The 144179-nt window shown below is 39.9% G+C and overlaps 1 protein-coding gene and 1 long non-coding RNA gene across 26 annotated transcripts; both read left to right on the top strand.

The window, feature by feature from the left end:
- The first annotated feature begins 27704 nt into the window (after window positions 1-27704).
- Window positions 27705-45850, top strand: LOC113830794. Its single transcript, XR_004771514.1, has 4 exons — window positions 27705-27777; window positions 40563-41182; window positions 41272-41365; window positions 45748-45850. It is a non-coding gene; the product is annotated as an uncharacterized LOC113830794 (long non-coding RNA).
- Window positions 45851-63773: 17923 nt separating this feature from the next.
- LOC103163754 lies at window positions 63774-128416 on the top strand. 25 transcript variants are annotated; one of them, XR_004771417.1, is made up of 15 exons: window positions 63774-63961; window positions 81068-82007; window positions 95029-95101; window positions 97027-97067; window positions 102446-102482; window positions 107268-107382; window positions 108485-108696; window positions 109844-109906; window positions 115319-115449; window positions 117669-118626; window positions 118878-118986; window positions 119650-119692; window positions 121106-121353; window positions 127215-127278; window positions 127373-128416. XR_004771417.1 is itself a non-coding variant. In XM_035449991.1 (9 exons), the coding sequence occupies exons 4-9, from the start codon at window positions 117695-117697 to the stop codon at window positions 127518-127520; spliced, it is 510 nt and encodes a 169-aa protein (XP_035305882.1). In that variant the 5' UTR covers window positions 111248-113609; window positions 114839-114891; window positions 115319-115449; window positions 117669-117694; the 3' UTR covers window positions 127521-128416. The 25 variants fall into 25 exon arrangements, 1 of the variants encoding a protein (XP_035305882.1); XR_004771424.1 differs by lacking the exon at window positions 121106-121353 and having other exon boundaries at window positions 81068-81405; window positions 81970-82007; window positions 127215-128416; XR_004771425.1 differs by lacking the exon at window positions 121106-121353 and having other exon boundaries at window positions 81068-81421; window positions 81970-82007; window positions 127215-128416.
- The last annotated feature ends 15763 nt before the right edge of the window (window positions 128417-144179 follow it).

The following is a 144179-nucleotide window of genomic DNA, read 5'->3' as shown; positions in this document are numbered from 1 at the left end:
GTAAATAAGAGCATAATTAATTCAGTTCCCAATTATCAGAAGTAACCCAGGGAGAAGCCATTGTCAGAGTTCTAGGAGAAAGTGTCAGTTCGAATCAGATCACCGTTGCCCAAGGCCATGGGAGATAAGGCCAGAGGTGTGTTGATTGAAACATGCTGCCTTGGGATGCTGGAAGTCAGCTGTGTAGAACCAGCTGATGGTAGTCAATGTGCTTGAGCTGAGGATGGAGTCTCATGGGGAAAACGGCTGCAGCTCTGGTGGTTCTGTTGGCAGGAGAGAAAAATTTTGTTAGTGATGCTAGAGCAGAGTAGGCACAGAATCTGTTCCAGGAGAAAATGGAGTGTTTTGTAGTTTTTGCCCCCAAGCTCTATTTATTCTTCTCCCGGGTACACATCTTTTTTTTTTTTTTTTTTTTTTTTTTTTTTTATGTGCACCGGATGGGTACAGTCAAGGAAGGGGCTGGAGAATTTGCTAATGGGTTGGTCAACTTCAGCAATGGTTTGCACATCTGCTCTTTGACAGGAACATTAATTGCATCTGCACTGAAAAGTCTAGCCCAATGACCCAGTTCACCCACCATGGAAACTGGCTGGTATGCCAAGGCAAAAGGCCAGGTGCTGATTCAAAGTGAAAAACACCTCCAATGTCTTACTTGTCAGGATGTCCTCTATGCATCTCTGGGACCAGAGATCTAGGATAGCAAAATGTTAAGAACTCATGCATTTTCCCTGCTCTTGAGACCCAAATTGGCACATGCAGGCAGAAAGACACTATGAACCTTGGTGGGTTAGACAACATGGTTTATAGCTCCTAAGATTGGACCTAGCTGGCTCCATAGCTCTGTGTCCACTCTGCCTTCATGAGCACATGTGGAAAGGACACACATGTTACTACAGTTATTAGAGTCAGACCCTAGGCCCTGGAAGCCCTAAAAAGCTAAGCTTAGGCACACACCATCTGTAGGCCAACTAAACAGATAAATAGTAATTAGAAACAGAGAAATGTGGTTTAGTCAATGGAGAAGAAAAAAAGAGGTTCTGTAACCCTCTAACTCTGCTTTTGAGGTCCTGATATGAGGCTTAGGTCTAAATAGAAGGCAAGGAGGTGTGCATCACCAAGAAGTGGTGTTCAGCGTGTGATCCACCCATTACTACCCATCATTATCTGGGCTCCAGTCTGACCTGCAAGGTGGTCTGACAAGTTGTCAGTACTCTGTGAAACCTCTTCCTAGAAGACAAGTTCTTCCTCTTGCTGGTAGCAGTCTCTGAGTCTTTTCCTTCTTCTGGCATGAGATTTCTGAGGATATTTCAATTTGTTGGAGACCAATGTTTCAATAGTTTGATATCCAAAAAGTTGGACACAGGTATCTCTTCAGAACATCATGGTTTTTTTTTCTTCAGGAAAATATACAGGTGGTGTGAGGTGGAATGCAGCAGGAGAGGAGAATGCCTTAAACCCTAAACACTGGTGTGAAGTTCAGGTTCTTTATCTAAAGAAAGTTTAGGGCACAGTGCCCTCTACCATGGCAAGCCTGCCCAGTTGCTTCTTTACTAGACTGTTGACTCATGGGATTACCAGAAGAACTAAAAACAACAACAAAGAGCTGCACCCCCAGAGACTCTGCTTTAATTGGTCTACCGTTTTATTTGCTTGTTCTGAGAACTTCTCAGGTGATTCCAATCTTCAGCCAAGGCTCACGCCTGAGCTGCATTTTTCTAACGCTATTTTGAAACAGGTTGACAACATGTAGCCTAGACTGACGTCAAACCCGTACCAGTCCTTCTGCCTTAGCTTCTTACATGCTAGGTTTACAGCTGTGTACCACCACATCTGGCTCAGGATTTTAAAAAACAATCTCCTTTTTCCTTCCTCTTTCCTTCCTTTTTTCTTTTTAAATGACTGTGGTTTGTCTGTTCTACTTAAAGTGGGTGGGGGAAAATTGAGGACATTGACTCCAAGTTTGGGAAACAAGCAGGTGAAGATGGGAGAGTCAGGAGTTCAAGGTCAGTTTGGGCTACACGATAGCAAAAAAAAAAAAAAAAAAAAAAAAAAAAGCATTTCTTTTACTTTTTTATTTACTTTTTGTTGGTAGAATCTCTTTCAGCAGGCTGGCCTCTGATTCACTAGGTAGCTGAGGATGGTCCTCCTGCTTTCTGTTCCCAAGTGCTGGGGTTACAGGCAAGCCCCACCATGCCCTGCTGTCTCTTAAGGGCTTACTTTGTTTTCAATTGCCACATAATATTTAGACATATTTCTAGGGTTCGGTGCCATGTTTTAATACATGTGCATAATTATGTAATAACCCAAGGGGGGATATTTAATTTATCCACCACCTAGAGAATTTACCAAATCTTTGTGGTCTATTGCATAGCAAGTTGTTATAGGTGTTCTATATTTCCAAACTTGCATTTGTAACAAGTTCCTAGATGATGCTACTAGTGCCAGAAAAGCAAAGGAAAACAAAATTACTTGGAACATAGTGCAGTAAAAAAGTATTTTACTGTTTGTCTTCCCTTTTGGTGCAGTAATTAGATATTATTAAGTTTTTATTTGAATATAATTAATGATTTTCTCCTTTCCCTTTCCTTCCTCCAACTCCTACCATGTCAACCCCCTTTCTCCCTCTGTATTTGTATCTATATATGAAGAAATATGTAAATAAAACCTACTCGATCTGTTTTGTGCTGTTTGTGTGTATGATTCCAGGGGCTGGCCACTTTGTTCGGGATATCCAGCTAAGGGTCTCATCCCTGAGAAACACTACTGCTCCTGCTCTCAGCATTCCGTAGTTGTCCAGGCATTTTTCTATTGATTATCTGCGATGCACCTGGTGACTTCAGGATAAAGAGGAACTATGCTGTGACTTGGCAGTTTAGCGGCAGAGACCTGAAGATAGGTGCCCTTTGTTTGATTTTGTGAAAATGACCCACCCATGCCCACCCTGTGCCAGTTTTCACTCTGAGATTTTTTTTTTTGGTTTTTCTAGACAGGGTTTCTCTGTGTAGCTTCGGAGCCTATTCTGGCACTCGCTCTGGAGACCAGGCTGGCCTCGAACTCACAGAGATCCGCCTGCCTCTGCCTCCCGAGTGCTGGGTTTAAAGGCATTTGCCACCAATGCCCGGCTTCACTCTGAGATTTGGGGATCAGGAAAGCATTCTACCTATGCTTACAATGGCAAAAGCCAAACAAACTCCAAGTTTAAACTTTCTTCAATTACATCAGAGACCTGACATGACTAATAGAGCATTAAAAGATATTTTCAGGGAGCCCTCACTTAAGAATTTGATAAACTTTTAAAAATAGGTTGCTTTTAAAGTAATTTTTATTGAAGTATCATGTAAGTTGGAGGGTCATAGTTTCCCAGTTCTTTCACTGCTAATTTCTCCAAAATGGCAGCTAACTCTTACAGCAGGAGAAGGAGGGAATATGCAAAGAATCCAGGCCTTCTATGGGTCAGTGTTCTTCAAGCTAGAAATGAGACCTGCTGCATTTGGACTAATGTGGAAGACTCTGAGCAGCTCTGAGGCTAGTTGTGAGTGTCAAAGGGACAGTGGGAAGAAAACCAGTCAACAGTGTCCATGTTAATTGTTCCTAAAGCATCTGTGCCAATGAGATGTTTGAAGTTTTAGGACTGAGCCAGTATTATGGACCATAAAGTATTTTTTAAAAATCTTTGTGTGTGCATGTGTGTGTGTGTGTGTGTGTGTGTGTGCATGCGCACCTATGAGTTCAGGTGTCTGAGGAGACTAGAAGAAGATGTTAGATCCTCTGCAGCTGGAGTTAAAGATTGTGAGGTACCTGATGTAGTGGCTGGGAATCAAATTCAGATCTCTGCAAGAGCAGAAAGAGCTCTTAACTGCTGAGCCATCTCTTTAGCCCTTGGGAAAATGTTATTAATTAAGATTTGCTTTTTATAAAAATGAGAGGCCAACAAGGGTGAGGCTCACTGGAGAGGCGAAGGGCAATTCTCCAGATTCCCTGTTTCTTCTCCATTGTTCCTTAGTCTTTAAGACTCTTAGGACCCCTGACTCTCTGTGGCCCATAGTCACGGGGTAGATACCCAGTCCTTCCTCTCAGAATCTGCTTGAAGAAGTCTTACTTCCAGTGACCCCTTTGCTGCCCCAAATATCCCTAATCAGCCTTTGCCCACATGCTAGATATGGGGGGGAGTGTTGGCACTGAGTTAAGGAATGTTCTCTTTCCTTGGTTGCCAAGATAAAATAAACTTTCTAGAATTTCCAATAGTTTATCAGATGTCTCATATTTCACCAAGTCCATTTTGCTAGTGAATTCTTGGTATTTCAATCATTTGCTTAAAATCATCTCCCCTGTCAAATTAATCTTACCTTTCGGAGAAGCATCAATTTTGCTTTTAATTTCTATCCTTAAATGGAGGTATTAGTTAACTGTTCCTTAGATGGTCTCTAGCTTGGATCCGCTGAAGGAATCTTACAGCTACCATCTCTTCTGTCATGTCCTGTTCTGTTATTGTTATTTTGTGACAGGATTTCATATAGCCCAGTCTAGTCACAAACTTGCTATGTAGCTAAGGATGGAGCTTGAACTTCCTATCATCTGGCTCTCTCCCACAGAGCGCTGAGATTACAGGCCTGCAGTATCACACCAGTTGTTAGGGTATGCTTGGGATCAAACCTAGGACTTCGTGCATGCTTGGCAATCCCTCTGCCGACTGAATTACATTCCCAGCCCTAGTGCTCTTCCAACCCATGAACCCCTGCACACTACAGAGCAAGTCTGGGGCTTTGGGCATACTTGGAAAATACTTTACATTGAGCTCCATCTCAGGCCCCACATCTACAACTCTTAAACTGATTCTGATTCCCAGTTCTATATTCTGCTCTCCACATATATTTTCAAATGTACGGATTCCCACTTAACTCCAAGACTCTCTTGAAAATGGCCAATTTCTCCCCACCACTAATAGAGCAGGCTGAAACTACATGTGCTGTGCTGGCGATGGACTTCAATTTACCTTCTATGTCTACTCTCCTTTAACTCTAGAACTAAGGCTTGGTTGTTACTAAGTTGGTATATGAGACCAGAGCCCATTGAAATAGGTCTGGGGTGAAAAGGACTGGGTTAACTCTCTCATCCCTACACTTTCCTAGTAGCTCTATTACCATTTTGGTTGAAGGAAGTGCCTTTTAGAGAGGAAGTCCTCCCAAGTATTTCTGCTTCTACCAAATCCAAGTGTGACATATGCTTCCTTCCAGCTTGAATATGCACATGGATTTTTTTTAAAAAGTCCCTGAATACCAGCAGAACTACAGACTTCATGTCCTCAGAGAAACATTATATCCCCCACAAAAAGAACTCAAACAGCAGTTGATGAACAATGGAACACCATTGGAAAGAGATTACATTAGTGAAATCCAAAGCCAGGAATCAATGTCTACTTGTTCATCCACTTTAGGATTAGATAGAAAGCTGTTTATCTCTGCTAGTTGCATGGGGCAACATCTTGGCTTTATTTTTGAAACAGATTCTTGGCAAGGATTCACTATTAGGGATACAGGGTCAAAAAAAAAAAGAACACCAGTCCTTAAGAAGTATGCAAGTGTTATGATCCTCAGATCTTTATCTGTCTTAATGTTTTGAAAACTTGCTCCAAAAGAAACCACATGGGCCTGGAGTGGAAGGAGGGAAAAGAGAGGAAGCTGAGCAAACAGTCAGGAAGCTGGGGAAAGACCTGGTCTGTGTTTCTTAGCTAGGGGAATAAAATCAGACAAGAGTTACAAAGTAACAGCAGGTCCAAGTAGAGTTGGGGCAAGCAGACAGACCTTCTTGTTCCTGAGTAAAGGATAATTACATTATAGAAAAGTTTTAAAATGGTGCATACCTGTAATCTCAGCCCTGGGAAGGATACGGATCACCATGAGTTAATGACCAGTCTGGGCTACGTAGTGTGTGCCAGGCCAGCCTAGACAACACAGTGGACATTGTAGACAATAGAATGAGTCTCTCTCTCTCTCTCTCTCTCTCTCTCTCTCTCTCTCTCTCTCTCTCTCTCTCTCTCTCTATCTCTCCTCCTCCTCCTCCTCCTCCTCCCCTCCTCTCCTCCTTCGAACCTTTCTCCTTCCCTCTATCCAAGAAAACAAAACAAAACCACTAACCTACTGACAAATGAGAGTTCATAAAATGCACAAAATTACCATATTCAGATTGAGAGTAGGCAACTGGACTTGGAAGAATGGGGGGAGAAGTGAAGGTCTGCAGTTAGCCTACCTGCTTCCCTGGCTGGAGTGGTGGAGTGGTGGAGTGGTGGAGTGGCATGTTTGTTCTCAGATAGTGGCTGCTGAAGTTGAATGCTGGGATAAAACAACCACTAGTAGGAAGAAGGTTATGAGGGTAAGGTCTGTGTAATTCACTGGAGATAGGGGCAGAAGGGAGTAACCCCAGCAGGTTGTCTGCTGCAGCATTAGGGATGGGACTAGGGCATTGGATTCGGAGGAATGGAGAGGTGAAAATCTGGCAATAGCCTACCTGTTTCATTGGCAGGAGTGCTTGCTTGATTGCTTGTTGCTTGAAGCAAGGTCTAATATATAACCCTCGCTGGCTTTACTCTCCTCATCTTCCTACCTCCAGGTTTGGAGGGTTTGGGATTATGGGTGTGCACTACCACACCGAGCTTCAAAACAATAATTTAGGGAAGGGTGCAAGAATCCACTGCTGCCATAATTAATACACTCCTGTGATAAAACCATTCATTCTTTCATGATGGGGAAGCCTTCACAACCTAATCTCCAACAGGCCTCACCTTTTATGTTGTGATGGTAATTAAATCTCAATGTGAGTTTTGTAGGGAGGGGACATAAAAAGCATTTTCACATTGATTCTGACCAATAGAGGTTTCTGAGTTTTCCTCTACTTGTAGACAAGATAAATCATTCAAGATACCAGGTGTATGATTGTAAGAAGTTACTAGAAATAATAATAAGACCATGTATCTGATCTTCTTGTAACTTGTTCCATTAGCTATTACTCTAATTTCTATAATTGGCCACTAATAATACAGTGCTTTATGGATTACATCATCTCATCTGGCCCAGAGACAGTACTGAAAAAGGGCTACTTTGCTACTTCACCCTTAAGGAAGTTTTCAGATACACTATGTGACCTGCTGGGCACACTGGTGCATACTAATAATCCTAGCACTTGGGGAGTGTAGGCAGGAGGATCAGGAGTGCAGGACCAGGATGGGCTTCATGAGACCATGTCGTAAAAGACAGACAAACAAAACAGAATCCCAGTATTTCCTAACCTTGGCTGCTGCTTCAATGTCAATAGCAATGGGCATCTCTGCTCAGAACATTTCTACACTGATTTCTTCCTTTAGGAGAAAAGACTTGTAATTGAAAGACAGTCTTACCGAAGGAGAAAACGGTAAAATGAATGATGGCATTTGTGATAGCTTTATATATTTCAGTCAATCAGAGAAGCAGCCTAAAGGTCCAATAATAGGAAATAGATGACTGCAGCAGGCAGAAAACTAGCTGCCTAAAGGTATCTCTGACCCAATTCTTGGAAAGGAATGCGACCCAGACCACAGATTTCAACTCAGCAAGACCAAATCACACTTTGAACCTCCAGAATGATTAGATAATTAAATTGTGGTGTTTAAAGCTGCCACCTTTGTGGTGATTTGTTACAGTAGTGATAGAATGCTAACCAAGTAAGTCAAACTGGAGTATTTGAGGCTTTGTCACGTAAAAATGTCAATGGTACCGTGGAGCTTATGTTGTTACATGCATTTATATTTAGAATCTACATTTAAAAAGCAGTAGATATGCAGTGTAGTTACAGGTACATATGTGTACCTAAAATTACATCTGGGAAGCGAATAAACAAAGGAATAGATAAAAACTCCTAGGGGAAAATTCATACAAATATGAACTATGAGTAACGTGGGTGGTGGAGTGATGCAGGTTCATCTTCTTTTTCAATCTGGACCAGTTTCCCAAACATCCTTTAATGAACCTGTATGAGAAACACACCAAAGTTCAGCTTTAGATGGCCCCTTGTAAATGAAAATCCCATCAGGCAGGTTGCAGTGACGCTAAGGGGTGCAAGCGTGATAGAAGAGCAGCATTCCTTCCCACATTTTACAGGTAGCCGGTGGAGAGATGGGTTAGCGGTTAAGCAGTTGGTACTAGCATTCCTGTAGAGGGTGAGACCAGTCTCATCTGAGAAAGGAAGGATTGCCAAGTTCACTGGTGAGAAGGAAGGCTGCAGGCTTGAGAGCTGTGCTGATACTCAGATTTCATGCTGTAGAAAGGAGAGAGGCACAAAGAGGCTGAGCCGGCTTAAACTGGAGGAAGAAAAAGCTGGAGAGAGCACTCAGAGTTGGGAGAAAGTATGCGAAGGGAGTGGCTTAGTCTGTTAAGTGCTTGCGGTGCAAACATCAAGAGTCTGTAAACCCAGCAACCATTTAAGAAACAAAGCTGCAATCTTAGCTGGGGAGGTAGAGACAGGAAGGATTGATCCCTGGAGCTCTCTGACTAGCTCATTTTGTAGAAGGAGTGAGCTTAAGGTTTGATGAGACTATCTCAAACAATGAGGTAGAGAATAATAGAGGAAGATATTCTACATTGACTTTTGTGGTTCACACATGTGTGCACATGCACACCCCCAACACACACACAAATCACACACCCGTACAGTTTTCAAAGAAATTTCATGTGTCAAAGATATGATGGGTCACTGATGATAGGATTCAGGCATTATGCTGGCCTGCCCACTGTCACCTGATAGGAATGCACTCAGGCAGTACCTTGGTCAGCCCAGGGTCCTATGGCTGCTACATCAATCACTACATAGTCTGCATGCAGGTACAAAGAAGTCTTTAAGAGGCAAACTCTGCCCACCTCCCCCCCCCATCTCTCTCTCTCTGACATATCTCTGAGGAGGCAGACAGAACTCTGTCCCTCCTCTTTTCTCTCTTTCTCTCTTCTCCCTTCCTTCCCTTACTTTCTTACCTTCCCTCAATAAACTTTCCACATAAGTTCTGTCTATAGGTCTCTTTCTCACCTGCCATTTGTTCCTGCCATGGGATCTACTGTGGTCCCACCTTTGCGCCGTATTCCTAACACCTGCCACTATGATCTCCCGAAAAATTTTACTCCACCTAAATTGGATTGGATTGCAGGGGGAACTGACAAAGCAGGTGGGAGTTGCATCAAGAGTAAGTCAGAGTTGAATCTTCGCTCGGGTGTGTAACTACAGGGAGACAGCTGAGATCAGAGAGACACAGTTATCAAAGTATGCTCTTAGCATTCCTTCGTGGTGTGACTACAAACAACCTGTATTCAGTGCCTTCAACTTGGTCGAGTACTCCAGGCCCCATTTACCACTTCTCCTTCCTAGGATATTTCCTTGTCCAGTGTATTGCAAGGCTCATTGGAAATCAGCAAACCTTTGGTGAACTAGTTAACTGCTCAGAGCGCATCTCACATGCAAGAATCAAGTCCTAGGTTTCTTTGGGGGTGTGCCAGCTTGCTGCAAAGCGCCAATTAACCCACTCTCTTGAGAATCTGTGCAAGGCCTCTCAGTACTTATGCTTCCCCAGACAAGTAAAAAGCTACCAGTTCTCCAGTGAGACGTGAGCTTGAAGCCCCATACACACACTCATTCAAAGGAGTCAGGGAACTTGGGTTGTTCTTCAAAAGCTCAGAAGATGCTGGGATGTAGTCGTTTTTTATTGGAGTTTGTCTCCCAGAGTACCCTTGAAAGCCAACAAAACTGACTTCTGCCAGGCATTCCAGAAGCATCTCAGAGCTCCTGGCATGTCCATGATTAAAAACAAGGAATGCTCCCTAGAGATCCTCTGGACCCAATGCATTCACTGTTGTCACCTCAGAGCAGTAATACCTTCTCATGGTTTATTCTGTCTTATCATTGGGGCTTAATGCACCCTGGCTCCCTAGGGACTATGTGGTATCCCAGAAAACTAATTTCCTTGGAAGATGGCAAAACTCCTTATCAAAACGGTGGGAAATAGAACTAGATATGTAGCTCAATTGGTAGAGTTCTTGCAGGAAGCCCCAGGTTATAGCCACAGGAACACATAAACCAGAAGTGATGGTGCACTTTGTAATCTTACCATTCAGGAAGTAGAAGCCAAGGGAATCAGACTTACAAGGTCATTATCAGGTGTGTAGTTTGAGGTCTGACTGGGATACAAGAAAGCCTGTCTCAATTGCACCTCCCTGAACAAAAGAGAAAAAGATGAGACAGTTGAGGAAATGGCCCATGATTAAAACACTTGCCATGCAAGCATGGAGACCAGAGTTTGGATCTCCACAACCCAAACCACCTCCACAGCCACAGGTGATCCCCAGAGCAGACTGGCTGAGACTAGCCATATGGGTGGGCTCTGGGCTTAATCGAAGGGCCCTGCCTCAATGACACAAGGTGCACGAGTACTCCTATCATGTTCATGCAAACACATGCACACACATACACAAACACATGTGAAGCCTTAAGTAATTATTCTTTGTCAATAAAAAAATCAATTCTTTACCAATAAAAAAATTGGTAGGCAGATATTGGGGTAAGAACTTGAAAGATCAGAGAAGCAGGGAGCAGCCACCAGTGACTTTCTACTTCTTCCATTCCTTCCTCCAAAAGGGCAGAGACCCTCTCTCAGCCCCGCCTTATGACTTCCTGTCTCCTATCTGTCTACAGTCCTCCAAACCTCTATTGTTAATTTTGGTCAACTAGTGTCTAGCTCTGCCCTCTGACTCCAAGCAAGCTTTATTTGTCAGAACACAATGAAAATATCACATAGTACACATGAGAATGGAAAAGGAAAGGAAAGAGAGGAGGAAAGCAGCAGTGATGCTGTAGACCTGTGAGTTCATGTAGGTGCTTCCCTGTGCCTCCATCGCAGAAAGAGAACAGGCATGTCTGCAGCTTGTCTGATTTTGAGGAGGAAGCTGTAGTTATGGTTTCTATATGCACTGCTAAGTAGTTTTCAAACACTCATACTTAGACCCACAGGAAGGCTTTACCGTCCTCCTGGAGCCTGGCCTGGAGAAGGCTGTGCTATGTCCATGGATCTGAGGCACTGGGGTCCTTGACACGTCTTCGGCGTTCTTGTTAGCAACACATTTTCCCTCAGGACTTCATCCATGCCTCACAGTGTCATAATAGTTTCTTGTGATTTACCCATTCTGGACACATATGAAAATATTCACTCTATATAATGTATGCATAGCTGTATACACTAAGTTATCACAATTTGGTTTATGCCTAGTAGATGAGAATTTCCATTTTGACTTAAGATCATTAAGAACTAAATTCTTTTCACACAGTTCTATAGCTCTTATAATTGGGAGCTTTCAAAAAGACCAGCCTTTGTCTTTCATATTTCAAGCCTTCTTTCTCCTCATGACTCCATGTTGCTAGTACCAGGCATGCTGTCACACATTACCTTTATATAGCCCCTGGACTTGTGTCTTTATATTATGATTCTAGGTAAGGCATCACAGCAGATGGCAGAGGCATTCCTAAAAGTCCTTCCTATATCAGGGTGACGGGCGAAATACAAATGTGAAAGACAATTTTAACAGGGCACTTGGGAGGCAGAAGCAGATGGATCTCTGAGTTTAAAGCCAGCTTGGTGTACACAATGAGTTCCAGAACAGCTAGGGCTACACAGAAAAATCCTATCTAGAAAGAACAAAACAAATCACAACACAAAAGAAGGAAGGAAGGGATAGAGGAAGAAAGGAAGCGAAGAAGGAAGGAAGGAAAATATATCTCATAACACAAACTTTTTACAATTCAATTTTGCCTTAGGTATGTATGTTTTTAAATTCTGTGGATATCCCCAATGTACATGAAAATGAAAAACTATAGTGGAAAGAGGTAAATATCTTATTTAACTGTGCATAACATACTTTTGCAAATTTTACAAAAGTGTGTGAACATATAGACACTTTATCTTGGAAAGAGACCAGGTACTTCAAAGCCCTTATGCTTCATTAGCTGCCTGGGCAACATGGTGAGGGAAAAAATAGGTCTTCATGATGTATTCTAGAACCTCCTCTCTTCTCTATCACTAAATCTACCTAAGTTCTTATGGAAACAAATTGTAAGACAAACGAAGCAGGACTTTTGCTTTTCAGGCTGACAAAAATGCATTCAATCACTTCCATGAATTTAATACTTTCCCAGAGAAATTTAAATGAAATAGCATTATTTATATGTTACCAAAATTATTAAAAATGTTCAAGTTATTATGGAAACAATAAAATGTACAAACAGTAATAAACAACAAAAGCCCAACAAGGCATTGTGTGGCACATGCCTGTAACCCTAACACTCAAGAAGCAGAAGAGGATTGTTGTAAATTCTTGGCCAGCCTGGGCTACATAGAGAGTTCCAGGCCAGACTGGGATACATTTGAAACCCTATCTCAAAAACAACAAAAAGTTGGTTTGCCTAAATAGGCCTTATTTTATTATATCTTATATAATAGTCTTCATCACCTTTAATAGCCTTTCTTTAAAAAGTTTTATCTAGAACAGATTTGTAATTGAACATTGATTCATTAATCATTCCTATTCCTTTCACCAGTGGTCAAAATCATTTTAGTAAAAATTATTGAACCAGAGAGATCTTACACACAGTCACACACACACACACACACACACACACACACACACACACACACACACACACACTGCATTAGGAGTTTGAGAATAGTTTGGGCTACATAATTAAGATGCTATCTCAAAAAATGAAAACAAATCAAAAGACTTTATAGCAAGTCAAAAGACTTTTGGCAAGTATAGCCCAAGACTTGTAAAGGCTCTTTCCATAAATATATAGAGGAAAAATCAATCTACATCCTCTAATATAAGGTACTTATTATTTTATTTATATTTATTGTGTTCCTGTGTGAGTTTGTGTTTACTATATGCACACAGAAGGCATCAGATCCCCTGGAACTAGAGTTACAGAGTTATAGATAGTTGTAAGTAGCCTGATATGGGTACTGGCATTGGTAGATACATTTAAGAAATATAAAGATTCCTTCTATAAATACATAGGGAAAAATAAGTCTACATCCCCTTGGTCTCACACATCCCAAATTAGCTACTCTAATGGTCAGCACAAAGGGCTACGCAATACATGTTTTCTGAATGAAAAGATAATCAGTGGGCATGTCCTTCCTGATGTCGGTAGACACTCTAGACTAGGCTGTTACTGTTGTGGTGTGGCTATTAGCTTCAAGCATGGAGGTGGCTGTAAGTTCTCCTTTCTGTCCACCATCACTGGAACTGAGGTCTTCTGCCCTAACTGTTCTGAAGCTGGTTAGGGGAATGACAGTGATGGCTGTCCTATTTTTAAATCCAGAGGCCTTTCCTCGGATGGAACCATTTCATAGCATAAGCCAGTGGCCATTATTTTCTTCAAGATCTTTCCTTCTGGAGCTTTCAGAACACCAGCTTACAACCATGCTGGGTAGCATTCCATCATGTGTGAGTAAATCCACCCAGAGGACACATAAACTCAAACTGTCAATACAGTGGAAACACATGGTTCTTGATGATTCCTGGGGCAGGACAAATTGAACTTCACTGGCTTCCTCTTGCAGATTAAATTCTTCATTCTCACCTCTACACTCCAATCTCAACTACAACCAGCCTCTAACATACTGGATCCATGTCTGTTTTCTCCAGTATCTCCTCTCTCTGTCTTGGGAAAGGACTTTCATTTTCTTTAGCTTGACCATTACAAGAACTGTCTAAGACTTGCCTCAGTTCCCCAGTCCTTCCTTATTGCCACCTTACTTTCCAACCCACTCTGTGACTCTCTTCCTAAATTCCCATTGGTACCTTCCTACTGCCTTCAATGTGCTGTTCAAAGTCTTCTACCTGGTCTAGCCTTAACCTTCCTCACATGCTGTGGTCCCCAACCCCTGTCACACACACTCTACTAAATGTGACTGAGAGTCCTTGGTATTTCTTGGAATGGTCCCTTCAATCCCCTCAGCTTTCATATAATAACCCCAAAGTGTCCACCTCTCTGCTTTGACTTTCTAAGGTAACTTCCTTTTTTTTTTCTCTTTTCTTTTTAAATGTGTAGCACAGGCTGGCCTCGAACTTGTGGTCTCCTACCTCTGCCTCTTTCAACACATCTTACCTGCATGTGCCATCAAAAGCAACTTCTGTTTTTTCTTCAAGTCACTTATAGACTTTAGTCTATTTGGAAAATGTACACCTGCCTGCCTGAGGCCTCTCCTTACACCTTGTTGTTTAGTGAGCTTCCTGGGTGTTTCCATACACCTTATAATTAACCTTCTGAATTCGCTCCATGCTCTCCTTTTGACTGGGAGGTGTTTGAGAGGAAAACTTTTTCTAGGGAGTTGATTCTACTTTTAGTTCATCAGGAAGCGGTTTCACTGTTTAAATGAACATTTTTAAAATACAATATCTTTTAGTTGATGTTGATTTGAAGCAGAACAGAAAGTGGTTGTATGCATATTTTTGTCTCTTGGTTGTAATTTGGCACCAAGTTCAGTTTCAACATTTCTAATGATGTCACAATATGAAAATCATACTGTCATCTGGTAAGAGGGCAATCAGGGCTAAATCTGGGATGCTTACACAAATGAAACCCTGCCCCATTCTCTTTTTCTCATTTAAAAAAACACTTCTATTGTCATAGGAGAGCTTTGTTCCTACCAGTTTGAAAGGGGAATGATACTTTTTTGAGTGGCTGGTATTAATATAATTCTGGGAAAGAAAATGTGGCCACAAAAAGCACTGGAAATGATCTCACCAACCTGTTATCCATATGACCTGTATTCTGGGCTCTGTTCCAGAAATGGAAAGAAGTTTGCTTTGTTCCAGGCACATTCCCTCAGTAGGGACCCTTTGTCAGCTCTTTCTGCCCATGTCTCTCACAGAGCTTAGCCCCCAGTCACTGTGTGGGTATTACTGTACAGCCAGACTCACCCAGTGGTCACAAGACAGGCTTTGGCTACTCCAATCTCTGGCTGTTGATAAGCGACTAATCCTTTCTGGCTCTCAGTTTTCTTGTTAATGAAAAGTAGACAATAATTTCTAGATGTAGCTAAGCATGGAAGTTTCATTTTCCAGCCAGTGTCTTACATGTACTGTTTCCTCTATGTATTTGAGCCATGTATTACCAATCAGATTGCTAACTGCTTCGAGCACAAGATGTCCCCATGTACAGGGTACTTGCACACACACAACTCTCATTTATAGGTGAGCTTCATCCAAAGACACTGGGTTTTTATCTTCCACCCAGATCACCACCTGTAGCAATCTCTTAGGGCTCTGGCAATAAAGCACCACAAATTGTGTGGCTTAAGAGGAAGGGTAGAATCCTTCTTCCCCAAATACCTTCTAGTGATCATCAGCAAGTCTCAACATACTCTGGTTTGTAGACACACACACACACACACACACACACACACACACACACACACACACACACACACCACCCACCAAATATCTGTCAGTGGATTTGCATGGCATGTACCTCTTCATTTTATTTATTTTCCTTTTGTGTATGAGAGACAGGATCTCCTGTAGCCCACATTGACTTCAAGTACACTATATAACAGAGAACGACTTTGGATCATCCTGCCACCTCCCAAAATCCTATGCCTGCTATGTATTCTTATAAGCACACCATTTATATTAGATTAGGACTCATCCTAATCTCGACTTGGTTATCTCCACCACACTTCTAAATGATTCATGGATATTCATGGATAATAGGGTTAGGATCTTAACCTTCTGAGGTTACCTTTTCAAAGACCACATTCACCCATAACAACCTTGAGTGAAGAACTTTCTATCCCAAACTACTGGGCAGGGTGGATAGAGATGAACTTTGGGGACTACTGAGCTGTGGAGAGCACTCTCATGCAAGATCAGATGCCTGCCTGGAGTGCTGCACATTCAATTACTGATTAATGCAGGGATAAAAGCCTAGGCTACCCAGCCATTCTAGATGTCTCTGAAGGGCATTTCCAACAGCAAAACCCCAAGTGCATTGGGTGGAGTCTATTCCGTGCTTGTGTTACAACTTGACTTCCATTATCTAGTCCATTCTCTATTCCCCAATGTTCACAGTTGCTGTTTTCCGTGAATGGCAGTGAATTAATCTGCCTTAGAGGGTTATTCTTGGAGAGACAATCTATAATAGAGTTCTTACAAGGATGGAGGGTCTTGCTGCAATATTTTTATTTACCACAGTTGCACTTCCAGGGCATGTAGTACTAAGGAATTTCTAATTGGTTACCAGTGTGGGTGCCATTTCTCTGAAGATAACTGAACAGAATTAAGTGTGCAGGTCATTTCCATAGTTGCCTGTAATGTGACTCTCTCTCTCTCTCTCTCTCTCTCTCTCTCTCTCTCTCTCTCTCTCTCTCTGTGTGTGTGTGTGTGTGTGTGTGTGTGTGTGTGTGTGTGTGTGTGTGTGCAGGCGGGCACATGTATGCTTGGCAAGCGTGTGCACCCATATCAACCACAAGCCCAAACAGACTTTCCACTATTTAACACAAGCTCTTTGTCAGCATAACCACCAAAAGCATACTCTGTAGTGTCATATGGCATAGAAGTCAGCGTCTCTTAATGCCTGATAGTAAGAGTAATCTCTTAGCATGAATTCAGAGATAAATAGCCCACAGCCATAGTCTTGACATCTATGATTAAGGAGTTGAAAACATAACAGGTTTCAACTCAGGAGACTAGTTGCATCTAGAGTTTAGAAATGGCTTTGAAAACACATTAGAAGTTGTATGTTCTGTACTGCTGATGACTGAACTTACTAAAAGGTAGGTGGAAGAAAGAGAGGCTCCTCATGTCTTTAGCACTGAAAATTAGGGTCAGGTATCTTTGAATATGTGGCACATGCATGTCCATGGAGGGCATGGAAAGACCAGCGATACTAGTTATTAATGCTAGAAAACTCTTTGCTTTTTTTTTTCCTTGTTCACTCAGAGAATATATTAAGAGCTGACATGAAAATTCTGACCTATTTATCAGGAGTAGTGATGACTGTTAAATGGAAGAAGTGTGTACTAGTCTGCTGTGAGTTTGGTTAGCATGGGTTGTCTGCAAGTAAGTACTACATACTATAATCATGATAATTACTGAAGTGGAGGGGGAAAGGTGATTTTTGCTAAGAATTTAAAAAGTCTTCCCCTACAGGTGAAATTTTCTTAAGGGAATGGTCTCACAAGACCTGTTTGACTCCCTTTTTGTTTCATTTTGGATTTTTTTTTTTTTGAGACAGGGTCTCACTATGTAGCCCAGGAGTGGCCTTGAATTTGTTTAAACTCGAACCTGTTTACATAAAGATAAAGCAATCTAAGTTAAACAAACAAACACAAAAACTTCCAAAGGGGATAGGAGCAAATGAAGTCATGTTCTTCATGATGTGATATGTGTAGTTGTCATTTGTAAAAGTTTGAATGTAGTTGGCCCCCATAAGGAGTTGGCTCATAAGGAGTGGCACTACTGGGAGGTGTGGCCTTGTTGAAGGAAGTGTGTCACTGTGGGGGCAGTCTTTGAGGTCTCTCACTCAGTGTCACAGTTTTCTGTTGCCTTCTGATCAAGATGTAGCCAGCAGCTTGTCTGCCTGCATGCTGCCATGCTCCCTACTGTGATGATGATGGACTAAACCTCTGAAACTGTAAGTGAGCCCAAATTAAATGTTTCTGTTTATAAGAGTTACTGTGGTCATGGTGTCTATTCATAGCAATTGAAACCCTAACTAAGATACCATTTAAAAACTTGTTTTTAGTTTGGGGTGAAAAAAAGGAGGAAGAAGGTCAAACTATTAAGTTTAACAGAACATGTCCTTATTCAAGACATGAGTTGTTCTTGGATATACATAAAAATAATAAAAAGTTTCCTGCCTTTCAAATGAACAATGCACAGTCTGGCACATGGAAATAAGTGGAAGTTCACTGCAATACTACTACTGCTGCCTTATGGACAATGATCAATTATAACCTTGTGTTTAGTTTCAAATAAAGAGTTTATTAAGCATGTGTCAAGCAAAAGTGAAGAACAAACAGCAAGTAGCAGATGAGTAGATGCAGAAACATTATCAAATGGAGCATTTGAGCAACTTCTGACAGTAATCATTGGAGTAGCAGAACTGGGAGCACAAGTAAAAGCATTATCAAATGAAGTGATTACAACATCTAGCAGATTCATTAAGATGGAGACATTGAATATTGTCAATCGCAACTCACTGGACAATTAATAACATTACCACCAAAAACAGCAGGAAAGAGCTGCAAAATAATTTGGATAAATGTGTATTTTTCTTGGTATTATGTGAGGGAAAAAAAGGCTATTCAAAAGTCTGTGGACAGTATAATTCTCAGTAATGTAAAATATGTTTGAACTAAGGAAGCCAAGGAAATATACTTCTCATTAAAATGGATGATGACTTCAGGTGGTGATTCACTTCGCTTCCTTCACATTTCCAATTTCTCTATAATGGGTATATGGTTCCTTAGTAACAGTTTCAAAGTCATTGCTGATAGTAGAAAAAATGTAGGACTTGGTCCCAGAATAAGAATAAGAATAAGAATCCAAACCACCAATGCTTTATTTTATGTTTAAGGTACTTTAAAAATGTAGTATTTGTATTTGTTCCTTGAAAATTGCATGCATGCATTCAGTGTATTTTGTTATTGCCTATCCCTCATCCACTATCCTGAGAACCACCAACTGGTCTCTCTCCCACCCACTTTTGTTGCAGGACTCAATCTCAAACTCACCAGGAAATTCTCTCCCTGCGAGCTATATTTCATAGTGCTAGAAGGTGCTGTGTAGGTTGCTGGGGGAGAAAAGACATCAGTGGCCATAGGGTTCTATTTAGATCTCTCTGCTTATTTTCTCATCTTGTTCAGAAATAAGAGAATTAATTATGGTTATTCAGGTTTTCAGCATATGAGGTGGACACGATCTTTATCACACTAAGGAGGTGCCGTTGGTTGCTCAGGGGTTTTTTGTTTGTTTGTTTTGATTTTCAAGACAAGGTTTCTCTGTAGCTTTCAAATCATTACAGAAGTTGGAGGCAGTGTTTTGCATGACTGGGAAATTAGACAGCAGGGGCTGAAAGTGCTGTAAGTTTGAGAGTAATGAAAGATCCTTCCATCCCAGGATCCAGGGTTCTGAGGCAGCATGATCATGTGTGTGAGACCAACACAGTCTATAAACAGTATTTTAGGCCAGTTGGGGCTATATAGCAAACACAAAACCAAACCAGACAATTATTAATCAACAGTTTCAGTAAGAGAAAGAAAGACATCAATAGCTATTAATATATTTAAACATGATATTTCTCTTTTCTAATATGTCTTGTCATTGAATCTTTATAAATAATGGTGCCAACTGTGACCTTGACATTACTATAATTGTATTTCAGTGACACAGTATCATTTAAATGGTTCTTTCTGTATTATTCATACATATTAGAGTATTACCAGGACTCAGTCTTTAAATAATAAACACTTCCTAGGATTACTCATCATGTGTAGTGTAGGCAGCTTCATTGTGGCCATATTGCTAGCTCCTTTAAGTACATGAAATTGAATTGTTTTTCTATTCTCTAGGTTTCCATGGCTACAGTGTTTTCTGAACTCCAAAGTGAGCTTTGTGATAGCTTGAAATTGTGCTCATAATTTTTTGATACTGCTCTCCTTAAAAAAATGAAATTTCCCATTGAGCGTGGGCTAAAGCTAGTGGCTTGTGTCTAACAAATATGTGGAGAAAGTGAACAAAGGTTAGTGACTTATGTATGGGTACCTGCCCTTGGTCTCTTAGATCACTCACTATCAGGGAAGCTGACTGGCAAACTGTGCAAAGAGCCAAGCAACTCTATGGAGAGGCTCACATGACAGGGACTAAGGCCTCTTGATGGTAGTCATGTCATGGAACTAACTATCTTAGAAGCAGGTCTTCCAGCCCCAGTCAACCTTCAGACATCTGCATACTTGCTGATGTCCTAACTCTGCCCTCAGAAGAAACCCTGAGGCACAATTACTAAATTGCTCCAAAATTTCTAACCCTCTGAAACTGAGATAGCAATGCTGACTATTTTGAATCATCAAATGTTATTGTGTTACATTGAGAAATGTTAGTGTTTATCTTCATTGTTAAGTTGACTAGACTTGGAATCAACTAGACCACACCTCTGAGCGTCTCTGTGAGGGCATTTGCTGAGAGGGTCAATGGAGGAAGGAAGGCCAATTATGAATGTGAGTTGCACCATTCCTATGCACTAGGGTCTCAGACGAAATACAAAGAAGAAAGCCAGATGAGCATCTTCATCCATCTCACTGCAGACACAACATAACCAGCCATGGCATGATCCTGCTACTATGCCTTTCCTGCCATGATGGACTGGACCTTCAATGCATTAGTCTAAACAAGCACTTCCTCTTTTAAGTTGCTTCTTGTCACCATGTGTCATAGCAAGGGGGAAAGTAACTAGTCTAGTAACTAATACAGCTCATCACAGAATGTGAAAGATGAAAAACTATTTGAAAAGATTTCATGTCCTGGTCATGTACCATTGACAATATGACTGAATATAGACTATATGGTAGACAGTATATAGTAAGGAAAATGGATTTCATATCAAATTACAGAAATATATAATAAGAGGAGACATTATCAAATATATTTGACATTGAGGAATTTGCTTAACCTCACAGATTTAGTTTTTGAAATGGAGTCTAGGTATTAGAAAGCTATATTTACTGAACTATAATTACTGAAGTAGCTAACTTGTCATAAACAATTCCTACTATTTTCATAGAGGTTTTGTCATTGGGTATTTTTTTCTTCTTAATTCAAAGTAAAAGCACTACATAATGCCAAGCATTGTACAATCATTGCACCTATCTGGAAAGCAGAATTTTCACTGAGTTTGAAAAATTGGACACTACATTAGAAGAATCTCTCCATTTTATTTTTCCCCTCAAAGCTATTTTCATGAAAACCTTTTAGAGAAATTATAGTGCATGGTTTAGTTTTGACTCAATGCCTATTGTAAGTTCATTTTGAATACAAGGTTTCAATATTAATAGTTTAGAATGAGAAATCAGCTAAAGACCTATAGTTCTATGCCAGCATACTAAATGCTGTCAGCCATTTTGTTGAAAAGTCGAGAGATACATCTTATGCTAGACCATGTGTGCAGTAATTTTATTCCAAAGCAAACTTGTATCCTTTAGATAAATAACTATCTGTTACTACACTGCTTAATTCAAAACTATGTGGCTTCTCATTTTCCTTAATTATAATGTCTGTTTCAACAGTCATCAATTTTGTTGATTTCTTAAGCAACTGAGACAAAGGGATCTAATTCATATGCACTTTCTCTTGTTCTGTCCTTGTGTTCTGAGAGCTATCAAGAGAATCAGCACACAGCCCATAATTTAGTTAGTTGACCAGTAATTTATACAGCACCAATCCAGATAATTGATATAAAGGTGAAACAAATAGATGACTGTGAGCAAGGCAGTTATTTCTGGGCAAAGGCTGCTCCACCTTGCTGCCAGTTTTCTTATATGCATAATCAAGGTCCTGGATCACCGTCGCTATGGCAACCATCACTATATATCACACTAAAATCCGGTATTGAAATGTACAAGAGGCACGAGGCATAGATTGTTTTTCATATCTTTTCCAAGTTCATTTTTCATGGTTTCTTGTAGCAATCCAACATGAAACATTTGAGTTTTAAAAATCATGGATATATATTCTCTCCCTTTGAGATTTAGAACTAGCTTATGTGACTGAAATAGCAATTCGCCATCAAATGGATTTAATATGTTTCAGACAATTAGACCTTTTTTCTTAGCAAAGGGTGGCGATTGCATGTGGTGGTCTTCTTTGGAGCTCATCTGTCTCCCTTGCTCCTTGCTATCATGAGAATTAGCTTTTAGATCCCAAATTGCTGTGAGAACAATGTGTGGGGATTGCAAATGAGGCGTGACATTTTTCCTTCTACTCAATAAGGAGTAGATAAATAAGGAGATTCATGTGCTCCTCTCTGTTTAATTCATATGACAAAGACAGGGGCTTCTTCATCGATGATTGATTGCTCCTCCTCTGCCCTTTTTATAGCACTTACTACATGATGGGCTTGGCACTTGGATGAGACACACTGTTCTCATTATTGGAATCAGTGGCATTAAAATAACAGGGGAGAAGGATGTAGATTAGAATTACATACAGAGAATGAAAAGTGATTTAAAAAATTACTAACTGAGCCCAGCAGCTACCAAGGATGTATCCTGGAAAGAATTGTGCATTAAGGACTAAGTGCTCAGATTGGGAGAGAGACCCACACCCATGTATCTGACACCCTTAATTCCCAGTAGTCCTCTTCTTTCTCTATGGAGAGATTATATAACTGGAAATGTCATAACAAATGGAAATGGAACAGAGAGAAACCATATTGCTGCTGGCATGCTGTGCATTTTTCCAAACATTTTCTAGATGCAAAATTGGCAATTAAAAAATTATAATACCCATTGGCAAGATCAGAAAATTTTAAAAACCTGTAAAGAATTCGAAGATTTGGTCTTTGGGGATTTTGTTGTTATTTTGCTTTTTTGAAACAGACTTATAACGTAGCACTCTCTGGATGACCTTGAATTTATGGTACCAATCCTCCTTCTTCCCCTCCCTCCCAACAATGCTGGGATTATAGAAATGAGACCACCATACACAGATAGATTTGAATTGAAAACCTGATTTCTTTTTATAATTTCTTTTAATAGAAAGACCCTTCAATTGACTAAATGATGTTGCTAGCATATGGCTTGAAGAGAATGAATTTTCGTTTACCTTAGTTTACATTTTATTTTACCTTAGTTTCCATTTTATTTTAATAGCTGAACAGTTCTAGGATTAAATTCACAGACTTTAGAAATAGAAATAGAAATAAAAATAAATTAATTAAAATGCTCTTGAGCCAAAAAGATAAGATGGACAGTGAGTCCCACTTAATTTGTTTTGCTTTAACTCAAATACTGAAAGCAAACTCAATCTATTCAATGGTTTCATTGAGTAAACATCACAAATGACAGGCCACAGAGAACTTAACCTGGGTCATAGCAAATCCCAAACAGTCCAAATTGAGGAAACTGCTTACCTAGAGTGAATTTCTAGAATGGATGTGCAATGGAGTTAGTGTAAATATCCCTCCTGCTGCAGGACCAATGTTTGACTTTCCCCACGAGAAGTCACATCTGTCATAGCACCTGAATGAACAGATCTTGCTTTCCTGATCATGTTGTCAGCCCAGGGCCTATGTTCTTGGTACCAGGGCATCCAGCCATCAAGGCAAATCAGAGCATAATGAGGTCTATACTAGACAGTGTTGAATTTTTCCATCATAGTCAAGAGTTTGACTAGATAGTGTTTTAGATGGAAAACAAGCAATTAAAATTAAACAACATTAAATGCAAGATCTTAGAAATATATTACATCTTAGAAATATACACATTATTGGTCACTAGGAGAAAATAAAGAAGCTACATTTAACCATAATAAAAACATCACTTAAAATTGTAAATATTAACTAGAAGAAACCATCCTGAGTTAGGTAACAAAAGGACAAACATGGTATGTACTCACTCATATATGGATATTAGACATAGAGCAAAGGATTACCAGCCTACAATCCATACCACCAGAAAAGCCAGGAAGCAAGGAGGACCCTAAGAGAGACATACATGATTCCTCAGAGAAGGGGAAAAGGACAAGATCTCCTGAGCAAATTGGGATCATGGGGGGAAATGAAAAGGAATTAAGAGAAAGAGAAGGGGAGAAGAGGAGGGGAGAGGAGGACATGAGGGAGCAGGAAGTTTGAGTTGGAGGAAAAATACAGGAGAGCAAGAAAAGAGATACCATAATAGAAGGAGCCATTATAGGTTTAAAGAGAAATCTGTTACTAGAGAAATTTCCAGAGATCTACAAGGATGACCTCAACTAAGAATCTAAGCAATAGTGGAGAGGCTACCTTAAATGCCCTTCTCCTATAATGAGATTGATGACTACCTTGTATGCCATCCTAGAGCCTTCATCCTGTAGCTGATGGAAGAGGAAGCAGACACCCAGAGCTAAGCACTGAGCCAAGATCCTGGAATCCAGTTGCAGAGAGGGAGGAGTGATGAGCAAAGGGGTCAAGACCAGGCTGGAGAAACCCACAGAAACAGCTGACCTGAACAGGAGGAGCTCATGAACCCCAGACTGATAGTTGGGAAACCAGCATAGGACCAACCCAGACCCATTGAACATGGGTGTCAGTTAGGAGGTCTGGGCAGTCTATGGGGCCTCTGGTAGTGGATCAGTATTTATCCCTAGTGTATGAATGGACTTTGGGAGCCCATTCCTCATAGAGGGATACTCTCTTAGCCTAGACACACAGGGGAGGAGGGTCTAGGCCCTGCTCCAAATGATATGACAGATTTTGAAGAGTCCCATGGAAGGCCTCACCCTCCCTGGGGAGCAGAAAGGGGATGAAAGAGGGGGTCGGGGGAGGGCAAGGAAGGAGGGGAAGGAGAGGGAACTGGGATTGACATGTAAAACAAGATTGTTTCTAATTCTAATTCAAATTTTAAAATTATATATAAAAATTATGAATATTTTGTTTCTTATAATTTCAATTATCATTGTGTGTGATGTATCGAGTACAAGTGCATCACACAAAATTGTAGAGGTCAGAGGTCCTCAGGTTTGCAGGGTAAACTAATCCATGAAGCCATCTTGCTGGACCTATCTAATTTGGTTTTGAAGCAAGGTCTCATGTACTCCTGGCTGGACTCAAACTTGCTATGTTGTTGAGAATGACCTTGAACTTTTGATCCTTTAGCTTCTACCTCCTCAGCAGTAGAATTACAGGTATGTGCCATCATGCTTGTTTTTCTGTGGTGCTGAAGCCTGAATCTAGGGCTTCTGATTTCTCATGCCAGATACTGTGCTGGGTATGGATTCAAAAATTAAGAGATAAAGTTTGTGTTCTGATGGTATAATCACACAACTTGTATGCATGTTTGGAAATGCACAGTTAGTACACACTGTGGTGTTTGGAAAAAATGGCCTCTAAAAGGTAATGGCACTATTGGGAGGTGTGGCTTTGTTGGAGGAGGTATTGCCTTGGTGGAGGAAGTGTGTCATTGTGGAGGCAGGCTTTGAGGTGTCATATATGCATGCTCAAGCCATGTCCAGTGAGACAGACTGATTCCTGTTGCCTGCAAGATGTAGGACTCCCAGTTACTTTTTCAATACCATGTCTGCCTGCATACCACATGTCCCACCATGATGATAATAGACTGAACCTCTGAACTGTAAGCGACCCCAAATTAAATGTTTTCCTTTATAAGAGTTGCCATGGTCAAGGTTTCTTTTCACAACAATAGAAATCCTAACTAAGACAGAAGTTGGTAAAAAGGAGCTAGAGAACTGTTGTGATAGGCCTGACCATGTTTTTGTTTGAAGGACTATGGACCTTGGGCCTGAATTAGAAAAGTAGTTGAACTCTTTAAGTGCTGCTTAATGGGCTATTCTATGAGGAGCATGGAAGACAATGGTGTTTAATGTGACTTGATGAACTGTGTCGGGGGTGGGGGTGGGGGCAGGGACAGTTTCAAGAGGTTTCAGAGAAGAATATTAGTATGTATCCTAGAGATCGTTTTTGTGATATTTTGGTGAAGAATGTGGCTGCCTTTTGCCCTTGTCTGAAGAGTCTTTCTGAGGCAAATTTAAACAGTTTTAGATTAATTCCATTTGCAGAATAAATATCAAAACAACCTAGTATAGACTCTGTGATATGACTATTAGTGGTAACTCTAATGAAGATTTATAATGAAAAGGAGCAAGCAGAGCAGGGTAAATTATAAAATATAATATTTAAGGAGAAAGGGAGCAGCAGGAATTGAAATGAATCTAAGTCCTGTGTTCAAGGAGATAAATGGATTAAGAAATGGAATAAAAGGAGTGGTGACCTCAGGGCAAGATCCTACACAGCTAAGTTTCCAATTTGTAAAAAGAAATTAAAGAAAAGCTTAGAGCTGTTTGCGGTGGGACACACTTTTAACCCTAGCACTCAGAACGCAGAGGCTGGATGGTCACTGAGTGTGAGGTCAACCTAATCTACAAATCTAGTTTCAGGACAGCAATGCTTAGGCAGCAAAGGACAGAAAGTGGGTGAAGATGTAATTAAATGAGGGGGGCCATGTTCCAGCTGCAGCAAGCAGCAGAACTTGGCAGCTTTGGCCATGTGGTTCTGGCTTTAGAGACAAGGATAGGAGAAAGGCATTATGGAACCTTCCTCTAAGACTAAGGAACGCTGCTGAGGCCAGGCATGTGTCAGGGGTTTCACTGCATGGAGGCCTAAAGAGGCCATTTCATGAAGCTGTGAAGTTGAAGCCTGGATTGCCTTGGAGAGTCCAAGATGTTGGAGACGCTAGATCCATGGGATACCTGCTGAAGAGAGATGCTAACAGGGAGTGGAACCAGCCCAAGAGAAAGAAGTGTGTTGCAGTCAACAAACCTGAGGAGTTAGAAATCTGAAGAGAGTTTTAACATCAGACATGGAAATGAGGAGTTTGAAGTTTGCTCAACTGTTTTCCAGTTTTGCTTTGGTCCAGTATTTTCTCACTATGCTCCCTTCCTGACCTTTTGGAATGGTAATGTATATCTTGTGCCACTATATGTTGAAAGTATGTGACCTTTTTTTTTTACTTTGATTTTAGAGGGGATTACACTAAAGAGTTTGCATAATCTCAGAAGAGACTTTGAACTTTAGACTTAAGTTTGAGACTGTGACAGACTATAGGACTTTTGACATTGGACTGAATGTATTTTTGCATTATGACTTGGCTACAAGCCTTTGGTGGCAGGGACTGGAATGTGGTGGTATGAAAGAAAATAACCCTCAAAGGAGTGGAGCCATGCCCAGTGAGACTGACCACTTCCTGTTGCCTGCAAGATGTAAGACTCTTAGCTACTCCAGCACCATGTCTGCCTGCACATGGCCATATCACACCAAGATGATAATGGACTAAACCTCTGAACTATAAGCAAGTCATCCCAATTAAGTATTTTCCTTTATAAGAGTTGCTGTGGTCATGGTATCTCTTCACAGCAATAGAAACCTTAACTAAGATACACACCAAAAGAAGAAAGAGCTTATTCTCCATCCCTAAAAATCAAAACAACAACAACAACAACGAAAACCGCCCAAAGTTGTAGGGATGGCAAAATGGCTCAGGAGGTTAAGACACTTTCCACCAAGCCTGACAACCTTAATCTTATCCCTGGAATCCACGCTATAGAGAGAAGGAACTTCAGAAAGTTGTAATCTGATCTTCACATGTGCAATTCAGTGATGTGTAAGTGCAAGTGTGCATTCGCGTGCACATGCACATGCGCACGCGCACGCGCGCGCACACACATACACACACACACACACACACACACACACACACACACACACACACACACACACGAAATGAATATAACAAAGAAAGCACAGAGAGATACAAATAAGTGAAACATATGCTCTGTGCTTCCTGATAAGGACCTCTTCCGGGTGCACAGAAGTTGTCAAAAATGCCTCTCAAAATATCCTTCAGTAAAATGCATCATTTCTATTCATAGCTACTGGGAGTATTGCCTGATGGTCACTTTCTCTTGCTGTCCTCTTGCCAAGGATGTTTCCCAGATCAATGAGGTATGTATGTATGTATGTATGTATGTATGTATGTATGTATGTATGTATGTCCTCTCTGGATTCTAAAGATGTGACCCCTATGCAAATTGACTGTGACCTCTGTCACAAAGTTGTTTGCACTTCAACTCTATCCCTCTTATAGGTACTGATACCAGAAAACTTCCTGCATATACACCTCCATCTGAGGGTAATAGTCACAATTTTGGGCAATCAAAATGGCCCAGGATCTAATCAGAACCTCCATAAGCTCAGCCTCACATGTTTGACACACTGGGTAGAACTGTACTGGAAAGTTTCAGTGCCATCAACTAAAGCTGCCATGATTATATAACACCAGGATGATCACATGTTTATTTATAATGTGCTCTGTGAAGAGCAATACACAAATTCTCTGTAGCCCATTTGTAGAAAGCCAAATCATCATCCAAAGAATGAAGTCAGAACAAAGACTCGCCATCGATGACTAAATGCATACTGGCAGGACACAAAGCCAAAAGTAAGTTTCAGCCTTACACTGAGAATGACTTTGAATGGAAGGAAGGAGGAAAAATTAATGTAATAGCTATGATGAGAATCTGGTGAGGGGCCAACCAGGGAAGCTTTGGAACAAGATGGATAGAAATAGATCTCTGATTAGAAACCAATCATGATGGCTTTCCTCATACAAGCTGACATTCAGATCCCTGCAAGAAAGAATTGTGTCCAAGGTTTCTCACTAAATAATTCAAATAAACTAAGACAAAAAGTTACTACTGCTCCATTTACGGTCAGTGTCAGGCAATCAATGCTCTATCCAATTTGAAAGTTGCAGTCTTTTGGCTCTTTTATGAGTCTGAAATTTGCACCCGAAACTTTATTTTATTCTGAGGATTCATGGGCAGGAATCTGGGAAAAGTGGCTACAACATACTTTGAGGCTGGTGAAAAATGGTAAAGGAATTGCGCACTGTCAATGTGACAAACTTGGTGAACAAAAACCAGCAGACACTTCAAGTGGGGTCACCTTTTTCACAGCTGTTTATCGAATATTCTCATAATTGCCAAAGTCAGAAGTAGACAAGAAAGCCTTTTATAAATAGGCATAGAAATACATTATTAGTTATCCAGACAAGAAAATATTATTCAGTGCTTGCACATAGTTCACTTGAAACATCATATGACTACTGCTGTAAGTAATCAGATACAAAAATGTTATCTAAGGGGATGAAATGGGTCTTCCATCATCATGTTACTTTCTTCCTGAAAAGATTTTAGTAAATGCATATTACCCCAGGCACTGACAGATAGGCCAAAGTAACAATTTCATTCCAAGTTGAGTTGGGTGAACCAATGTGATTATTTGGTTTACTTACTAGTGCATAAGTGAAGGGTTACTTACAGGATCATGGGAGACCCCCAAATTGCTATGTTATCATAAAATGTCACCTCATTACAAGTAAGGACATGAGTGAAGCTACATCATGAAATTTACTTTCTGTTAACTGCCTACTTCACCTATACTCTAGCATCACCCAAGATGACTTGTAGCAAGGGGACAGCAGGGTAGTATAAAGTTGGAATCCCTAGTGAGGGTCCTCTGACTGTTATGCCCTTCTTGGACTAGGAAATGTCAATAGTCCTATATCATTTACTTTTCAGGTTTCTATGACAAAACATATGGAATGGTTTCTTTTGGCTCACAGATTGCGAGTACAGTGCATTATGGCAGGAAGACATGATAGGATGACTGAGGCACTGGATGCATTTCATCCGAAGCCAGGAAGCCAAAGGTGAAGCATGTTACTTCTTGGATGGCTTTTTCCTTTTATGCATTCTGGGATAACGGTTCTCAACCTGTGGGTCACTACCCCTTCAGCAAACCTCTATTTCCTAAGCTATTTACATTGTAATTCATTAAGAGTAGCAAAATTACAGTTACAAAACAGCAATGAAAATAATTTTATGGATAGGGTGTCACCACAACATCAGGAACTGTATGAAAGGTCAAAGCATTAGGAAGGTTGAAAACCACTGTTCAAGGACTTCAGTGCATGGAATGATGCCATCCACATTTGGGGTAGATTTTCCCACCTCAATTTACCTAATATAGAGACTCTCACAGACATGCCTACAGACATCACCATTGTCTTTTAGTTGATTCTCAATACTGTCAAGTTTATAATACTATTACAAAGCCCACTATCATTGCCATAGACCCAGTTGCCATAGTGCGGTGGTATTTGTTCTGTTGTCATGGTTACCAGGACAATTTTATTTCTATTACAAGGACAAGATAGGACCATCATGTTCTGCTACAGCAAAAAGCCATGCTACAACAGTGGCAGAGAGAACGGGTAAGGCACTGAGAGTTGGAGATAAATAAAACCGAAGTATAACACTATAATATGATTTGTATATACATATACACCATTTACATGTACAAATACATATATGAAAATGCCAGAATAAAAAACTTTATTTTGCACATTATCTTAAAATATTTATAAATACATAAAATATTAGCCAGGGAAAATAATTTTAAAATACTCACTAAATGTCTTTTAGTAAAAAAAGTGTCTTTCAGGTATGCTTAAGATACTTTATTAAAACAATAGAAAAATTAATTATGCCTGTTTAATGACCACTTACCACTCTGCAGAAATGGACCAAGAATCTTCTCTTGGGTAGACAACAGGTACTGTCTGGACTGGCAGTCCCCAAACCACCTATCATTCCTTTATCTCAGGTTTTAAGGCCTCAACATAACATACTGGGTCAGCTATGTTTTCACACTGAAAACCTACCCAAATATAAACCAAAGAATGTCTCCCTTTTCCTGGAATTATCAGCAGACTCAAAACAGTGGGCAGCCATAAAAGCAATAAGAAAATGTGAGATGAAAAGTGATCTGCAGGAGAGGAAGTTCACTGTAAAAGCAAAATTTTAGTACTCAAAGCATCTGGCTTTACAAAAGAAGTAAAATCTTAGAGGCACAGTGAGTCTCGAAAGAAAACTCTATACTAGGCTCAAGTGAGAGGGCTTCAAGTCATGCTTGAAACAGGCATTCAAAAATTGCTCTTGCTAAAAAGCAATGACTCCACACTTGGACCTAGAACAGTATGAAAGCCTAGAACCAGTGATTTGCTTTTATCTACCTCTTTTTCTTTGGCTGAAGACACAGAGATGAGTCATTGTCCTAAACATTTGTATTGGAACCACCTTAGATCCTGCAATAGCGGGACTCTACAGGGCAGACAGCCTCCCCATTCTCCAGAGATGATAGCAAGACCACACCCACTCTGGAGCAGAAGTGATCATCTTCTAGGAACCAGACTGACCCCTTCAAAGATAACAGTGTGGGGGACTTCTTTGGAACACCTTACACAGCCAGACCTGAGCATGATCAACCAGACCACACCTTGGACACGAATGCTTAATTATACAAGCATCTTCATTGTTCCTCAATTCTTCCTCTCTTTAAACAAAGCTCAGGTTAGTGCCCCTAAAATAGACATGGGGTCACTGGACCCCTTTATTTGTTCCTCTTCCCAATTACCCATCTCTTCAATTTGTGTATTGGGGGCAGTAGCAAAGCTTAGTTTGTTGGGGCTACTGGGGCTCAGGCTGTACCCTAAAACCTCCACTTAGATCTCTAATGGAAAAAGGCTTTTCTTGGCTATATTTGGTATATATGGCAATGAGAAGAAAACGTCAAACAGGGGCACACCAAACTAAGCACATTTGTCTCCAGGCCCAGGAATCACTGTTAGTGACAGACTGTCACTTTGTTTCTCTTATTCTTCTGTATCAAAGTAAGTGATGAACTTGAGCTTGGAACTGCATGTTCTTTGTCTCAAGGATTGTTTCAGTAGAGGCAATTAGCTGGTGAGACGTGCTATTTTCATAGAGAAGATGGACTAACAGAGTCACTCATAAGGAAAAGACACAGGAAGGCCCTAAGTCTCTGGAAATGAAGTCTTTGCAGGAACAACATTGTTTTAAGGGCAGTGCTGAACTCAACCAAGGAGTCTATTCGAAATAACTGCACATCTTGTCTTTTGGCATTTCACTGCATTCTTTCTTATCGCTGAACTTTAAGGTTGAATTTGGACCTTTTTCTTTTAACCAGTTTTATGGTTAAATGCAGGAATGTGTCTGTCTTTCTCATAACCCAGGCAGTGTGTGAAGAATAAAACCCACAGACCACATACTTGAGTTTTGCTACTGGGGAGAAAGCTAACCCTATTCCTTGTACCCAAAGCGTGGTCCAAGGACCAGCTATATCAGCGTCATCTGGAAGTTTGTGGGAAAAATACTGCTTCACCCCGTACTCTGGTCCTGCGGGATGAGAATATGCATTTTAACAAATTCTTTGGTGATTCATGTGCACATTACTGGTTCATCAGCACTGTTTTGACTTAGTGGTCTCGAAGATGTGTGTTCAGCAGAGTCACTTGAGGGGACTTGACTAGTTAGGGTATAGGATGCAGAAGTGGCACATTTAGTTGCTGATGGACTAGGTCTGAAATGGGACCTGAAGATTTCTGTGTCCAACATGTTTCCAGGTGATGTTTAGAGACTGGGGCCCACACTCTAGGAAATATTTGTCTAAATCACTCCCTTCATTTCTTAAAGAATCCAGTACTTCCAAGCTTATTCATTGACTTGGTTAGTTTTTATCAATTTGGTACAGTTGAGAAGGACCCCCAACAGAAAAAAAAGTCCACACCAGATTGGCCTGTGGGCCATTTTCTTGATTTATGATTAATATAGGAGGGCCCAGCTCACTTTGGGCAGTGCCACTGTTGGGCAGTAGTCCAGGATTATGTAAAAAAAAAAGAAAAGCTGAAGCATGCACAGGACCTGCACAGGTCTGTAATATGTTTTCTGTGTATATATTATGGCTTCAAGTTTAGTGTTTTTATGAGATTCCTGAGTGTGCAAATGAGTGGGTCACTGATTCTGGTGCCCTCTCCTGTGTTTGTCCCTTCCTTCTGTTCATTTGTCTTGTGCAACTTCAATGTAATACTTTGTTTCATCTCATTATATTTTATTGTGTTAAAAATGAATGAATGAAAACTTAGCCACTGAGGTAAAGTTTAACAACTGAACTGTCACTTATACCTGCTGGAAGAGGGAAAATCAATTTTTGTCCAATGTAGTGACACTGGGTATATCAACCACTCTAGTTCAGCCGCATGTTCAGTAGTTGGCCAACACGTAATAGACTTCAGTTTTTTGTTTTTTGTTTTTTTTTGTTTTTGCGTGCACTTTTATTTGGTTATAGTTTAGTGGGGTTTATTTCCTTATTTGATTATTTTCATATCAGACCACATTTTTCCCTCCTTCCTCTCCTTCCAGTCCCTCCCTGAACCCCATCCCCATCCACTCCTCCTCCATTTCTATTCAGGAAAACACAGGGCAGGCTTCCCATGGATATCAACCAAACATGGCATATCAAGCTGCAATGAGACTAGGCCCCTCCTGTCCTATTAAGGCTGGGGGAGGCAACCCAGTACGAGGAAAGAGTCCCATAAACAGATAACAGAGTCAGAGACAGCCCTGCTCCCACTGTTACAACTCCTACAAGAAGTCCAGTGGATTGTATTGTTTTTGTTTCTTTCTTTTTGGGTGTTGTTTTATTGCTTTGGGGGAGTTTTGTTGTTATATTGGGGTCTTGCTTACTTTTTAAGGAAGAACTTAAAGATAGGATAGGGAAGAGGAGAGGAAATGGAAGGACTTGGGGTTTCGGAAGAATATGATCAAAATACATTTAAATTTAAGATATATTTTAAATAATAAAAAAGAAAAGGAAAGAAGGAAGGAAGGAAGGCAGGCTGAGTAAGTCATGGGGAACAAGCCAGTAAGCAGCATTCCTCCATGATCTCTGTATCAGCTCATGCCTGGAGTTCCTGTTCTAACTTGTCTTGGTGATGGAGTATGAAGTAAGAGTTGTAAGATGAAACAAATCCTTTCCTACCCAGGTTGCTTTTGATCATGGTACATATCCCAGCAATATAAACCCAGCTCCGATGGTCACTAGCTGTAGGACAGCATGAGTTTCCTATAGCAGCAGCATATGCTTGCAGCCTGTGAGAAAAGCAGTCTCAGGCCCCACCTCCACCCTGTTGGCTCAGAACCTGCATCTTCACATGATCTCCAGACTGGAAGCACATGTGTCACTGTAACAAGAAACACATCATAAGTAGATAAACTTCCTGAAGATAAACTTCCTCAGTTCGTTCCAGCTGAGCATAAACTGTTCTCGAGCCCCACAGCAGACATTCCAAGATTTGCCTCCCTGGATCCTCTTGGGTGTTCCTACTATCTAAAACCCTAGCCATTTGTGGAGGATGTTATTTCATCCATTCTAGGATGCTCCTAGAATGAGCATCACTACCCACACACAGGTTTGGAGAATGCAGTGAGGTGCCAATCACGTAAACCTCACATTCAAAATGAACTTGCCTCCCAATTCAGCATGAGAGGGGAGAAAAGGCTTCTACAGTTGAGGATACAGTTCAGTGATAGGCACTTGCCTGGCATCAGTAAGACCCTGGGTTCAGTCCCCAGGGCTTGTGACCTCATGATTTGCTTGCTTGAGTCGTTGTTTGCTTCTGTTTCATACCCACACTGAACTTCTACTTGTGTCTTGTGGGCAGGACAGGAGTAGGAAAAAGAAATCATGGGAACAAAGGCCACACAGGGTATCTAGACTTCAAGAAAGGAAGAAAAGAGACTGCCAAGGCGAATGACTGGCTTGCAGAGAGGAGAGCTGCTGGTTCCTGTCAGAACAAATGGTGCAGCTGAGTTCCCACCGCAGAAGTCAGCCCCCTCAATGTTCTGGCATGTGATTCTTTGGGAACAAAGTACCATTTTGAAGTCATTAGCATTTGTAGCTATTTTATTGTATGAAGCAAATAAAACTGAATCCTTCCTGAACTAGGTTCTAATGAACAAAACAACTCAGCAGAGTTGGGGAGTCACACTGGTTTTTCCGCTCCCGCATATTTCTGAACAGTGGAAACTGAAAAATAATGGGCTGGGAAACCTAAATAACAAAATGTATGTGCTGATGAATAAAAATTCTTGAACATTCTAGCAAGTCCATCTTTTCCTGTGAAGCAGTGCATCAGTTGAAGGCTAATTTTGTTACTGAACTGAATCTTTGCCACATCTTCCACTGCGATATAAGGAGTTTGTTTTCATTTCATTAGACTTCACAGACTAGTTTTGCTTTCTTTCCTTGAGCATGAAGAAGGCTGATAAACCACAAACAAGCCATCATCCGAAATACCAGCTGCCAGATTTACATCATCCATTATAGTGGAAATCAATATAGTGGCGTTCATTTGACAGCTGGAAATTCAGGGATGGGAAGTAATTTCTCCAAGGTCATAGCCAGTCCAAGCTGGAGCTAAGCCAGAATGTCTGGTCCCCTTCTGCAGCCTCTTGCTATAAAAGATGGACAAGAAAATTGAAAGTTCTTACAGGGTAGATTTGAAACCTTTCTGTCTTGGCTTTGTTACTAAGATACCCCCTTCTCCCTGGATCTTAAGTAGTGACAGCTCCTAAACATAACACCAAGGTTGTTAGGCCCCTGGATGCAGAACTGACTTTTGAGGAAAATGGATTTCAGTGAGACTTTAATCAAAAGCCCACTTGTGAGAATTGGGCTTCCAGTCTAACACTGAGAAGACAGCCCCTTTGGGTAATCCCACACTGCAATTCATTTAATGAATAAAAATTTGGAGAAATTTGCTTCCTCTATCCCCTACTTCCAGATATGTCAAAATTCAACAAGATGGGAAACAAGAATCAGGCAATAATTACCTCTTAAAAGAAAAAGGAAGTTAGGAGCTGGGACTGGGAAGAAAGGACAATAGGAAACTTCTGGGATGAAGATACAAATCCATTTCCATAGGATTTAGGGTTAATGTTATGTGATAAGAATGTATCAGATCTCATTGGATGGCCATCTAAGATTTGTATGCTTCATTATACATGAAGTTTAGCTAAGTACAATCCTATATAATAGAAAAGTCTGCCAAGAAAATATTTAGGACAAAGTTGCACTAATAGTTAAAAATAGTTAAGTTGAATTTTATCAGTTTCTGCCACCTTTCTTACCAGCCATAGTATATAAACATCTTTGATCACTTCTTCAGAGCTGTAGGAATTGGGCATCTTGGGTTCTCTGATGTCTTCTTTCAAATAAATGTGGAAATGGGTCCAGAAGCTAGAAAAGAGGAAGAGAAGCCCCACTTCAGCCTAAGATGAAGTGAAACATTATAGTTTGGGGAAACATTATCAAAGCATGCAGACAAAGAAGAAATGTCAGCTGATTTTGGTGCCACATGCCTGTAAGCCCAACTCTTGGGAGCTGTAGGCAGGAAGATCAGGGGTTCAAGGTCATTGTAGGCTAATTTAAAGTCAGCTTACACAACACAAGAACCTGTCTCAAGAAAACAGAAGAAATTCCAGCAGCATTGAATTATTTGGGGATTTTCTTTACTACTCTGCTCCCACTTTTAATATTAGCCTGCAGTAGTTTGAGCATGCCCTGCCTAAAAGTTCATGTGTTGGAATCTTAATTCCTCAGTATGGTAGCATTGACAGGTGGGGCCCAATGGAAAGTGCTTAGTTCACAGGGACAGAGGTCTCATGAATGGATCAATACCTTTCTTGAGTGGATGGATTAGTTATCACTGGTGTTCAATCCTCCTTTCTTTTTTCCTTACTCACCCAATTAATCTTCCACATTCTGCCATGAGTTGAAGCACTGAGAGGTCTTTAGCTGCAGCCAAGAAAATGCTGGCACCATGTACTTGGAAGTCCTTGTCTTCTAAAGCATGAAGCAAAATAAACTTACTCCCTTTATAAATTACTAACCCTCAGATATTCTGTTATAGTCATAGAAAATGGACTAAGACATAACCTTTTCCCTCAATTGACCATTTCAACACTGAACTATTTCAAGCACAGAAAAAAGAGAGAAATATAACAATAACACTTGTGATCCCGGCTTCTTGTACAAGATTGAAGCTGTGTTTTATTTTGTGATTAGAAATATTAATAATTAAATAGTTCAAGCGAATGTCTATTTTTTAAAATAAGATTTGCTCCTTTGACAGTTTCCTTAGTCTTTCTGTCATGTATTCTTGGATATGGATTTCCTTGGGGGTGATGAAAAGGCTTGGGGATTAAAGGGAGTGATGACTAAGCTCAGTCATCAACTTGATGAAATCCAGAATCACACGGGAGAGACATGAACTTCTGGCATGCCTCTGGTGGATTCTCTTAAGTTAATTGAAACGGGAAGACCTGCCCACTATAGTTGGAACAGTTTCATCGACTGAGATTCTGAACTGTAGTTTTCTTTTTTGGTTTTTCGAGACAGGGTTTCTCTGTATTGCTTTGGAACCTGTCCTGGAACTCATTTTGTAGACCAGGCTGGCCTCAAACTTACAGAGATCCACCTGCCTCTGTCTCCCGAGTGCTGAGATTAAAGGCATGCACCACTATCACCTGGCTCTGAACCATAGTTTTAAAAGGAGAAAAAGGTGTGCTCGGAGAGATGGTACAATTGTTTAGAGCATTTGCTGCTCTTCCAGAAGACCCATTAGATTTCCAGAAATCATGTTGGTCAGCTTAAAACCACCTATAACTCCATTTCCAAGGGACTGGAAACATTGTTCTGGCCTCTGTGAGCTCCTGCACATATGTAGCATACACTGATAAAGACAAATACTCATACATATACATAAAAACATAATCTTAAAATACAAAAATTAAGAAAGTGAACAGAGTATAACCATGCATTGTTCTCTGCTTCTTGAGTCTAGATTCAACAAGACTGGGTTCCTTAAGCTTTTGCTACAGTCACTTACAGGCCATAATGGACCATGAGCTACAACTTTAAGCCAAAAGAAACTCTTTCTTCCTTAAGTTGTTTTTCTCCGAGTATTTTATCACAGAAACAGTAGACACAAATAAAACAGAGGGGGCAGCTGCATAGCACTATAGGCAAACTAAGATCTGTGAAGTCTGTACATTAAAGGCTTAAAAGTTTACAAGGTTAGGGCTGGGGGAGGTTAGCTCAGTCAATAAAAATGCCTGTTGTCCAAGCATGAGGGTTTGAGTTTGAGCCACAGAATCCAGGTGAAAAGGCTGGGAGTGGTAGGTACATGCCTGTATTTGTTTGTGTTTTGTTTTTATTTTAATAGCAGTGGTCTTCAAATGGTGAAAGGGAGTGTTTTGTGCTTCACAGGGGACATTCAGCACTGTCTAGAGATTGTTTGGATATAATGACTTGAAGAAAACCTGTGGCATCTATCTAGTAGGCAGAGGCTAGAGACATCAGGAAAGATCCAAGTGTAATCCCTCGACCCTCCAGTAATGTGTACTTTAGCACAAAATGTCAACAGGGTGGGGTTGAGCAACTCAGCATTAGAGTGTCATTGGCATTGTAGTCGAGGAAAATCTCAAGAAGAGACACTTAACCAGAGAAACAGAAAATTATTTAATGAAAGTTTTATGTAACAAAAGCATCTTAAAAATGGAGACTGTAAGACAGATGGAAAAATTTTTATGCTTAGTTTGAGTGAAGAATGAAGAAACATGTGGAAATGTGGTTAGATAGAGGGTTTTAATCTAATGGCAGTGGACTGAGTGGGGAAACCCAGAAAGGCCTGTCTGTTCAGATTGTTCATAGGCTCTTCTGCAGCATCCTGCAGGAAAAACTACTCTGGAACACAGAAGGGTGAGGGCTTCCTTAAGGGAGAGAGGTCTAATTTGAACCACATTTGGGAAGAGGAATACATGATTCTGACTTGGTTTAGGGGGTTAAAAAGATGCAAAGATGGGGGATGCAGAAAAGTGTCCAAATCTTTTTGTATTGTTTTGTTTTGTTTTTGCTTCTGTGCCTTTTCAATCTCCTTAGTTCAAGGTTCTCAGGATACCAAAGTATCGTACACTGAGGTGTCATTTTTTCTGAGCTACCTCCATCTAATTAAAAATACCTCCAACTGCTTATTTTGAAGCATTATTATCAAGACAGTGCCAATTCTCCCAGTCTTTGAGATGTATGATGCCAAAATGCTGAAACTGCACAGAGGAGAGTGTTCTGGAACTCCCTAAGGAAATCAGGAGCATCAGTTTTACAGTTTATTGACTATGTTTTATAGGGTCCTAGACACATCACAGAGCTATAAAATGGAATTCAATTCTTCCATGTTTTGAAGTTTGTAACACAGGCATACAGATCTTCCTAGCAGGAGTAAGCAGGTAAAGAATTAGACTCATATTCAGAACACATGAAAAACATGATCTATAGGAAGAAAAAAATGAAGAGAAAGCACATTATTCTTATCACTTTCTAATGTATTGGCTGACAGAAAAATAAATTAGTTTCTTATCTTGGTGGTCGCTACTCTCAAGGTTTATTTACTGATTTTTAACTAGCAAGGTTGACACTGGTTGTGTGGCTCTATTTAATTTTTTTAAAATAATAGCCTAATAGTGGTTAAAAAATAGGCAGTTTTAAAAGCAGGCACAACATTGAGTGAGAACTGGAATACCAATTTTGAAAATTGTGTCACGACTGGGCTTTGATCCCAGCACTCGGGAGGCAGAGGCAGACAGATCTCTGTGAGTTCCAGGCCAGCCTGGTCTCCAGAGAGAGTGCCAGGATAGGCTCCAAAGCTACACAGAGAAATCCTGTCTCAAAAAACCAAAAAGAAAGAAAGAAAGGAAGGAAGGAAGAAAGAAAGAAAGAAAGAAAGAAAGAAAGAAAGAAAGAAAGAAAGAAAGAAAACCGTGTCACAGTCAGTATTCAAGAGATCCCTTATTATCTTGCAGAGCAGACTTCAAATTAAACTCATTCACATTACCCCAGAAAAATACCCTAGGGAAAACCCCGGAGGATTATCTGAACCATATGCTTTCTGGAAGTCCTCCTCAACTTCTCCAAATTATGGCAGCTGTAGGAAAATGTCACAATTAGTGAATGTCACATGGAACACATTCTTTGACAATCTGAAGATCACAAGGGATATGGGTTCAGTGTAGTTCTTCTATGAGTTTACTAAAACCACCAGAACCAGCCCCTTCAACAATATACTTTCCATTAGGAAGAAAACCAAATTGCATTCAAGAACAGTGGGCACTTGCTCACATTGAAGATGTTCCTAAGTAAAACTCACATCTTTCCTTTTCTAGGGTCCAGACTTTCTGCTAACAGTGCACACTTATGTGAAACCACTCTGTCGGAGAATTCATATGTCTATGATGGGAAGAATTTTGTGCTAATGAAAGACGACACACTGGGAGGAACTTAACTACATAGGAGGGTGGTTGTGAGTTTCTTAGCATACCAACTGATTCTGTCTCAATGTGTGGGTCCATTGAAACATCTGTTTCAAACCACTGTGGGAAGAATGTGGGGGCTGGTCATGGTCCTCTCTCACCAAGTACTTGTTACACAGTCTTGACCTAAGAGAGGGACTCTGGACTGAAAAGGAAACAGAAGTGATCTTGGCATCGTGTCCTTTCACAAAACAAAACAAAAAAACCACATCCTTCTAAATTTTGAAGGGTTTCTTCATAATATGAAAATTCTCCAAATTTCCCTCTTTTGTTTATTTTTTAACTTCTCACCCAGTTTCACTATAGTCCATATCTATGTGGCTAGTCTCATTATCAACATTTAGAAACTGACATTGCTATATTACAGTGTACTAAATCACAGACTTTATTTAGATTTAATAGTTTTCCAACTAATGTTGCTTTATTTGTTGTGCATTCTAGAATCCCACTCAAGACAGCATGCTGCATTTGCTTCTCATTTCTCCTGGTCAAATCTGTTGCCTTTTGATAACTCTCCTCTGCATTTTGCCTAAGACAACAAGCATCACAATGGGGTCTGATGAAGTATCCACGTTCAAGATAAATCACTATGGCTGACCGCACCATGTACTTCAGTCACAGATCCCAAGGGCCCCTGATCTAGGATTGACCTGAATGCCCCCGCCCTGAGGACCAGCTTTCATGGTACCAGAGGCTCCATGCAAGCTTCCAAAGGAGAGAGGCAACCTACAGTCCTACCCAGCTATGATGTCTATGAACCACACCAACAGCCAGCATGGCATGATAACCCTATGGGTACAACAGTGACATGCATACCTTGGTGGTAACCAACAGCTCTCTAACTGGACTTAGGATCCCCTTAGCAAGAGGCAAGGCATGTCTGGTACTGGAAACTTAGCTAACTACTCAGTGCTATTCAAGTCGTGGTTATTGAAGGAGAATCTACACCACTACTGTAATTATCCAGCACAATCCCTGTGGTAGTATGAATGAAAATGGCCCCCATAGGCCCATATGGAGTGGCATTATTTGAAAGGATTAGGAGATGCAGCCTTGTTGGAGTAAGTGTGGCTTTGTTGGAGGAAGTCTGTCACTGGGGATGGGCTTTGAAGTTTCAGATGCTCAAGCCAGTGTCTCTCTCTTCCTTCAGCCTTATAATCCAAATGAAGAACTCTTGCCCTTTTTCCAGTGCCATGTCTGCCTGCAGTACTACCATGATGATAATGGACTAAACCTCTGAAACTGTAAGTCATCCCCAATTAAATGTTTTCCTTTACAAGAGTTGCCATGGTCATGGTATCTCTTCACATCAATAAAAACCTTAAGACAATCCGTAGCAATAATCTACGAACATTTGTCTTTATACCCACAGGTAAGTATAGTAATCACCCCTCATCAAGGAACATTTTCTTTGAAACAGATGGAGACCACTACAGGAAACCGCAACCAATCAAAATACAGAATTTTGGAGCACAGACCTAAAGTTCAGTGAACATTATGAAAGAGGGGTTGAGAGATTGTAAGCATCAGAAGATCAGAAAGTTTGCTATGAGATTGTGTCTCCTAGTAATATCAATATCTACAACCATAAAAATCTCACCTCCATGGCTGCTCAAACATGATCTGAACAAGTATAAACCAGTGGATATGCCACACTGGATAGGGAAAAGCCCATGATGCCTAAACCCTACACAAAGAACTATAGGCAAATGAAGAAAGATGGGAGTAGGAGAGGCAGACTTCCTTAGGGAAGAGTACAAAAACTGGTCTCCAGTGCCAACTGGTAAGCCCTGGAAACACACAAATAACAATATACTAACTGATCAGGTTCTATGTGTGAATATATATGCATGCATATACCAACGCATATAAGCATGCAACAAAAATTAGTGAGAAAAGTGACCATGTATTTGAAGGAGAGTGGGGTGGGATATATAAGAGGTTTGGAAGGAAGAAAAGGGAGAGATGTAATTATATTACAATACCAACTTAAAAAAAATGATTTAAAAGCAAGTAGTTTCACTCAATCCCAAGTGTGGTGTTGCCTGCTTCTCATCCCAGTACTTTGGACATAGAGGCAAGGGGATCAGGAATTCCAAGTCACCTTTGGCTACATATCAAGTTGATGGTCAGCTTAAGATGCATGAGACTGTGTTTCAAACAAAAGATAATAAGCAAGAAAAATGATTTCTGCCATGTGTGGTGGCACCCAGCATTTGGGTGATGGGAATAAAAGGATCAGGAGTTCTAGGTTAGCCTTATCTATGTAGTAAGGTTGAAACTAGCCTAGGTCACAGAAAGACCATGTCTTAAAAAAAAACAAATAGAAACAAAAGGAACTCTCCAACCTCTCAGTGGTATCTATAAACAACAGAACTGCCTCAGTTGAAATATTCAGTCAAAAGGCTCTTATAGGCTATCTCTTTATCCAATTAAAACTATCACCTTCCATGTACCACCCCCCTTTCTTACAGCAGAATTTCATGTATCCTGGGCTGATCTCAAACTTGTTATATAAGGACGTTCCCAAACTCCTTGTCCTCCAGCCTCCACCTCTTGACTGCTGGCATTACATGCTTGTGACATAGTATCTAGCATATGTAGTGTGGGAATCAAACCCAGTACCTGATATATGCTTGACAAGCACTCTACCTAACGAGCTATAACTCCAGCATAATCTAATAAATTTCTTCTCCATGAATTTTTTCCTTTTTATTTAAATTAGAAACAAGTTTCATTTACATGTCAATCCCAGTTCCCTCTCCCTCCCCTCCTCCCCTGCCCTGCACTGACCCGCTATCCCATCCCTTTTTTGCTCCCAACTGAGGGTGAGGGCTTCCATGGGGGGATCTTCAGAGTCTGTCATATCATTTGGAGCAGGGCCTAGGCCTCCCTCCCCCGTGTGTCTAGGCTGAGAGAGTATCCCTCTATGTGGAGTGGGCTCCTAAAGTCCATTCATACACTAGGGATAAATACTGATCCACTACCAGAGGCCCTATAGATTAAACAGACCTCTAAACTGACATCCTCGTTCAGGGGGTCTGGTTCCATCCTATGCTGGTTTCCCAGCTATCAGTCTGGGGTCCATGAGCAACTCTTTGTTCAGGCCAGCTGTTTCCATCGGTTTTTCCAGCCTGGTCTTGACTCCTTTGCTTATCACTCCTCCCTCTCTGCAACTGGGTTCTAGGGTTCAGCTCAGTGTTTAGCTGTGAGTATCTGCTTCTATTTCCATCAGCTACAGGATGAAGGCTCTAGGATGGCATATAAGTTAGTCATCAATCTCATTATCAGTGGAGGGCATTTAAGGTATCCTCTCCACTGTTGCTTAGATTGTTAGTTGAGGTCATCCTTGTAGATCTCTGGACATTTCCCTAGTACCAGATTTCTCTTTAAACCTATAATGCCTCCCTCTATTATGGTGTCTCTTTTCTTGCTCTCCTCTCTTCTTCCCCTCACTTGATCTTCCTGCTCTCTCTTGTCCTCCTCTTCCCTCTTCTTCTCTCCATGAATTTTGTTGTTATTCTCATATACAATGTTCAGTTCTAGCTGTTGTGGGAAACAAAGTAAGAGCTTATCAGGCAACAGGAAGAACTATAGTAGGAGAAACAAGGTTCTTGAAACTAGACTTATGGATTGTTAAGGAATGGAAGTGTGGTCCAAACTAGACTTAAATATATGAGGGTATTGTTCAGACAGTTATATGACTATTTCCAAAGAGTTCATCTGTAAACCACCTACCTGGAAGAGGCTAGATGCATAGCATTAGAAAGTAGAACATACAATAGTACCATGGGTATCAGAACAGTGTGTCTGGTGGACAAACTGACAGGTGACTAGTTACATATGAACCAGGATGATGATGAAGTAGTTTGTTAAAAAGAACATGAATTGGCCCATGCTGGGGTCCTGGCTGAGGCTTCAGAGCTTAGGTTCTAAGTACCACAGTCAGGGTTTGCCCATGTGAAAACCATACAGAGCAAGATAGCCAGAGTTCAAACAGTGAGATCCCTGAATACCAAAGATCCTGATTATAAGACCCTGACCATCAGAGTCAGAGTGAAGTAAGAACAAGGCCAAACCCATGTAACATGAGGTTAACTCACCTTCCTTCCTGAACAAGAGATACTAAGTTCCCCTGTGAATATCAATCTATCTCATGGTTTCTCAACCTCAGCACAGGTGGGGGGAATTCTGTAAAGCATGGAGTACTTGGTAACCTTGACTCACAACATGTTCATAGACTCCTCATCTCTAGTTATACCAAGGAAAAGTGTCTCCATGTCTGGAGAAATGGTTAAGTAGGTAAGAATGCTTGTATCACAAGCATGAAGAATACCTGTGTTCAAATTCTTCAAAAACCCACAAAAACAGCCAGGCATGGTCATGGATGTTTATAGCCTCAGCACTGGGGTGGGAGGGAAGAGGGAAGAGGCAGGACAACTACCGGAGAGTGATGTCTGCCAGCCTAACTCTAAGTTCAGGGTGATTCTGTCTCAAGAGGATAGGGCAGAGGGTGATAAAGCAGGACATCTGATGTCTTCCTCTGGCCTCTGGGCAGACACATCTACACACAATTGGATATATCCAACACATGCACGTGAGCATACACACACACACACACACACACACACACACACACACACACACACACACACACACACACACACACACTCCAGACATTATCCTATGTCCCTTATTGACCTAAAATGAGGCAGATCCACTGGAGGCATTAAGGAGCCTCAATTTTAGTAGAATCTGTGGGAGAAAGAAACTAGGTCAGTTACTTCATCCTAGCAAAAGAAATCAAGAGCAGTGACGTACCTAGAAAAGCAACATGAACTCATTAATCCATTTAAGAAGAGAGAATGGACCTGGCGAGTGTTAGAAACGTTTGCTCTTAAATAATAGAAGTCTCTTGGATGTTAAATTGCTTTGTTCCATATAAACAATATATGTAGAAGGAATGAGTGTGTATTAATCGACTTAAGGTCAAATGTCATTTAGTTATGCAACAAACGGCACATAAAGCTAAAAGAAAAAATGAATTCCTTGTGTTTTTGCAAAGTGAAAAAACTGTGTGTTAACATTAAAATATTTTTGCCGAAAGTAGGACATGAAGCAATATTTTATTGATGTCTCACAAAGGCACTGTGTGAAGTTTTTGGTTTCTTTTGATAATGTCTCCCTAGGTAACTCAGACTGACCTCAAACTCACAGTTCTCCTCCCTCATATGTTTTTGAATAGTAGGATTGCAGGTGTAGGGCACCAGACCCAGATTTTTTTTACTTGAAAATATAAGAAAATTCTCATCATATTAAGTACATTGTTTGGCCGACTTGTTATGTTGTATATACAGAATCAGCCTAGACTTCACTGATGTTCTGTGTGGATTGGATATTTGGGAATAAACTGGCAAGGAGCAGTGCTGTCCAAACACTTGGCTGCTTAGTTCCATGTGGGTTTCATAGTTTTATGCCACATTATAATACAACTCTATATTTTTTTTACTTTTAAAAATTTCTTTTTTTTTTTTACATCCTAACCAAACCTTTCTCTCTCTCCCCTCTTCCTGGTCCTCTCCTGCCCCAACTCACCATCCACTCCTCTTCCACTGTTTTTTTCCAGATACAGGCAGACATCTAAAGGACATTGGCAAGCCATGGAATATCAAGCTGTAGTAAGACCAGGCATACCCTCCTCCACCAAAGTTGTTTGAGGTAGGAAAATGGGTCCCTAAAGCAGGCAACAGAGTCAGAGACATCCCCTGCTCTCACTACTGAGAGTCTCACATGAAGACCAAGCTACACAACTGTCACATATATGCAGAGGCCCTAGGTCAGTCCCATGCTGGCTCCCTGGTTGTCAGTTCAGTCTCTATGAGCCTTATGAGCCCAGGTTAGTTGATTCTCTGGGTTTTCTTGTAGTGTTCTTGATCCCTCTGGCTCTTAAAATCCATCCTCTCTCTCTTCTGCATGATTTCTCAAGCTCCACCCAATGTGTGGCCGTAGGTCTCTGCATCTGTTCCCATCAGTAGCTGGGTGAAGCCTCCTCTCTGATGACAGCTGGGGTATGCACCAATCTATGAGTATTATAATACTACTCTTATGCTTGGCAATTTCTAAAATAGCTCCCATGGTCCCTAGCTCCTGGAGCTTATGCCCTCCCTCCCTTGAGTGAGGGCTGGTTTTAGTGGTTTGCCATTGAGTAGAGTGTAATGGGAATGATGGGCTACAAACCCCTAAATAGTCTTCCAAAGGCTGCTACCTTAGCTGGGATTCTTTTCCACTCATTCATTTTCCTCTTTCAAGTAAAAAGCATGTTGTGAACTGCCCTATGGAAAGACCCACATGTCATGAAAGAGAAGGAGGCCTGTAGCCAAGAGCTAATAATGACCTGAGGCCTCACTCAGTTCCACAGTCTGTGAGGAGGTAAATTCTGCCTATAACCACCTCAGTGAACTTGGAAATGGGGCCACATCCACTTGAGTCTTGAGATGGCTGTTGCTTTTATTGCAGCCTGTGAGAGCTTCGGAGCCTGAGGGCCCAATGAAGCCATCTCCAGATTTTTTTGAGACAGTGAGTGTTTTGTTTTGTTGATGGAATTTTGGGTTGTTTATTATGAACCAAAAGATGATTAAGGTATATTCCAGGGCCACTCTACACTTAGGTCTGTGGTATTATAGTAGGTATTCAAATTTAGCAATACCCAGCTATGAGGGAAAAGCAATTGAAGTTAAACTCCAGTTCCTAATGGATAGAGAACTACCTTGAAGTAAGGAGATGGTAAATGGCTGTGCCGGGCAGAAGTTAATGCTTCTGGGAAATAAAAGAGAATTTATCTGTAGTTTGGGAACATAAAGTCTATTATTTATAGAAAGAAAATGAAAAAAATTACAATGTTTAGTCTGACCAATGGGTGAGCAGAAGCAAGCACAAAAAACAAGACATGCTGGTACACATCAGGTGGTTTTTCCATTACACAGTCAGGAAAGGACATTGAAAATAAAAAGATCTAGTGTTCTAAGAGCACCAAGGACTCATGGGATAAAATGGTGATAGTATCAGATTAAAACAAAGCATTTGGAATATAGGTGAGAAAGACACTCTGCTGTCTTCATTCTTTCCACCTACCACTAGTTTTCCTTTCCACACATGGAGCTTTTATAAATAAAGTCTCACTGGCAGTGAAAACAGGCAATTTGTGGAACTTTATAATTCACTTGAAGTCTACAGAAATAATACATTACATATTTCTAAAATCGTTCTTATTAATGACAGATGATATGTGCAGACAGGGTTCAAAAGTTCAAGGCACATACTATGGAAACATTCTAAACAATCACTATATTCACTAGAATTTGCCACACAAAGTGTGGCCCATAGCTTTCTTAGCTTTGAGGCTTCACATGAAACAGAGACCTGTTTCCAGCTCCTCATGTAAAGTTGCTTGTCATGAGCCCAGTGGCCTGAGTTCTATCCCCAGGTATCACATGGTAGAATAAGAAAACTGACTCCTGAAAGTTAACTTCTGTCCTCCAAAAGCTTTCAGTAAACACACACACACACACACACACACACACACACACACACACACACACACACACACACACACACAGAGTAAAATAAAATAAAATAAAATGTGATGATGAAAATAATTTTAACGTAGAAAAGGAGGGTGGGAGAGAGAGATTTCATGAAAGAGACAGACACTGAGAAACAGAAACAGAGACAGAGACAAAGAGACAGAGTCACAGAGAGACAGAGAAACAGAAAGGGACAGAGAGAAAAAGCAGCTGCCCCCTCAACAGGCAGCTCCTCTCCCTGTTCGAGAATCAGGCCAGGAACTTGATTTTCTCTCCATACAGGAATCTGTGTCCGGGACTCAGTGTTCTGAACTGCTTTCAGAACTCCATGCATGTGCTTCTGTTTAAAAGTTGTTGATCTACAAATGCTCAAGGGAGCAGACAATCTGGTTTCTCCCTCATCCTTCCTTCTATTACACCAGAAATACATTTCTGTATTTTATCAAACAAGTGGAGATGGGACTTAGCAGAAAAGCAGCTGATAGAAAGCAAACTATCAACAAGATCAATATTCAGTCCATGTGCATCAGTATGTCTGACCAGATGAGAAAATATTCACACTCAAAAGTCAGGAATCGTGGAAACATCACCTTGAGCAAACCAGGTCCCCTTCCCAGTAGTGGGCACGTTGGGTCGACTGAAGGACTCAACTTTGTGTCCCACTGCCAATGTGGCATCCTTAGGTAAAGATCACACCTAGGATTCAGATGACCAGGATGTTGTCTGGCTCCATCATGACTCATCTCATCATGAGGTTTGAGTTCCTTCACCCATATAACCTGAAGTTTTGAGTGTTTGTATTGTGTTGTGTAATTATTTTAGTATTTCTCACCAGCAAATAATCATTTCTCACATCCATCCCTTACCTCACCTTCTGCTAAGACATGTTCTCATCCCTCTAGTCCACAGAATCATCCAGAACATTCACCTATGGTTTGATAGCACAGAAAGTTGGTTGGCTTTAAGGCCTCCTTGAGGAATAGTCATGGACTTGCTGAGGAGTGTTTGATTCATTAGCACATTCCATTTTAAAAATACATTTTCCAACATGTATCTCTTCTTTCCAAACAAAGGCACCAAGTATTGGTATATTCGCTTATCTCAGGGTGCATATGACCAGCTCAGTTGCTGTCTTCCACTGGTGTGCTGGCTTCCCTTGGCCTCTGCCACATAAATGCTGTATGTTTTGAATTTTAACTAGCTTTAGTATATATAATTTGTTGTTATATGAAATTTAAAGTTCACTGAGCTTCCTGATAAATGTGGCCATTGTGGATCTGCCCTACTGCTTTCTTGCTTCTGATTGGCTGACTCAAACCTAACTGGGTGTGAAAGCTGCAGAGAGAGCTTGGCATTGCAGAGCTGCCAAGACTATGAAGGACTTGATTCTTTTCTACCTGCAGACATTGTCTCATGCCTTCAGATACTATCTCTTTCCTGATTAATTTCCCCTTGAGGAATAGTCATGGACTTGCTGAGGAGTGTCCAGTCCTCTCTGTACAACTCAATACTCTTAGACTCAGGTGCCTGCTGGGCAACTAAACCACTCCTGCTGGACAGTTTTATACATGGCGTGTTAATGCAGGAGCGCGCGCACACACACACATACACACACACACACACACACACACACACACACACACACACACACACACACACACACGCTAGGGGTGTGTAGGAGGCAGGGATGGAAGAAGGAAGGAGAAAGATTCCCAGAAACTCTTTGTCTTTTTCACCAGTTTCTCCTCAAACATTGTCTGCCTCACCACATGGCCTGAGAACCAACAGAGCCATCTTGGGTGCTGCTCTTCGTTGCGTGCACCCTTTCCACTTGCTCCTGGTGACTCAGGGTTCTCTCTCCAATCAGTCCTTCAGTCCATCTTTTCCATTCCCAGTGTTAAAAATCATGGTCTACAGCCTCCCCACCCAGTTTAGCCAGGAGATGTCATCTATTTTCCCCTCCCAGGGCAACCCATGTGTCCATGGGAGGCCTTACACTTTTTGAGGATCGGATAGAGGTGAGCTAGCAGGAGATGAGGAAAGGGAGAGGAGGGAAGAGAGGAGAAACAGTTGTTGATAAAAATGAATGAAATATAATAAAATAAAATTTTGAATTAAAAAAACATGTTCTAGCACCTCAGGTAGGCCATGTCTCTAGGAATACCATCTCATCTCCTTTCACCCCATTTCCTGTTCAACAGTCAAGAATCTTCAAATAGAGAATCAGAGCTCAGTCTGTATTACAAGGCTCCCCCCTTTTGTTTCAAGCACTCAAAGCCATCCAGTAGTTCCCCTTGGATTCCTGGCTAAAGGCTAGGGCTACAATAGAATTCCTGAACTGGGAGATAAATTAGCCAAGGATAAAATGCTATAAGACATTTTGTTGTTGTTATCAGCACTACATGATTTTTTTGGCATTCAGCGGAAGAAGCCAGGGATACTACTAAATATCCTGCAAGTCTCAGGACAAGTCCCATGAGAAAAATCTGTCTAGTACCAATGCCAATGTGCTGAGTTTGAAAATCTGACCTGAGGCACAGAGTATCCTCAACTGTTAAAGACTGAGAGTCAGGGAGCACTGTACTTAGCTCTAGCTGGGAAATTCTTTTCCTCTGTGTTGATGAAGACCTTCCTTAGGTCCCTCCTTCTAGCTACTGTGAGGGAGGACCAAGGAGTGCCTCCATAAAGATGCTAGTAAAGTGAGCCTGAGTTCGGCTGAAAGAAGCAAGTATCCTTATCAAGTAGCAGCGCAGAGAATAGAGTGCTCAGCGTTTACATACATTCAGCAAATCATACCCTTAATTTAAAAAAACAATGGTGAAACAAAGCCACAGGCATGGATACTTTATATTTTCAACGTCACCAGGGATAGCCACAAAAAATCTTTGAACCATAGATTAGACACAACTAAACACAGAATTTGCAGAAAACATCTCCTGACTTCCCCTACTGCATTCCTACCTTTGCCCCTCACTCCAAGCTGTCAGTCTTGAAGAAAATAAGGACAACTAACGTGCCCTGAATAATCTTGGGTTATATAAGGAATAACACAGACACTGTTTTGATCTCTCACAAAAATCATGATTTTTTTTCTTCTTCTAGAAAAACATCTTTAACATTTGTTAAAATGGCACTGGTCATTTAACAAACTAACATGGGTGACATCAGAATGTGTGTCTTTACAATAAAAGATAAGCAAAAAAAAGGAAACAAATGTTCTTTTCCATTTCATTAAGCTGAACAGACAATTATAAGGTTGGCCTTTCCTGATACCGCATAATCACAATGCACTATGAATGTAGCCCACAAAAAGCTACAAGTTGGCCATTATCTCCATCAATCAGCTCTACTACTAACAGTTTTTAACTTGGGTTTTCCTTGGCTAGTAGAAAATCCTCCAAGTCATGCTCTTCCTAAGAAACTGTCTGCTTCCCCTTGCACTTAATATGGCAAAGCTCAAGTCTATCTCTGACAGGTTCAGAGTCCCACTTTATAACCACTCAGAGTAAAACATGAATATACAGTTTAAGTGGGGGTGTTCCATAACAGATACAATGTGTACATTATAGTAGTCAGAGAGCTGGGGCCAAGGAATGGGCATGTCCTAGACAGCATCTTCTATGCCTGCAATTCTCAACTTTGGCTACATACTAGAACCTTCTGGGGAACATATAGAAAACACATGACTCCAGGAACATGGGTTTCTGTGAGGAAACCTCGGACATCTATGGGACCTCCTGTAGACGTTCAGTACTCATCCCTAGCATAGGTGTGGACTTTGGGAGCCCATTCCATATAGAGGAATACTCCCTGAGCCAAGACACACGGGGGTGGGCCTAGGCCCTATCCCAAAGGATACAATAGACTCTGATGACACCCTGTGGAAGGCCTCACCATCCAGGGGGAGCAGAAAGGATATGTGATAGGTAGGGTTATAGTTGGGGGGCATGGTAGGGAAGGAGGGGAGGGAGAAGGGAACTGGGATTGTCATGTAAAACAATCCTGTTTCTAATTCAAATAAAAAAGTTGAAAAAAAAAAAGAAAATACATGATGTACGTTGGGGGCTCCATGTTCATAGTTCCTGATTATTTGGCCTGGGGAAGAACCAGGATATTGGATTTTTTAAAAAAAATTCTAAGTGACTCTAATGAACATTGAGGATTGAGAACAAATTCTTTAGAACAATGTTTTCCATCATTTCCCTCCCTCGATATCCTTTCTCCTTCCCAAGCTGGATTCCTTTCTTCCTCCAGTTAGTACTCCCTCTGCTTTCTGGTCACATGTATTCTATGACCCGATTTCCTAGCTTCTTTAAAATATCTTTGTCCCTTCTCATGCACTCTCTCCTAGTTTTGTGACCCACAAACACACATATAAATATAAATATATATGTACATGTTATTTTATCTTAAAATTTTATTTGCTTTTATTATGTGCTGAATGTATTCCTTTTGCCATGGCTTTTTGTTTCTTTTGTGCAACTTCATTCTACTTCAGAGTGAATCATCTCAATGAGGCAGGGGGACCTCCATAAGCAAAGGGATGGATCTTGGGTCATACGGTCACTTGGATGTGTTCAATGACTAGAGAATCTATACTTAAGCCATATATATTTTTAAACATGTGCAATAAAATTCATCACTCTTTGGCCCTGTATCCACTCCCATTGCTGGCCCAGCCAACTCCACTATTGCAATGCAAGAACAGCACACTTGATTTTTTTAAGGGGTCATATTTCAGATGCTTGGTGGCTCTGAAATTGAACATGAAGATTTTACCTTCTTGATTTACACGGTGTATGTGGGGATGGATGGGTGGGTGTATGCTTCACAAATCAAAGAAAACATGTAGTACTTTAGACAAAGGCTTCTTAAACCATTTCCACGCATATCTGCTTTTTTTTCCTAATAAGTATTTGTGTGGCTTTGCGTGGGGATGTAGGTATATAAAATAGGTATACAGATCATGCACTTACTGATGAGAAATCATGAAGAAGTTTATTTTTTAAACAATAATTTAGTGCACATATATAATTTTGCCAGCTATTAAAATGAAAACAAATCTACATACTAATGAAATGGATATCCTTGTTTATTTTTCACATAAATAATTAAATTTTGCCAGAATATTTACTACCCCAGGACATAGATCATCTTCAATGTTTTTCAGAGGTGATTGATATTTTGATTTTGTAGTCATCAACACTAAGAATGCCATAAAAATACACAGTACAAAATTGCAGAAGCATGTTTAGGGCCATTTCAGAAATTATCAGAAGTTCTGTCATATACCTTAGCCAAACTTCACTGAGCATTTTTTATAAAACTCTATTACCATAATTAGAAATTTTTAAAATTAAACATTCTAATGAAATAGAATCCAAAAATAAAATCATTTGATACTGATATGCTGAGGAATGACAATAGGAAAACATTGAAAATCTTTGTTTTCCATAATTGAACAACATGATTTCATAAGAGCATAAAATATTGTATGTACAGTAAAAAACAGTACAATTTCTAGCATTCAACACTAGGCTCTGAGTTAATGTTTTTCAAGCAACATTTGTTGGTGATGCATTGGTGTGAAGATTAGTGCAGTGCAGGGAGTCTGTTTTGTGTCAGACCTAGGCTATAATGAAGTTGCACTATGCAATGTGAGCATTTGCTATCAGAAATATCTAGGATTCATCATGCATTTGATTTTGGATTAATTTTTGTCACTTCAGACCCATTAACCTTTTGCTACTGCCAAAGTTTTTTATTTTATTTTAAACTTCAGATAAAGATTCCATATAGGGTCCTGATCCACAGTTTAAGAAGCTGGTCTCAGGGCTGGAAACATGGCTCAGTGGTTAAGAGTGCTTCCTGTCCTTCAAGAGAACCTGAATTTTGTTCTGAGCACCCACATCAGGCAACTGTAACTCCAGCTCTATGGGATCTGATGTCCTCTTCTGACTTCAGTGGGCACTTGCATACAGGCAGCCTAGATTCACACGGACACACATACACACATATAAAAGAAAACAATTTAAAAAGAAGCCAGGCTCTAGACTATATTTCTCCAACTCAGAGCTCTTGATACTTTGGGCCACATCATTCTTTGCTTTGTGGGCTGCCATGATGCTTAGCAGCATCTCTGCTTCCCCTCCCCCACTACGTACTAGTGGCATTCCTTTCTCTGCAAACAGTCAAAAGTATCCACAGACACTGTCACATTTCCTGGTGGATAACCGCCCCCCCCACACACACACTATCTTGGCTAATGCACATGGACTGATAGAACAGATGGTAAGTTTGGGAGTTGGAGGTTCAGCTCTGAAATAAACCCCAAGGAATGGAAAGCACTGTTTAATAGCACATTCTCAGCCTAGAAGGAGGACTATTGATGGGGCTCGTATTATAGGCTTTTTAGGATTAATAGGCATATAAAGTAAATTCTCTTATTTGTTTGTAGCCTATACTTGAATATAAAAATCCATGCCCAAGTTATTTATATAATATAAAAGACCCATGTCATTGAAATAAAAAGGCTAATTATTCTTTTTCTAATCCTTTTATTTCTTCCCCCCTGGCATGGGCAGCTCTTCTCTTCCATTCCCACTTCTCTACAGAGAAATGTTCTAACCCTGCACTGTCTAATGGGCTAGTCACTACTACATGTGACTTAAGATATTTAATCTCAGGGCTGGAGAGATGGCTCAACACTGGCTGCTCTTCTAGAGGGTCTGGGTTCAATTTCTAGCAACTCACATGGTAGCTCACAAGCATCTGTAGCTCCAGTTCAGGAGACCCAATGCCCTTGTCTGGCCTTCACAAGCACCAGGCACACACATGGTGCATAGACATACCTGCAGACAAAACACCCACCCATACATATAAAATTTCCAATTTCCAATTTTCAAAAAGGATACTTAATCTGACTTTAGCTGCCTGCTCCAAACCTTTCTCAACTCCCTTGTTTCCTTTGTATAGCCTGTGCTACTGTAGGAGAGACCAGGCTTACCTGGAGTCTTGGCACATGTTTTTTTTCTTTGCCATGGGGTGCCCTTTCACTTGGCAGGCTCATACTTGATCTTCAGATTCAATTCAAATGTCTTCCCAAACTCCTCCCACTCCAGCTCTCTGGATCCCAAACAATTGCTCCATTCACGGTTGCTCCACCAACACCTATCATATACTAGTCAAGTCTTACTATAAGTAGTTGTTTCCATATCTGCTCTGCAAATAAGAATAATGCAAAGTCAAGGACAGGTTTTATTCTTTGTATTACCAAAGGCTGTCGGGAAAAGGAAAGTTTGTATTACTGTGCAGAAAGGTTGCTTCTTCTCAGACCAAGCAGAAGAATATATAGTGATATTTGACCCATTCTATTGAGAAGGCAACTGAAACTTAGAGTTCTTAGACACCTTTTCCAGAATCACACAGTTGTTAGTGTTCAGATATGAATTTGGATCTTTGAACGTGAAACTTACATATGCATCTTTTGGACTTCAAATATTCCATTTTTTAAATGGCTCCATATTGGAAGGGATGCTTTAGAGTTCCCCCATATTGTTCATCCCTGGTTCTGCTTTCCCTTGCCAGATGAATCTTGTACAAAAGGACACTGTTAATGAATACATTAATTTTGCCAGATATGGTCCGAGTGGAAATCATATTTAAAATATATTTCAGATAGCCATGGTGGCCCAGGCCTGTAAGTTCTGCACTTGGGACATAGAAGTTAGAAGATCAGATGTTCAAGGTCATCTTCAGCTACATAGCAAGTTTATACCATTTGGGTATCTCTGAGACCACCATGACCAGCAGTGTAACAGTGCAAGGGAGGGAAGAAAGTAGTTTGGTTCAACATGACTCAGTAGCTGGTGTTAGTTCTAACTTGAGGAGTCTAGCCCTGAGTAGTTTATTTTAGGCATCTTTAAGCACGGAACAATTTAGTAAAAACTTTTCTCGTGATAATTAACTCAATTTTGTGTGTACAACAAAGCAAACACAGATCTCCTAGGGTAGCAAAGTAAACGAACTAAAGATCAGATGTGACTATACTGAAACTCCTATAAAGAACATGTGACACCATCCATAAAATCACATTCTATAAGATTGACTGTATGTGACACCTTCCATAAAGATAATTTCTATAGATTGAGAAAAACAAACTCACGATAAGGGTCTGTGGGAGGATCCAGTATGGAATAGTCTTGGCCACACAGATAGTGTAATGATCACAAGGCTATTGACCACACCTGTTCCCAGCATTCTAAGCAGACAACAGGTTATGCAACCCTTTCTTTAAAAGGACAACCCTGTGTGTTTAATATTCCAGGTTCCCTTAGTGCTTATCTGTGCCTCCTGTAAGACTAGCCCTGGCTACTCAAGACCATGTCTCAAAATGTAGCAAGCAAAAATTAAGTAATTTTTCTGAGGTTGTGGGACATAGAGAATAAAGACATACTGAAACAGACACTTTCTACATTGTCTAAACTCTAGCTCTTCCCACCTCTTCTCACCAACACATTGGAGGTCCCCTATATACACAGTCTTTCTCTTGCTTCTATCTTTCCTGGACTTCTGTTGTGGAGGGCTCTAGGGATTTTTATCTGGGCCTTCTCTCTTCTCTGCATGCTCAACAGGGCAACCCCATCTTATTCTTTGCCTTTAAAATGTTCTATACAAGAATTCTAGGTTGGTAACACAATGGTCAAGTAGATATCCCTAAATGGAGGCTTGTGAGCACTGTGACCTCAACATGAACCAAAGAGATTTTTTTCCTTTGGCAATTAGGTTTTCTCCATCACGCCTCACAACTCAGTGAATGATGTAACCTCCTCCTGCCCAAGTTGTTCTTATGATATTATTTTAATTTGCTGCAGTGTTAGAGATTCTGTGTGCTAGGGAAACACTCTGCAACTGAGCTATGTTCCCCTCAAGTCACTGCTCTTAATTTCTGCTTTCTGCTTTCTCTCACCCTCCACACACAGTCCTACTGGAACAACAAGTCCAAGGAATTCAATTTCCAAAACATTTCCCAAATATATCCATTCATCTCCATGTCCACCTGTGTCACCACTGTTTGCCTCCTGGGGCTAATACAAGAACTTCTTCTAGTTTTCTTTGTTATTGCATGAACAGTTTTGAAAAATGAAAATCATATCATATTACCTCCATGCTCAAATCTAATTAATAACTTCTCATTCTTAGATGAAAAAAATATCCTTCTTTGATCTAGCTTTTAATGTCCTTCAAAGGCTAGTCTCTATCCATCAGACACTACAAATCACAGGCAGCCGCATCACAGTTCTTTCTGCTTCTGCCACACATATATGTCTTCTCAACTAAGGGCCTTAGCTCTAACTGATCCTGTGGCCTGGGATGCGCCTCCTTCCCTGGCATTCTTATGGCTAATCCATCCTTGTTTTTAGTCTTCCAGCTTCAATGTCCTCTCTCCAGAGAGGTTTTCCCTGACCACTTTGTCCAAAGGAGCCTTGTATTTCTTATATATTGCCTTTGTTCCTGACAGCAGGAACTAGACTAATTTTGTTGAAGATGTGCCTAACGTCAGCAGTCTGGGAAAGAAGATAAGGCTCCTTCCTATGTTGTGGGTGTCTCAAGAGCTTAAATCATACTGGAGCATTAAGGGGAAGAGCTTGAAAGGTCACAGTGAGTGCACTGCTCCTCTTCCTACCACATATTTCAGTTTGGATAGGATTGTGACAAGAGCAAAAAACCCAAATCTTTGTTATTATTGGCCATAGAATCTCATAGTGGTTAACTTCCCCTGGCAAACACATTTGTCTGCTGCTTAGGATTCTATTTAATATCTCTTTACATCACCATATGAGAAGCAATGTTGAAAGTCAACTCACTCACCTCCTCTGAGAAGTCCTTCTGACTTCCCTGGCTGGTTTTCACATTCCCACAGCACCATGTATATTGGATGGTTATATCCCAACCACATTTTACATATTGGAAACATATTACATACTGTTTCCCTCAAGGGACTATGTGTTTGTTGAAGTCTGAAACCATATTTTATTCTTCTCTAAGTCTGTCAGGGTATCTGGCAGCACAGTAAGGCTTTGGCTCATAAACAAGTTTTGGGAAGTTCAGACCTTAATGGAGGACAACAACATTTCACACAACTTTTAACAGTATTAGTAGAAGTAGTAGGCAAGGAATACAAAGTGGAGAAGCATTTTGTGAGCAAGAATTTGTTTGGATGAAAACAAACTTTGGAGTTCTTAGATCAAAATCCAACAATCATCACATCATTTTAGATAATTTTTAAAATTCGGGCAAGTTCTAGAGAAAAAAATCCCTGCAAGGTTCCTTTCAGTGCTTTAGACCTAAAGAATAAATACTGAATGGGCAGACGAATGTCACAAATGAGAAGAAATACTTCTGCCAGTTAATATTTTATAATTCTCTGACCTTATGAGTGGGAGCACCTACTAAGTTCTTTTTATACCTTGACAGTGACATTGTAGAGATTTACATTGATAACCAGGCATTATGGAGTTAGAACTCACACAAACTGCCTCCATCAAACCAGGGAAGCATTGAGACCATTGCTTTAGCGTCTACTCCCCAGAGTGGCCGAGACACACATGTGCCTCTTGGCCATTTTCAAGGTGCAAATTTGTTGTGTTTTAGGTTCTGCACATTGCTCTTGGGGACAGATGGTTAATTGCCTTTCTTTGGGCACTAATACACCCCCAGAAAAGGTGTGAGGAGGCACTAGGGGTAAGAGGACCCTCTCACACAGCAGGCCCGGGTCTCTCACAGAGTTGGGATTGTTGACCCACTGATTGGGTTTGAAAGCCTTTTCAGTCACACAAAACCTCCAGTTTTTCTATTAGCATATCAGAGGTGGCCGCAGTGGTGGGAAATGCTTCAGCCAACAAAAGACACAGTTCAGTGGCATTGTCTTATTGGTGCTTACAGAAGCAGAAAAAATGATCATCTGGCCAAGGCTGCTGTGATAGACAGATGTTGACATATTTTTTGGGGGGTGACCCAAGTCTTTCACTCCCCCACCCTCCCATCACCACTTTATCTGTTCTGAACACTGCAGCTGGGCCCCCTACCCAGGCATAGCTCCTTCACTAGGGAAAGCCACGCCCACACCTCTCTTTTGCTAAAAGGAACACAAAGTTTCAGCTGCAACCAGGAGTTTGTTTCCATTCCACCCCTGAACTTGAAACTTTTATTTGAAATATAACTTGTTCACAAATAGAGGAGTCCTTTGCCAGACTAAGAATAAATCCCTGCTCATGTCACAGAGCCTCTTCTTAGGAACCAGTAATCTTAGACTCATATTAGTAGAAATGATAAGTTTACATGCTGATTTTCCATCTAGGAAGTTGGGGATCAGTATCCTATGCTCTGTTGGAATAGCTTACGTCCAGAACAATTTTGTCCCCAAGGAATACTGGATAATGTCTGGAGACATTTTTTATTGTAACTACTAGTGTGGGAATCTGACGGGCCAGAAAGGCTTCTAAATGCATTTACTTGCCTTAAAATGTCAATGGCATCATTCCTGGGAATTTTGTCTATAGCAATGGTTCTCAACCTGTGGGTCTCAACTCCTTTGAGGATCCAATGACTCCTCATATACCATATATCCTGCATATCAGATATTTACATTACGATTCATAACAGTGACAAAATGACAGTTATGAAGCAGTAATGAAATAATTTTATGGTTTGGTGTCAGCAGTAGGAAGGTTGAGAACCACTAATCTATAGTCTTCTTTATGAACATAATTTACAGATTCTTACACAGACAAATTAATATTGATAAATGGGTACTTTATCAATAAGGGGCTTAGCTCCATCTTTGTGTTCATTACATTAGAGTGTTGAACAGTGTTTGGCAAGTAAAGTTTAAATTATAATAGCTAATCTTTGGCTGCATCCTTGAGAGATTTAATGTAAGCAATGGGTGTCAAATCTTAGAAAATTACATGTTGAGTATAGAAAGATGAAAACGCAGTCATTTGACTTTTCATAGCAAAAAAATGTTATCTTTAACTTCATGCTCAATTGAGTGTTAAATATAATCCAAGTGGCATAAAATTAGTTTGAATAATTCTTCATCCTCAGTTGGAAATATTTATAGCCTTTTAGAAAATAACATGTTGGAGTGCATTATACAGTTGTTCAATTAGATAAATAGATTGATGATAGATAATCAAGTTTATATAAAAAACTAAAGATTGCAGTTAATTTTAATATCATGTTTGTTTGGTTCTAAATTTTCAATTTAATATCTATAAGTTAGAACAAATTTAATCAAATAAATATATATATCAAATATATAAGTCAGAAGATACAGAGACAGAAATGTATATTACATTTACTAGATGTAAGTTCTGCGCATTTATCAAAAGGCTGCAGATTAAAAACACTAAGCAATATTCATGACCTCTTATTATAGTCATTGATATTTGATGTTAATTGTTGTCATTTTGAAGGATAAAGTGCATTTTGGCCAGAAAAATAATCACAGGTTATTATAATAGTTATTATAAAAAAGAATATGAATTGAAGACCAGCTGGTTGTGGTGGCACATGCCTATAATCCCAGCACTCAAGCAGTAGAGACAAAAGGATCGGGAGTTCAAGGTTATATTCAGTTACAAAGTGAGTTCAAGGTCACCCTGGGCTATGTAAAACCCCCGTCTCAAAACAGAAAGTCCAAAAAGAAATAAATACATAGCAAACTAATTCCCTTAATTCACCTTTAAATATCTTTTGTTATAAGCTGGTTGATAGACAGTCTTTTCATTCAAATTTGTTATTAAAATCACCTGATTGATTATTAAGCCCAAGGCAATTAAATATTTTAGTTATTTTAAATATTTTAGTTATATTCTCTGGGGAAGGTATTTCACTGCTGGTTAGCATATTTTTATTTTCTATAAAACATAGTGTCATATATTCTACCACAGTGGTTGATGTTAGAATTAATTGAGGCCTGAAGTCATACTCATTTCTGGGAACTGGAGTTCCCAGAAAAAAAGAAAATCTGCACCTGTGTTAAAAATTGTACAAATGACTGAGCTCTGTGATTGTATGAAGTCAGAACATTGCAGATCAGAGGCAAATTATCTTTGGGTGCTTTTAGTCTCTCTGAAAGCCATCCATTACCTTCTGCTGTCTGGTTTAACAGTATTGGGATTATCAAAGCCTTAAAAATGTCTTTGCAGCAGACCACTAGCTTCCAGCAACCTAATAGCTAAGATTATCACCAGAAAGCACCCGAAATCTATAGAAGATATCCTCCTGCTTTGATGTAAGCAGCTTAGCTGCAGTTCCCGTCAACATATTTGGTAAATGCTTTTATATTTGACTTTGTCTTTTCTGTAACAAATAAAATCTCACATAATTACTTCCATAGTGGAACTCATCTTTCCTGATTACCTGAATCCCCATTCCCAAGCCATGTTGACTCATGCTTGCCTTGAGAACAGGCTATTTCTAACTCGCTTTGAGGTGAAAGCTGTGTTTTGTCAACCAGTCTTCACTAGACTGTCTGAAGCAGAATATCAGTTGCTGAAGATGAGACATTGCTATTATAACTAAACAAAACTACTACAACCACCATACTACCATCATACACATACTCACATACTCACACACACACTCACACACTCACACACTCACACACTCACAACTCATTCACACACTAGACATACACACACACACACAAACTCACACATATACACACTCATACACACATACTCACTCAGACTTACACACTCACTCACACACACGTACAAGCACTCAGACTCATTCACTCACATGTAAACACAGGGCAATTCTGAAGCACAGACTTCATTAAACATAAAACTGGCAAGTAAAGTAGGAAATTATCAACCAGGCATAAGCAGAGTCATTTGGACGAAAAGAGAATCTTTAGCATGAGACCATGTTCCTGGGTTCATAGTTGAGATTGCCACCCTCGGTGGTGAGAATTCATTAAAGAACTGAGAGAAGCAGCAGAACATAGCAACATTGACAGAATTACCCCAACCCAGACACTAACATCCACAAATCCACAAATCAGAGACTGATCAAGATCTTTATAGAAAAAAAATCATTGAAAATTAAAAATGAAAGACGAGACAGAAAAAAATCTATTGTTGCATAGCCTTTTTATAAAAAAAAAAAAACTATGTTAAAACTTGAAAAATAGGTGAAAATGCCACTTGATGATCTTGGTTTTCAACAACTAAAATATAGTTATATAAACCCAAAATGTTTGATTTTAGGTAACAATTGTCATGAAAGAAATCTCACATATTTCCTTAACATATGTGAGATCCTTGATTTAATCATCAGTACAAAAGAGAAGGAGGTAGAGGAGCCAACAATAATAAAACAATATACATTTGCATACAAGTCATATATATCTTCCTCTTTTAGTCATCTCTGGATTACATATAATATTGAATACAGTGTCAGGGTGTACTAAGTGTTTATAGTGTATTGGTTAGGAAACAATTATAAGAAGAAGAGTCTGTATGTAATAAGGCATTCTTTTTTCAAACACTTTCATATGCAGTTGATTGGGTAGGCAGCTACAGAACTGCCCTCCTCAGTCATGGAGGACAGACCGTAAAATAAGAATGCTGTGACATATAGAAGAATGCAAAGAGATAAATATCTATCCAAATGCACAAAACTCAAGTCCAAATGGATCAAAGATCTCAACATAAATCCAGATACACTGAATCTAATACAAGAGAAAGTGGGAAGTAGCCTTGAATTCATGGGCTCAGGAGACCACTTCCTGAATATAATAACAGCAGTAGCACAGACACTGAGAGCCACAATCAATAAATGGGACCTCCTAAAACTGAGAAGCTTTTGTAAGACAAAACAGCAGCCTACAGAATGGGAAAATATCTCCATCAACCCCACATCTGACAGAGGGCTGATCATATATATATATATATATATATATATATATATATATAATATATAAAGAACTCAAGAAACTAGACACCAAAATACCAAATAATCCAATTAAAAATGGGGTACAGATATAAACAGAGAATTCTCAACAGAAGAAACTCAAATGGCTGAAAAACATTTAAGAAATTGCTCAACATCCTTACCCACCAGGGAAATGCAAATCAAAATGACTCTGAGATACCATCTTATACCTATCAGAATGACTAGGGTCAAAAACACCAATGACAACTTATGCTGGAGATGATATGGAGTAAGGGGAACACTCCTCCATTGCTGGTGGGAGTGCAAATTACTTGTACAGCCATTTTGGAAATCGATATGGAGGTTTCTCAGAAAATTGGGAATCAATCTATCTCAAGACCCAGCAATACCACTCTTGGGCATATACCCAAAAGATGCTCAATCATACTACAAACTCACTTGCTCAACTATGTTCACAGCAGGTTTACTCATAATAGCCAGAAGCTGGAAATAACCTAGATGCCTCTCAACCGACGAATGAATAGAGAAAATGTGTTACATTTACACAGAAGAGAATTACTTGGCAGTAAAAACACAATGACATCTTTAAATTTGCAGGCAAATGTATGGAACCAGAAAAAAGAAAACATCCTGAGTGAGGTAACCCAGACACAGAAAGACAAACATGGTATGTATTCACTCATAAGTGGATATTAGACATAAAGCAAAGGATAAGCAGGCTACAATCCACAAGCCCAGAAAAGCTAGGTAACAAGGGAGACCCTAAGAGGGATACACATGGAGGGCCCCAGGAAGGGGAAATAGTTAAGATCTCCTGGCTAAACTGCAAGTGGGGTAGAAGGGAGGGAATGAGGGATGGGAACACGAGGGTTCTAGAAGACAGAGGGGGAGAACAATGAAAGAGATATCTTGATAGAGGGACATTATTGGGTTTGGGAGAAACCTGGTGCTAGAGAAATTCTCAGCTATCCACAAGAATGACACTAGCTAAGACTCTTAGCAATAGTGGGGAGGGTGTCTTCCCCTTTAATCAGATTATAGACTATGTCATAACAGAACCTATATCCAGTAACTGGTAGAAGCAGATGCAGTGACTCACACAGCCAAGGACAGAGCTGAGCTCTTAGAGTTCAGATGAAGAGAGTGAGGAGGGATCATATGAACAAGGGGGGGGGGTCAAGATCATGATTGGGAAAACCACAGGGACAGATGACTCCAGCTAGTGGGAGCTCACAGACTCTGGACTGATAGCTGGGGAACCTGCATGGGACTAAACTAGACCCTCTGAATGTGAGTGAAAATTATGTGGCTTGACTTGTTGGGGGGAGGGTCCCTGGCAGTGGCACCAGGACCTATCCCTAGTTCATGAACTGGCTTTTTGGAGCCCATTCTCCATGGCGGGATATCTTGCTCAGCGTTGATATGGGGGGAGGGGCTTGGTTCTACCTCAACTTGGCATAACACACTTTGTTGACTCCCCAAGAAAGGACTTACCCCTGCTGAGGAGTGGATGGGGGGATAGGAAGAGGAGGGACTGGAGCTAGAGTTGGTATGTTAAACGAAAAAAAATTAAATAAAAAAAAGAATGCTTGCTTGCATCCCTTCATGCTTTAATTTCTGGTTCTTTCTGCACTGGCTGTGGTTTGGTGAGCTTCCTGGCCTTAAAAAAACTTAAATGACTTAATATTGCATATTGTTCATAAACTTACAAAACATACTATAGAAAATGATAAACAGCTTATAAATAATTTTTGGTAATTTGTAATTAAGACTCAAATGTCATCATATTAGCACTGATCAGTTAGAATTTTCACTATGTTTGCTTGTTGGTGGTTGGTGTATTTACTTGAGTTAAGGTCTTACTATGCAGCTCAGGTTGGTCTCAATATGATTGCAATCCTAGGATGGCTAGCTGGAGACAGCACAACCAGCTAGACAAAGATATTTTATAAGTAATTTTATCTTAGGCTGAAACTTGGCCAATTTTTCAGTAAAGATGCAGAAAGTAGATATTTTAGGCTTGGGGTATAAGCCACAGAAAAGAAAATGGCATATTCTTTCATAAGACTATTTTAAAATATGAAAAACTTAAAGAGAGGGAGAGTGGGGCTCCATGATCTTATTCTTAAGAAAGTGTTTATTTGCATATAAAGAAAAATCAGTTCTTCTGATAATGACTGATGAGAACTGTTAGTGCACAGGGTCGAAGAACCTGGGCAAAGAAGAACCCTGTTGAAGAATTTTTCCTCAAGGTTTATTCAGGGGGCGACCAACTCATTCTTGCTGGAAAGTTGCCTGGTATATCCCCAAAAACTCAAGTACCAGAAACCTAGGATGATGGATTACCATACATCTGAGACTCAGGAAAAAGTTTTCCCAGAGGAAATCTGGGATCAATTGTCATAAAAGGGAAGAAGCTTGAAATGGGAATGCTCTCGTGAACTTTACCATATAAACATTAAGTTAAAAAAAATCACAGCTGGGGAATTCCAAAGAGAATACAGCAAAATAATATTTTGTGGGTTTTTTCATATTCCTTGACTTCTGTTGAGTCCAGAATCTGTCTTCCTGTTAATAGCAGGCTGTAGCTGAGGAAAGTGTTTATTCATAGGTACATTAGTAATTTTATAGTACAAGTTTATACATCCTCTAGATGTGATAAATGTTGTACATTAATGATGAAACACAGCCCAAACGTTATTACTCAGAAGTCACAGGGTTTCTAATTACTTCCTGGGTTTGCCTGCATGCAACAATGTGGGAACCTAACTATGACTAAGAGGTGACTTGTCCAGACTACTTTGGAAACAGCAAGGAATAAAATGGGACCATTTTTTTTGAGAATTTTGTTACTGGATTATTTAGAGTACCTCACTATTTTCTCTTTGTCATTTCAGCCCTTGATTAATTATTCAGCTAAATTCTATGTTAAATCCCCTCTATTAAATGAACAGATGTATTTCTTTTCTCCATTGCATCTTGATCTTAGATCCTAGATCTGTTGGCTCCTAGGGCTCTTATTTCCTTAGACATGCTGTATATAAACAGAAGGGAGCTTAGTAGCAGGCTTTCCACTTTGCCCAGGGTTGTTGGATCTTCATTGTAATCTATGTACATATAGAATTCCATCCTATAAAGGATAGTCTACATTTTACTCATCCATCTGCTTTCCATTGTAAGCAAAAGAGGGCTGGCTCCTTCCCATAGGGTCACATACTAGCTCATCCCAAGAAGCTCACTTTCTCTTAGATATATTTACATTCTTTAACATAACATGAACATCCCAGATCATCCTCTATTATATTCTCTCATTCAGGGCAGCTTTGTACATTCTATGATTTCGAAAATGACAACTGTGAATTAACAAAACAACAAAAACTGGTCAAATACATATTCACAATATTTAATTTAGTAATTTGCCTGGTGCAATAAGACAGCCAAGGAATCTAGATGAAGTCTTATAAATTATGTAGTATTTTTATACTTTGACCTGTATCTGTATCTGTAAGAGATATGATTATATTCTCAGTAAACATGGGTTTGTAGAGCATGCAAGTCCTATAGAGGGCTAGAGCAAATTTCCTATAATTATTCAGCAGCTGTCATTCCTGCAAACTGAAATTTCAGTGAAACAGAATGTCCCTAGATTATGAAAAGTGGAGGCAATATTCTGGGACTTGGGGACAGGCAATTATAGTAAGGAATGCAGCATATTTAAACAACAAAAAGGAAATACTGCTAGCGCATACAAGGCCAACGTTTTTCAAATCATTCAGAAGACTTTGTAATGTTTTTGGCCCCTCAAGCATTGCTGGTCACATTCTGATTGGATCTTGTTTAATCCTCTACATGTTTTAGTCTGATATCTGATTCCACCATTCTCACCACTATAAAAGCAACCATGCTTGCATACATTAAAAAAAAAAAACCCTTAGGAAAAAAAAAACCCTTAGGCCATGAATGTCTAGTTTTCCACACCCTCAGAAGTATAGAACAGCAAGGAGAACTGAAAAACATGGCTCTTCTCTATAGTTACATTTAAATATTTCATTCAAAACACCAGTACTGTGGCTACCTCTTAGTTATCTACTGCTATAAAATCAACTGCCTGAAATTTTAGCAGCCTAAGCCAAGAAACATGTAGTAGACCAGTTTCTGCGAGTAAAGAATTCAAGAGTCTGGTAGATGGTGGTTCTGGCTCAGAGAGACTCATGAGAGTATAGTTATGCTGTTGAACAGAATAGGCATTACCTATCCACTCCTGAATGTTTTACTGATTTTGATGCTACTGTTAAATGGATTTTTCCTCTTAATTTCCTCTTCAGATCATTCATTGTAAGTATGTGGAAATGAACTGACATTTGTGTATATCTTTTATATCCTGCATCTTTACTGACGTGCCTGATTAGGTGTCTAACAGGGTGTGTGTGTATGTCAGTTTTAAACGTTTCTACATACAATGCTGTGCTAATGTGAACTTAAATCCTTTTACTTGTTCCTTTACAATTTCGATGTTTTTTTCTTCTTGCATAATTGGTCTAGTTGAGCCTTCCTAATTATTATGCTGAACAGAAGTAGCAAGAGTAGGCATCTTTGTCTTCTGATACAAGAAAGAAAAGCTGGAGCATCATCTGGGAGCTTTCCATATGTGCTATGGATTTATTTCTTATATCTAGTTTATTGAGTGTTTTTACTGTGAAAGGGTATTAAATCTTGACAAATATGTTTTTAGTGTAAGTTGAGATAATCATATGATTTCATTTTTTATTCTGTTCGTGTGGTATATCATGTTAATGATTTTCATAGACTAAACCACCCTGGCATTCCAGGAACACATTCCTCTTTGTCGTGGTGTATAATCTTAATAAGGTGTTATTGAATTCAGTTTTCTAGTGTTTTGTTGAGGATTCTTGAGTGTGAGTATGACCCCCATCTTAACTAATTACCTCTCCAACTAAGGTCACATTCTGAGATACTATAAGTCAGGACTTGAACATATCCTTTTTCAAAGTAACAAAATCCAACACAGCATAGTCTCCAAGATAAGAGTCTTTCATTCCCTAGTCTCCGAATTTATATCCTATTACTACTGCAATAGTGCTTTTTATATATTAGGAGCTAGTAAAAAAGACTATCCGTTTGCAATGGGAAGGAATTGCACAAAAGCTGAATATCATAAAGTGTGTACAAGTAGGGGCAATGTTGGAAAATGCCTTATCACATTCATAATTATTAAGGAGAAACCATATGTAGTTGAATTGATTTATTGGGGTTTTATGTATTCATTTGTTTTTGATGCTTGTTTTTGAGACAGACTCCTATATCATCATGCTGAGCTCAAGCTCACTATGTAGCTAAGAGTGACCATGACCTTATCCTCTATCTCCCAAGTGCTGGAATTACAGGCCTGTGTCAACATGCCCAGGTGGATATAGTAGACTTTTAAATTATTTATTTATTTAAAATATGTTTTTAGTTAAAATAGAATTGTATCATTTCCCTCTTACATTCCTCCCTACATACCCTCCCACATACCCTGCCTCCAACCTCTCTCATACCCCCACCCTCAAGTTGATAACATATATATACATGCATGTGTGTGTGCATAAATATATTAATACAATCTGATCAGTCTGCTTTTGTTGTTAGTGTGAATATGGTTTCAAGGCTGACTACTGTGCATTGGACAGCCAATAAGGGGCTTCTTCCTTGGGAGAGGATAATTGTCCTTTTCTTAGCAGTCACTCGTTATTTCTAGATCTTTGTCTAGGGTTGGAACTCCTCAAATTCCCCCCTTCCTCATGTTGTGCTGACTACCAAACATAAAACTATTTTCATTACTACTTCATAACTGTGATTTTATTACTGTTATGAATCACAATGTAAATATGTGATATGCAGGATATCTGATATGTGACCTCAAAGGGGTTGTGACCCACAGATTGAGAACCACTGTTTACAGGCAAAGCATGATGAACATTTAAGAGTAAGAAACTGACTTCCTCTGACAGCTGCTCATGTGAACTTGTTTTTAAATAGTTCTTTTTTAATTAAAAAATTATACATGTTTGTGTGAGCTTGTAAGAGTTTATATGCACCACATTAGCCCACAGAGGCCCCAGAGGGCATTGGTTCCTCTGGAACTGGAGCTTCAGGCAGTTATCGGACTCCATGTGATGTCTGGGACCAGAACCCCAGTCCTCTGCAAGAGCAGGAAATGCTGTTAACTTCTGAGCCATCGCTCTAGCTCCAAACTTATTTCTTCACGAGTGTTCACATTCAGTCTTCTTTTAGGAGATTGGAAAGTAACAAGATGGCTTTTTTTTTTTTTTACCCAATCAAAGATGAGATTCTTTAAAAAATAAGATAGAAACTGAGAATGCTCATTTGAGTGGTTGGATCACACTAGTCTGTGAAAGGTGATTGTTTTTCTTTTTTTCAAGACAGGGTTTTTCTGTGTAACAGTCCTGGCTGTCCTGGAACTTGCTTTGTAAATCAGGCTGACATTGAACTCATAGAGATCTTCCTGCCTCTGCCTCCTAAATGCTGGGATCAAAAGCATATGCCACCACCGCCCAGCTAAAACAGCTGATTGTTAAATGTTGGATTTGGTTAGTTTATTGACAGCATGTTAGTAATAGGAGTTGCAATGTGGGGGGTGGCAAATGCTAAGAATTCATGCTTTTATGATCACACCACTGATTTTTGTTCAAATCAATATTATCCATGATATGCTTATCGGGCTATTTTTAAGGTAGTGGACTTCCCCTAAAGGCCCCACTTTTTTTCATGACATATATAGCCTGTTTGAGAAGGGAAAGCAAACTGGAAGTACCAAACAAAGTAGTATGACATTGATTATGAAAACAACAGGAGTCCAAAGAGGAGAGGGAATCAGGTGGGCACAGGAGAGTTGTCATGGAAATGCTGGCGCTGAGCTAGAGCTCAAAAAGACAAGTAAGACAGGGAAGAGTCCTGGAAAAGTAGTAGCAGGCAGACAGAAGGATCAAATTTACTGCAAATAAGAACAAGGGCTAGAAATCCCAGTGGGTACAAGACTTGCCTTGCATGCTAGCCATGTGTAAAACCCTATGTTTAATTCCCAGCACCACAAAAAGACAAAAACTAAAGACAGAGAATAGAACAAGAGAGCCCAGTGATGCAGGGGTTGCAATTGTATGTGACAGTGGAGTTTTCCAAGCCTTTCCCATATATGACCTCATTCTGATTCCCAGAGGGAGCGTCAGTGAGAACAACTGAGGCCCAGGGGATTGATGCAACACAGCTGGATAAACCTACTGTCAGGACAAAAAACAAAAACCCATCTTTTATTCCCAGGTCAGCCGTCTTCCCACAAGGCAGACCATGTTGACTACACTTTTCGGCATTTTAAAACATGCATCCCAGAAAGGCAACAATGAAAAGTAATATTAAATGAGTAATCTATTCAACACATTTTGGTTTACATTTAATGCATAGGTGATACTCTGGCTGGTTTTAAATGATAGTAAAGAGTAACTTTCAAGTATAATTGCTTTTAGGAGTTCAGATACAATTTCTCTGCAAGACTTCCAACATACCCAAATTCACAGCCTTACTGTATTCAACTCAAAATCTTTACAGGAAACAGAATTATAACCAGAGCTCAATTTCTAAGAAAAAGAAAACACAGAACAAGGGAAAAAATAATCTTATCTAAACTATGAGGGCCGGATTCTTAGGTCCCCTGAGAGTCAAGTTTTCTAAAAGAAATATTTTTGTTCTCCTTCTCATACCATATACTAAGCCTCAAAAAAGGATAAACACAGTCTGAACTTTTGAGTTTAAAATTTTCCAGTAATAGGAACCTGGCAAATACAGTATTGAATGAAAGAAGCCAGATCCAAATGCAATAATACTTTATGATTTCAGGTCTATAAAGTATGAAAATCTGAGCAAAACTTATCTGTGCTGCTGGGAGTAAGATTTATGGCTACCCTTCATGGGGAAGAGTGACAGCATAATGACAGGAAGAGGTCAATGAATCTCTAGGGTGTACCTAAAGAGCGAGTCTAAGGTGTACATACAAAGAGAGTCTCTAGGGTCTACACACTTCGTTTTCCCCAACTGAGTTTCTTTTACACAAATATGGTCACTTTATAAAAGTTCAAAATAACTTCTAAGTATACATACAAATGGTATGTTATACCATGAATGTTATACTTTCATAAAAGGGAATGAAATATTTCTTGCACCCTTAAACAGGATAAAATTGGGTTTAAAATGCCTCAACATATAAAGAATGTATTGGACAAATGATCTCTGACAAGAGAATGATACAATAAACCTTTTATAGTATAATGTATTACAATAAAATTGATAATATTAGGGTCTGGTCCACCTTGGGGCCATTTTCTTATAATTCAACAGATTGGGTTCCTTCTTGTGATCTTAATTAAGGAATATATAATTTCAGATAAAGATGGTACAGGCAGTGCTCATTGTTGCATGAGATTTTCCTGGGAAGACATGAACTAAAGTCTATTCACACCCAGACAAGACACCAACAGAGGAGCAAAATAACAATTCCACTCAGGTCCACCTTGGTGAACTAATGAGTTTATGAAGCCTGCTTTAGGGGCACATGTGAGGGTTTACTCACAAGAATGTAGGACTCTCAAACAATAGCATCACTAAAAATTCACCACAGCATGAGTGACAGCCTACCCAAAATAGATGCCACCCCCCGCTCTGCTGAACTTTCCACAGTGTATACTATAGAACCTCCTTAAACTGTAAGCAGCTAAGGTAAAATTATATACAACTGGGGGGTGCAGAAGAGAGTGGTTGGAATTTCAGTTGAGAGTTTAATGACCCTCCCCACCTCCTCCTATGAGGGAAAGTCAACAGGCCGGTTCTTGTGATGGTCTCTTCAAAGTAATCACAGTTACTTTGATTAAGATGGTAACAGCCCTGTCATGCCTGGAGGATAACATCCAGAAAACACTCATAAACAAGTAAAATAGACATGACTAGGGTGCAATTTACCAAGTGAGATGTAGGGCTCGTTCAATCATACTAACTGATTACTCTTCATAATTTTAGCAGGTATTCTGGATCATGGATTTTTTTTATACCAGAAAGGGGTATATAATTTAAGAGCCATATAATCTTATTCCCTTCTAGGTTTTCAAGCCCTATACTCATTAACATTTTTTGAACTTAGCACTCATATCAAGTTAGATCAATAGACAGTTTTTATATCATGTTGGGTTTACATTCTTAGTGCCTATTCAAAATGTCAGTTAACTTGGAGCAAGCATGTGATCTTTTTCTGTCCCATGGAGTCCACAGTACTTTGGATCCTTTTCAGAGAAAGAGCTTAAATGAATGAATAAAAAAGATAATGTATTTACAATGAAAACCACCCTGTATTACATAAAATTTAGTTGAATGGTATGTATTCTTCTTAATTAAACCACTGCAAGCAAAGTGGTCCAAGGCCTACTAGAAATCATGTTCCTGAAGATCTGATTACAATAAATACAATTTTGAGGCATCTGAAGGCACTAATTTGGAAAAGTAAAACTATGATTTCCATTGCTTACCAATATTTTGGATATTAATAAAGTTGGATGCAGAGCTGGAGGTGTTGCTTAGTGGTAAGGCACTATTACAAATCCCTAGGCTTGATGTACAACATCAGAAAAACAGAACAAACAAACCAAACAGTATGCATCTGGGTCTGGTGGCACAGACTTGTAATTCTAGCACCTGGGAGATAGAGGCAGGAAGCTCAAGAATTTGAGTCCAGCCTGGGTTACATGAAACAGCCTCAAGAAACTGAAACCCAAAACAACAAAAAACACCCCTAAAAACCTGTATGCACATGTCATCATCCACTGTGTAATGAATGTTAAAATCTGATGAAAATTGGGGTATAAATGTTCCTATATGGATTCCCAAGTTAATAGTATTCCCCCGCATTGGGACAAGGTCTTGCTAAGCAAAACTGTCTGGTCTTAAACTCATTAAAGATCTTCCTGCTTCTACCTTCTGAGTGGTGAGACTACAGGTGTGTGTCTCCACACACAGCTCATACAGTCTCCATTCTAATGTATGTTATTGGCCAATGGTATATAAACATTTTACAATAGCATCCTTAAATTTGGTGGATGACTTAAATCATTATCGAATAGATTATGTTGTTTAGGGTACCCAGAATAAAGAACCTTGGGTTTACTATTTTTGTGTTCAAAGAAATTGTGCCTCTACAATATAAGAATAGCAATATGTAGTGATCCTGCTTATATTTTGTTCACAGTAAATTTTATGTTTGTTGATCATAAATCAAAAATATTGTGACTTACGTATTTAGAATTTCTATCTTTTATGATTTATTTTTCTAGTATATGAACCCAATTTTATATTTTATAATTATAAGTTGCTGTATATCATATATATACATGTATACAGTGTATGTATTTATTTTTTCTTTTTTTATTTGAGTTACAAACACAATTGAATTACATGATAATCCCAGTTCCCTTCTCCCTCTAGTGCATGTATTTATAGGAGATTTCATATAAACTTATAAATAAGAGTCATTGTCCTTAGCTTGTGCAAGATGTAGGTTTTTAATTTCTAGATCCTGTGATCTTTCATTAATCCCAACACTTCCATATTATTTCATTATTTTCTTGTAGAATTAACCCAGAAATTACACTTTTAATTCCATAAAAACACATGTAAAAAGGTTATTATTTCTGGGAAGAATGGACAGCCATGTGTTTTCAGGAAGGAGCTTCAGAGCAGGCATGCAGAAGAGACTATAGGGGATCATGTGAGCACTCAGGGGCAGCATCATTCATATATTCTGTGCTAAGTGAGTGACATCATCTCTCTGTGCAGTTGCCTGGCTTTTTTTTTATCTTCATGGATGTAAGGATTCAAAGGTATCTGTGATTGTTCTGAGGCATTAAAAAGGAGGAAAAACTAACTATACTGCTGAAGAGAGCATTGATAAAACAACACTGGTCAAGAGAGCACTGATCCATCTCTATATTGTATTTGGGATTTCCTGAAACAGGTTTTCTAATCTGGGCTGGGTTCAAACTCACTATATAGCACAGGATGATCTTGAACTTCTGTTCATCTTACTTCCATCTTGTTGCCATTACAGGTGTGTACCACCATACTTCTGTGGTTCTGGGCAATCAAAGCCAGGTTTTTGTGAATGCTACCAAAGCATTCTGCCAAGTCAACAGAGCTATATTTCTAGTCTGGAACATTCTTGAAATCTGATATTTCATGTGGAAAATTCTAACGTTAATACTGGTCTGCTTTTGCCCACCAAGCCTACTTCCTTCAAATAAACACACAAACAGAAACCACAGATTAGGTTTCTCTGAGAGCTGAATATTTTTGAAACACATTTATCACCAGGAGTCAAAGCTTATTTTGAGGTTGGAGGAAGGAAAATCTTTTTGTCTTTGTCATATTTCCAAGTATCTGTAAACCCTGGTAGCTAATAGACACATGGATTAGAACTAGCTTGTGCTATAATTAAATATGGATTTGTAGTTATGGGTTGGTGGGGAGTCTCCAGAATACAGAAATTGCCTTTGAAAAATGCTCAATGTAGAATGACATTCAGTCTGCTGGGTGTGCTGGAGCCATGCATGTCTGTGTCCTGTTGTTGAAGGGCATGGGGAGGGCCAACCTGATCTTCTCTTCCATAACAGTTTAATTTCCTCTTCCATTCCAATTTCCCACCCCATTTTAGATGTAATTTTTTTCTTGTGCTCATGTTATTTTTTAGAGTCTTAGAAATGGGGAGATAAATTATAGAGCAATATATCCACTCCTTTTAAAAGTTGTCACAGTGACTGAGATGTCTGTCCCATTCTGCTTTATGAGCTTCATGGCACTGCTTGCATGATGTGAGACGAATCTGTTTGCTGGATTAGAAAGGAGCCTCACAAGGCAGTCAGAGAGAAAAGATGGATGAATTCGCATGACAATTTCCCAGTAACCTTATTTAGCAAATGCTGTGGGTGTGCTTTCCTTCACTGTTCAGCTCAAGAGTGAGCCGGACTGCAATTTATAGGCAATGGCACCCTATATGTGCCCCCCATGTTTCTGCTTCTGTGAATGTGAAATCTACAATAGTGGGCTCCTTCTGACAGGGAAGTCCGCGTTTGATTGCTCTCTCCACTGTTTTGTCTCTATACCTGAAGCAGGAACTGCATTACTCACAGCGGTTTGCTTTGATAATCACCAAAGGCAGTCAGGTCCTTGTAACTTTGGGGTCTGCAAATGAGCTCTAGGCAGCCAACAAGGGGACCCCATGACCTTCAATGCATTAAAACACTTCTTTCTAGCTGACTGTATGCCTTTTATTTGTGAAACCTGAAGCAGGAGGATTTCTGTGAGTTCAAAGCCATCCTAGCTTACAATGTGGCACCCTGTCTCAAAAACACAAACAAACAAGGATGATACCAATAAGCATGCTAACATGGAATGGGGAAAAGTCATGAGGCCTTCGCCTACTACAGGCAAGTGAGGAATCCTGAGAGCAGAAGAAACACTCTTCCCCAGGAAAGAGCACATCCATTAGGTTATCCAGTACCATATGGTCGGTCCGTAAAGTGTGTGTGTTTGTATAACAACAATAAAAAAAGCAGCCATGAATTTTAAAAGGGGCAGGGAAGTATTAAATGAAAGGTACTGGAGGGAGTAAAGGGAAGGGGGAAATGATGTAATTATATTACAATCTCAAAAATTATAATAAAACCCTTTTAAATGAAACAAAACCCTTACAAATAGATTGGGAATGCAGCTCAGTTGGTATTGTGCTTGCTTAGTATGTATGCAGCCCTAAGTTCAGTCCCCAGCACTTCCTAATCAAGGTCTGGTCATGCCTACCAGCAATCTCAGCACTCTGGAGGGATGAATTCAGTGTATCAGAAATATCAGTGTGTCAGGAGTATCAGAAATTCAGGCTCATTCTTAGCTACACAGAGAGGTCAAAGCCACCTGGGATACATGAGATTCCATCTCAAAAAAGTTCTTACCTTGGATTCAAGTATTATACAAGTTATTGGAATTCTCATGACATGCTCATGAGCTGGGGGATGGTGTTTTATAGTGCTGTCAAAGAGACAATGCGTTTACTACTATTAACTGCACTGGTTGCATTTAAGGCTACTATGTTAATGTATTTCTCATCTAGTCTAGCTTATATCCCCTGCACCTTTTGTGTTCAAGTCTCAGTGTCTTCCTGTAGGTAAATGTGACAGAAGATCTAGAAACAGAAGATTCGGAATTACTTATCAAACTGTAAATGTAAATGCCAAAGGAAAAGTACCACTTGATACTCTTTATTCTATTTAGCCCACCCTACACATCATTGTAAACAAAAAATGGCCTAGCAACCTGTATGACTTTGTAATTTTCATGTCACTATTCCTGTAGTATACACCTGAATATTAGCACCAGTCACTGATGGAGAGCTATCCATTATTGTTGGGGATCCCAGTAAGTGTTTTGTATACATTGCCTAATTTAACAGTTTCTTCAGGGTTGCCAGCTGCATTATTTAGATGAAGAGATTACATAAATGACTATAGAATTCATAGGACTGTTCAGCAAATACTCTTCCAATTCCAGGGATCATGTTAGACCTGGTGTTTGAGTGACCCATATTCCACAGTCCTGACCAATGAAATGGTAAAGAACATTCTGGTGCCATTTTCTTTCAGGCTAAGCTGTTAATTGCTGCTCCAAGGTTACCCAAACTCTTTTCCCTTCAGCCATGGCTACTGGAAATATCCAAGATGGTAACTGCCTTATTAGTCTGCTGCCCTCTGTATATACATAGTATAAGGAGTGAACCTGTTTGAAGTAAACCTTTCTAAAACCATATTCAAAAATAAACACTTCATCACCCAATTGGTTTTTGCCACATATTTGATCACAGTCACATAAAGATAGCTAATACACGAATAGTATAAATTCATCTCACATACACCTCCCAAAATTTATAACACCTCTAAAAATTGTTCCAGACTTTGAAGGCCAATCAGTCGCTCAACACAAGGCCTATGGGGACATTTCATATTAAAAACCAAAATATGCCCGGCAGTGGTGGTGCACACGCCTTTAATCCCAGCACTCGGGAGGCAGAAGCAGGTGGATCTCTGTGAGTTGGAGAACAGCCTGGTCTACAAGAGCTAGTTCCAGGACAGCCTCCAAAGCCACAGAGAAACCCTGTCTCAAAAAACACCCCAAATAAATAAATAAATAAAAACAAAAACAAAACACAGTACAAATTTTCACCTTTAATAAAATTCTATTCAGACATTTCCCTAGTGCCTGATTTCTCTGTAAACCTAAAATGTCTCCCTCTATTATGGTATCTCCATTCTTGTTATCATCTATTCCTCCCCTGACTCAAATTTTCTGCTCCCTCATGTCCTCCTCACACCTCCTCTTCTCCCATTCTCATTCACCTAGCTCCCTCTCCCCATTTCCCGTGCTCCCAATTTGCTCAGGGGATCTTGACCCTTTCCCCTTCGCCAGGGGACCATGTATGTCTCTCTTAGGGTCCTCCTTGTTTACTAGCTTCCCTGGCAGTGTGGATTGTAGGCTGGTAATCCTTTACTCTACGTCTAAAATCTGCATATGAGTGAGTAAATACAATGTTTGTCTTTTTGTGATTGGGTTACCTCCTTCAGAATGGTCTCTTCTAGTTCCATCCACTTTCCTGCAAATTTCAAAATTCCATTTTTTTTTCCGCTGAGTAGTACTCCATTGGGTAAATGTACCACATTTTCTCTATCCATTCTTAGGTTGAGGGGCATCTAAGCTGCTTCCAGTTTCTGGCTATTACAAATAGTGCTGCTATGAGCATCGTTGAACAGATGTCCTTGTTGTATGAATGTGCTTCTTTTGGGTATATGCCTAAGAGTGGAATGATGACTGACTTATATGCCACCCAATAACCCTCATCCAGCAGCTGGTGGTAGTAGAAGCAGACACGCACAACTAATCACCCAAATGAACTGGAACCCAAATGCAGAGAAGGACGAGTGAAGAGCAAAGGGGTTCAGACTAGGCTGGTGAAATCCACAGAAACATCTGACCTGAACATTGGGGAACTCTTGCTCCCCAGACTGATAGCTGTAATACCAGCATGGGACTGATCCAGACCCCAGGAACATGGGTTTCAGTGAGGAAACCTCGGACGTCTATGGGACCTCCTGTGATAGTTTAGTACTTATCCCTAGCATAGGTGTGGACTTTGGGAGCCCATTCCATATAGAGGAATACTCCCTGAGCCAAGCACATGGGGGTGGGCCTAGGCCCTATCCCAAAGGATACAATAGATTCTGATGACACCCTGTGGAAGGCCTCACCATCCAGGGGGAGCAGAAGGGATATGTGATAGATAAGGTTTTAGTTGGGGGTGGATGGTAGGGGAGGACGGGAGGGAGAAGGGAACTGGGATTGTCATGTAAAACAATCCTGTTTCTAATTCAAATAAAAAAAATGAAAAGAAAAAAATAAAATTATATTCATTCTTTAAGTTATTAAGTAACTATGCCTTTATAACTTACAATGCATTCTTTTATTCTAGCATACATACATGTGTATGAACTTTGTTATGAAACTATTTCTTAAATAAGAGTAATTTTTTTTGGTTTTTCGAGACAGGGTTTCTCTGTGGCTTTGGAGGCTGTCCTGGAACTAGCTCTTGTAGACCAGGCTGGTCTCAAACTCACAGAGATCCCCCTGCCTTTGCCTCTCAAGTGCTGGGATTAAAGGCGTGCGCCACCAACACCCGGCAAGAGTAATAATTTATTTCAAATATGTCATCAACAGAGGCCCAGCAAATGTCTCTTACAGAAACATTGAATATAGAAATCAGGTATTTAATTGTTCACAGCTGGCAAGGAAATGAATTTAAAACCCTTGAAATCAAGGGTTTTCATTTTATCCTGTTAAATGAAAACATCATTTCTACAATTGTTTAAGTAGGACAGAAACAAAGATAAAAGCATGTTTACTAAATGCTGTGTTCTGAAGAGTACATACATTTCCTTTCTGAGTGATAGATTGTTAGGAGAGTGCCTTGCACAAAATTGGTAAAATGGTTGTATGTTGATGGTAAATTAGCCAAAGTAGTAAATTCTAGCCTTAGTTGATCTATATGACATATATGTATATGTATTCGTATACATATGTATACATGTACATATACATGTATGTATGTATGACATCAGTCTTTAACTTTTTGTATTTCTATGCTAATGTTTCATTGTATTTAAAAAGGGTATAATACTTTTTTTGTTTGTTTTGTTTTTGTTTTTCAAGACAGGGCTTCTCCGAGTAGCTTTGGAGCCTATCCTGGCACTTGCTCTGTAGAATAGGCTGGCCTAAAACTTGACGAGATCCGCCTGCCTCTGCCTCCCGACTGCTGGGATTAAAGGTGTGCACCACCAACTCCTGGTATAATACTTAAAACAAAATAAGTAAACTGCTGATACAGAAGCCGCAAACAGTTGGCATCATTATGCCGGCATAACCTATCCTCCTCTGACTAATACAGGTGACTTCTATATCCTGTAGCTGGTCAATGCAGATACTGCTTGATTGATGGGTCTCAGCCTTAAATCACAGAATAATTATTTCACTTAATATTAATCTGAGACACAAGATTCCCACTCACGTTCTCTATCCTTCTTTTTCCCCTTCTCAACCATTCTTCTTCCTTCTGCCTCTCCCTCTCCAGCATAGATACAAGAGATACCAGGAATGTTCTTGATAATAATTAAAGAAGTGAAAGATAAATGAAAGAGGGTCATTGTGCTGTCTAGGATTTTGGTCAACTTGAAACAAGGTAGCCATTTTGGAAGGGGGGACTCAACTGAGAAAATGCCTACACCAGATAGGCCTATGAACAAGCCTGTGGTGCTTTTCCCTAATTGATCATTGATGTGGGAGGGCCCAACTCACTGTAGTTGATGCCACACTTGGGATGGTGGTCCTGGGCATTCCTGGCACCTCAAAAGACTTGGAACTAGGCATGGTGGCACATGCCTCTAATCCCAGCACTTGGAAGGTAGAAACTGAGTCCAACATATATTACCTAATAAGTTCCAGACAGTGTAGGCTATTTAGTAAGGCCATGTCAAAGAAATAAAGAAAGAATGAAAGAGCAGAAGGAAGAAGGGAGAGAGGAGGGACAGGAGAAGGGAGGGAGGGAGGAGGGAAGGAGGGAGGGAGGGAGGGGAGGGAGGGAGGGAGGGAGGGAGGGAGGGAAGGAGGAAATCAAAGCCCAGTATGGTGGCACACACCTTTAAATCCCAGCACTTGAGAGGCAGAGGCAGGCACGTATCCGAGTTCAAAGCAGTGTGGTTTACATAATGAATTCTAGGCCAGCCAGAGCTACACAGTGAGACCCTGTCTCAAGAAAACAAAACAAAACAAAAACAACAAACAAGTCAACAAACAAAACAGGGATCTGTGCCCACACAGTCTTCACATTTTCCACCAGTAGAATTTAGTTAATGCGGAAACTCCTTCCATACAGTCTGGGCCATCATTTCCTCTAAATATTTTTCATTCATTGATTAATTCTTTAGAAAATAGTTCCCAGGAGTAGTAAAAACTGCTTAATCCAGATGGACTCATTTTATTTTTTTAATGGCAAGTTTAAAATTTATGTTCCAGAATATAACCTTTTTATTGTATGTATGAGACAGGGTCTCATGTGGCCCAGGTTTGCTTCTAACTTGAATGTCTGACCCCTTGCTCCTACCTCTCAAGTGCTAGAATTTTGGGAATGTGCACCATATCCAATTTTATGTGATGCTAGTGATCCAACCCAGGGTTTCATGCCATCTAGGAAAGCACTCTACCAACTGAACTACATCCCCAGCCTTGAAATGGATCTTTTGCAAACAATCTCCCTTTACATTTTGAGATGGAGGATTTGGGGGCAAAGGTGCTACATTTTTTTCCTTCCAACATAATATTTTCATGGGTTATTTGGGAATTTCACATAATGCACCCTGATCACACCCATTTCCCACTTCTCCAAGGTCCTCTCTCCCACCCTTGTGACCTTCGCCTCCCCTCAAAAAATAAGGAAAATGCTTTCTTTAAGGGGCTGGCCACTGGGAGTTTGACCATGCTCCAGTAAGTATATGGGCAACACAAAAGGTGCTACTTCTTAATGGGGTTTGATATACTTTACTCATTTAGCATATCCAAGGAAAAAGGAACAAAATGTATCAGATTGATGCCTTTGACAAACAATCATTTTCTGAAAAGGTATAACCTTATAAGGGACCTGGCTGTGCTGTCTACTTTGTGATAGCAGATGTTGCCATTTGGTGCTTTATCTTTCAGGAAAGGTGGACTTCTTAACTCATCTCAGGCCCAAGGTATCTTTCAACAAGAAGGCATCAGGAGATGACACTACAAGAAGAAGCAAGATGACCGTCAGAGCCCTGTCTCTGTATTTCTGTACAGACCATGAAGTTTCCTGCAGCTTTAGAAATCCAAGGGATCTGCTACTCATGATGCAAAGAGAAAACAGTTCTTCCATTTTCCTCACTCCATTAGCCTTATATATTTGCTCTGCTTTTCCAGACCCTTCTAAAAAGAAAAATGAAAAGAAAAAAGAAAGAAGACCTTTGCTTCTGCATCTACCCCAAACGTGTTTGACAGATCGTTCTTGGGTTTAGGTAGCTACTTCCTCAGGTTAATCACACAATTCCACTCCTACACAACCCAGTCTTTCCTGAGTCTTGTGATTTCACACCCTTACTCAGCTTAGTCATGGAATTACAATCACATTAAATTACCTCCACTTAAGAGGCTTCCTATGCACACACATGCACTCATGTTTCAGCATTGAGCAGAAACTATTATTTAAGCATAATGCATTTATCCAGAGCCCAGAGTCCATGTCAATATTTCTGATGATGTAACTTGACAGCACTCTGTGTGACAATAACAGTAAAATCTGATTTAGCAGCAAGACTCAAGAACCTGGCATCTCTGCATTTAGTTTAATTGTTACCCAACTCATGATGAACTTAAAATGTCCTTTGGTTTCCAACTCTTGGTTTTCCTGCTTTAGTAAGCCCCATGAATTAACTTGCTAAGGGTTTTGCAATAACAGTTTTCTGTCTTGGGTTCGTAATTAGAATCATTAGTTGTCACTGGAAAGGCCTCCAGAACTGGAGATCATAAGATCAACTTTCTTGGTATAGCTGTTGAATAAACCCTGATCCTCTTCCTTACAGGCATTTATTCACACTGCATTTCTCAGCTGCCCTTGAAGGTAGGTATAATCATGTGACTGCAATAAAGATAAAATGGCTCTAGATCTTGCTCATTTAACTCCCCAAGCACCATCCTATAACAGGAATGTTCATCCTGTTACCTAAGATAGATAAGAACTCAGACCAAACTCAAATTGCATTCTTAAACCTAAGAGATTATTTTTGCATGTTTCATAGCTTGATTGAACAGCTCTCCAGCATGAACTGTGTGGATGACAATTATCGTGTTGAACATCAAAAGATACTTCTATTAGAGGGAGACATTTTAGGTTTAAAGAGAAACCCGACACAAGGGAAATGTCTGGAGAGCTACAAAGATAACACCAACTAACAATCTAAGCAACAGAGGACAGGCTACCTTAAATGCCCTCCCCTGATAATGAGAATGATGACTGACTTATATGCCATCCTTATAGCCTTCATCCAGCAGCTGGTGGAAGTAGAAGCAGATAGCCACAGCTAATAAACTAAACTGAATTGGAATCCACTTGCAGAGAAGGACGAGTGATGAGCAAAGGGGTCCAGACCAGGCTGGTGAAACCCACAGAAACAGCTGACCTGAATGAACATCGGGGAGCTCTTGGTCCCCAGACTGATAGCTGGGAAACCAGCCTGGGACTGATCCAGACTCCAGGAACATGGGTGCCAGTGAGGAAACCTCGGAAATTCATGGGGACTCCTGTAGTAGATCAGTACTTATTTCTAGCATAGGTGTGGACTTTGGGAGCCCATTCCACAGAGAAGGATACTCCCTGAGCCAAGACACACAGGGATGGGCATTGGCCCTATCCCACATGATATGACAGACCCTGAAGACCCCCTATTGTTAGGCCTTACCTTCCCTGGGGAGCAGAAAAGGTATGGTATAGGTAGGGTTTTAGTTGGGGGGTAGTAGGGGAAGAGGGAGGGAGAGGGAACTGGGATTGACATGTGAAAAAATCTTGTTTTTAATTCAAATAAAAATGGAAAAAAGGTACTTCTTTTATTTGTAGAATTAGTTATTTTGGGAGACAAGGTCTCATTAGCCCAGTACACTGGCTAGTTTTATGCCAACTTGACATAAGCTATGGTCATTTTGGAAAGGGAAACCTCAGTTGACGAAATGCCACCACCAAATGGACCTGTAGGCAAGCCTGTGGAACATTTTTCTGATTGATGATTGATGTGGGAGGGCCCGGGCCACTTTGGGTGGCCCAGGCCCTATGTTAGTGGTCCTGGGATATATAAGAAAGAAGACTGAGCATGCAAGCCTCTGCATTGGTTGCTGTCTCCAGGTTCCTGCCTTGAATTCCTCCCCTGACTTCCCTGGATGATGGGCTACAAGCTACAAACTGAAATAAACCCCTTCCTCCTCAAGTTGATTTTGGTCATGGTATTCATCTCAGCAATAGAAACCCTAAATAAGAATCCAGTTAGGCCCTGAACTTGCTATGTACACAAGGATGATGGTGATCTTCATTTCTCCATCTCCCAAATGCTAGGATTACAGGACATAGACCTGTACTGCCGAGAGTATTCTTTTTATCCCAAATAGCAATGATACATTTTCATTCTTTAGAATTTGGAAAAGTATTCCACTCTGGCTTGTTATGTCACCTGGCTTGTTAATGTTATAGGAAGAAATCTCCTGTAACAACAGAGAGGATAGAAAGGAAAAACTAAGAGGATATGGAAAAGGAATTGGGCCACTCATGTCCAAGCCTGGTCAAAGCCTTTTATCAGCCAATAGTCAAGAATCTCAACACAGAGTGACAAAATTCACTGTGAAGATAGCATATATAGAAACAGCTTCCATTTTTTCTTTTACTGAAAATAAAATTTTTTTCCTCATATATCTTGATTATGGTTTCCCTTCCCTCTACTTTTCCCAGCTCCCCTTCTCACATATGGACCTACCCCTTTCTGTCTGTCATTAGAAAACAAATAGGTTTCTATGAAAATAAAACAAAAGCTATCACAGCAAAGTTGGACAAGGCAAACCAACATAAGGAAAAAGGAGCTAGAGAAGGCACTAGAATCCGAGACCTGCTTGCTCACACACTCAGGAATCCCATAAAAGCACTGAACTGGAAGGCATAATATGTATGCAATACACCTGTAGGATAAAAAGAGAAGACAAAGAAATATATAAACAAATTAAAAATAAGATAACATCCATTTTTAGGGAGATATTCCAAATAAGTATGAACTGAAACTCCCAGGAGAAAATGAAAAACTGCACCTGTGCTAAAGATTATACAGCACCAAATGACTGAGTTCAAGATTACAGAGAGGTAAAATGCTGCAGATCAGAACCAAGTTATCTCGGGCTATTTTTAGTCTTGTTGAAGGTGTCTGACCTAACATCCTTAGGACTATCTAAACCAGCAGTTCTCAGTTTGTGGGTCACGATTACTTTGGGGGGAGGTGTCAAATGACCATTTCACAGGAGTTGCATATCAGATACTTACATTATAATCCAGGCCAACAGCAAAATTACAGCTATGAAGTAGCAATGAAAATAATTTTATGGTTGGGGTCACTGCAACATGAAGAACTATATTAAAGGGTTGCACCATTAGGAAGGGTGAGTGAGAACTACTGATTTAAACCTTTAAAATGTATTCTTAGTAGACCATTAGTTTCCACACATCCAAAAGCTAAGAATGTCTGCTGATAGGTTCTGACACCCTCAGCAGGTTTCCCCCTTTTCTCTAGCCCGCCTACCTGAGATCCACAGAAATACATTTGGTAAATACCTTGACTTGTGATTTTCTTTTTTCCATAAATAATAAAATTCATTGTAACCACTTCTACAGTGCAACATGTCTTCCCGGGCAACCTGAATCCCTGTTTCTGGGCCATGATTGGTAATATTTGGCTAAAGTATAAACTCTCTTCTACTGTGGTGAAGGATATTTTTGCATCTACATAAGAATGTTGAAGTAGGGGACTGGGGAGATGGAACAACATCCACAGTGGTTCTCCAATTTACAAACACACACACACACACACACACACACAGAGAGAGAGAGAGAGAGAGAGAGAGAGAGAGAGAGAGAGAGAGAGAGACAGAGACAGAGACAGAGACAGAGACAGAGACAGAGAGAGAATGTTAAAATAGCAATGAACCATGCTTCAGGGTCAAGGTACATTCAACCTTTGATTCTAGCCTTACTTTTCCCCCAACTATAAACTTCTAAGAACATTACAAAGAATAATTACCCGGTTTTCAGTCAGGCACATCTCTTAACTCCCTTATGACTTAATATTGTTACAAGGATTATGCTCCACTCTCCCCTTGGCTCTCCAGCACTCTCGAAATCTCTGTTGAATTCACATAAGACAGGGCATAAAGTAGAAGACAGGTAGATTTTATTATGGAACAGCATGAGCCACTTTGAAGACTGGACAGTGACCATTGTGAAGGAAAACACTCACAGGGAGATCTAAACATGCTGACTTACATGTTTATGGAAACTTTACACTATTTTCTGAGGTTTCAGGAACAGGTAGCTTTCCCGTCCAGGTAACTGACAGCCCCCTTTGAATTAATCTTCAAAGAAGAGGATAGCAGTTTGTGTTCTTTACAAGGAAGCCTGCTAGATAATATTCTTAAAACCTTGTTGGAAATTCAGAAACTCATATCTCCTCCTGGGGCAGAGATGAGACTCAGATTCCATTCTCTACATTAAAACTCATGTAACACAGTGGATCTTAAAATTAAGAGGAAACATAACGTATTGTCATAGTTTGAATAAGAATGCCCCCATAGGCTCATATATTTGAATGATTGATCATCACAGAGTGGTACTATTTTAGAGAGATTAGGAGGTGCATTCTTGTTGGAGTAGGTGTGGCCTTGTTGGAGATGTGTGTCATTGAGTGTGGGTTCTAGGGTTGCAAAAAGCCCAAGCCAGCCCCAGTCTCTGTCTGCCTCTCTTCTCCTCTCTCTCTTCTCCCCCCCCTCTCCCTCCCTCCCTCCCTCCCTCCCCGCTCTCTGTGCCTGTGGATCCACATGAAGAACTCTCAGCAACTTCTCCAGTACCGTGTCTGCTGTGTGCCGATGGTACCTCCCGTGATGACAATGACAACTAAATGTGTTCCTTTATAAGAGTTGCCATCCATGTTCTTTACAGCAGTAGAGCACTGAATAAGACATGTGTCTATAAAAATAGTCATGCTTTACCTCTTCTACCTTCACCTTTCCCCCTTTCATGTGGTATTCGAAATCTTTATGTACTTTCCTTTTTGCATCATTTCATTCACTTTCATCTTTACAGCAATATAGGGTGTGTATTTTATTTACATTCACAGGTACAAACAAAACCTGAAGTAGTAAATACTAATGTGCAGGTAAAGCAGTTGGTAGATTCTGTGTTGTATGTGTCTACCAATATGATAGAGGTATGTACATGTATAGGTGTGTGTGTGTGTGTGTGTGTGGTTGAGGTGCATATGCATACTTGGGAGCTTCATATATACAGTTAGGGTACACACATATAGACACAACTATATACATTATAGATATAGACATATGTATGTATATAGTTGAGGGAGTCTGTGTATCCAAGTCCACCCTCTAGGGGTTGTTGGGATCCCAGATGATTACATGGAGGAGATATGCTCTGGAGCCCTGTCTCCCTGATTAGGAAGGTTAGAGTTTTATTTAACCCACTGGTTCACGTTCCAGAGAGTTCAGAAAACAGGGGGCTGGTTATAGTAAACATAGTGATTTTATCTTTTCTTGCAAATCCTCGGTTAAGCTGGAGGAGGGAAAGATGGCATCATTGTTACCAATGAAAAGATTCACATCCCAGTGATTAATTCTGAGAAACTGATGGTCAAGGATCATGCTCTGGGAGTGGGAGGCATTTCTTTCCCATCATGTCAAAAACCAGTGGCAGGGGAGATGTTTGGGCAGGGAAAGAAGTCCTACAGTAGGGCTCACTATGTATGTTGGTAAATGAGGGTCAAATACCCTATAAAGACAGTAGGCTGGATATGGCTGAATAAGCGGCTCACCTATGACCATGCCCCTTTCTCTTCTCTATTTTAAATCTTCTTATTTAAAAATTATTTTTCATTTTATATATCAACCCCAGTTTCCCTTCCCTCCTATTCTTCCACCCATGCCTCCCCCTTCCCACCCTCATGCACTCCTCAGAGGGAGTAAAGCCTTCCTTGGGGAGTCCACAAAGAGCATAATATTTAAATCTTCAAGAGGGGCAATTGTGAAGGCTGAAACTGTAGCTCAATTGATAAAGTTCTTGCTTACATTCACAAAATTAGGTTCCCAACATCACATAAAAGGAAGCATGGTGGAAAAGGCTTGCAATCTCATTACTCAGAAAGCAGAGACAGGAAGATCAGAAGTTTCAAGTCATCCTTGGTTACACAGTGATTTTGAGATCATCCTGGGTGTCTTAGGTAGGGTTTTTATTGCTGTGAAGAGACATCATGACCATTGCCAACTTTTACAAAGGAAAAACATTTCATTGAAGCTGGCTCACAGTTTCAGAGAAGTAGTCCATTAGCATCATGGGGAGAAGCATGGTGGCATGCAGGCAGACATGGTGCTGGAGAGGCAACTGAGAGTTCTACATCTTGATCCACAGGCAACAGAACGTGAACTATTCCTACACTGCACTTGCGTCAGTATAGGAGACCTCAAAGTCCACCCCCCCCCAGTGACACACTTCCTCCAACAAAATCATACCTACTCCAACAGAGCCACACCACCTTGTAGTGCCACTCCCTATGAGTTTATGGGGGCCGATTATATTCAAACCACCACACTGGGCTATACGAGACTCTGCTGCGAAAAGGAGGATGGATTGGCAGTTACTGGGGTCCACATATAAGTGGGGTATAGCAAATGTGGAAACTGCTATTGGTTTCAGGTACTATCTTATATCATATATGCATACAATGTATTTAGATATTATTTAGTCCCCCAATTCCTCCTAGATCCCCTCATTTCCCTCTTGATTTCATGCCCCCACTTTTTATATCCCACTGAGTTCAGTTAATGCTGCCCCATTTACACATGGGTGTGAGGCAATCTGCTGAAGTGTGGTCAATCTATCTGGGACCATACCCATAAAGCAAACAGATTCTCTCTCCTCTAACAGCTACCAACTCTTGCTAGTTCATGTTCCCATCCCCAACAAGGCTTTAATGTTAGCTGGTCTTGTGCAGGAAACATGAAATTGCTTGAGATTATGAGTTCAGTAGCCTTATCATGTACAGAAGACATTGTTTCCCAAATGTTTGGCTCTTACAATCTTTCTGTCCCTTCTTGCATGGTATACTCTGAGCCGTGTGTGTGTGTGTGTGTGTGTGTGTGTGTGTGTGTGTGTGTGTGTGTGTGTGTGTGTGTGTGTGTACAGGTCACCACATATGGATGTCTGAGGACATTTTTGGGGAGTCAGTTCCCCCTTCCTGTATGTAGGTCCCAGGGATGGAACTCAGGTCATTATGCTTGGCAGCAGGTGTCTTTCCCAACTGTAAAAACATGCCAGCCTTGTCTCTTCAGAAAACTATTGAGGCCTCCTATTAGCTTCATTATTTCTCTCTCTCTCTCTCTCTCTCTCTCTCTCTCTCTCTCTCTCTCTCTCTCTCTCACACACACACACACATATGAATTAAATACTATTTGGGGGCTCAGAAAACAATGCCTCCAAAATATTTGGGACTTCTGTTTTGCTAGCATATTGAGCAATCTAATCTAAAGGTATTGAAAATATTCTTGCTACTCTTACCTAGAGGAAATGAAATCTCTCTCCCTACCTTCACCTTCATCTGCTTTAAGGACAGACTGCAAATTTACCAAAGGAACATAATTGCCTTCTACCTGCCTCCCACTCCTATTACCTAGCTTAGAAGATAGAAAGATTGGGGAATGAAGCTGCAACTGAGTGGAATCTATCTTCTATTACAAGATAATGTCTGTCTCTTGGGCTCATTACAATTCAAGAGAATGTCTCCAATCCCATCAATCCCCCTAATAAGCATTTCTAAGTCCCCAGAATTGTCTCAACTCCCTGATCTCTCCCTTTGCTATAGAAAAAGTGCCGTATAAGTTTCTGGGTATTGTTCAGTAGATGCGTAACTTTTGTTTCCCATCTCCAAGGTTCCCTCCCTTCTTCATTGTAATAAATTTGTATGTTCTCCTCCTATTTATTCTTGGTCAATTTATTTCAGCAAGCCATTCTCTCATACACCATAAACTACCTACATGCATAACACCAAGTAAGAAAGTCATGAGAACTGGGGAGCATATAGGCCTGAGCAGAGGGGAACTCATTGTGGTAAAGAAGGGAATAGAAAGTCTTGAAAGACAAGATTGTAAGTAATAGAAGTCTAGAAAGAGTAAGTGAATGTGCCTGGGATAAGCGAGGAGAGGAATCTCAAGTGACAGAAGTGACAAGAATGAATGTGTGATGTTAGCAATGAGCTTGAAGTATTGGAGGGATGGTGAATTCATTCTGGCCTGAGTTCAGAGGAAAAGCAGGGAGTACTAGATGATAAGGAGGTTGATTAGGGTCAAATTACAGAGTTTTTGATGGTATTGTACAGATCCTGGGTACTTATCTTCTATACAGAAATCAAGATCAATAGATACATAATAAATATTAACCAGGGTAATGAGAGACTGACTCCATCAGATTTAAGTGAAGGGAGAAAATCTACAGAGCACAGAGAATGCCTACAAGAGGGGGGATGCCCTAAGAAAACAGTTTGGTTAGAAGGCTGTTGAATTACTGGAATAGAGGAGGTACCTGATTTAGGAGCTGCTTCTGAGAATCAGTAGGATGTCTTGGCTTAGTGCAGAGAGAAGTTACTGGTGACTGATGTAGAAGCTAAAGAGGCTGAATCTTGACATGTTGTAGTAAAAGCACCTATGGAGTATCCAGTGCAAACAGGAATCAAAACCAAGATGTGGCTTGTAGATTCCGTATTGACTGCAATGAGGGAGTGTGTTTATAGTAGATAAAACAGAAGGACCTTGCCTTAATTAAATGGCAAGTCAATGCCACTGTTAAGTGCTGTGTCTTCTGAAGTAATAGACTAGCAAGGATAAAAAACAGCACTTATGGAGTTCTCTTGCCACAAATTTATAATCTGATTCTAACCATAACAGAACATCGGGCAACCATGAACAGAGGGATTCAGTTACAAAAAAAAAAAAAAAAAAAAAAAAAAAAAGCTAACCTTTTCCTTTTTTTTTTTTTCAAAATTGTCAGTGCCAACCCTGGAGATGTAACTCAACAGTAGAGCACTTTATCTAGTAAATAGGACCCTCTGGATTCTACCCCCAATATTTAAAAAAGAAACAATTTCCTGTCCAAATGTCAACATTCATATACGCCTAGTGGGAAACAAAACACCCCAGACTAAAAATGACCAAACTAAAGGGACAGTACACTACAATGTATGATCCTTAACAGAGTCCTAGATCGCATAGATAGTCATAAACCACCACCACCACCAACAACAACAACAACAAAACCACTGTTAGGCTTGCCAGGTGGCTCAGCTAGTAAATACGCTTGCTGCTAAGCCTTACAACCTGAATTTGATTCTCTGAGTCATCAAGAAGGAGAACCACATAAACTTAACAGTTGTCTTCTGACCTCTACCCCACCAATCAATAAATAAATGTGGAAAATGTTAAAAATAGTCCATACTATCTCCATTTGCCTATCACACCCCAGTTCTATCTCACGACCTTGGCAAGCTGTGGCATCCACAAACTATTTTGTCTGGCACCCAGCCCCATCACTACTCACTGAGCATGCACGTGCACAAGCATCAACTCTGTGAGCATGTTCTGTTCGACACCAACAGGGCAAGATCCAGGTATTCTGCTCTGTGTTCTTTCTCAGACGGTAGTGCTGGCTTTAAGACATCCAAAGGCTTGATGCCGTAGCTCCAGGAGTCACAGCACAAACATCACGGACTGGCTTAGAGGTGTGCCAACAGTCATCTCTGTGAGAGGTTAAAGTCCTGTGTTTAGGAAAAAAAATGGTTGGCATCTTCAACCTCCTCCCAGAGGCTAGATAACCTAGGAACCTAATGTAAAACCAAATAATACTGGTCTACAAAAAGAAAAGAAACAATGCAGTGGTAAATGACTCCTAATGATATTCTGCCATCCTCATCGACCAGTGCCTTGTTCAATCACCATCAGAAAAGCTTCCTCCTGCAGCAGATGGGAACAAATACAGCCACAACCAGACCATGTGCAGAGAGTGATAACTTGGGACACTCAGCTCTAAATGGGATGTCTCCATGAAATCCCTTCCCTTAGAGTTCAGGGAACCCTGTGGGAGAGGAGGTGGAAAAGAGTGTAAGAGCTAGAGGGGATGGGGAACACTAAGAAAGCAAGGGTCTCTAAATTTTTACTTGGTTTAAGACCTGGACTCAGAAATCAAATAATAATACATGTTTAAAATTCACAACCAAAAAAAATTATTAGGTAGTACTAATAACTATTGTAAAGATGGTTTTGGATGCTAAAATTATTCTAATTTTAACTTACTTTTTAATACCCCCCCTTTTCATTAAAGACAGAGTCTGACTATGTAGCCTTGGATGTCTTGGAACTCCTTGTGTAGACCAGGTTGGCCTTGAACTCACAGAAATTGACTTGCATCAGCTTCTGAGTGCTTAGATTAAAGATGTATAACACTACAACAAGCTAAAAATCCTTTTAATAAAAATACTTTATTCGCCGGGAGTTGGTGGCGCACGCCTTTAATCCCAGCACTCGGAAGGCAGAGGCAGGCGGATCTCTGTGAGTTTGAGGCCAGCCTGGTCTCCAGAGCGAGTGCCAGGATAGGCTCCAAAGCTACACAGAGAAACCCTGTCTCGAAAAATAAAAAAAAATACTTTATTCAACTAAAAATTGAGAGTTGTTGTGAGAGCCTGGGAAGTAGGAGGTGGACCAGAGAGGAATTAAGGGGAACAGTAGGGATAAATATGTTCAAAATACATTATTTGTATGAAATTCTCAAAGAATAAAGGTAATGAAAATTGAGACTCATTTAAATTCATCTTATGAAAAATCGCAGAAGATAACATTGCTAAATATGTCATTAATTTTTTTTACATTTATTTGTGTGCATGTCTACATGGTACATACCACCAATTTTGTGTGCAGGTCAAAGGACAACTTGTGAGGGTTGGTTTGTTTTCTCCACCATGTGGGTCCCAGGAATAGAACTCAGGTCCTTGGGCTTGGAGCAAATACCCTTAGCTGATGAGTCATTTGCTGTCTGATATTACTATGTTTTCTAGATTTGAGAATTGCATTATAGAAAAGTTAGAGAATAGCATTGTTAGAAGATAATAATGAATTGGATGGTAAATTTCTGAGGCTAAAATTATAATTCTGGTGGAGTTACAGAAAAATACAAGGAATGAGAAGGACCCAAAGGTGCCGCTTGTTGCCATGGCTTCAGCAGCCGCTTCTCTTTCCTGAAAGTATTTGGTCCCTGCAGGTCTGGATTGGCTCTGGCCCTCAATAGAAACGTAATTATATTCTTTACTCTTAAAAGAGAATGGGTTGAAAGAATTGAACTGTCAGTGGAGTCCTTAATTGGTGTAGATAATAAAAGGCCGAAGTCAGATATAGAGGGAAATGCTGAGAGATCAGAGAGAAGGAGCAAGCCACAGCACACCTTACCTCCTAAGTGTCTCCACAGAGAAGAGAGTAATATCCTGTTTTTTCCTGCTTATATACTGTTACTGCCCAGCTACGTCACTTCTTGCCTGTCTGTACAGACATCCAGACCACCATGGTTAGCTAATGGCACATTCCATTCTCTGACCCCCAGACAGGCTTTATTTGTGTGAGAAAGTTATCACCACATTAAACTATTATTAGCAAAATTAGTGCCATGCCTTCTTCCTGGCTGCCTAGCTAAATGCTAACCTACATGCAAGGAAGACCAAGACCCAAGGCAGAACATAAGGAAGAAACTGACTATAAAGATAAGAATGTTTAGGGGGAGAACAACTGGAAAGATGTGTGTCAAAAGGTACAAAGTCACAGTGGTATAAGATGAACTGATCTCTAGATCTGGTGTACGACATGAAGATGATAGTTGAATAAAATTGTATGGAATACTAGAAATTTGCTGGGAACAATTATAGGTTCTTTTATAAGAGCATGAGAAGGAAGGAGAAAGAAAAGGAAGTAAGCTATGCGAGATGATGGATATATTAATTAGCTTGACTGGAGTAATACCTTCACTGCAATAATAATAATAATAATAATAATAATAATAATAATAATAATAATAATAGCTGGGCAGTGGTGGCACACACCTTTAATCCCAGAACTAGGGAGGCAGAGGCAGGTGGATCTCTGTGAGTTCGAGACCAGCCTGGTCTACAAGAGCTAGTTCCAGGACAACCTCCAAAGCCACAGAGAAACCCTGTCTCAAAAAACCAAAATAATAATAATAATAATAATAATAATAATAATAATAATAATAACAACTTGTAAAGGCATCATGTTGTGTATCTTGACTATACGCATTAAAAAGAGCAGACCACATAAAATAATTTGATTTTTGATTAAACTGTGTCAATATATGGTACAATTAAAAATATGTGTGGTGGCTTTTGTTTCAAGGCCAGCATTTATCTATGTGTGTATATAATTTCTGAGTTGATGAAACTGTCTGTTTCATATGTTTATGCATCTTACACAATTACAACATTTTATAGAACTTTGAATAGCTATAAGACATCCATTATACCTGTGTTTGTTTTATTGCACACATATTTTATGTGATGATATTTTTAAATGCTAGTGAAATTTTTGGAAATTAAAACTAGTGTAAATGTTTTCAAATATAATTTCACATTACTTATTGTGTGTGCATGAGTGTGTACATACCACTATGCACACAGGGAGGTCGGTGGCTTTTAGGAGTCTGCTGATTAGGCTCAGGCCTTCAGATTTTGCACCAAGTGCCATTACATACAGATTTTTTTGAAAAACAAACTTTTGGTATATCTCTAATTCTAAACCAAATTAATTTTATTCTTTTAATTTGTGTTTGGTTAATTTTAGCATAAATATGGAAATACTTTGGATTTTTCACTTTTAAAAGCTAGTTAGTATTTAATTGCTTCTCCCATTCTTTGACATTTAAGCAAGGTAGTACACATGTTAGACTTAGGATAAGGCTAATTTTCCTTTTTTTTGAGACAGGGTTTCATATAGCCCATGCTGGCCTTGAGTTTGCTATGTAAAGCAAGGCACCCTTGAATTTCTGACCCTCCTACTTTCACCTCCAGGTGCTGGAATTACACACATGTGCTAAACCCCCTGTGTATGTGGTATATGATAAGCAAGGACTCTCTCAACTGAGCTACAGCTCCAGTCCCAATTCATACCATTTATTAGTTAATAAATTAATAACAGTGAATTTTTATGATCTCAGATGTAAGACTGTAGAATAAAACCTATATCTGGGTCTGTTGCATAAAACTCTAATCAGATGCTATGAACTCTCTGTAACAGGTTTATGCAATGAAGTCAGTGTAAGGTATCTTCGGTCTCGCTGTTTAGACTACAGGTGGTTAAGGCATCCAGGGAACTGAATTACATGATCTTGAATTTTTACTGTAGAGTCAGTCTCATTGCTTATTAAATATTGATGCTGTGTTTACTTTTTTCAGACCAAAGTAGGAAATGAATTCTTTACATTAAAAAGTCTTATTTTTATCCCATTGTCTTTATCATTGTTGCTACCAATATTTTATGGTTTTATATTATGTTCCCACAAGAATTGACCCAAGTCCCAGGCTTCATAATCTGTGGCAACAAAAATAAGTCATACTTTAGTTTCACCCCAAATTACTCTGGTATGAGCTCACATCAGCCATGTTGTTCAAAACTGGCCTTCCTCAGACCATTTCCTGAACTTCTTCTGATCACTATACCCCTAGTGATACCTCACAGTTTTTCAGCACTAGTTACCATCTTTTAACTTGCCTCTCTGCCTTATTACCCCATAGTAATACTCCTGGATACCACACTCCTCTCCTGGTGACCATTGTTGATGTGTCTTTACTGTGACTGTAAGCAAAGGTTAGTCCTCCTCTTTACTTCTCATATCTAAGTGCCGATATTTTCCTTGGTCATTGAAGGTTAAAGAAGAAAAGAAAACACAATAACTTACAATAGCCAAGAGACGTAAGTATTCTTTGAACCTAGAAGTCCAAACCAAAAATATGAAACTCTGCCTCATTCCCAGCAGCTCATTACATGGCAGAGACGTAAAATAAAATGGGCAACTTCAGGTATCTCCTACCTTTAAGTTGAGGTATCACTTTCTCCTATCTTAGAGGAAGAAGAAATCCCCCAAACCTTCTATATCTGAGTCCAGCTTTGTTTTCATTCTCTGAAACATCCTCTTCCCAGAAAGATTGACAAGGGGCAAATCTATTTCATTGGAGGAAAGATGACTGTCCAGGACCTGCCCAAAGGCTGGCTCTGGGATTCATAGTTTAAACTAGATCATTGAAATAGTAGGCCATACAGTTTCTAATGTCAAAATTATTCCACTGCAGGAAGAAAAACTGCTTCAGTAGGAAACTATGAAGTGTCTACAGTAAAGGACATCCCTATGGGTTATCTGTTTCTTTGGGACCTATTTGGCAACTTGGAAAATCAATGGTAGCTAATAGTAATCCAAAATTCAGTTGTTTACAGACATCAAATTATTTCCTGTCTGGGAGATAAGTAGAGCTCAAATCACCTTTTCTCACCTACCGTGAAAACCCAGATTTGACTCAGATTACACACTCTATAAACTGTGTTCTTTGGCTTCTTCCTTGACTTGGTTAATACCTTAATTTTCCAAATTAATGAGCTGAATATGATCTGTAGCACACATTTATTTTTGCATCGAAGAGTCGTGTTTTACTTGTTTAAATGTTACTCTTAAATACATAGGAACCAAATCATGGTTATTTTACTGTATCAAGTCTAGTTTAGATCTCATTATATTTTTCGGTAAGCATGCAGGCCCATATCCCACTATAATAGTCACACATACATACTCACACCCCACAAAACATACATGTACACATAACTTCATAAAATATGCAATAGTGATTTCCATCTAACAGTCTACTCCATCCACATACAAGAAAAACACAACAAAGACAGTTATGATGATATAGTTGCAGACAGCATGCTATTTGTTTGAAGAGTCTATGTTTGGGTTACTTCTCTAAACCTAGGATTTCTTCAGGAATGTAGAGTATGTGGCTTTTAGTATGTCGTGGTTCCTCAGCATTTGTACTATAAAATTTTGGACTAGATGAATTTTTTTGCTCTTGCATGTTCCTGTGCCCTGCAGGATATTTAGAGGCATCTCTTGGCTTCTACTCCGTGGATTCTATTCCTAATAACTTCAAATGGCTCCAAACATTTCCGGTTTTCACTGCGGGTAAAGGTCACTCCCAGTTGAAGTTACTGATCTGTTTTGTTAAAGGTTCCCTCAAACAGCTCCTTAGAAAGACAGGATCTCCTCTAAGACAACTGGGTGTCCTAACTGAATATATAGCAATGCAGATGGGTCTCAGCAACAGTACTGAGTGACCATGTCAAGTTACACAATTCTGTGTGTAGATGATTCTATGTAAATCTTAAAAGAACAGCATCTACACATTTAATAATACATATTGTATATAGAATAGTAATATAAAACCACAAGAATTATGAATATATGTATACCAATATATTAAGCCAGATTTTGAGAAAAGAAGAACAGATTAAAGTTAAAAAGGGAAAACCAAAGTATTTCTATAACAGTTTCCTTTTTGATCATAGGTCCTTTTGTATTTATTAAGAATTATAATGCTATTCACAGTGAATTCATCACCTATCTTGTTCCTATATTCTCACAAGTTAATGTTTATCTTAAAAGTTGGTACATATAATTTTCCAAATCTTATAACAAACTTTTGATTAATCAAGAGCTAAAAATTTCCTAATTTTTTTTTCAGTGACTAAAATTTAGCAGTTGCCAAAAGAAAACTTCCCAGCAGTGAGTACTCTTTTTAATGACAAAAATATAATGGAATGTTGTAGTTGAAAATTAATAGCATGATAAATTTAAATATATGGAGAACATGATTTTGAACTTTGATTCCTATGCCCCATTAAACTCTCATTCAAATATAAAGGTAAAGGTACAGTAATACAAGTTTTAGTGTGCCAAGATTTGGGAAATTCATTACCCTTATAATTGAGCAGAATTATCATGAAAATAATTCAGCACAAACAAATTATAATCCAGGCAAATTATTATTTTCTGTGCTGTTAAGGGTATGGATGTCTATGACATCTTCATGCTGGAAACAGGACATGATGGTGTGCTACTGTGTATTTCTTCTCTTAATTTTAATTGTTTCTTTTTATTTTTTAAGAGTATAATCCATCATTCCTCCCTCTCAACCATCCCATATACCCCTCCTTGCTCTTTTTCAAGTTCATTGCCTATTTTTCATTGATGCATGCATATATGTATATATAAATGTGTGTCTTTGCGTGTGTTTCTACATACAGAAGTACAACCTGATCAGTCTATTTAATGTTACTTGCATGTATGTTTTCAGGGCTGACCATTTGGTATTGGATAGCAAAGTGATGATTCTTCTCTGGAGAACATTTCTCCCACTCTTAGCATTCCTTAGTTGTTTGTAGTTCTTTATGTAAGGCTGAGGTCTCCTGGGCCCTTCTCCCAACAATGGGTCTACATTAGCGTATCTATTGTTGTTGTCTTTGTTCAGCTCACATTAGACAGTCATGTTCACAAGACTTTATGGTGTAGCTTCTGTCATCACTATGAAATACAATCAGCAAACTCTTTGATCCTCTGGCTCTTACTATCTTTCCACCACGTCTTCTGCAATGTCCCCTGAACCTTAGGTAGGGGCATTTTGTAGATATATTCTCTGGTACTGGGTTCCACAAGTCTGCATTTTGATTGCTTGTGGTTTTCTGTAGTGGTCTCCCTCTGATTCAAAGACAAGTTTCCTTGATGAGGGGTGAGGACTACACTTATCTGTGGGTATAAGGGCAGATATTTGGAATGTAGTTAGGGGTTATGCTGGCTTAGTAAAGTGGTGGTTGTAGGTTCTCCATCAAGATCCATGACTTCAGTAGCCCTGCGTAGTTGGCTAGGTTTCCAGTACCAGGCAGAATTTCCCTCTTTTAGAGAACTATTGGTTACCACCAAGGTGCTACTGCTGCTCCCATAGAGTCATTGTGCCATTCTGGTCATTGTTGTGGATCACAGGCATCATAGCTAAGTAGAACTGTTCGCTATGTCCAATAATTTGTAATGCCTGATTTTCCTGCTGTGATTGTAATGTGCCCAGGAGCTCCTACAGTCATAGCTTACTTTGATACATTTATAGAGTGGCACTTTTTCTACTTTTAAACATAAGTTATTAGTCTGTGATGTGTGGGTAGTGCCAGGCAGACGGTAGTGTTCATATTATCTGCTGAGGTACAGAGTCATCCTTCATCCTTAAAATGGAGTCAAATGTTGTTTGCAAAATGGAGTATCTTGAGACAATGGATAGTCTGAAAAACCCATTTCAAAAACATGGAGTAACTTAGGGGAGAGCACAGCCTAATCCCAGTACCTCTGGTGGGACTCCTGGAAATAAGCCTATAAAAGCATGTGGGCCTCCGTAAGAGTCAAGCAATCTATAGTTTTAAATGCTCAAGTTAGTCCAGAGGAGGCATTTAGCAAATCATCAATTACTGTTTGATTGTTCTTAGCAGTTACTGTCACCAGAGACCTATACGCTTGGTAAACTTGAGTTTTTGGGGTTTTTTTGTTTTTGTTTTTGTTTTTGTTTTTATGTCCTTCCAGTTTTCAAAGTAGCAGTTTATACTCTGACCCCAAGACAAGTTAACAAGTTTTAGTTTGTGCAACTCTTTTTCTTCTTGTGAGAATGGGAATGGAAACTTCTACATTCTTCCACATCAGAGCTAATCAGTAGGCATGGCCACTACACAAATAGTGACAGGTGCTGAAAACCAAGTAATTTGCCTATGGCCGGTACAGATCATGACTATTGACTACTGCCAGCACTGGCTGCTTCATTAAACCAACTTTTTATCCAAGACAGCTTTCTACAAATTCTGCATTTTGCTTAGTTATTGGTCAAATTAACTATATTTTAAGAGAAGGGATCTTTCTGTCAGATTTGGCCTTATGATTGGAACCAGACTTGGTTTCTGCTGTCAAATTCCAGTGGTCTTTTCAGTGGCAGAATAGAGTTCTTACTAATTCTGTGTATTTTAGTTGTCACTTCTTAAACTGTTCCAGAGCATGCTTCTGCTGTAAACCTAGACTCCCACCTTACAATTTTCCAGTTCCTTGCATTTCAACCAGAAACATATTCATAGGTTCTGACCAAGCATTTCATGAGACTCCCACCTAAGAGGACCAGTGAATATGGTCAAGAATTGCAACTTTCTATTCGAATAGATAATTATATCTTTCTATATTAAGCAAGTTTCATTATCAGAGATTTTAGGACAAAAGCCTAACCTCCAGCAGGCCCAGCTACTCATCCCAATATGCCACCTAGAGAGTTGGGTAATGGTGAAATCAGGGAGAAGAGATTTATTCAGTGTTGCTACCTTTGGGAGAGGACAAAGAGGTCTACTGATTGCAAGCTGGCCTTTGGAGTAACTGACATGAAGTTTTGACTTAAACAAAGGGCAAGACAGATGTCTCAGCAGTACTGGTAAAGATGTGACTTAGGCGACCACTGTCTCTGCCCTAGTTTTGAAGGTGATCTGAAAGACCTTGTCACCCTAATTCTATGAGATCAATCAATCTTATTTCTGAAAGATGACTGTATCTGCTCCAGGTGTGGCCTCATTATCAAAGTAACTATCTTTTTCTAGGGGAGTCTGCCCTCTCAAATTTCTTTATTTCCTAGACCCGAAATTGACAGCAAGGTTAGGGCAATCTGCTTTTTGCTGAAGCAGAAGAGGCAGACAGACACAAAATAAAGAGAGAGATGCCAGTCTTTCATACTACTTTTAGTTTTCATGGGCCAAGTGAGTCAATGTTTTCTAGTAAAAGTAGCCTGTAAGTGCCTGTTTCAGTTTTTCAGTTTTGGTTAGACCTGTCCCTACATCCCCATTAGCAGTCCTGAGGCAGGAGAGTAGGGGTGTGGAGAAAGTGATATCAGTGTTAATATTTAAAAGAAGACAATTGGAAGAAACATTGGAAACCCCTGGCCATGGACTATTTGTGACAGAGAAGAGCATGTGTGAGAAAAGCCTGAAAGATCTCCAGGACATGGCAGGAGCTATGTAGTCTAGAAAGGATCAAAACTCATGAGGCATGAATCTTTGAGTGTCTGCCTTCCCAGCTTACTAGTCCACTTCTACCCCTGAAGTGGCCTTTTATTTCTTAATGAACTGCCTCTATTTTTAAAACCATCCATGCCTTCCTAGCCCAGTTTATTGTGCTGAGACACAAAAAAACATGGAAATCTCAGCAGGTGTTCAGTGAATGCCAACTCACACCTATTACATTCATGAATTTAGGTGGTTTGGAAAATCTAAACAATATCATTCTTTTTAGTTTTTCCTATTGTTACTAGTAAATTGGGGGGGTTCTACTTGGAGGTTCATAGTCATGTGGACAGAAGAATTTACAAACAGACCCCAAAATAAGTTCAGGAACAGTATTAACTGCCAAGCTGCAAAATTGCCCTCGTTCTAAGCAACAACAGAAAGTCTGAGATGAAGAACTATTCATTTTCTGGAGTGGACCTTTTCAAATACCTCTATGGTCTGTGCTAACCCAGGAGGCCATGTTGTATCTGTGGTCTACTGAACTAGCCATATTGAAACCTGAGGTTCATGTGGATGTCCATGGTTTAGGCTGCCACTTGAAGCCATATGGATGCCTGAGGCCTGTGCTACCTCCAGAGACTAGGTGGATGTCCATAGTCTGAGCTACTGCAGGAGGTCATATTAGTGTTTGTGGTCCAGGTTACCATCAGAGGCCATGTTTGATGTCTCTGTTTGTGCTGCCAATGAGAGTCATGTCTGGGTCTATGGTACTGTGGTCAGAATCTGTGTTGATGTCTGTGGCCTGTGTTACCACTGAAGACCATGCGGATGCTGGTGGTCTGTGCTGCTGTCTTTGGGCTGGGCTGCTGCTTGGGACCATATTGGTGTCAGTGTCTGTCTCAGGGTTTCTGTTGTGAAGAGACACCATGAACATGGCCACTCTTATAAAAGAAAACATTTAATTGGGGCTGGCTTATAGTTCAGAGGTTTAGTCTATTATTGTCATGGTGGATTGCATGCTAGTAGACATGGAGTTGGAAAAGAACTGAGAGTTCTATATCTTAATCTGTAGGCAGCAAAAGAGTGTGTCTTACTAGCCAGACTTGAGCTTATAACACCTCAAAGCCCACCTCCACAGTGACACACTTCCTTTAACAAGACCACACCTACTCCACAAGGCCACACCTCCTAATAGTGCCATTCCCTGTGGGCAAAGCATTCAAACACATGAGTCTATGGGGACCATACCTATTCAAACAACCACAGTGTCCTTTGTGGACCCCTAGCCATGCTGATGTCTTTGGCCTGTGCTACTGCTAAGGATGATGATGGTGTCTGTGGCCCACGCTGTGGTAGAGGGTCATGTTGATGTCTGTGGTATGTACTGTCACCAGAGACTATCCTGACATCCTGACATCAGAGATCATGTGGATGTCCATAGTCCATGCTGTCATCAGAAACCCATGTTCCCACTAACTGTAAAAGGCAATGAAGCTACCTACTTTTACAGTGGTATTGATGACTGGGAAATCACAATTGAGAAAGAGGGACATAGAAGGATTCTGTGACATCTCATACCCCCTAACCCCCCCAAAGAGTTAACAATTTAGACAGAAAGTCATCAAGAGAACTCTTAAAATTGTGATAAGGATGCTGAAGTGTAGCTCTCCAAAACTGATGGCTTCTGGTGGGGGTGTGGGTGAGGAAGGAATCATTTTTTTAAAGGGCTGGCCACTGGGAGTTTGACCATGCTACAGTGAGTATATAGGCAACACAATTGGATTAATTTTTATTTTTTATTTCTTCTACTTTTTTGGAGAAGAGATCACAAGGGCAGGAGGCAGACCTGGGAGGGCTGGGAAGTGTGATTTGTGTGCATGGTATGAAATTCCCAAATAATCAATAAAAAATAGTATTTTGGAAAAAGTTGTCTGGTCCAACATGTCTTTGGTGTTAAAGTAATGAAACCCTGCTATAACCTGAGAAATTAGCACCCATGGTCTCTATCTAAGGCTATATTAGGACAATAATGATGTTAGCATTCTCATTTTTCTAATTGATGAACTCTTTTACTTTCCCTTTTTCTTACAGGGCCAACCACTGAACCTAGGATATTGCATATACTTAGGTAAGAATCTTGTCACTGAGCTTCAAAACCCATACCCCATTTTCCAGACAAAGTCTCACTGTGTAGCACTAACTGGCCTGAAATTGACTCTATAGACCTGTCTAGACTCAAACTCACAGTGTTCTGCCTGCCCCTGTCTCCTGCCTGCTGGGATTATAGGCTTATACTATCACACCCAGCCTCCCAGGCTCCTTTTTGTTTTTATTTTGAGACAGATCTCACTAAATTTCTCTGACTGGCAGTAAATTTCTTTTATTGTCCTGCTTCAGAATTATAACTATGACCACTATGCCCAGCTCTTTATTCACAGTAGTAGTACAAAAATAGTGCTTTAATCGGTACTCCTTTTTCATAAGGCCAATAGCCTTAAGTCTGGCCCCACAAAGCCAACATATCAGTAGTATTCTAACAGTGTAACAGTGCCCTCACACTGACACCAGGGAAAACTATTCTTTCCCAGAAAAAGACTTAGTTCCGATTATTTGTCTCACTGTGAAGTCTATACAGACTCATTTCTTGGTTTTTGTTTTACATTTTCTATAGGTTATAAGACTGCTACAGGAAAGGCAAAAAGAAAAATTTAAAAGTTTGTCTTTCCCTGTTCTGACCAGTACTACGCTCCAATCCTTCTCCCTCTTATCAATCTGGATTATCAATCTGGATCCTGGGTTCTTTTCTAGGATTCAATAACAGTGAACTTGGGAGCTCAGCTCCTGACTTTAGATTCCATCTGGTCTGTTAACAGTATTCTTTGCTTACTAGAGGCAGTACATACCAAGATCCCAAGAGTTAAAAAATCTTGACCTCTCTTTCTCATACATTTCTTCCACCCTATCTTTGACTGGATTTCTGGAGCTCTGCCTGGTTCTTGGTTGTTGATCTCTGTAACTGGTTCCATAAATTACTGTATGAAGGCTCTATGATGATAGTTGGGGTATTCATCAATCTGACTACAGGGATAGGCCAATTCAAGCATCTTCTCTACTATTGCTAGGAGTCTTAGCTGGGGTTCTCCTTGTGAATTCTTGGGAGTTACCCTAGCACCGGGTTTCTTCCTAAGACTATAGTGGGTCTCTCTATTAAAATATCTTTTTCATTGCTCTTTCACTCTATCCCTCCCTGACTAGGAAATCTAGGTCCCTCCTGTTCTCATTGCCCCTCCCCTCCCCCTTACTACCCTCACCTCAGTTTGTCCTGTAGATATCATCTAATTTCCATTCCTAGGGTGATCCATGTGTCCCTCTTAGGGTCCTCCTTGTTACCTAGCTTCCCTGGAGCTATGGATTTTAGTCTGGCTATCCTTTGATAATGATGAATAAATCTACAGAGACAGTTGAAACCAAGCTCATGGAAACTCCTGAACTCTAGAACTACAACTGTGGAGATTCCAGGGGACTGAACTAGGCCCTCCATATGTGGCAGACAGTTGTGAAGCTTGGACTATCAGAGGGGCCCCTGGAAGTAGGACCACGATATAAACCTGGTACATGAGCTAGCTTGTTGGAGCCCACTCCATATGGTGTGATACCATGCTCAGCCTTAATGCATGGGAGAGGGGCCCAGCCCTGTCTCAACCTATTGTTCCAGACTATGTTGACTCATCATGGGAGCCCTTAACTGTGAGGAGTATTAGACTGGGGATGGGCTAGGGGGATGGTGTGGGAGGGTGGGAGGAGGTAAGGGGGAATAGGAGGAGGAGTGGGAGGGAGAACTGAGGTTGAAATGTAAAATGAAATAGAAAAAATAAAAAAGAAATAAACTACATGGAAAATGACAAAAAAACCACCCCTACAAATTACAGTCTTTCTAGAGTGCATTTTACATAAGAAAAATTAGTAATTACACAGCCGGACTCCAATTAAGTGCAAAGGTAAAATTTTAGAAATGGCCTTGGCAGAAGGATGAAAAGATCTTTGGAGCTACTGGCCTGCAGATGGAGTTTACAGATGTTTTTCCACTTAGTCCTGATAGCAGTCTTACGAGGCTTGGTTCTTGTCCAATAAAGCAGTCAAGAATACAATAGGATGTTGCTTTGAAGATTGCTTTTCCCTTCCCATTAATAATTCAAATATATGTCTTATACAAATTATCAGCTATAAAATATAGAGGAACATAAAAACCACTCATTATTCCACTGCCAAAAATAACTGTAGCGACAAAAAGGCAAACTAAGAACACAGGGCCATAAAACCAGAAGTCCCCCACTCGGTAGGAATCAGAGCCTTAGCTGTTGCCTTGTGATGCCTTATACAAACACCACTAGTGGTCAGGGCTGGGGAGATGGTTCAGTAAATCAAAGATACTGCTTTTCCAGAGAACCTGAGTTTGATTCTCAGTATTCATGTCAGGCAACTCGCAACTGCCTGAAAGTCCAGCTCCAGGGGTTCCACAGTCCTCTGCAGGCCTCACACAAATTAAACACTCACATAGATACACATGAATAAAAATAAAAAGAAATCATTATGTGTGTGTGTGTTTGTGTGTGTGTGTGTGTGTGTGTGTGTGTGTTCTAATGGATATCTATTCATAGGGTGAATACTGGCATTCTTCAAAGGAAAAGGGGGGCTCAGAGGTAACCATTCTCTTTATAGACTACCTTACTCCCCACTTTTGTCTCTCTGGTCCACACAGTCTTGTAATGGTTTGGTTTTCATTTCCAATATCACTCAAAGAGTGAGTGTTGCTCTCAAAATTAAGTATTATCTCCATACAGGCCGATACATTCAATCTTTGCAGGTGAAAAGGTGTAATCTCCTTAAGATCATATTGAGACTTAACAGTCTTGTACTTTTGTGATCTTGCATCACTCCCAAGTCTGCAAACTACATCAGCCCCTTTGAAGTATCTTACTGCAGGCTCCTCCTCTAAACAGTTGTCTTACTAGGTCCAGAGACTCGTTATCTACTTCAGAATATCACTGGGAAATAAGAGATTGTGTCTGTTTTGAAGTGTCCCAACAGGATAAAAGGACACTTGAAGCCATCTGGATCAAACACAAATCACCTTGGATTTATCTGCCCAGAATTATGACTATTCAAACCTAGAAGTACAAAGAACCTATTTCTGTGAACCTCTTGGAAATCTCTATCTCTTCCTGTGACAGCCAGGTGAAATCCACCCACAGAAACCTCTAAATCCCAATGAGTAGCTAAAGTCCTTTTGCTCAAATTTTTGTGTTCTATGATTTAATTTTAAAAGCTATTTCTTCTTCTGTTCCTCTCTTCCTCCTTCTTCCTTCTTTCTTCTTTCCTTGATGTCCTACAAGACAAAATTTTGCTTTGAGAATTCATCATAAATATTTTTCTTCATGGTCATCTCAGAGACTATTCCTGGACTGAGGTCATCAGTTATCTGGAGTTATAACCTTGTTTCTAATTCTATACAGGAAGCCAAAGGTAATGGTGGTTCTGTATTGGTAGAGTATTCATTGTCTTTTTACTAATATACTTCTGTCTTAAGGAATTGATTCCCCCACCCACAAAGGAAACTATTTTGCTGTTGTTTAGTCTAAAATACAGTCTTACCTGAAGGTAATTTCTTTTCCCAAATAGCTGTGGCTCTCCTGTTTTGCTGCCTTCTGACAGTCCTTTATGTTTTAAATGTGTTTTCCTCTTCCATTTTATTCATAAAAAGAGAACGAAATTTGTCTAGTGTTTCTAACTGTTGACTATGTCCACAAAGAGACTTGATGTTGGTAGATGAGGTAGCTGTCTAAATAGATAGCCAATATTGGACTTTTTATCATTCAAAACATCTGTTAAATACGAAATCTGTATACAGAGGTACCAATATTTTCTTCAAAAAATCTGATATAATGCATGTTTCTTTTTTCAAGGAGAAAAAGGTTTATTTCATGTTATACATACACATCAAAGTCTATCATTAAAAGAAGTTAAGGAATAACCTGGAGGCAGAAACTGAAGCAGAAACCATGGAGGGCTGCTGCTTACTGGCTTGCTCCTCATGGCTACTTAGCCTGCTTTCTTATAGAACCCAGGACCACCTGCATATTAGTGGTATCACCCACAATGGGATGGACCCTCCCTCATCATAACCAATTTTAAAAAGTACCCCCAACAGATTGCTAACAGACCAGTCTTATAAAGGAAATTTCCCAGTTGTGCCCTCTTCTCAGGCACTAGTTTGTGTCAAGTTAACAAAAATGCTAACCAGGACAGGGTCTGTAGATCAAGCTGGCCTCAAATTTACTATGTAGATAAGTCTGGCTGCCTTGAACTCTAAATCCCCCTTTCTTTATGTCTTGAGGGATAGGCTTATCAGCATGCCATCAGACTTGGTAATTTTAATGGCTTTCCTCTTCCTCTTTCTTTCTTTTTAAAGAGAAATCATACAGTGCCTTATAAGTTATGCAGGATAGGATCAGAGACCATGATAAAAACATAGGTCACAAGGAGCAAATGATTTGTTACTATGCTAAGTTTGTGCCTACTTCTATAAATAGATAAACTAGTGAAGTAGTTAGCATTTATGATAGCTGTGGTGGCTTGGGTAGGAATTGCCTCCATAGGCTCATATATTTATATTTGAGTGTTTAGCCATTAGGGAGTGGTACTACTTCAGAGGGATTATAAGGTATGGCCCTGTTGGAGTAGGTGTGGCCTTATTGGAGGAAGTATGCCACTGGGTCTAGCCTTTGGTTTTCAGAAGTTCAAGACAAGCCCAGTCTCTCTCTCTCTCTCTCTCTCTCTCTCTCTCTCTCTCTCTCTCTCTCTCTCTCTCTCTCTCTCGCTCTCTCTCTCACTCTCACTCTCTCTCTCGCTTTAGCTCTCGCTCTTCCTGTGGATGCAGATGGAAAATACTCAGCTACCTCACCAGAACCATGTCTACCTGCATGCCACCATGTTTCCTCACAACGATAATGAACTAAACCTCTGAAACTGTAAGCCAGCCCCATTTAAATGGTTTCTTTTATAAGAGTTGCAATGGTCATACTGTCTCTTCATATTAATAGCAAGTATAACAATTTTGAAAAATAATATATTTTAAAGCATACATAGAGTAAACTGACACATTTTACATCTACACAAATCATACCATATTCGTGTAAAAAACAAAAGTTAAGTTGCCATTATTTAGTAGTACTTAATAACCTTACTATTACTTGTCATATTCTGATAAATGCTTAGTAATTGACTTTCCTAAAAGAAATGTTCTCCCATGTGGTATTCACCAACTTCCATAGTGTACCTATTCTGTTTATGATCAAATTCAAGGTCACTGACCCCTGGGTTTTTTCAGAGATATACCAATATTCAGCCCTCACCAGATAATGAGATCTTGTTTCATCACTCTAATTACTGGAACCAAGAGACAAAACAAGAGTTTAAGGGAGTTCACCTGCTTAGAATGTTCATCCTATCAAAGATGAAAGGAGAGGTGAGGGCTGTCTGAGGCTACCGAGGGCCCCAAAGTCAGAGCATAAAGAATCTTGAATGGGTCGGGCGTTGGTGGCGCATGCCTTTAATCCCAGCACTCGGGAGGCAGAGGCAGGCAGATCTCTGTGAGTTCGAGGCCAGCCTGGTCTCCAGAGTGAGTGCCAGGATAGGCTCCAAAGCTACACAGAGAAACCCTGTCTCGAAAAACAAAAAAAGTCTTTAGGAGATTTAGAGACCATAGTATTTGACAGGTATCTTGGTAGAAGAGAATTGTGTCTTCATTATTGCGGTGGCCAATATATTATGAAGGAATCCAGGGATTAGATGATAGTGTCCTTATCCATGGTAATATTGGCTAGATTCTGTAAATAGTTATGTAAGAAGGTAAAATATTGCTACTTAGGTACTAAATGTTTATTGAAATTTACAACTAAGAAGTAACAATTGCCCTAACCATAGAAGTAACCATGGTATTTTGTGTATACACAGGTAAGTGATGATGGTACTCCAAGCTACAATGTTAAGATTAGGATTTCTCAGATAGACCAGTTGTATTTGATGATACACCTTACCCTATTAATGATCACATTATTTTTGATATTTCAGGGGTTGTGGTGAACCTAACCACATAATGACTGATATTTTCAACAATCTGGCAAAAAGATAATTGTTCACTTAACTTCAGGACATGGTGGATTTTTTTCAGCTAAACAATAAAGAGATCACAATGACCCTAACCATAGTAATGAGCTAGATATTTTCCAAGTCCTGAGATAATAGATGGCGATGTTCCTAAAAATGGGATGACTGTGAGGATGGTAGGTATCTAGTAATAGTAATATTAACATATTTTCAATTACCCAGGTAAGAGACATTGGGTTCCAAACTATTTTTCTAGATAATTTGTAGGTCTTCAGGTAAGAATCATCCTAAATCTGTTAGAAATGGGCTTCTTTAGGTGATATGAGAAAGACTTGTCTGTCACAATGCACTGTTTTGACCAAAATATTTTGCATGTTTTGGTAAGAGCTTCTGGTAAGCCAGAAATGTGTGTAGGATTTTAAAGATAGTCCTGAAGTAGTAATGTAAACCATGTTAATGGCCATGAGATTTTCAGGTGTCCTATGAAAGATGTGTCTCTAATTATGGTTGCCATTATATCGTTTTCACAGGTTTTAGTATAGAAATACTGGTGTGATTAACCTCAGCAGTGAAGAGGGGCCTTGACAGTCAACAGTAAATTAAATAATGTGAACTTTAACCAATCCCTCCACTGGAAGTCTTGCCTAGCTATAGGAGATAGTTGGTTTAGGCTCCATATCTCCCATAGCTAGTATCACTCTCATAGATTCCTGGTAGTTTCCATTGCACTAGGTTTCTACCTCATCCCAGAGATGCCCTGATGTAGAAACACATGGGAGGCCTCCCCTTTTCTGAAGAGAAAGGAGGAGTGGATTGGGGGGTGGAAGAAGAGGGGAGGTTGGGGGTAGAGACTGGGAGGAAAGGAGGGAGGGAAAACTGTAATAGGGCTGGGAAAAATAATTAATAAAAATAAATTTAAAAATCAAAATAATAGTAATAAAGATTGACACCATTCAGCCTCAAAAAAGAAAGAAACGGTGGACAGTCTTAGCAGTTTTAATAGTCATGAGTTTAGGAGCTCTCAACAATCTTGTTGATAAGATTACATTTTTATATTGTACATAGATTTATGTTGAATCTGTGAGTGTTGAGGCATTGATTGCATTCTGGTTTGGTGTCATTTTTGTTAACCTACCAAGCCATCAATAAGCATAGTATAATTAGCAGATCTCTAATCAAGGAAGAATAGACTTTCCTCAAATTAATCTAGCTCTTCAGATAAATTTGGAGTATCTATTATCTATGATGGTGGGATAAGGGAATAAGCATGTGTCCTGCAGAGTAAGCTATGTTCTCAAACATAATTTGTATTTTTTGTTTCAGAATCCCTTCAAGATAGCATCATCATCCATAAAGGATTATTGTTAAGTCTTTACTAATAACCCAGTGAGTATGTTATTAATCATGACATACTGTAGACTATCGAAACTTCAATATATAGACAAAGAGAATGTATTTAAATGGTGTTTACCTGATTTTTGTAATCCTGTGAAACAATTGACTGGGTCACAAATAGAAGATGGTATTTCCACTCTTCTTACTTTCAAATATATATCTCATAAGCCCTCTAGATAATCTTGTATTACTTCCTCTTTTAGTATGAATGCTGTAAAAACAGATATTTCCAAAGTGTTATTAGAAGACAACAGATTCTATATCCTTGGTTATAAATAATGTATATCATACACATTTAAGTAAATCATATTTCAGGAAATTTGCATAAGTGACCATCATCATGCTAGCTATAGGAATTTCTGCAGGTATCTTCTTTTTTTTCATTTTTTATTTGAATTAGAAACAAGATTGTTTTACATGTCAATCCCAGTTTTCTCTCCCTCCCCTCCTCCCCTGACACCCCCTCAACTAAAACCTACCTATCACATACCCTTTCCACTCCCCAGGGAGGGTGAGGCCTTCCATGGGGGAGGTTCTTCAGAGTCTGTCATATCCTTTGGGATAGGGCCTAGGCCCACCCCTGTGTGCCTTGGCATAGGGAGTATTCCTCTATGTGGAATGGGCTCCCAAAATCCGTATCTATGCTAGGGATAAGTACTGATTGACTACAAGAGGCCCCATAGATTTCTGAGGTCTCCTCACTGACACCCATGCTCATAGCATCTGGATCAGTCCCATGCTAGTTTCCCAGGTATCAGTCTGGGGACTAAGTGTTACCCCATTGTTCAGATCAGCTGTTTCTGTGGGTTTCACCAGCCTGGTCTGGACCCCTTTTCTCATCACTCGTCCTTCTCTGCAACTGGATTCCAGTTCAGTTCAGTGTTTAGCTGTGGGTGTTTGCTTCTACTTCCATCATCTGCTGGATGAAGGCTATAAGATGACATATAAGTCAGTCATCAATCTCATTATCAGGGGAGGTCATTTAAGGTAGCCTCTACTCTGTTGCTAGATTGTTAGTTGTTGTCATCTTTGTAGATTTCCAGACATGTCACTTGTGCCTGATTTCTCTTTAAACCTATAATGTCTCCCTCTATTATGGTATCTCTTATCTTGCTCTCCTCTATTCTTCTCCCAATTCAACCTTCCTACTCCCCCATGTCCTCCTCATCCCTCCTCTTATCCCCTACTCATTCTCCTAGTTCCCTTTCCCCTCCCTCACATGTTCCCAATTTGCTCAGGAGATCTTGTCCCTTTCCCTTTCTTGGGAGGGGGGGCAATGTATGTCTCTCTTAGAGTCCTCCTTGTTTCCTAGCTTCTCTGACAGTGTGGATTATAGCCTGGTAATCTTCTGCTCTATGTCTAAAATCCATATATGAGTGAGCGCATACCATGTTTGTCTTTTTGTGACTGGGTTATGCAGGTATCTTCTTAAAAGATTAAGTTCTTTGTCTATAGTGATCTGGGACTATGCAGGTAGTGGGGTGATATAAGCTGGTGATTTGGTAGATAGACAGATAGAACAAGACTAAGACAAAATAGGTTTGTCACAGAGTGTTTTTCAGAAAAATGTGAAGACATTACAGTTAGCTAACCAAGATCAATAGAACATTGGCTAAGTGCACATAAGTACAGAATGGGTTTAAATTACAGCACAGGTTATGTGATCTTCATATACACAGACATGTGATAATGGTAGTTTTACTTTCCCCTCTTCTTTTTCTTCTTGAGACAGAGTCTCATTGTATAGGCCAGGCTGGCCTGGAACTTATTATGTAGCCTAGACTGAACTCTTAAGTTGTGATCAACTTACCTACTTCAGGATCTTTGACTCTTCCAGTAACCATGTTTTTGTTGAAGTTGCTCAGGTAGCAACATTAGTGACAATAAGATTGTACTTTTAAATTATAGTTAATCTTTAACTTTGTCTTTCATTTTTTGATATTATAATTACATCATTTCCCTTTTTTGTGTTTGCTCCCTTCAAACCCTCTCATATATCCCTTTCTCACTCTCTTTTCAAATTCATGGCCTCTTTTTTAAATAATTGTTGTTACATGAATATATATGCATGCCTGTATGTATGTATGTATATATGTACACATGTATCCCTAAATACACAAATACAACCTGCTCAGTCTGCATAATGTTACTTGTATGCATGTTTTCAGAACTGACATTTTGGTATTAGAAAACCAATTGATATGTTTGAGACAATGTCTTTCTATATAGCTTTTGGATGGGTGGAACCCAATGGTCTACTAAGAATACATAGAGCATTGGTTCTCACCCTTCCTAGTGGTAAAAGCCTTTAATACAGTTCTTCATGCTGTGGTGACCCCCTAACCATAAAATTATTTTCATTGCTACTACATAACTGTAATTTTGCTACTGTTATGAATCATAATGTAAATATCTGTGCTTTCTTAGGTGACCCCTGTGAAAGGGTCTTTCAAACCCCATGGGTATCATGATCTACAGGTTGAGAAACACTGCTTAGATACTCTGAAGCTTGTTATATAAACCATACTTGCATTGAACTTGCAATGATTCTCCTAATTCTATCTAAGTGCTGATATATAAGTGTGTATACCATACCTGGCTAGACTATACTTTTTATATATTAGAGACATTTAATGTTAAACCTGTGAATTTTAAAGGATATATTGTAACATGTTTCATTGCCAGCCCAGAAGTAAACATAGGATGTGTTTCCAGTACCCAATCAAAAGAGGATGGAGTCCCCTGACAGGGATGCTACCCTCAAAGCAATACAATTATGTAAGCAGTATTGAAGTGGCCATGAGGAAAGGAAAGAATAGATGTCTTAGTGAAGCATATTGTATCTTAAAAATAGATTTTGCATGTCTTTTCATGTTCCATTCAAGAGAATGCAACACTTCAGAAAAGACTGTTGGGGGAACATTGCTAAGAACTAGCTAAGTGATAAAGTTGTGATAGCATATTGTAGATTGACTGAGCTTTGAGAATGGCCAGCTCTGAGTGTCCATGATTATTTTGTAGGAATTCTCTGGAGTTGTGAGTAGTATATATGTATGAGATGATTCCAAATTTACTCATTAGAATGTTCAGATTTACATTTGATTGCTTTAGGTTCTTCTACTTATCCCTGTTTCGGGCATATATGTGGTTAAAATGGGAATATATCCCTATTATTACTACTAAGCATTCAAAGTTTATTTTAACTTCATACATAAAAGTTTATTTCAGGCTCATAGTGGCAGAGACATAAACAAGGTAACAGTATTTGTCAGTGCCCATCATTACAGTCTTTTAAATTTTACTTTCCTTTGAAAAAGTGTCTCATATAGCTCAGGCTGGCTCCAAACTCACTATATAGCTGAGGATGACCTTTACCTCCTAAGTGCTGGGATTGTAAGTATATACCACCTTGCACAATTCATCATTACAGTGTTGACCATGGGATATTTGTAGATAGATATCCTCTTAAGGGACTAGATGTACTCTACTAAGCCATTGTTCATTGTGGTTGTCACATCTCCAGATAATATAGATATGTTCTGAAATCACACAATGACCTATTGCATTTCTATGTACAAATAGAATGAGACATGTACCAAATCAGTGTTTAACTATGTTTGGTTTTTCAGAGCTAGATCAAGGCATCACAATGAGACAGAGAGTGTCAATGAATGGGACTAAGTCATAGCATGAGGTACATCTTTGTTAACATTTTAAGTAATGATGACCCTAACCTTTCACCATTTTTTGCCAATGGTCAGTTAAGAATAATGAAATCCTACCAATTTTTCTGAAAATGATACTACACATTGTATATGGCAAATCTATTCAAATGTGTGCATGTGGGAGATTGCTCCTATCTCAGTACATTTTTTATTACTGTGTACTTGCCAACCTGGGAATAACAATAGGATATTCTGTCAAGAAATGGTAGAGTCTGTTTCAGTTTTAATGTTGGATAATCCCAAGTATTTACATAGAGTTTGAGTGCCCCTTTACGATGGCCTTTGACCACAAGTGGACAGGAATCTAGGTAAAGCAACTCATATCCTGAAGCATATTTTTTCTTTGTTCTCTGGTTGCCTTTAAAGGAAAATACGCAGAAATATTGATATAATCTTGTGAGGAAGTGGGTAAATGAGAAAATAATCATAGCATAGCAAATTCTGTCCAACCTTCAACATTCCAATAGATATGGAGTGTGCGCCCAGCCAGTCTTGCTGTGCCTTCTTAAAATTTCATTTTCTTTTAGTAGAACTCATAAAAACTGAAAGAATGAATGTGCCCTGGTTCACTGTTCTGGACTTATCATCCTGCATGTAAGCATGAAATATTTTTTTAAGCCTGAGGGTTTCGAAAAATGAAACTTTGCTCCTATGACTAGGAACTTTCAGATTTCATTGACTTCTTACTGACCAATAATATAAATTTAATAATTACAAAGCTAGCAATATACTCAAGATTTCAGGTGAATTTTTTACTGCCCTTCAATGTGAATTTAAATGTGGAATTTTTTCAGCTATCTTCTGAAATGAGCAATAAGTTTCTATGAGGGTTTGTCTATAAATATCCAAGTATCATACATGGTCCTGAAATAATACAATGACTTAGGAAGCATGTAGTAATTCTAGTAAAATGAAATTTCTGCCAAGTGAGTATTCCACATTGTGTTTTTTTTTTTTTAGTCAGATCCTCACAGTGAACCAGGAAAGGTCATGAAACAGAACACTGCTAATATCCAGAGAAGTACTCAGGAATATGGAAACACTTCAAGAGATATATGATTTTCATAAACATATATAAGTGCTAGTGGTATATCATACTTTTCTTGTCACCACACATTTGTTGTATGACTTTTTTACATTCCCTTCAGAAGAGTAGAGTGACCCTGAAAAATGTTGATGGAATCTTGTTAATTTTTAGGTAAATGGTGAAGTATATATTGCAGCACAAACCATGTGATCTTAGATATCAAGGTAGGTGTTATACTATCTAGATTTATGAGTAGTAAGTGGCAAGAGTTTTGTCATCACATTTCTTTTTGCATATTTCTGGAATTATTTCTGGTTGTACATTTTTGGCAGTGACATTAAGACCATACTTTTAAATGTGTGTATTAGAAATGTTTCTGGCAGGCTTACATTTCACCCTGTATTCTACACAATGAACATTAAATCCTGACTATGTCTCTAGCAACCCTACAAATATCATATTCTTCCATGCTTGCCATCAGGTAATGCCTTTTATACATATAATGGCAGAACCAAACTCACAGGTAAAGTTTATATTCATGGGCTTCATCACAGTGAGATGCAGTGTGTTCTTTGTGCAGGTATTCTATGAAGGAAGTAAGAGACCTTCAGAGGAGAGTTCTCATACTTTGAATTCTGCAATTTTCCACAGGTTAAGAACTGATGCAGAGACCTTTGGGATGACATGTGACCTCGTATTTTCATGATGTTTATTTGTAACACAGGAAAGAACACCACAATGAGACAGACAGTGTTGTCAAAATGAACATATCTAGTATCCAGGTCAGTGCTATCATAGGCCTTTATCACATAATGCAGTGGTTTTCAACCTTCCTAATGTTGTGACCCTTTAATACAGTTCCTCATGTGTAGTGGCCCCCAACCATAAGATTATTTTTGTTGCTCGTAATTGTAATTTTACTATTGTTATGAATCATAATGTAAATATCTGTGCTTTCCGGTGGTCTTAGGCAACACTTGTGAAAGGATCATTTGACCCCCATGTTGAAAATAACTGACATAATGGAGCATCTTATGTTTATATGCACAGAGTATAGTACCCTCTGTCCTTCTTGTCACTTTTGTTTTATTGTTGTTGCTCAGCCAAGAAATAGTGGCATGCTTAACTGTTCTCAAAACTAAGAATGTGGATGTTTTCTAGAGTGAGAAAATGTATAATTCATCTATATGTGTTGAGTGATTGGGTGTGTACCTGGTAGGAGTCATTGCTATGGAAATGTTAGTGCATCAGTAAATGCTGGCTGTGTTGCAGTTATCCACTGGAAAGGGATAGCTTGACCTTATAAGGTCTTTTCTAGGGTAAAGATGTGAGATATTGCTCTAGTCACTCATTAAATATCATCATATTTTCAGATAAATTATTTAATAAGTGATTTGGAAGCTCACGTGTGTCCCTGTCATTGTAACCTATGCAGATAGCACTCTTTCATATGACTAATAAGCCTTAATTTTTATTGTATCTTTGTTGATTGGTCATGTGTACTTAATCTTTATAAGGGTAGAAGATAGATAAGGACGCTGTAACTTTCATAGGATATATCATTGAGACACCATGGAATTTTGGCAGATATTCTTCAAATAGACTAGGGGATCTGTTAGAATGAGTTATCCTTGAAAGTCTACAAGTATCTAGGTTCTGTGGATGTGCCCTAAAAATGATGGTGTGAGTTAGGAATTTCCAATTCCAGATAGAATGATAAATGTACCAAATAGTTTTGTTAGGATTTGGTTTTCATAGATATTAAACTATATCATAATAAAAGTCATAAAGTTGCATACTGCAAAAAATCAAAGTAAGAGCCAAAGCTGGCCTATTCACAGAATTAAATGGAAGTTTCATGTACTTGGGTAAGTACTGATGGTATCTGTAACACTTTTTATAAAGGCACATTTGTGGCAGGTGGTCAGGTACAAAATAATGCTGTCCTTAGGAATCCTAATAAAGACAAGCTTGTGCTATATGGTCATGTAAGTATTAGGGGATTTATATGGCTTGTTTTTTAAAATTTTACCTTGAGTTTAGTTATAATCTTTGCATACTTTGTAGGTACACAGTCAAGAAAGTATACAATCTTCTGACAATATTTGTACATCAAATTCATCCAAGTATCCAGAGGGAATTAGAGTGTTCTTTAGCAATTATAGTAGTCAAGGTAGTGGATAGATATCTTCCTCCCCTTCTCCTCCTCTGATTCTTGTCCTCCTCTCCTGTTCTCTTCTTCTCCTTATCCCATTCTTCTCCCCTCCTTCTTCTCTTCTCATTCTTCCTCCTTCTCTCCTTTTGTTCCTCATCCATTTTCCTCTCCTACTCCATCTTCTTCCTCCTCCTCTTCCCTCTCCCCTTACCTTTTTATGAGACAGGCTCTTACTATCAGAATAGTACTGAACTCCCTCTGTAGCTCAGGTAAAACTTGAATTGTGTTGCTTCTGCCTCACCTTATGGAATAGCTAGAATTGATATGCCTGTATCAAGTATAGCATTATTCATACTGTCTGAGAGATTCTCTTAAGGAGAACATACTGATCATTGGAATATCATTGACCTTTATCCTGACATATTACAGAATAGAGCACATGATCCTCAATATTCGGGTGCATAAGAAGGGTATATCTAGTTTGGAATTGCCATGCTGTAACTTTTCAGCAAGTACTTCGTTACCTTCATTGCCTTATGTGTGTGTGCATGAAAGTTCTTAGAGACTTTAATACTTTCAGATATACTTCGTAAATTCTTAGAGGAATCAGAGATTTTAGCAGTATCTTTGGCTTGTATTCCTAAAATTAATATTCTTAATGATAGAGTTATATTTTGAGTTCTAAATAATTTTCATTGTGTCTATCATGATAATATTGGTGGTAGCATTTTAAGGAATATCCTTTCTTAGGAGAATAAGAATTTGGCCATGTCTTTGGCTATTTGCAACTATACATGTAAGGCAAATGGACCTAAAAGTGACTCAGTGAATGGAACATATTTTTAGGTGTCTTTCCTTGACAAAACTTCACAATGCCTCAAAGTGATCTTCAAGAGTGTGGTTTCTCACAGTAAGTAAATGATTGAGAATCACTGCACAGGGCACTGGTTGTCATCGGCACAGGTAAGTGATCAGTGTCCCTTAGCCCTGCTTTTCTTTACAGCATATGTGTCCTGAAGATGTGTGGATAAGAAGTCATAGAGTCTTGGCAAATTTCATGATCATGATTTCATATAATATGTTCATGACCTTCATGTTGAACTTGTGACTGCTAAGGGATTGATTGTGTCAGAGCTTACTGTCATTTTCATTGACTTGTCAGCCTAAGTTAAGCACCAGTTTTATAGTCTCCAGATCAAAAAAGTATGGTCACTTCTGAATTGTGGTCCAATTATGAGTCATTCAAGTATCTAAGTGCAGTTGAATGGTCCCTCAATTATAGTTGTGGGCAAAGGAATGTGAATGAGTCCTTATAATGTAAAGTGGATCCAGATACATATTTTTCCAATTTTAAAATTGAAAAATATCTCAAAGTGAGCTAAAGGAGGTTATTAAGTGGGTCACTGATGTTTCAAGGTAAGTGCTGAAGATGACCTCTTTACAAAGCAGGATATCAGATACTCCTGTTCCTGAAAAATTGTTGATGATGTCACCAGTGCTTTTCATTACCACACATTTGTGATGGGTATGCAAATATAAATGATTTGGGTCCTTAGAAACCTAGCGAAGAGTTTACATGACTTACACAGGAGAAAATGCATGTTAAATCTCTATAAATTGATACATTGATTATTTCTTGGTTCTTTGTCATAGATCTTGACTTTGAGGCAAGTTGTAAGCCTTGAATATTTTGCAGGTTGAAGAAGGGGTGGTCTTTCCTCAAAATTACATGTACCGTTTCTTCATACTGGTCTCAAACTCGAGGAGATCTGCCTGCCTCTGCCTCCCAGGAGCTGGGTTTAAGGTATTTAGCAGCATTTCCATGTATCCACAGCCCATTTTACTTGCTATTATGAAAAAAATTCTTACTGTGTTGTCTAGGCTGGCCTTGAATTCTCTCTGTAGCCTAACCATGAAAACCTCTGCCATTGCCATTTGTAAGAGTCTTGGTTTGGTAGATACACCCCAGAATTAATACTATGGCCTTGAGAATTTTAATATGGATCAGTGGAATAAGACACATATCTAATGGGATTTCCTCGGTATGTTTCTCAGAGACAGGTCACAACCTCATGGTACCTCACAAAGATCTGCAAGAATACTACTTCTCGATATATGCAAAAGTGCCTCTATGATCCTGAATCAGTCTACAAACCACCTCATGGTCTGTATAAAAGCTGAGTAATGATGGCATCCCTAACTCTTTTTTCTAACCTGCAGCAAAAGCAAGAACTCAGATCATAAATCATGGAGTCCTTAAATAAATATAGTTAACGTGATTTCATATTATTCTATGGCTAGAAAGTGAAACATACTGATATTGAGGGGTTGGATGTTGTTTATTGGCATTGTTGATTTGTCAGCCCAGCAGTAGGAATAGTTTCTTTTGAGATGTCAAGTGGAGAAATGATGAGTACTGGAGTGTGATCATATTAGATGTCATCCATTTATTCAGCTGCAATTGAAAAATCCTAAATATAAATCATGGGCAAATGAATGGGAGGGTGCCCACTTAGAACAAACTTTATTCTGATATAGGTTTCTGTGTGTCTTCTTCCTTAATTTCCCTTTTAGATTTACCCTGCAGATTGCTGACAGAGCCTTGCTACTTTTTAGATAAGTAATGAAGTGACATACTACAATATAGGCCATTTAATATTAAATTCAGGTCAGGGAAGAGGAGTGCCTAACCTAGTTTTAGGGGATGTTTCTAGCAACAGTTTGAATAATTGAATAGTCTACATATTTGAAAAGATGTAACAGTCATTCATTAAAATATGATTTTCTTTTTATCTTTTCTTTTGTGGTACTGGGGATTGAATGCCAGATCACCCACAGTAAGGTAACCGAGATCCAGAAAGATAAATATGGTATGTATTCACTTATATGTGGATATTAGCTATTAAATAAATGATATCCAAGCTACATCTGATGACCCAGAGAGGGTTGGTATAGAGAAAAGGGCTGGAGGGGTACATAGATCTCCCTTGGAGGAGAAAATGAATGGACTTTATGGTCTATTGGTTAGGGGGGAAGATCAGGAGGGGAGGGTGAGGAAGATAGGTTTGAAGGAGGGAATGCAGAGGAAGACAGCTAGAATTGAGGGGCATTGGAGGGGTGGTATAGAAACCTAGTGCAGTGTAAACTTCCTAAAATATATGCAAGCAGTCCTCGTGAAGTCTTCAAATAATGAGGGAGGTAAGTTCCAACTGGCTATCTCTTGTCACCAAATGAAGCTTCCAGTAATGGGTCTGGGTTACATCTGATTGAGTTGTTGGCCAAAGGGGTACCATGGAAATCCCCAAACAGCTCAGGTGGTTGCCAAAATAAATTGCTCTCCACAAACAGACAACAAGGCCTCAATGAAGTCACCAAACATGAAGAGGTGGAGTTGGTGTCTACACAGAACCTTCACTTCTATGTTCTAGAGTCTTTGGTACAGGAAGGGACTCTGCAGGCTGAAAAAAGGAGAAACATTAACCCCAATCCAGTCACAAAATCTTTGATCTACAATTTGTCCTGCCTGCTAAATATGCTAGGGTTATAATAGCACAAAGCTTATGGGAGTAACCAATCAATGTTCAATTGGACTTAAGGCCCACTCCATAAGATAGAATTCATACCTAACACCTCTTGAGTGATCAAGAACCAGAAACTAGATAGCCAGAGTTCTAGGGTAAAATCAAATACTACTGATCAAAAACAAAAATTAACAACAAAATAATTCCTAATGATATTCTGCTATACTCATTGATGGGGAATGTACTTCTGTGTATGTTCATCTTATTGATTGTTAAATAAAGTATTGTTTGGCCAACGAGGCAGCACATTAGATGGGACTAGGAGTCAAGGAGGATTCTGGGAAATGTAGTAAAGAAGTGATGATCCAGGCAAGAAATGACATAGCATGGAGACTCATACATAGAGGAGGGAAGAAGGAAGTGGGCCCCTTCTCTCTTCCTCCAGAGTCACCATGTGATCCCAGGATGAGGACGCCAATGGAAGGCATCCAATAAGATAAGTCTTATAAAATATATAAATTTATGATAATTAAGACTGAGCTAACAGATGAGAATCCTAGTCATTGGCCAAGCAGCATTTGTACCTAATAGATGTCTCTGTGTATTATTTGGGGCCCTAACTCAGCGGTCAGAACTCAGGCAGCTGGCAGGAAGCGCCCACGTGGCGGTACGGCTCGGGCGGCTTTTGGCAGAAAGAGTTATTGAAACAACTCATATATCAGTACTGCATTCAGCCAATATCAGAGAACCATCCTCTTGCAGAAGATGAGAACAATACAGAGACCCATGGCCAGACATCATGCAGGGAGACCTTGAAACACACAGTTCTAAATGGAATGTCTCCATCAAATCTCACTCCTCAGAGCTCAGGGAACCCTGTAGAAGATGAGGCAGAAAGAGTATAAGAACCAGAGCAGATGGAGGACACCAGGAGAACAAGGCCCTCTGGATAACTGAGCACGGCTCATATGAACTCAGAGACTGAATAAGCAAGCACAGGGCATACACAGGTCTGTGCTAGGTCCTCTGTGTATATATTCTAGCTTTCACTTTAGTATTTTTATGGGACTCCTGAGTGTGTGAATGAGTGACTCTCTGATTCTTGTGTCTGTTGGGGCTCTTTTCCTTTTGTTGATTTGCCTTGTCGATGTGATGGTTTTTGTTTTAGTTTATTGTATATTATTCTGTTATAGTTTGTTGTTATCTCTTAGAAGTTTGTCCTTTTCTAATGAGAGACAAAAAGGGAGTGGATCTGGATGGAAGGGGAAGTAGGGAGGAACTTGTAGGTAAAGAGGGAGAAGAAACTGTAATAAGGATATTTTGTATGGGAAAAGAATCTATTTTAATAAAAGGGGGAAATGATATGTACATTTTGAATTCATGCAAGTATCCAGGTGTAGTTGAAGTGATTTTCAAGAATGGTGGTTGTCAAGGTGATAAACCAGGGTCCTGATGAGCACACTGCATATTAAAAATCACTTTTGTGCCTGTTTTCTCTTTTTCTTTCTTTTTTGGGAGTATGAAAGAGTGATATTAAACCACCTTGCACAATGAGACAACCACTTTACCACTCTAGTGCTTACTTTTCTTTCTTTTTTATTCTTTTTTAAAATTTAAATTAGAAACAAGCTTCTTTTACATGTCAATCTCAGTTCCCTCTCCCTCCCCTCCTCCCCTGCCAGCGTACCAACCTCCTATCCCAACCCCATTCTGCTCCCCAGGGAGGGTGAGGCCTTCCATGGAAGATCTTCAAAGTCTGTCATACCATTTGGAGCAGGGACTAGACCCTCCCAGGTGTGTCTAGGCGGAGAGAGTATCCCTCTTCATTTGTGTACTAGGGGTAAATACTGATCCACTACCAGTGGCCCCATAGATTGTCCAGACATCCAAAGTGACTTCCTCCTTCAGGGGCTCTGGAACAGTCCTATGCTGGTTTCCCAGCTATCAGTCTGGGGTCCATGAGCTCCCCCTTGTTCAGGTCAGCTGTTTCTGTGGGTTTCTCCAGCCTGGTCTTGACCCCTTTGCTAATCACTCCTCCCTCTCTGCAACTGGATTCCAGAGTTCAGCTCAGTGTTTAGCTGTGGGTATCTGCTTCTGCTTCCATCAGCCGCTTGATGAAGGCACTAGGATGGTGTATAATGTAGTACTTAATTTTCTACTATTTATTTTGAGATCAGATCCCACCAAGTTGTATGTTCACTTTTGAACAGGCCCTGACCAACTTCCATCTTTCTCTTTCTCTCTCTCCCTCTGTCTATCTGTTCCTTTCTTTCTCTCTGCCTCTCACTTCTCTTCTGCCATTCCTGTCCCCTTCTCCCCTCACCCCTTTTCCCATTCACTTTCCCCCAGTAAAAAACCTCTCCACCAAAGCTCTATCGCATGGTGTCTTTTTCTCACAGACCACTTTTTAAATTATAACCCACTATTTGATGTATTGTTGGTATTCAAGTTCTTGCTAGGGTAAACCTACCCCTTCACAGTACAGTATATCTGATCTTCATATACGCAGGTTATTGATGATGGTTGTCCCTTAGACTTGTCTCCATCCTTTTGTTTCTGATGCTTGGGTGAGTAATTATGGAGTCCTTAGCAATTCTCCCAACCTGAGTCTTCATTTTATTTGATGGGGAAAATTGATCTTAATCTTTCATATGTAGAAGGATCCATTATAAATTTATTATTTGTTACTTTTACGGCCCAGTTCTAAGCTTAAATTTTTAATTTTCTAACCAAAAGGATGGATTTTTATTTTATTTATTTTTATGTATTTTAGTTAAAATATAATTACATCACTTCCCCCTTCCCCTTTTTACTCCAGCCTCTCCAAAATCCCTTTCCTCCAATTCCTTCTGTGTCTTCCCACTCTCAAATTGATATGCTTTTTATTTGATTATTATTGTTGCATATACATGCATACACAATGCTTATGTATGAATATATACACGTATTATGTATGTGTATGCACAAACAATAATACAGTCTGAAAAATTAATTTTTGTTGTTTATGTATATGTGGCTTCAGGGTTGACGTTTCATAAAGGTAAATTATGCTAATGAACCTGCAATTACCAGAGTTTTGTTGTATGCTCATAGTAATTCTAGAAACAAAAAGACTGCCTTGGTGTACAGAAAATCGATGTTTCACCTAGGAGGGTATGGGGAATGATTTTTTTCCTTGCTAATTGTAATTGTTATAGCATTTCTAGCCTATCCATCAGTAAATATAGCATTCAAGTTCACCACAGAATCCATACTAGTGACAAACCTTACAGAGGTAAGGAATGTGGCAAATCCTTTACACAGATCTCAAGTCTTCGAGTTCACCACAGAGTCCATACTGGTGACAAACCTTACAGATTTAAAGAGTGTGTCATGTCGTCTGCCTAGAACTCCACACTTTAAACTCACCACAGAATACATACAGAATTGAAACTGTAGAAATATAAGCATGTGAAAATTTCTTTGCTCAGGGCCCATGTCTTCATGATCATCATAAAACCCTTTAAGGATAGGGACATAATTAGGGTTCATGGAAATTTCCATAATGTATCATCAAAACACAAAATATGAAATTTTGTCATATATTCTCTCAACAACTAAGAGTTTGGTTAATTAACCTACTGTCATAGTTAGCTACAGTTGTCAACTTGACATACATAAGAAGAGGCAACCTTGCCGGGTGTTGGTGGCTCATGCCTTTAATCCCAGCACTCGGGAGGCAGAGGTAGGCAGATCTCTGTGAGTTCGAGACCAGCCTGGTCTACAAGAGCTAGCTCCAGGTCAGCCTCCAAAGCCACAGAGAAACCCTGCCTCAAAAAACAAAAAAAAAAGAAAGAAAGAAAGAAAGGAAGGAAGGAAGGAAGGAAGGAAGGAAGAAAGAAAGAAAGAAAGAAAGAAAGAAAGAAAGAAAGAAAGAAAGAGTCAACCTCATTTGAGAAATTGCCTTCATAATATTGGCCTCTTGAGAATGACTTTGAAACATTTCTTAATTGTTAATTGATGTAGAATGGCCTAGCCCACTGTGGGTATGTACCATTCCTAAGCAGGTAGGCCTGTGCTGTATTAAGAAAGGTAGCTAAGCAAACCAAAGAAGGCAAGTAAGTAGACTTCCTCTGTGGTCTCTGTGTCAGTTCCTGCCTCCAGGTTCCTGCTTGAGTTTGGATGGTGACATGGGACATATAAGCCAAATAAACACTTTCCTCCTCCAAGTTGCTTTGTATCATAGTGTTTATCACAGCAATGAAAAACAAACTAGAACACTTGCCTTCCTGTGACAGATTGCAAATGTCTTGGTGATATAAGTAAATTCAGAAATGATAAAATCACTCAAGCATTTGTAACTATACAGGTAAAATAAGAAATCCTGTATGGGTCTGACCTACTTCCTTTGCATATGTGTTATAATTGTGTGGCTTGGTGTACCTTTTGGACTCCTAAAAGTGGGAGCAGGGTCTGCCTCTAACTTTTTTGCCTGCTTTTAGGACCCTTTTCCTCCTACTGGTTGCCTCATCCAACTTTAATATGAGGGAATGTGCCTGGTTTTATTATAAAAAAAGATCTGAAATTGGTTAAATGATTGCACCAAAATGTTTTTCAGGAACAGTCAAAACTATAATGATTGCCAGGCAGTGGTGGTGCCCACTTTTATCCCAGCCCTGGGGAGGCAGAGGCAGGAGGATCTCTATGAGTCTGAGGCCAGCCTGGTCCACAGAGTTAGTTCAAGGACAGCCAGGGCTACACAAAGAAACCATGTCTTGACAAACAAACAACAAAAAGACTACAGTGATTAAGGTGATCCAGACAAACATTGTTGGCATTGAGGTAAATGCTGATGTTGCCTTAATTACAGAACAGCTCATCTGCTTTTGTAGCACGCACTTGGGGCTGTATGAAATGGTTTTGTCCTTTGCAGTCTGACAGAAGACAAACTTCTGTGTTTTATTGCATAGAGAAATTTTATACTGAAAAATGTGCATGTTTTTTTCCTGTCCTTCTTAATCTTGAACATAGGACTAAGCCTAGCATATTTTGCAAGTGCCTAATCCAAAAAGCATGTCATCTAAAAGTGTATTACTGTCGAGTTGATGCATATCCAATTGAAGTCAAAATGTTCTTTAAGAATGGAGGTGGACAAGGTAATATCAGGCATCCTGGTGAGGAAATTATATCCGAAAGTACACTTGTTCATAATTTCTTTTTTTCTTTTCTTTTGTGTGTGGGAGTAGCAGGAGTTGAACATGGATCTGACACAAACACAGAAGAAGCTCTAGTTGTAAAGTCTATGTCCACGCTTTTCCTGATTATTATTTCTTTTTGAGGGAGTGCCTAGCTCTGTTACCCAGGATGGTGTTGGACTGACTCTGTAGTCTAAGTAGGCTTTAAACTTAGTTTGTGAACATTAGCAGCTGAGTTTATAAACATGCCTTATCAGATGCTGCTTATAGTTTTTCACAGGTAATGATTGCATGATTATCTCTGTGAGATTCTGACCCAATATTGTTCCTAACCAAACAATTGATAAAGTGGTAATAGTGTCAGATTTTCAGTATTCTTGATCTTGATCTCTAATGTCCAGGTAGAGGAGACATGTGTGCCTAGCCAGTGTTCCCATGTTTTACCAACAGGTACTGTTACTGTCTTGACTAATGTATACATATAAGGTGTTGCCTCATTTAGTCACATTAGGCCTTCATCATTTATATGTCTTATTAATTCCTAGTTGTAGGGGAAGCTGTAGCCACGCCTTCTTAGGGGCTGGCTACAGGAGTACCTGAGGGCTTGTGAGGGCGTGGTCAGAGTTAGTAGGGGGACTGCGTTTTCGGTTTCTCTTTCTCTTTGCTTCTTGCTGTACAGACTACCACCGGCTGGCTGGTTCGCTCTGTAAGTAAGGCTTTTCCCTATTAAATACCCTTATATTTCTACCTGACTCCGTATTGGTAATTTCCTACTATACCTAGTAGAATCTGAGGATCCTTGATTATTTTTGTTGTGAGTGCTTTTTTATACTCGTATATGAATACTATTATATATAAGCACAGAATTGTAGTGCACTTACTGAAATAGTGTGAGAATGATGTCCCCCATAGAAGAGACATCAGCAGTGCTCCATTCAATTTTCTGTTTGTCTATCACTTCAATTTTTTAAATTTTTTTTATTAGTTCAAGTTAGGGAACAAGTTGTTTCAATGTAAGTCCCTTCTCCCTCTCCCTCCCCTCACCCCCATCCCTCCTCCTCCATCCCCAACCTTAGCCCCCACCCCATCCACCCACCACTCCCCAGACAGGGTGGGGCCCTCAATGGGGGCTCTGCAGTTTTGATTATGGGACTTTTATAGAGTTCCACATAGGAGTCTAAGAGTTTTTCTATAAGGCTGTGCCCATGGCCTTCTGTAAATATTCATGTGGGATAGATGACTTCCAAAATGATGCACAGTCCTCTGGAGTTTTAATAAAAGCAGTTAGTATGAGACTTATAACTAATGGGTATTCTGTGATGTGTTTTTAGAGACTGGTCAAGACCTCAGGTTGTCTCAAAGGGAGCTTCAAGAACACATTTGTCCATATTTGTGTTAGTTACAGGATAACCCTGACTCAGGGCACAGGGCATCTGATCTTTCTCTCCATAGGCAATGCTGATGCTGATGCTATTCTGATTTTCTTATCTGCATATATTTCTTATAGGTGCTTGGGTAAGAAATCATGGCATCCTTAGTAAGTCTATTAAAGATGAGTTCATACAATGTATATAATAAGGCCTGGACATTAATGTGGAATCTATAAAAATTGATGGACTGCTTGTGCGAGGGTTCACTTCCTTTACTTTTGATATGTCAGCTTAGTACTAAGCATAACACTTCTTTTGCGATTGCAGACCAAGAAAGGATGGACACTCCCAAACTGCAGACAAAGTGGACGTCATTGAAGCTGAAGTATCTGTTAGTACTGTGGACAAAAGAATGGGAAGAATTTCTTGCAAAGCTGTATCTTAGCATACCTCTTAACCTGACTTGTTTTCATAATCCTCTTCAGAGAGCAGAGTGACCCTGAGCATATCACGAATGAAGGCTTGCTGATAAACTATATCAATAATGAACTGAAGCTAACACACTGCAAATCATATGATCTTGGATATCCAATCAGTGAAGATGCCTACCATTTTGTCCTCACACTTTTTTGATATTTCTAGTAAGATCTGAGGCAGTGTACAGTTTTGAGGGGAACCTCAGTTATTTGTTAAGACTTCATTTTGATCTGTGTATATATAGCATGTATTCTTCCTTTTCTCCTGCTTGTCCACATACACTGAGTTAAAACATAAATAGGTCACTGCAAACCTGAGTAAATCTTTTATTCTCTATCCTTGTTACTATAACTAATGTTTCCATCACTCACATACATAATGGCAGAAGTGTCGTCAAAAGTGATCTAGGTCATTTTTGTTGTGTCCACCATGGTGATATGGAAGGATCCTATATTATAAGATCTCTTTTTCTAAGTGTAACTCTTGTCACTGAACTTCTGTAATACTCTAAGGTTCAAGAAACACCAGGGTGACCTTGAGATTGGCATATATACATAAGATTTCAATGATTCCTCTTTCTGAGGTACACCAAAACAGCACAGTGAAATGGATAATACTAGCAGTGAGACCAAAGACCATTGCTGGTATCCAGGTTAATGATGTTCAGGATTTCTGTCATGGCACTGAACCTCTGATCTTTAGTAAGTACCAATGGTGTCCCTCGTCCTTCTTGTCACTGTGCTTTTGTTAACATTAATAAGGTAATAATTGATGGGATAATAAATCCTTAGCAATTCTCATTACTAAGAATGAATTCTTTTTATATGGTACAGAAAATTCATGTTAAAAGCCTGTGCGGTCTAAAGGGTTGGTTTTGTCCTGAGTGGTCATTGTTGAAGTGGCAGCACCTTAGTAAACACTGTGTGTTCAGGAAGGCATTCTGATTATATAACCTGTCAACCTTAACAAAAGCACAAATTTCCAGATAGAAGTGAAGTGTTTCCTAACAGTGATGGTAGACAGTAGAGTAAAAAGCACATTGCATCCTCAAACACTTTTGAATGTTGTTGTTTTCACGGACTCCCTGCAAGAAATCACAGTTATCTGAAAATATTACTAAGAAAACCTTGCTAATAAGCAGATACATGATAAGGTTGTCAAAGCACACTGTAGACTGCCTCATGCTCCACACCCAGGTCACTAAAGAGAACATAAATAACAGTGTTCCCATATTTCTTTACAACCTCCTGATGAGCTTTTGGCTAAGATGTGAAATGACTGACGCTCTATTCACTCATCAGAAGCCTTCATATTTTCAGACGTACATTGAACAAATGATTTGCAAACTGTCCTGTGTCCCCTTGAAAATGGCACCTGTGCAGATAGCAGTACATCTCTCAAATACAAAGGAACTACTTTTATTATGTTCTTGCTGACTGGCAACTTGAGGTTAATGTTCCTAGGTTTCGACGATAAGCAGGGATCCTGATAATTTTCATAGTATAGGTAACCAAGACATTTATTACTGGAGTTTCAGCATATTTCCTAAGGTACTATGAATTCTTTTAAAATGTTTTATTCAGGGGCGGGAGAGGGAGAGGGAGAGGGAGAGGGGAATTACATGTGAAACAAGCCTGTTCCCTAACTTGAATTAATAATAAAAAATAAAAAAAGAAAAGAAAAAATGTTTTATTCATGCCTGTTTGCAAATATAAAGGAGCTGTAGATAGACATAGAATTGACGCAGTGGCTTGGATAATTACAATTATCCAATGTACCAAATAGTTTTACAAAGATACATTTTTCAGAGATTGGTAAGGATACCACTATGACTCAGAAAAGATCATCAAGTAGAACATTGCTAGTTTCATGGTCTAGTTGGCTGGAGGATGTGGTGTAAAAGTGTCTTGTGCTTGGGTAAAGTATTGCTGATTTCCTGGACCCTTTTCTTAATCATGCATGTGTGGCAGTATTGTGTAGCATTTTTCTCCAAATTGAAACATTCTCTATAGGAGGAAAGAAGACGCTCATGAGATTCAAGAGGTTAACAAATATCACATGACCGAGAAAACTGCAACTTTTAGGTTTGTTGAAGCACGACTCGCACCCCAGCTTTCTAGAAGCAGTAAGGAACTATTGGGGAAGGAGATTCTGACAAGCCTAGCTATAGAAATCTCTCTGAACCTGTGAAGCTGCCTGTAAGGCATACAGAGAGAGTGTCAGTGCTTTAGCATTCATAAGTAGTCATCTGTGTTGAAGTGAAATATTCCATGATGTAGCTGGTATTGAGTCATCCCTTCAGCCATAACTCATAGACCCGATAATAACCCCAATATAAAATAATTGATCCACTATTTGTATTTGAGGCTATCATTATTTTGGTCTGTCACAGTTTCCCTTTCTGGGGCGAGTAGAAGTATCTGTAGTTTATCTCCCAGAAAGTTTGTCACACAATAGGTAGGTATTTAAGTATATAATGACACTGTTCTTAACAATCTTAGAACAAATGTACTTGTTTTATAGAGTAGAGTAAATTCATGTTGAGCTTATGTGGCTGATGAGAATTTGTCTTCTGTCATTGTTTTGGCCTTGATATAAGCCTTTCATATTTTGTAGGCACTCAATCAAGGAAGTATATGAACCCTTCCACCAATATGTGTGCCTCAAATTCATCTTAGTATCCACATGGAGCTGAGTATCCCTTAACAGTGGAGTCATCAAGGTAATAAATGGAACTCTTGAGTTGATGAACTCTATCCTGAAAGCCATTTATAGAAGCCTTATTTTTCCCCTTATGTGGCTAGGAGAAAAGTGAGGATTAAGTCTAGGACATTTTTTTTTATTCTGGGTAAGTGCTCTACCATTGTGCATGTCCTTGGCTCTCATGTTTTGTTCATTTTATTTTGAGAATGAGTCTATCTGTATTGACATTCTGTCCTTGAACTTTCTCTGGAGTCCATGTAGATCTTGAAGTCATTATCTATCTACCTGAGTCTACACATTAGCTGGGATTATGTGTCTTCACCATCAGCCTGGCTCAAGTTAACTTCCAAGTCTCATAAGGAGAACATAGTGATCACTGAAATATTGGTGAATGAACATTGTCTCTAATCAGATAGGTTATGAAGTGTTCACACCACAGGTTACAGCACCTGATCTTCAATGTCCAGGTGGATGAGGAGGGTGTACATAACTTGGTGTTAGAATGTTTCATCTGTAAGAATCCTATTATCATCTCAGCTAGTGAACAGATATAAGTCAAGGACACATACAGTCCTTACAGACAGCCTTAATATTCTCATTGATACTTCCTAAATTCTTAGGGGAATCTGATGTCCCCACATTTTTTCACATAGTTCCGCCTCCTTAAGTTTATGTGTAAGAGTTAAGTTTTATTTTACATTTGCTGTCATTATAAAGTTACTGTTCATTGTGGTAGAGCCAAAAACAAGGGAAATGCTGACATGATCCTGAATTAGTGCCCAGACATCTGCTCTTCATCTTCATGTGATCATGGGGCTCCTAAGTGTTCTTTTAAATACTCTTGTTTTTATAGGTGCCCAGGTCAGAAATCGTGGTGTTCTTAGCAAATCTGGGAAATATGAGATCATATTATTTATATAGCCAGAAAACTTAGGTTGACTATGTTGTGGAATCAATTGCTTCTGGATTCATTGATATTGTTGTTGGCCTGTCATTCCAGTAGTAAGAGAGTTTATACTGAGAATTCAGGTCAAGAAAAGATGTAGGTTCTTGGATGGCTATTCAATCTAGTCTTGCAAGTATCTAGTAAAACAGAAGTTCCCCTTAACAATGTTCCCTGGGCAAGAGAATGAACTGGAAATCTGGCAGGGGGATCTGTACCCTGGCACACATTTTTTGAATGATTTTTGTTTTCACAATGCCTTCAAGAAATCCTTGTGAGCTTGGACATAGTGTTGAGGAATCTATGCTAATTCTTAGGGAATCATTGAAGTGGACACACCACAGTTTATATCATAAAGTCTTTGATAATCCGTAGCATGGAGGAGGGCTACCTTATGTGGTGTCCATATGGTTTTTAAGGTCTCTAACAAGATAGCAGATAGCTTTGAGAAGAGGCTAAAGTCATCCATTAAGACCTGATTTTATATTGTATATGTTTGCAGTGTGCTTATATTTCTTTTTGATGTATACATGGTTAAGATATTAACGTGTATCTAACAACTAGAGCCTCATATTGTGTCCCTGTTATGGGGTACTACTTACTTCAATGTAATGGCAGAAGTGAAAAGAGTTTTATAATTACCAGCATCCATGATGAAATAATAAAGTTCTTGCCAGAATCTTTTGTAAAGAAAATAATGTTATTTATTTATTCTTTGAAAATTTCCAGCCCAACTCCCTGGATCTGCTCATATATATATATATATATATATATATATATATATATAATATATATATATATATATAGCAGCTTGATGTCCATTCTCTAGATAGCCCACTGAGTCTAATAAATGCTGCCCATATGTAAGTGGGTATGGAGTCACCCATTGGGGCATGAGCAACATATCAGTAGCCCTCATACAAAGAAAAGTGACTCTCCCTCCCCCAGAAACTATCAACTGTCAATAATTCTTCAATTAGAGATGGGACCTTGGGTACCCTTCACCCTCCCCCTCTATTCTGGAAGTTTTCCTACTACTATTGCAGTACCTGGAACCATTTTTAAAACTAGCTTCTCAATAATCATCTGGAAAGAAAAAATTTCTGAGTAGCACCATTAAAACAGCCATTAAATACATTAATTGCCTTCCCAGAGAACCCGGCTTCAATTCCCAGCACCCATATGGTGACTCACAACTGTCTGTGACTCCAGTTCCAGGGGATCCATCGATGTCCTCCTCTGGTCTCTACAGGCATCAGATATAAACATGATACACAGACACACAAATGCATTTTCATGATATGTATTTCTGAGACAAGTCAAAGCCTCACAGAGAGACAAGGTTTCATGTGGAATATTCTTGATGCCCATGTTAGTCCTGCTATGGGCTTCAGTCATAGCACAGGTATGTGTAAGTGATTAGTGTCCCTCATCCTTCTTGTCACCTTCCGTTACTGCTTCTCAGGAAAGGACTTATAGAATTGTTAGCAATTCTAATGATTTTATGATAGACAACATTTTTTATTCCTATTCTCCTGAAGGATTCTCAGAGATCTGCCTAATGTTTGACTGTGAGTATCTGCATCTGTTTCCATCAGTTGCTGTATGATGCCTCTCTGATGACATTTGGGCTAGACACCATTCTGGTCACAGGAGACGCCCAGTTCAGGTTCTTATCAGCTACTGTTAAGAGTCTAAGCTGGGGTCCTGCCCACAGAATCCTGGGAGATTCCCTGAGCCAGGCTTCCACCCTACCCCAAAATGCTCCCTCCAGCAGTCCCCTTCAGTACTCTCCCACTCCATGCCCGCCACCAACCTGATTGTTCATGTTCCCATGCCCACCCGCCCTCAGTCCACTCACAGAATCTCTTCTTCCAGGCATCCCCCCATCATGAACCATCCTTGTTACCTAGTTTCTCTGGGTTTGTGGATTGTTGCATAGTTTTATTTTGCAGCTAATAGCTACTTATGAGTGAATACATACCATGCTTGTCTTTCTCAGTCTGGGTTACCTCACTCAGGATGATTTTTTCTAGTTTCATCCCAAGGAATGATCAATCATACCACAAGGGCACTTGCTCAGGTATATTCATAGCAGATTTATTTGTAATAGCCAGAACCTGGAAACAACTAGATGTCTCTCAACTGAATAATGGATAAAGAAAATGTGGTACATTTACACAATGCAGTATTACTTGGCTGTAAAAATAAGGACATCAGGAAATTTGAAGGCAAATGAATGGAACTAGAAAAAGGTCAGATGTGATTTTAATAATCTGTTTAGAGACTTACATAGGTCCCCATCATTTTGGGCAGCTACAGAGATAGTATGAACATCTCCCTTGTATGGCTGGTAAACATCCATTTTTGTTATATCCTTGCCAACTTGTGATATGTCTTTGCTGTTTGGCCTGAGCTAATTAGAGCATGGGGGAGGGGAGGGGGAGTTAGGAGAAAGAGAAGGGGAGAAGATAAAGGGAAAGGAGGACATGAAGGAGCAGGAAGATTGAGTTGGGGGAAGAATAGAGGAGAGCAAGAAAAGAGATACCATAATAGAGGGAGCCATTATAGATTTAAAGATATGGAGGAAAAGACAAACCAAAATTTGCAAGAAACAATTCAAACAGTGCAAGGCTTGAAAGCTGAAATAGAGACAATTAAAAAATCACAGTAGGAGGGAATGCTGGAATTAGAAAAGCTGGGTAAGTGATCAGGAACTACTGATACAAGCATAACCAACAGAATATAAGAGATGGAAGAAAGAATCTCAGGTGTTGAAGATAAACTAGGAGAAATAGATTCATCAACCAAAGAAAATCCTAAGTCCAGCAAAACCCTAACACAAAATATCCAGGAAATATGAAAGATAGTGAAAAGGCCAAACCTAAGAATAATAGGTATTGAAGGAGGTGAAGAAACCCAACTCAAAGGTACAGAAAACATAATTAACAAAATCATAGAAGAAAACTTTCCCAACCTAAAGAAAGACATGCCAATTAAAGTAGAAGAAGTTTACAGAACAGCAAATAGAGTGAATCACCAAAGGTCCCAATACCACATAATAACCAAAACACTAAACATACAGAATAAAGAAAGAATATTAAGAGCAGCCAAGGAAATAGGCCAAGGAGCAAACCTATCAGAATTGCACCTGACTTCTCTATGAAAACTCTGAAAGCCAGAAAGTCCTGGATAGATACTCTACAAACACTAAGAGACCACGGATCCAGCCCAGACTACTATACCCAGTAAAGCTTTCAATCACTAAAGATGGAGAAAACAAGACATTCCATGACAAAACCAGATTTAAACAATAAATATCCACCAATCCAGCCCTACAGAAAGTTCTGGAAGGAAAACTCCAACTCAAGGAAGTTAACTCCAACCACCACACCATGCTTTAAAGTTAGAATTCAACAACATGAATTGCAGAAACCCTAAAAAAAAAATCATGGAAATTGAACAATGCACAATTGCCACCATTCCGGTGTCAAGAAGAAATAAAGAAAGAAATTAAAGACTTCCTAGAATTCAATGAAAATGAAGACACAGCATACCCACACATATGGGACACTTTGAAAGCAGTGCTAAGAGGAAAGTTAATAGCAATAAGTGCCCACATGAAGAAACTGGAAATTAGTCACACTGGAGAATTAACAGCACAACTAAAAGGCCTAGAAAAAAAAGAAGCAAACTCCCCCTGGAGGAGTAGATGCCAGGAAATCATCAAATTGAGGGCTGAAATCAATAAAGTAGAAACAAAGAAAACAATACAAAGAATCAATGAAACAAAGAATAGATTCTTCAAAAAAATCAACAAGATAAACAAAGCTCAATCCAAAATAGCAAAAAGTCAAAGAGAGAACATGCAAATTAACAAAATTAGAAAAGAAAAAGGGGACATAACAATGGACACTAAGGAAATCCAGAGAATCTTCAGGTCATACTTTGAAAACTTGTACTCCACAAAATTCAAAAATTTAAAGGAAATGGACAATATTCTGGATAAATATCACTTACCAAAATTAAATCAAGAACAGATAAGCAATTTAAACAGACCTATGACGCCTAATGAAATAGAAGCAGTCATCACAAGTCTCCCAAGCATAAAAAGCCCAGGGCCAGATGGTTTCAGTGCAGAATTCTACAAGAAATTCAAAGAACAGCTAATACCAATACTCCTCAAATTGTTCCACACAATAGAAGGAGACGGTTCATTGCCAAACTCTTTTTACAAGCCTACAATTACCGTGGTACCCAAGCCACACAAAGACATAACTAAAAAAGAGAACTACGAACAATATCCCTCATGAACATTGATGCAAAAATACTCAACAAAATATTGGCGAATTGAATCCAAGATCACATCAGAAAAATCATCCACCATGATCAAGTAGGCTTCATCCCAGGGATGCAAGAATGGTTCAACATATGAAAATCCATCAATGTAATCCACCATATGCACAAACTGAAAAAGACTTAAGATTTTCTTTGCTCAATGAATATATTTCCCCTAGTGTATTGTCAATACCTGAGATTCTCTCTTCCATCTCTTGTATTCTGTTGGTTATGCTTGCATCTATAGTTCCTGATCATTTATCCAGCTTTTCTATTTCCAGCATTCCCTCAGACTGTGGTTTTTTATTGCCTCTATGTTAGGTTTCAAGCCTTGAATTGTTTGTTTCCTTCACTTGTTTGGATTTTTTTCTTGGTTTTCCTTGCTTTCTTTAAGATATTTGTTTATTTCTTGCAGGCCACTCTCTCCTCTCCACTTGGGTTGCTGTGGGACTAGCACTGCGATATTAGCAGAATCTGGTTGGCTTCGTCCACTGGGAAGAGTGGATCTGACCACAGTCCACAAACGTGATACCCCAAAGAGGGCAAGCAGAATGCGGGCTAGAGACAGGCACAGACTCACCTCTCCCCTTGGGTGGGGCAGAACTGGCACCTTGAGTTGGCAGACTCTGGATGACTTAGTCCACAGGGGCAACTGGACCTGCCCACAATCCCAAGGCCAGGATATCCCAAAGAGAGCAAGGAGAAGACAGGTTTGAGAGGGGCACATGCTCATCTCTCCCCTTAGGTTGTGGTGGGACTAGCACTGAAGTTTTGGCAATTTCTGGATGGCTTTGTCTACAAGCATGAGTGGACCTGCCTGCAGTCCAGAAGCCTGAGACCCCAAAGATGGCAAGCAGAAGGCAAGCCTGAGTGGGGGCCATGAACACCTCTCTCCTTGGTTGAGGCAGGACTAGCACTTCGATTTTGGCAGATTCTGGATGGTTTGGCCCGCTAGTTCGAGGGGTCTGCCCACAGTCCTCAAGCCTGAGAGCCCAAAGAAGGCAGGCAGAATGCTGGCCAGAGACAGGCCCAAGCTCACCTCTTCCCTTGGGTAGGGCCAGGACTCCCACCTTGATGTTGGCAGACTCTGGATGGCTTGGTCTGTTGGGGTGACTGAAACTGACCTCAGAACCCAAGCCTGAGACCCCCTAACATGGCAAGAAGAAGGCAGGTCTGAGTGGGGCCCATGTTCACATCTTCCCTTGGATGGGGGCAGGACTGGCATCTTGAGTTGAAAGACTCTGTATGGCTTGGTCTGCCAGGGGAGTCCATCTGCCTGCAGTACCCATAGCTGAAACCCCAAAGCAAGCAAGAGCAAGGCTGGCCAGAGAAGGGCCCATGCTCACCTCTTCCCTTGGATGGGGGCAGGACTGGCTCCTTGAGTTGAAAGACTCTGGATGGCTTGGTCTGCCAGGGAGAGTCTACATGCCTCCAGTCCCCAAACTAGGAAACCCCAAAAAGGGCAAGCAGAAAGCAGGCCTGAAAGGGGCCCATGATCACCACTCCCACTGTGTTGTTTCGGAACTAGCACAGTGATTTTGGCAGATTCTGGATGGCTTGACCCATAAGTGCCAGTGGACCTGTGCACAGCCCCCATGCCTGGGACCCCAAAAAGGTCAAGAGCAAGGTGGGGCAGATGGGCCCATGTACAACTCTTCCCTTGGGTGGGGGTAGGACTAGCACTGAGATGTTGTCAGCCTCAGGTTGTCTTGGTCCACTGGGAAGAGTGAACCTGCCTGCAGTCCCCAAGCTTGGAACTACCAAAGAGGGCAAGCAGAAGGAAGGCCTGAGACAGGCAAGGTGCTCTCTTCCCTTGGGTTTTGGTGGGACTAGCACTGCGAAGTTGTCAGACTCTGGATGGCCTGATCTTCTTGGGGGGAGGCAATCTGCCTGCAGTTTCCCCCTGCCTGAGACCCCGAGGAGGGCAAGAGCAAGGTGGGCCAGAGAAGGGCCCATGTTTACCTTTTCCTTTAGGTGGGGTCAAGACTGTCACCGAAATGTCAGCATGATCTGAATGGTTTTGCCTGCAATTGAAAGTGGATCTTCCTGCAGTCCGCAGGCCTGAAACCCCAAAGAGGGCAAGAGCAAGGCAGGCCAGAGACTGGCACAAGCTGACCTCTCCCATCGGATGGGGGTGGGACCAGCACTGTGATTTGGGAGATTCTGGATGGCTTGGTGTGCCAGCACAAGGGGACCTGTCCACAAGCCCCAAGCCTGAGACCCCAAAGAGGGCAAGAAGATGGCAGGCCTAAGATAGGCCATGCTCACATCTCCCCTTGGGTAGAGACTGGACTAGCAATGCAATGTTGACAGTTTCTGGTTGGCTTGGTCCACTGGGAAGAGTGAATCTGCCTGCAGTCCCCAAGCTTGAGACCACCAAAGAGAGCAAGCAGAAGGCGGGACTGAGACAGGCCAACGTTTCCCCTTCCCTTGGGTTTTGGCAGGACTAGCACTGAGCTATTGGCAGAATCTGAATGGCTTGGTCTGCAGGGGAGAGTCTTTCTGCCTGCAGTCCTTGACCCTGAGAGCCCAAAGCTGGCAAGAGCAAGGTGGGCTAGAGAAAGGCCCATGCACACCTCTTCCCTTGGGGGAGGGCAGGACACACAACACTATATCAGTAGACTATGGATTGCTTCATGTGAAGGGAAGAGTCTACCAGCCCACAGGCCCCAGGCCACAAAGAGGACAAACAGAAGGCAAACCTGACAGGGGCCCATTATAACCCCTTTCTTTGGGTAAGGGCAGGACTCCACCTTGATGTTGGGAGACCCCGGATGGCTTGGTCCACTGGGGCAACTGGATTTGACCACAGTTCCCATGCCTGAGAACCACAAAGAGGGCAACAGAAGGTGGGCCACACAGGGTCCCAATCTCACATTTTCCCTTGTGTGGGGGCAGGACTAACACCAAGATGTCAGAAGACTCAGGTAGTCTTGGTCTGCTGGGGTGGCTACATGCCTGCAGTCAGCCTGCCTGAGACCCCAAAGAGGGCAAGGGCAAAACTGGCCGGAGAAGGGCCCACGCTTACCTCTTTCCTTGGGTGGGGGCAGTACTGGCAACACAATGAAGGCAGACTCTGGATGACTTGGTCCATGAGTGTGAGTCGACCTCCCCACAGTCCCCAAGTCTGAGCCCCCAAAGAGGGCAAACAGAAGGCATGCCTGAGATAGCCCATGCTTAACTCTCCCCTTGGGTGTCAGCCAGACTAGTACTGCTGTGTTGGCAGACTCTGGATGGCTTGGTCCACTGGGAAGAGTGGATCTCCCCACAGTCCCCATGCCTGAGAACCCCAAAGAGGGCAAGCAGAAGAGGGGCCTGAGACAGGCTATGCTCCCCTCTCCCCTTGGGTTGTGGCAAGACTAGCACTGCGATGTTGGCAGACTCTGATGGCTGGGTACACTAGTTGATCTGCTTGCAGTCCCAAAACCTGAGATCCCCAAAGAGGGCAAGCAGAAGGTGGGCCTGAGAGGGGCCCATGCTCACCTCTTCCCTTGGGTGTTGACAGGACTCTGGATGGCTTGGTTGGCCAGGAGTCTACCTGCCCACAGTCCCCAAGCCAGGAGACCCTAAAGAGAGCAAGCAGAAGGCCTAACCTGCAAATGTTTAAGAATTGATATTTTCCTATTTTTTGTCATCTTGACCTGGAACATAATTGCAAACCCTACACATTTTGTTAGATCCCAGTCAATAATGAACTGCTATATATCTCCAGTTCATTCAAGTGTCAAGGTAGATTGGAAGTATTTCTTAATAATTATGGTGAGCAGTTTTATAGACAAGGGTACTGGCAAACTAAGTATGTCCTGAGACAAATCTGAGCATACTTGGCTGTTATTTTCCTATCTTATATGGAAGGTAGAGATGAAGAACTAACCTAGTCCCCTGTACATACATGGCCTATAGTCCAAGACTTCATTTATATTTACTTGTTATTTTTTTAAAAAAAAGTCTATGTTGTCTTACTAGTTGTCTTACTATGTTATCCCTCTGTAATCCAGAAAGCCCTTGACCATTCACCATCCTGCCTCAACCTCTCTAACTGCTGAGACTATAGGATGGTGCCACTGCTTGTGTCTTTTTGAAGATTCTTTTAAGGACAACCCAGTCATTTCTCTATCATTGACTAAACATTACTGTAACCCAAGTGACAGAGCAGTTGTACCATAGAGCATGCTACCTGATCTTCAATATCAAGAAAATGTGGAGGGTATTCCTAAGTGGTCTTGCTATGCAAGTCCTGTTACTTCCTTGCCTAGCAATAGGGATGAGGTGAAGTCATACTCATTCCTTGGAGACATTAGTATTCTGTTATGTTTCATAAATTCTTGGAGAGTCAAGTTGCTGCCATGTTTTTTTTTTCATTCATGGTTTTTATATACTCCTATCTTCTGATATTATGTATCACATTTTATGGTATACTTGCTAATAGATTAGGTAGATTTAATAATGGCCACAGTAGAGGCAACAGAAGAATGCATATAATTTCTAATATGACCCTGACTTTGGTGTTGGTGGTAAGATAGTTACAGGAAACCTTGAAAGTTACAGCAAGTTCCTCTTCATGGCCATTTGCAAGAGGCTAGGGAGGATAGATCCAGAAATGATGCCATGGACTTAGAGAACTTAAATATGTACAGTTGGAGTAAGGCCCATATCTAGTAGGGTTTTTGGTGCATTTCTCAGAGATAAGTCCTCATAATACCCAAAAGATAGCCTCTACAGTACAATTGTTCTTATCTGTGTAAGTGGCATTGTGATCATGAATTGCTGCATGGGATACCTGATCTTCATCTATACAGGTAAGAAGCAACTACTTCATATGTTTTTTATAACAAAAGCTTAGGTCTGTAATCATGAAGTCCTTTAGCAAACCTGCTGAACATAATTTAAATAACTAGTATAAATTGAATCTGAATGTTTGATAAATTGATTGTGTTATCCAGCAGTATTGTTGTTCCCTTTCCTAAGCCTAAGAGTAATAGTTTCTTTGGAGATTTCATTCCAAGAAAGGATGGATGCTGCCAAATTGTGGTCATATTGGAAGGCATCTATATATTCAGTTAGAGTTGAAATGTCCCTCAGCATATATCATGGGTAAATTAATGGTTGACCTTCGGGTAGAGCAAGCTGTTTCCTGATATGTTTTAATGTCTTTATTCCTCAGGTTAGCTTAAAGCAAGGACAATTATCCATAAAAGGTTGTTGGTAGATCTTGAAATGCTACAGTTTTGGATTGGCAGCCAACAGGTTATCTTTCTGACACAGGTCAATACCTCACAATGAAACTCATGATATCATCATATTGAACATTGCCAATTTCTAGGTTACTGCCCCAGTTGGCTTCATATCACAGGACAACAGATATTAATTCACACATTTACACATAAAAATATAAATGATGATGGTGCCCTTTTCTCAGATTGTTAGGGAAATATTCATTTTCTAACTATATATGAGTAAAATATGGGGAGTGGAGATTACAAAAAAGCCAGAATCTTGCTTCAGATACATAAGCATAAGTCAGGCCTCAATGAATGTCTTTGGCTCCCTCTCAAATCTTTCACTGCCAAAAATCTTAATAGAAACATTGAAAATAGATTTGACACCCATGTTACAGACCCCACTTTATTGATACTATCTATGATCTGATAGTCCAAACTATAGTACTTAGTAATTAACAGACTCCATTAATAATGTGTTCATGGTCACTCTCCTGTCTCAAGAGATTATGAAAAGGAAAACTCTTCAAAAGCTGTGTGTTAGGATGTATAGAACCCTGCTATGATACTACCATGATTAACATGAAAAACAGTCTTTAAGTAAGCAAATGGTAAACTTTTGTATACAGGTATGAAGTGGGAACATGACCAATCCTTAGAGATTGCCTTAGTTAGAGTTTTTATTGCTGGGAAGGGACACCATGGCCACAGCAACTCTTACAAAGAAAGAATTTAATTGGCATGGCTTCCTTACAGTTTCAGAGGTCCAGTCCATTATCATCATGGAGAGGAGCATGACAGCATGCAAGCCAATTTGTAAACTAAGAATCCTGCACTTTGCAAGCAACAGGAAGTTGACTGAGACACTGGGTGGTATCTTGAGCATAGGAAACTTCAAAGCTCATGTCCACAGTGACATGCTTCTAACAAAGCCATACCTACTCCAACAAAGCCAGACCTCATACTCCCTATGAGATTGTGAGGGGCACATAACATTCAAACTACCATAGAGATCTACATATTTTCAGACATGCCTTAAAATTTCTTAGAATAATCCAATGAGTTTGCAACATTTTGCCAGGCCTGCTTTTTATATACTCATATCTCTATAGTATTATGTGAATGCATCAATTTTTGTCTCTTTTTTAATTTGAATTAGAAACAAGATTTTTTCACATGTCAATCTCAGTTCCCTCTCTCTCCCCTCTTCCCCTACCACCCTCCCAACTAAAACCCTACCTATCATATAACCTTTCTGCTCCCCCGGGGAGGGTGAGGCCTTCCATAGAGGGTCATCAGAGTCTGTCATATCCTTTGGAATAGGGCCTAGGCCCACCCCTGTGTGTCTTAGCTCAGGCAGTATCCCTCTTTGTGGAATGGGCTCCCAAAGTCTACACCTATGCTAGGGATAAGTACTGATCTACTACAGGAGGCCCCATAGATTTCTGAGGTCTTCTCACTGACTCCCACGTTCCTGGGGTCTGGATCAGTCCCATAATCCACACTGCCAGAGAAGCTAGTAAACAAGCATCAAATTTTATACTATGATGGATCACAGACTGTGAATTTAATGTGCATCACAATAGAGCAAAGCCGAGTTTCACCAAATTTTCATCATATCCATCATTTTTATTGACAGTAGAATTTTACAGGTATCCTCAAGACAATAAGCTTCCCTTGCAAAGCTCTGACTAGGGCCATGTGTAAGTATCAAAGACATTTAAATCAATTTTTAAGTGATGCCATCATCTTTGGGATTTTAATATGGACAGGTAGTCTCCACTTGGATTTTCATGACGTGATTTAAGAGGTAAGTCCTCCCAGGACCTTAAGGAGACATTCAAGAATACTGTTGCGCTGAGCGTTGCTGGCATACACCTTTAATCCCAGCACTCAGGAGGCAGAGGCAGACGGATCTCTGTGAATTTGAGGCCAGCTTTGTCTCCAGATTGAGTGCCAGGATAGGCTCCAAAGCTCCATAGAGAAACCCTGTCTTAATAAAAAAAAACCCAAAAAAGAAAAAAAAAAGAATACTGTTGCTCACATCTGGGTAAGTGCTGGTATGATCCTGATCATAGAGTATCCTGACCTTCAGTTTACTTAGGTAAATGATGCTTGTACCCCCAATTCTTATTTTCAACATGCATTTGGGGGGGGCTTTCCAAGAATTCAGAAAATCCTTTAAAAATTATTTAATACTACTTACATCTCCAGAATATTTATGTTGAACCTGTGAATATCAAGGGGTTGGTTGTATCAGAGTTTATTGGCATCATTGCTAACATGTTAGCCTATCAAGGACATAGTTTATTTTGATATTATAAGTCAAGAGAAGATGTATGCTTCTGAATGGCAGATAAATCAAAGGCCATCCAATACCCCAGTAGAACAGTTGTCCTTGATGATAGTCACAGGCAATGGAATAGGCTATAGCCCTGATTAGAGCAAGTTGTATCCTAACAGTTTTTTCATGGCTTTTTGCAGTCTTTTCAATATACCACAGTGACCCTGAGCATACTGTGGACAGAACGTTGTTAGTCACTAGGTTAATGATTTAGAGAATATGCCAAAGTAAAGTTCACCTGATCATAGATACCCAGATCAGTGAGGAAAAGTAGCCTAATATGGTATTATTGCTTATTTTTGGGTGTTTCTGGTAAGATTTCACCAAACATACTGATCAGATTGGGGTAGGCTATACTCATTCTTTATACCTGATTTTCAGATGTACAAGTGAGGAATGTTTTAAGACTTTGTCTTTTTTCCATGTACATGGTTAAAATATTAATACTACTAAGCCTCATATTCTTGTATCTTTGCTACCCGGTAATACATATTTTACTCACATAATGAGGAAAGTGCATACAGGGGTCTAGGTAATTTTCAGTATTCTTCGTTGTGATTTCTATCATGATATTTTTGCAGATATCCTCTCCAGAGTGCCAGAGATCTACTCTGAGGAGAATTCTTGCCCCAGGAATTTCACACATCTGTCTATAAGGATCATGAAATGATACAGTAACCTTGGGATGGACATGTACAAGATAGAACTTCCAGGATATATCTTTCTAACATGGGCCAAGGACATCACAATGAGACATATTTTTCCATCAGTGTACCATGACTAGTATCCACATAACTGATGTGGTGGGTCTCAGTTATGACATAGAACCCCCAATCTCCGTAGGTACTGATCAGAAATAATGGTGTATCTAATCCTTGTCACCAATCTTTTGTTGTCAGAGCTCAAGTAGGAATTGATAGATTCTTTAGCAGTTCTATTGACAATGTGTATGTGTGTTTATGTGATAGAAAAAAATATGTTGAATTTGCATAAGATGAGTAATCAGTTGTTTGATTGAAGAACATTTTCGTGGAAGGTCAGGATGGCAGGTAGCTTAGGTGAATTGCAGGTGTCCACTCAGAACAGGATGGATGCTTCTGATAAGTGGTGCTGTTAACTTCAAATGCATTCTAGTATCCATTATGAGTTGTTCCCTAATAAGGATGTTGGGCAACATAATAAGCCGGTGTTCTGATAGAGCAAGCTACATCCTCAAACACATTTGAATGTTTTTTTCTCAAAAACTCCCTATAAAAGAACATAGTTAC

Source organism: Cricetulus griseus, chromosome X (genome assembly GCF_003668045.3).
Source record: "Cricetulus griseus strain 17A/GY chromosome X, alternate assembly CriGri-PICRH-1.0, whole genome shotgun sequence".
NCBI classification, from domain to species: domain Eukaryota; kingdom Metazoa; phylum Chordata; class Mammalia; order Rodentia; family Cricetidae; genus Cricetulus; species Cricetulus griseus.
Note: the sequence above shows the minus strand (reverse complement) of the source record. Positions and strands in the feature narration are given on the sequence as shown.

What these genes read in the sequence shown, in the direction of transcription:
- LOC103163754 (XM_035449991.1), top strand. Translation starts at nt 117,695, where the DNA reads ATGCCTCAAAGTGATCTTCAAGAGTGTGGTTTCTCACA. An exon ending in TCCCAGGAGCTGGGTTTAAG is followed by an intron (nt 118,627 to 118,877) that starts GTATTTAGCAGC and finishes TATGTTTCTCAG; the next exon opens with AGACAGGTCACAACCTCATG. An exon ending in GATCCAGAAAGATAAATATG is followed by an intron (nt 119,693 to 127,214) that starts GTATGTATTCAC and finishes TTGCGATTGCAG; the next exon opens with ACCAAGAAAGGATGGACACT.